The sequence below is a fragment of the Mirounga angustirostris genome, unplaced genomic scaffold (genome assembly GCF_029215605.1).
Source record: "Mirounga angustirostris isolate CCGP_5_RB_7025 unplaced genomic scaffold, mMirAng1.0.hap1 SCAF_13, whole genome shotgun sequence".
Lineage (NCBI taxonomy): Eukaryota > Metazoa > Chordata > Mammalia > Carnivora > Phocidae > Mirounga > Mirounga angustirostris.
Window position 1 is genome coordinate 24185407 of NW_026991721.1, and position 129116 is coordinate 24314522.

General features: G+C 45.5%; 1 protein-coding gene and 1 long non-coding RNA gene across 32 annotated transcripts; one reads left to right on the top strand and one right to left on the bottom strand.

The window, feature by feature from the left end:
* Window positions 1-14754: 14754 nt before the first annotated feature.
* CD44 (CD44 molecule (IN blood group)) lies at window positions 14755-99959 on the bottom strand. Of its 29 annotated transcripts, none has more exons than XM_064576651.1 (14): window positions 99687-99945; window positions 65034-65199; window positions 61311-61444; window positions 56160-56228; window positions 53090-53323; window positions 45219-45344; window positions 42556-42669; window positions 41966-42085; window positions 39124-39252; window positions 37555-37683; window positions 28682-28747; window positions 24457-24528; window positions 22106-22184; window positions 14755-15750 (listed from the first exon to the last, which is right to left on the bottom strand). In XM_064576651.1, the coding sequence occupies exons 1-14, from the start codon at window positions 99751-99753 to the stop codon at window positions 15546-15548; spliced, it is 1710 nt and encodes a 569-aa protein (XP_064432721.1). In that variant the 5' UTR covers window positions 99754-99945; the 3' UTR covers window positions 14755-15545. The 29 variants fall into 29 exon arrangements, with proteins under 29 accessions (XP_064432721.1, XP_064432732.1, XP_045749867.1 ...); XM_064576660.1 differs by lacking the exon at window positions 14755-15750 and adding an exon at window positions 18315-18625 and having other exon boundaries at window positions 99687-99950; XM_064576662.1 differs by lacking the exon at window positions 22106-22184 and having other exon boundaries at window positions 99687-99950.
* LOC129046346 (uncharacterized) lies at window positions 68380-83104 on the top strand. 3 transcript variants are annotated; one of them, XR_008507464.2, is made up of 3 exons: window positions 68380-69381; window positions 75223-77425; window positions 80283-83104. It is a non-coding gene; the product is annotated as an uncharacterized LOC129046346 (long non-coding RNA). The 3 variants fall into 3 exon arrangements; XR_008507465.2 differs by having other exon boundaries at window positions 68380-68608; XR_010406898.1 differs by lacking the exon at window positions 75223-77425 and having other exon boundaries at window positions 68380-68608.
* Window positions 99960-129116: the final 29157 nt, after the last annotated feature.

Here is a 129116-nt window from a genome sequence, read left to right on the forward strand (position 1 = left end):
CGTGATTTTTTTGAGGGAGTACTTTTCACAAAACTTTATAAAGAATTGAGGGAAACAGGAGAGGGAAGAGAAAGAGCTGAACAAGAAAACAGTCTCAGGGAACGTCCTAGTTGTCCTTGAAGAAAGGAGACCTGTCTTTGAGCACCCATATCTGTCAGTCTTTGGCTGTGGGCTGTGGGAGGGGAGAATGGTCTCTAGGATAAGGCAGCTCCCATCTGCTGAGACCCATTCTCTGGGCGGGGGGGTTGGCTGCTGTGAATTGTTAGTTGTCAACACAGCAGTTAGGGGATGGATGCACCAACCTGAGAAGGGGATCTGAGCAGAGAACCAACAGCATCAGCTAAAGCTTTCATTCCACGCATGCCTACCATGTGGCAGGCTCTTGTTTACCTTAGCTCGTATCATTCTCACGACAATTCTGTGAGGTAGGTGTTATCAACACCTCTCCCTCCAATGCAATTGATGTTCAGAAACATACACCCAAAGAAAAAGCTGTCCTGGAGGTCTTTCTAGTTTCAATGCCTTCCATATACTGGCTCTGTTTTCCCAAGTAACCCAACAGAGTCTATTGCTCTGTTACCAATGTTTTATGGTATTTGAACCACTCTGCTTCACATAATACTCCTTGATGTCTAATCTTGAAGCCCAATTATGCATTCAAATGAAATTGGTCATGTTTGTCATCCCATCTGGTCCTACATCACCTAATTAGTTGCCCTCTGGAGTCCTGAAACCCACATTTGGTAAAGAGGAGATCTCCAAGGATGCCCAGAGCCCCAAGATGCACCTATAAGAGCTGGCCCATCTTGTCAGAACAGATTATTCTCTTCCTTAAAGTGTTTGCTAAGCCAGCAAGACAATGAGTGTCATCTTGAGTGTTAAGTCAGATCAACCGAGAGTGAGAGAGACTCTCAGGCACTATCTGTGCTTGCTAGGAAGGAATCACCATTGATTATCAATGACTTCAAAGAAACCGGGAAGAGGGACGGATTCCTGTTTGTCTTCTGTCTGCCATTCTTACCTGTATCAGTCAGGATGAGTTGTAGTGCAGTGGTATCAGCAAGATGAGCTTATTATTGGCTCATAGCATAGTTCTACCATGGGTCTGCAGAGGTCATTCTCCTCCTTGTACTTCCCCAGGAACCCTAGATGATAAGCCAGCTATGACCTTGAACAGGTTTGTTGCCATGCCAGAGGGAAAGAGAGCTCTAGGGAGGTCCTCAGACAAGCAGTTCAGTGCCACCTCAGCTCACAACTCATTGGCCAGAACTAGCCACATGGTTCCATGCAGCTTCCAGGGAGAACGAAATGCAATCCCACCTCCATTCTCAGGATGGAGGAGATCCAGAAATGTGTGCGCCAATAAATTACCATAGTCCACCTCTCTGGTCACCCAATATTTGGTGCACACAGTTTTACAAATGCAAAATGTACTTAGACCTCCTCCCCATGGGGGTCTGCACAAAGTCTCATTCATTCATGGCATCAAGCTCAAAGTCCAGGATCTCAGAGTGCTGCGTGGAAGTTTCTATACATAGTTCAGATGTGGCTCCTGTTGGCCCAGAAATCGGTGAAAACAAAATGCAAGTTCTCTGCAGCGCCCCCCTCTCCCCCCGCCGTCCTCCCATCCCCCTTTCACACATACATGCTCCAATGGCAGAATAGGGACAGTTTAATCACCATACATACTCCCATCTGGAAAGGGGACAAATGGAAGACTTGAGTCACTGAGCCATAGCATTTCAGAAATCCTGGTGGGCAGACATTAGAGGGCCCCCTTGACTTCGAATAAGGGACATTTCTTAATTAGGTCCTAATCTGGCTCCCTGGGAGGGCTTCCCCAGCCCATCTCCCCCCAGTGACCCTTCATTCCACCTCCTCAGAAGCCCCACCTTCTCCATTATACTCTGCTGCTGCGTGTGAAACAAGCATATAGGAATAATCTCTCCTGTAACAACAGCCTCTGCTTTCTGCTCATAGAAAGTTAGGGTTCAGGGCTCCTTTTAATTCTTCATCAGGTACAGAGTTTTCTAGTTGAGGTCCACAGTTTCTTGGGCATCATGACTCTTAAAATCTTCACTGGCTTTTTAAGTTTGACTCACTCAGCCTCGTATGCCAATAGCCACACCCTCAGTCCTTCTAGAAACACATCCCTTTCTCGTAATTGTGGGGACCTTGAGCCAATCAGGCTTGAGGCAGAGAGCCATATCCTCAGATTTCTTTTTTTCTGAGCCATTTTTTAGAATGAAAGAACATGCTGGATGCCACATTAGTTCCTGCAGAGGTTTTAGCAATAGATAGGACGACCATGTACTCAAACTGATTTTCTTCTGAGACTGAGTTAGTGCATAGCACATCTCTATTTTATCTTTTATTGTTTGGGGTTGAGAAGTAGTTGCCTCTTCCAGCTCTACAAATGCTCATATTTCTAGAATCTCAAAGTAATGAAAATATTTGAGATAATGACTGCACCCTGACCACTCAGGGTCTCAGGGTCCATGATGACGGAGCCTATCAGGACCCACGATGGGCATATAGCAGGAGTGGGCAATCAACTTTGTTATTTGGGGCCACAGAGAATTTGCAGTTGTTTGTACTGCAAACAATCACCTGGTACATTAGGGAAATGTATCTCCTACTCCGGGGTTTCGGCTTAAATGTTTTCTCTTTGTGGTAGCCTCATTTGGAAGCAAAATTAAACACTCCTTATGAGCCAGTAGCTATCCGATGATGCCTATGGAAATGATTTATGTTTGCCTGAACTGGGAAAAGGGAACTCAGTCACCGGAGAGGCTTCTGAAGGCAGGCTGGAGGAAAAGACAGCACAGATCAAAGTAGTCTCGGCTGATACAATATAAGAGTATCATTTTTCTAAGATCGAGGCTTGGAGAGTTTAGAAATTATTCTTTTCTGCACCAACTTCAAATTAGAGGTGAGGGTTTTTTTTTTTCTAAACAGCTGTGTTATTGAAAGCTAAATGATGAAAAAAAAATAACCCAAACTGATATATTATCTTTATTTCTGCCCCCACGGAATGGGTCTCTAGCTGTCCTCTGAAGAGATGAGTCAGGAAGATGGACTTCCCTTGGTCCAGCCGCAGTCTTGCTGTGGGGAAATGCTCATGCTGCTTAGTGGGGCACATTGACCCCATTTCACAGATGAAGAAACTGAGGCCCAAATATGTTAAATAAGATGCCCTCAGGCATAATGTTTATTCAGCTATCAGTAATCAGGAAGGGAAGGATACCCTGCCTCTATTTTTCTCTTGGATATTTAGAGGCTGGGAGGCGGATTAATTTTGTAAGGACACTGCCATCAGCGACTTCCACTGACCAGCTCCGCCACCAGACGTTCCCACAGCTGTGAACCTGTCTCCACTTCTCACTTGTCTGTGTGCCATGTGCTCAAGATCCGAAGTCTTGGGGGCCCTTCGGACCAAGCTTGTCTAGCTCAAGCTGAAGTCATGCTTTTGTGCTCCTCAGCACCACTCCGTCCACTTGCTGAGTCAGGACACAGGCGTCTCCTATGGGAGATGGGTTCTGCCGGAGCTCCTCTCAGAGATGCTCGCTCAGCGCACCTGCTGGCTTAGAGCTTTCCACGCCGGCGAGACCAGGAATGCCTTCACCATTTACGTTCTGTCTTCCAAAATCTGTTGAGCTCTCATTTTCTGTTAATGTGCTTTCTTCTTCCACGCTTTTTGTATTTGTAGGCCTACACTCTTTTGATACATTTGCTATCATTTGAGCAAGTCTTAGGAAGGAAAACCCGTAAATGAATATATTCAACCTGTTGACTTAACCCGAAAGTCTGAGATGGAAGGTTCATTCTCGAATGGCGCAATTGTGCATGCTGCACCCCCTTCCAGCAGGCAGTGCCAAGTCTGCACTAAGCTGCCTGGCATACATCCCTTGCTTAGATCGACCATCGTGTAAGAAACTCTAATACGCACCATTGCCCCGCTAGCAGGCCAGCTCCCCTTCGACATCTTGGTGACATTGTGCTAAATCTTTAGCAGCTGGCCTGGGGGATATATTCCCAGCTTAATGCTAGGTTATGACTCGGATTGGAAGTAACCAGACATCATTTCCTCATTCAGATACTCTGGAAAGGCCCAAAATATAACCAGTGAATCAGATTCCTCTTTTTCTGCCATATAAGACGTGCCTCTTTCTATGATTCATGTGGGCCTTTACTCAGCATGTATCACTGTGCACCTACTATGTGCCAGGGCATTCCTCTAGGTGCAGAGGACGCTGCAGGAAACACGATGCTTATTATGAAGGTTGTATATCCAGCTACTGATTATTTGAAAGTCTTACACAACTGTAAGAATGGAGTGGGGAGAGGGAGACGAGATATCGTGGACTTGATCTACCTACCTTCTTTTTTTTTGGTTTGTTTCAAATTTTTATTTAAATTCTAGTTAGTTAACATATAGTGTATAATTGATTTCAGAAGTAGAACTGATCTAGCTTCTTATCCCCATACGATACAAGCTGGTGTGTGTGTGGGTGTGTGTGTGTGAGAGAGAGAGAGAGAGAGAGAGAGAGAGAGAGTTTCCTTCTGGGGTGGGCAATGTGAGAGGCACATTTCTAGGATTTTCCCTATCTTCTTTTCATTCCTGTTACTTATCTCTCCTCCATGAACCCCATCTATTTCTGATATCACCACAATCCTTTCTCCCAGTGTCCGCCAGCCCTACCCACAGAAATAATCAAATCTCTGCCCCTTTCGGCTCTTTCTACTTCCCTCAGCAATCCCAACCTTCCCTGTTGGATGTCGATTGATTTTCTCCTTCTTCAAGTTACAGTTGAGCCACAGAGAATGATGGGCTCTGTCTCCATGTCCTCTGGATTGCCCAGAAGTGAGCCCTTGTCTCTGAGAACTGGAGGGATGGGAGGAAAAACTTGGTGAGAGATTATCACCCTAGGTGGTGGCTGGGTTTCCCCTCAATTATCTAAAATCAAACACACCTCATCATTTCTTTCAGAACCCCCGTCTTGACCTAAATAACAAATACTATTTTCTCCACTCATCTTGACAGTTCTCCTAGCAGAATGAATACCCTGGACTTAATATGCCTGAAGAGCATTTGTACCTGCCTTACGGCTAAGGTAATTTATCAGACACCTTACTCTTACTGGACAACAAAGAACATCTTATTCAAATCATGTTTCTCTAAATTCTGGAAGCAGGAGGAAATGAGTTTATCCAGTCAGACTGATATGATTTGAAATTCAGCTCATTTGTGTAGCTGGTTACCAAACTTAGAGGATATTTTTTGGAAGAGAAAACATCTCCAGCTTAAAACTTTGGGGAATAAAGAATTCTGCAGAAAACAGATGTTTAGTTTTCTATTTACCTTTTTCTAGAAATGGAGTAGATCATTCAATTTGTATTTTTTTTTAAAGATTTATTTATTTATCTTAGAGGAGAGAGGAAGAGAGAGAGTGAGCTCAAACGGGGAGGGGCAGAGGAAGAGGGAGAGAGAGAATCTTCAAGTAGATTCCCAGTCGAGCTTGGAGCCTGACTCAGGGCTTAATCCCAGGACTCTGAGACCGTGACCTGAGCCAAAATCAAGACCTGGCGCTCAACTGACTGAGCCACCCAGGCGCCCCTAATTTTGTATTTTTAATGTTAAATTCTTTTTACAGAACAAAAAAAGACACCAAATAAGTCAATCTCTTCTTTGAGTAGCTGTAGATTCTTTCAACAAATCCATGTAGCCAAAGGAATAACTCCAAATCAAATAGAGCCAAAATTTGGTATAGAATTGAACTTTTCCCCAAACACCGAACAGACCACTTAATATGTGCTGTATTTAGAACCAACTAATGGGCATAAACTGTTTTAAAGTCCCAGATGATTTTGAGACTCATTTAATAGCTCATCAACACTGATGCTAGCCCTCTTCGGAAGCTGTACTGAAAATCATTCCCATTAAAAGGATCGGTATGTTGGAGCAGAAGCAGTACGGTGTAGGGGTTCAGAGAGCAGTCCCCGGCTCTACACTGTTCATGTTGGCATCCTGTCTCTGTCACTTACTGAGGGACTATACTCCCTGTGCCTTAGTTTCCCCATCTGTAAAATAAAGATAATAAAGTACTTTATTCCATGTGGATCTCCTGAGTCTTGTTTTAGTTTTCCTACTGTAGCACATGCTTATGTAGGGCTCTGTGCCAGGCACTGCTCTAAAGCCTTAAGGTATTGATTCGTTTAGTTTTGATAACTCTATGGGCTATGTTCTATGATCTATTTAACCACAGAGGGGTTAAATCACTTAACTGGGTTACTGTGCATAGCAGGTTTTAAACAACATCTAGAAGATAACAAGCACCTAGTCAATGTTAGCCATGCAGGTAGATACCCTTCTCTGCACATCCTGTCATGGAAGGTACTCTACTCACTTGTTTGTGTCTCTCAGACGAGGATGTAGAGCCCAGCACACAGCATGGTGCTCAGCACATAGGAGGTATTTGGTACTATGATTAAATGGCAACTAATTAATATTTCCTTCTCTTTATGATCTTTGAATCCTTTTCAAAACAACATATTGATTAAAAAGAAAATGTGGACCATCAGTTGTACCCTAATCCTTTTCCCACCATGAAGGCGATCCAGTTCCACTCCCACTCTACACTAAGACTTTGGTGCAAGGACATCCACCTTCACCCTCTTTTTGCTGGCTTTACTTTGAGGAGTCAAGGACCAAAGTCAGGTAGTAGGACCCAATTTCTGGAATGTTCTGGAACATCCACTAGGGGGTGCATTATCAACAGGCCAGAGAAGGCCAACAAGTTGGTTAAATAACAGGGAAAGTAACAATATCTCAAAGGATGTGAACCAGATGGGAAGATTCCCATTGATCCCATTTTTGGCTTGCCAGATGAACACGTAGGACTTTTCTTGATTAGGTTTTACACAAAGCTCGAAATTTTGCTGAAGGAGAAAGTGATCCACCACAGAGGGTCAGGGAGTTGAGAGATGTCCTGTTGAGAGATATCCCAGCCTGGTGTTGCCCTTAGACGGAGCCCAGCATTGCCAATGACTCTGCCCCCCAGGCCAGACTCCATGGTGCTGCAGGTGCTGGATACTAGCACCCACGGAGACTGGCTTCAGAGGGCGGAAGAGCAGAGAGGCCGAGTGTGGCCAACCCAACCTGTCCTGGAATCACTGCCAGCCAGCCTCACTGGGAATTAGAGGAGAGACGCTGTCCTTATTGGGACTCTTTGGGGATGACTTCATACCTCTTAGGATTTCTCTCTCTGCCATATACAGAAAGGCCTTATTAAATAAAGTACTAACTTGCTTTCACTACCTTTGTTCAAGTCTTGCTCTTCTTTGCACTCTTCTTAATTCTATTTTTATCCTTCCGACAGCTTTTCCTGACATTTCTTTCTTCATTTCTTAATGAGATTTAAAGAATCCTTGGAGGAGGAGAAAATAAAAGGTACAGTTCTTTTTGAACTCTAGTAACCTTGCCTGAAGTTTGAATTGCCTGTAAGCCTTTACCGCTGAAAACCTGTCTCTCCACTTCTCCACGGAAACCTTCCCAAGGTGTGGGCCAGGCTCTCTGGAGCCAGGCCCCTAGAATTTCAACCCCCTCTCCTCTCTCTCCTCATTTAAAAGCCACCCTGAAGCCCTGCTTTGGCGGGGTCTTCGTGTAGTAAGATGTTGATAGTAATAAGCCTGAATGCTCCACCCTTCCTCAGAAAACAGGAGGGAGAACCTCTTTTCCTTTATAATGGGTGTTTGGGAATCTCAGAGTGGGAGGGTTTTTAGGACCCCAATTCTTGGAAGGGTGGGAAGGGCTCAGAAATTCTTAAAATACCCCTGACTTCCCACACACCATGGTTCATATCCTATCTAGGTCCCTACTATGTGTTCCCATGAGAAAAATGTTGAAGATGGCAGGAAAGAGGGGAAAAAAACTATGTACATCTGCTATATCCCACACGTTTTTACATATATTATCTCATTTAATCGCTCATCTGTCTTTCTGGTAATAATGACAGTTCCCATTTTACAGACGAGGAAACCGAGGTCCAGAGCCATTCAAAAACTTACATAAGGTCATACAGGGAGTAAGGGGTAGGGTTAGATTTGTACTCAGAATTTTCTTTTAAAGATAGCCATTTTCTAACTCAACTTCAGGGGCCTTTCCTGAGGTTCTTGCCATTCTTCTGTAGGGAGTGAGGAAAGAGGAAGTGGTTTGGACTAGACTTCTGGAAAACAGTAGTCATCACATGATGAGGCAAACAGTCTGGAAGCCTGAGGGAGTGGGTTGAGGGGGCGGGTTATGGGGAGCCCTGACGGGCAATCTACCAGTGTTGAAGCCCAGATGTCAACACAGGCAAGGGATGGGGCTGGAGGCTGGGGTGCTGGTTATTGAGGAAGAAGGATGGCTCGGCCAGACTTCCTGCTCCCCTGACCCTTTGCCCAGGCAGCATGGCAAAAATCATATTGACATAGGACCTGCTTCTTCCCCTCCCAATAAACACAGCATCTATGAGGTTGTTTACAGTTTCCTAAATTAATTCTATCACCAATATGGCCTAAATGGTGAGTGTACCTTCACCTACTCATTCCCAAGCCCTTCCTGTGGTTTCTGGAAGCCTCCCTCAGTCCCACTGGGCCCAGAGAATGAGGGCATGCTGACCTGGTTTACAGCATTCGAAGATGACCTCTTAACTTGGACAAGTTCAATTTACCAAACTTCTGACTACAGGCAACAAAGTGTGTGAGGTCAGAGGCTCTGGACAGAGCTGAGCTCCATTCCAGGTTCTACCACTTTCTACTTGTGTATCTTAGGGACAATAATTAACTTCTCTGCATCCCCAGGTGCCTCACCTGTTAAAAACAGGACGCGAATTCTCCTTCATGGGTTATAGGAACAACTCAAAGGTGAAATCCAGGAATCTGCAAGCGCTCTGTAGAGGGTAACTGTTGAGGACATTATTGATCTTGGCTTTCTGCTGTGCATTGGAGATCCAGAGCCGGATCCTGCCCTCAAGCTTGCTGTCTTGTGGAAAAGACAGGCCCATGGGCCAATTAATTACGTGACAGAGTAAGACCTGTGTCGATGACACCTGGACAAGGTAAAGGGGTGGCACTGGGAGGGGAAGGGGCTTGGCCTGGGGAGGGGGGTGGTGAGGCAACTTTCTGGAAATCTTGATCAAAGCTGTTGGTGGAGCCATAACTTTGGTTAATCCACAGCCACAGCTTGAATGGCCAAGATTTCATCAAAGGATGCCAGCTAATAGGCTTCCGGGACTGCTTGCTCTTTAGTCTGGCTTTGGAAGCAAAAAACCTTTCTGTGAAAATCGAAGAGCTTTGGAGTCCAAGATATTCTGGTTCCAGGCATCCTAAGTTAAGAGCTTAAAAGCTGATTAGAGTTCTGGAAACCGGAGGGGATGGTGAAGAGAGAAGTTAAGTGCCTACTGTGTGCATAAGGGAGATGAATTGATATTCACCTAGGAATTAGTATTTTTGAGGACCTGATGTAGGCCAGACCCTGTCAGGTACTATTACCTCATTTAATCCTCAGAGTGGCCCCGTGGAGTTTTCATGGTCCTTCTTTTTACAGATAAGAAAACTAAGACTCCAAGTATTTAAGATGTGTGAACAGGGTTGCACAGTTAGGTGATAGAGTCGGTCTTCAAACCCAGGTTTGTCTGATTCCGAAGCTCATGCTCTTTCTACTGTATCGGGTAATCTCTGGAACATAGATTCACACAGGACCCTGCTCCTTCCTTTTCCAATAAACGTGGCATTTATGAAGTTGTTTACGGTTTTCTAAATTAATGCTCTTGCCAACATGGCCAAGATGGTGTGTGTACTTAAGCGTAAACATGAGAGGTGCCCTCAAGCACAAGCATCTTTCAACCAACAGTCACGGATTGATTACACTAATGACCCCAATCACTGGTCTCCTTGTAACCACACTTTTTGCAATGTGACTTTGCAGCTCCTCCCATTCAGGGGTAAAATCTGTTTCCCACCCTTTAAGTCCAAGCTGCCCTTACGATCTGTCTGGTCAGTAGTATATGGTGGAATGATAGAGAATCAATTCTGGGTCTAGGCCCAAGAAGCCTTGTGGGCAACTACCATCACTTGGATCCCCGCCAAGGCTAGATCAGGCAGCTGGGGGCATGTGACGACACATAGGAGGAGACCACCCCCCATCTTCCCAGCCATGCCTGATGAAGCCATCATAGATTCTAGTTGACCTGTTGTTAACCACAGACACATCTGTGAGTATAATCATGCCCCCCCTGAGCTCTGCCTGGATCATCAGCAGCACCCAGTCAATGGGCAGACTCCCAAGAAATAATAAATGTTTGTGTTTTAAGTTACTGCATTTTTGGAGTGGTTTTTAATGCACAGATAGCTAACTGCTAGAACCAAAAATGTAATTTTCTTCTTAATTAGAGGTCCATTCATTTATTGTCAGTACTTCAGTTTGGATGGATTGATCCCTAGCACTATGCAGCTGCCGTCCCAGGATCTCCCTTTGTCATCATTGCAGGAATTCCCTTTACTTTGCTCTCTGAGTCCCATGCCTTCCTCTTTCTTGGTAACTTCCTTGTTTTGATGGAGTACATCCTGTGGGAGTTGTCTGAAAATGGATGGATAGTTTTGGAGACAATGCATATTTAAACACCTTCATGCTACCGTTTCTCTTAATTTGTGGTTTAGCTAAATTTGAGTTCTAGCTAGGAAATATTTCTCTCAGAATTTTGAGGGTACCATTTCATGGTATTCTATATGGCTGTTGAGAAGTCTGATTCTATTCTGATTCTTAATCCTCTGTATTATCAATCTTCCCTCTCCAGAGGCTTATCGAATAATCTCTTTGCCTCAACTGTGATAAATTTTTAAGATGATGTGCTTTAGTGTGAGTCCGTTTTCACCCATTGTACCAAGCACTCACTTGGTCCTTTTAGCCTAGATATTTGTGTTCTTCAATTCTGGGAGATCTTCTTGATTTATTCTTGAATGAATCCTTCCTTTTCATTTTCTGTTTTCTCTTTCTGCAACTCCTATTATCCGCATGTTAGATTTCCTAGAATGGTTCCCTACTTTTATCTTTTCTCCTCTGTTTCCTTTGCTTTGTCTTTTCTCTCTTTTCTGGGGTATTTCTTCAACATTATTTTCCAAACCTTCTATTGAATTTATTTTTTACTTTGTGCTTTCGAGTTTAAATTTTATTTTATTTTTTATTTATTTATTTTAAAGATTTTATTTATTTGAGAGAGAGAGAGCATGAGCAGGGAGGGAGGGAGAGGGAGAAGCAGACTCCCCGCTGAGCAGGGAGCCTGACTCAGGGCTCGATTCCAGGACCCTGAAGATAGACGTTTAACTGACTGAGCCACTCAGGCACCCCTAGAGTTTGAATTTTAAAGAGCTCCTTTTTTGTAGGCATTCCCTCAATGTTCCTTTTTATGCTAGCATTGTGCTCTTGTTCCACTGATAAATGATCTCCTCTTACCCTAAGGAGGTTATTAATGATGTTTTTAAAAGTTTTTTTCTCTGTGAATCATCTCTACTTCTGATGTGTAAGAGGGAGCTACAGGAAGCTAAGAGCCCTGTGTGCCTGGCAGGGCTTGAGATGTGATCTTCACTGCAGCTTGCTTTGCTGGGCCATTTCCTTGGGGGAATGCTCATGTATCTTCAGAGTTTTCTCTCAGACTTATCAGATTCCCCAGAAAGACTGAACTTCTGCCTGACGGATACATGCTTGGCTGCTGGCATTCTGGAAACCAAGCTAGGGGGAGAAGGCAAGGGAGTCTCAACTTTCCTTATGCATGTTTTCACTTCTCGGTATGATATTTCTAATGTCAACTGGATATGCCTTATTGCCCCTCAGAAACTCTCTGTTTTGCCCTCTTCAGAGAATGGTCATTGGTTGGGATTGGGAAAGAACAGTCACTCAGCTACTTGGAGTGAAGAGGGAGATCTGGGGTTCTAACTGCATCTTAAATAGACTTCAAAGCCATCCTCCTAATTTTATCCCCATCTCCTCCAGCACATCCCAGAGGTAGCTAATGCTACCAATTTCTCAGCCTTTGGTGTGGGTTCTGTTCACAAATGCAACTGACCTGTCTCAACTTCCCTACTGCTGGCTTAAGATTCAGCTTCTCCAGATTTGCTCAGTTACCAATGAACTGTCACTCTCCAGCTTCAAATTTTTGTTCCTATTGTCTCTTCTTCCATTCTCTTTGATCCCCTTGGTTTACACCTTTTTGGAATATCTCTTTATTGTCTTTTCAGAGGCCTGCATGAAAGAATGGAGGTGAGTATGTTCACTCTTCTCTCTTTGCCTGGAAGTCCAGGAGTAGTACTCAGCTTTTAAAGAACTAACACTTCAAGATATCTTACTTAGTTTGAGCTATGTGGACCACTTACTACATAAAATTAAACTTTCTCCCAAAGAAGACCCTCAAGTGGTAGAAGTCCATGTGATTTTTTTTTTTTTTAGAAAAAATGAGTGTAAAGTTTCAGTCACTTCACAAACTTTAACCTTGTGGTTCTAAATTACTCAGCCAGCCAGATCATTGCAGCTCGGCCCCTCCCAGACTTCCATTCCCTTTAAATCAGAGACTCCAGAGTCTGTTTCCTTTAGCTTTTTAATAGTGGCATTTTGGTATTTTCCAATAAGTGCTTTCAACTGGGCAATATACATTTCATACTTTCCTCGTTACTACTGGTCCATCAATAAATATACAAAAATCAGAGGAAGGGTGTGCTGTGACAAATCAAAGTAACAATGGTTACTGTACATGCTGAACAATGAGCTATTCTTTGAAAACTCAACATAAGTGATTCATAGAAAGGCATACCTATGACATAAAGGTAAATGGACCACGTTATTCTTATTCTTAAGTACACTTGACATTTCTAGAGAAGTCAGAGATTCCTTTCTCCCACTCCTCTGCTGTACCAGTATTGAATGAACATTGGCTATGGAATCAGTTCTTGGCATCATGATCTCAATATAAACCTTTGAGAGGTTCTGCTTGAGAATTCCATTCTGCCAGGCTAGAATCTACAAAATATTGATATGAAGGAGTCTCTTGTCCCATTTTATTTTCACCCAGTGCTAATTTAAAGGCAGCCCTCAGGAGACACAAAAGATTTACAATTGTAGGAAAAATTGCATCTTAAGCTCTCTATGCCATTATTTCAAATGGGAGAGAATACATCCTATTCCATGAATTCTGGGCAATATTGGAGGGGTATTACATCCAAGGGCTGGAAGCTCTGGACCTCTCTCATTCCTATCTGAGGACACAGAGGCATATCCAAGTGAGGGACTACAACAGTAATAAAAGTAAAGATCGTATTAAATTCTAAAAATAGAAAACAATCACCTATCTCAGCCTATTTATTGGAAATCTCTAGAAAAGGAAAACCATCCCTAGCTGTGAGACTTGTAAGACTATCCATGACCCTGAAGAAAATCTCGGGATAGAGCCTGGCATAGCCCTCATGAACTGGATCCTGGAGTGGCTAAAGAGCCGGAGTGAGCGTGTCTGCAGCAGACCAGGAAAGCTCTTGGAAAGCAGGGAGCACTTGGACATAGTGGCTATGAAACAGAGTGACTAGATGTCCATTTCTTTTCTTTCCGCTTGAAAATAAAAAGAAAACCAGACAGCTGGGTCTGGAACTGGCCAATGAAGTTCACAGAAGAGAAGGAAGTTTTCAAAGATCATGATTGGGAGGAGGTTATGAGGGTGGATAGGGGAGAACAGAAGTTGGAAATGAGTGCAGAAAGTGGAATAGATCCTTCATAATCGCCCCATGTATAAGCCCAGCCCTGACTAATGTGGGACCTATTTTCTTCTCCTCCTCCTCTTCTTTTTCTTTTCTTCCTCCTCCTCCCCCTTCTCTTCCTCCTCCTTCTTCTTCTTTCTCTCTCTCTCTCTGGTCTTAGCAACATCACCAGTTAAACCTATCAGTTTAGGCAACAGATGACTTTTTATGGGGGCATAAGGAGAGCAGTCTCATTTAATAGGAGTCCTTAGTTTATAGATTCAATTTCTTCTATTACAAATCATCTTTGGAAGTTCCAGGACCAATGGGACTTCTGAACTAATGAATAAAGACCGAGGACTTGCCAAGCAAGGGATAAAGCCATTATTCTCTTATTTGGTCATAAACCTGCCTATCTGGTGCTAAGATTCCAAGGGTGGAAAGCCCTGTAACCTTCTGAGGGACTTCCCAGGCACTTAACATACCCTGAGTAGCAACTATGTCAGGGACATCTGGCTTGCTAAAGTATAAACAAATACAGTCATAAAAATACTCAAATAGGATCTACACAGCTGCCTCCCCCTTCCCCAACCTGTGGCAATCAATTTGCTACTGTCTATGCTTTCTTTCATTTCCCTTGGCTTCTCTTTTCATTACAAGAGGTCAAAAGGTACTTCCATATTGTTTTTGGACATCACTTCGCAGGGTCAGTGTCTATAAATGGAGTGTCACAAATGGTAGGTCATGCAATGTAATGTGACTTTTCACAGCCGTTCAGGGCAGAGAACTGGTGGCCATTCTCACATAAAAGCAGCTGAGGTTCCTTCCCTCACAATTCTGGTGCTAGGACAGGAGAAAGCTCTGAAGCCCCAGAGATAGCACAGCGCTGTCTTCCTTGATTCTCTTTGAGATTTGGTTGAGTGAGCCTGAACAGTGGGGGGCCCTTAGTGGCTCTGAGATGGACTTTCAAGGAGGGCTTTCTCACATCTTCCTGATGAGTTTTTGGGAACCAGACCTTGCTGGTGAAAAAAAAACTGAAGGATCACAGCACAAAGGGTTAAGGTGGAAGAAGTACAGATGTTTATTATGAATCAGCTTAAACCCTTTATGCCTCTGACAAAGTAACCAAAAAAAAAAAAAAATCATACTGATCAAAGGACCTCCAGGGTTTAATATTTCAAAAACACAGATAAATAGCTTCCTACAGATAAATAGCTTCACCTTTTGGGTATTTCCCAGAAGCATGTGAAAAATTTCCAGGGGGTCTGTAGAAGGGGATGTGTAACCAGTACATTCTGATCCCATACCCCACTGGAAAGAAATGCCCAGGGATTGGGCTGCAGGAGGAGGGGAGGGATGTGGACCCATTCAAATATCCTCCCAGGGACCAATCCCTCTTAGCCCTGGGGCATGTCCTTAGCTGGCCGCTGTTGCCTGGGAGGGGGAGTGGAGGGAAGGTCGGAGATCAGGAAGATGTATTTGTGGCTTTTGTTAGAAGCCATCCAGAGCATGCCCTCGGGGGTGGAGGCTTCTAGGTAGGAACTGGAGCAGTCAAATTCTTGCAGGTTATCATTTGGGCCCTCATTTCAGAAAGCAATGCTGTTTTTATAAACTGGACCTGACTTTAAAAAATAAAACGCAAAAAACAAAAAGGAGTAGAAAATTTTATACTAAAAAAAGATCCCCAATGAAACAATCAGTAGCACATTGCATCTGTGAAGTGTCCCAGCTCCTTATCATGGTTATGTCTCCAACTGCCGTTTCTCTCCAAGGTCACCACGGCGTGGGTGTTACACCCCAATCTTCATGTCCACATTCTGCAAGTTCCGCGTCTCGTCGGCTGTCATATACTGATCTGGAGTCTCTGAGGGCTCCTTGTTCACCAAGTGCACCATCTCCTGAGACTTGCTGGCTTCTCCGTTGATTCCGCTTGGCTTCCGGTCCCCCACTGTTCCGTTGCCATTGTTGATCACCAGCTTCTTCTTCTGCCCACACCTAATGATTTTAAAAAAGCACATGAGAAGGTGCTCTGATGACTCAAATCATCCTCATTGTCGTCACCACTGTCAACATCATCACGACAGATTTGGATGGTCTGACTGAGCATGTTTCATCTGACTGATGGTTAACCATCCAAAGTGAGTCCCTGAACCAGCAGCAAAAGCATCACCTATGAACTTGTTAGAAATGCACATTCTCAGCCTGACCCCAGATGTACTGAGTCGGAGAAGGCTAGTAGTGGGTTTAATATCTGTGGTTTAATAAGCCCTCAAGGGGGTTCTGATGCACAGCTGAGTTTGAGCATCTGTGGTCACAACTCTGGGATGCCAGGGCCAGCACTGTCCCCCTATTGCAGGTGAAGAGAGCCTTACGCTCTGAAAATTCAGTAAGTTGCCCCAGTTATTCAGCAAGTAATAAAAGAATTGGGATTCAAGCCCTTTGGTGTCTGACTCCTAAGTTCTAATTCTCCTTCCTCATCCTAAGAGATGGCAATGTTTGCCTTTTTTAGGCACTTTAGCAGTTCCTGTAGACTTAGATAAACCATGAACATGATGACTATAAATCATTCTGATTTGTGTATTCGACCAAGTCCCATTACTTCCTCTCCCAGTGGATACTTTGTTGGCCTTATCAGGGTTCTGACTGCATGGACGGAGAAAAATGAAACATTATTCTAGACGTGTAAGGTCGTATTGATTTTCATCAGTTAACATTGGGTAACTTCCATATAACTCTGGACGTAGGAGGCTTAACTACATAAGGAAAGCTATTCACTGTTACTGCAAGGGTTCTCAGTAACATTGCTCAAGAATCGAACGCAGGAGGTCTTCTATGGAAGAGCATGACCTTGATGGTGTCCCTGCCTCCCCCCACCCAGCCTGATGCAATACTTCCTCTGTCCGGTCACAGGCCTACTGCTGCACATCTAGAAGTCAGATTGCTTAACGGAAGCAAAGCTGCAGAACCTCACGGGGCAACAAGGAGGGGGAGGGTGGGGGAAGAGGTGAAACGGGCTAGCATTTATTGGACACCTCCTGAACGCCAGACACTTTACGTATAATTTCATGAAATCTGCACAAAAACCCTGCGATGCAGCTGCTTTTCTAGTTATACAGCAGTGGAAACTGGGGTCCGGGAACGTTTAATAACTAGCTTGAGGTCACATAGCTAGTAAGACAGACAGAGACAATATTCAAATCTATGCCTTTATGACCAGAAGCCTGGGCTCTGCCCAGCTCTATTCATGCTGCCAACCATCTGGAGATTTGGAAACAGTGTAAAGTCGAAATTGTGCACTTTGCCGCTGGATATTTGGAGTTGTAGAGACAAAGCCTCTATTATTCATGCTTATGGGCCATTCCCTCTAGAATTGCCAAGGCCATAAACTTTAATCTCTTATTTGGGGAAACAGAAATTATACCTCCTCAACAGGAGGTAGATCCTGTCTCCTCTGGCATGATGCTTGAGGAGGGGCGGAGGGAAGTTTGCTTGAACTTTGGAGCAAGTCTGTGGGGCTGGGACAATGGGCGCAGTCCACATAAACAAGGGTAGGGGCTGCGAAGGCTTGGTTTTGAGAACTTATTGTTGTGTGGCATGGGGCAACTCACTTAACCTCTCCGACTCTCAGGTTCCTTATCCATAAAATCAAGCCAGTAAGAGCACCAATCCCACAGGATTGTGGAAAGCCCTGGAAACAGAGCCCAGCACTGACACGAGTCTATTATTGTTATTACTTGTTGCTCTTACTCAATGGGATGGGGCAGCCAAGGCCTTGGAGAAGCACCTAGGACAGAATCCAGAGCACAGTAAATGTTCGGGAAACACTGGCTCTAGTTGTTCATTGAACCAGAGCCATATGAGTTTGGGATTTGCTTGTCTTCTGACTGCCTCCACCTAGTCATTATATTTACCTTGAAGATGGCCCAGAAGGCTGAAGGTGGAAGTCTGCTTGTATTTTTTCAAATTCTCAAATGGATATCTCAGGTGTTCTTTGGAGGGGAGGGGTCTTATTAAAGCAATTCCCATTTGCCGACCTAATGGATGGCTTAGAAGTTGAATGACACATTGTAGGAAAGTGATTAATAATCATAAAAAATGTCGGTGCATGGGTGGGGGCTAGGGACTCATGTTATTTAGTCTAAAAAAAGCTGATTTAAAAAGTGGATAACATTGAACCCGTAGGGCTCAGAAATATGGTGCTTGGGTTTGTCCTGCCCCCATTTCCCTTTGGATTTCTGTGTCTCTGCTATCTAAGTTTCTTCAGGAGGACAGGATGATTCTCATGAACAACTAGTCCAATATTTGTTGCTCCAGGCATTAATAATTACTTTTTTTTTTTTACATACTACATCACCGGTTTATTACAAAAAGACATAACCCAGGAACAGCCTGATGAAAGAGATGCACAGGGCAAGGGCCGAGGAAAGGGTGTGGAGATCCCCTGCCTCTGTGAGAGCACCAATCTCCCCGAACCTCCCCGTAGTCACCAACTCAGAAGCATTAATAACTACTTTTAAAAGACAAGTTCTAATTTTTTTCATTCTTTTTAGTTATAGAACTTTCAGAAAGAACACGAGAGAACACGAGAGCAAGGGGACTTCAGAGGTTGCCCAGCCAACCTCTTCATTATGTAAAACCAGAGCCTGAGTCCAAGAAGACAAGGGTATCATCTGAGGCTACACGACTAGTTACGGCAATAAACAGAGTATCTGCAACTGAGACTTTCTGACTCCAAAGGTCGGGATCTCCAGCGAACTGCATCCCATCTTCACCTCCTTTCTCCTTAAATCTCAGGCATCACTCAGCTGAGCAGTGACCACGTGATACGGGAGGAGCCATAGTGGGGTCTCACCAGGAGAGGGTGGGCAGGCTGGAGGGGGTGAGAAACCAGGTAGCACACATTTAGGGCATGGAGGAATTTATCTTGAAAGACTTGGGGGAGTAACTCAACAACTGGTCTTCTGTCTCTTCCACCTGACACTCCTTAAAGATATTTAGAGATTTATTTTGTGTTGTGTTGGAGCTGTGTCACCCAACAGGGTAGCCACTAGCCGCAGGTGGCTACTTAGATTTAAACCCATTAAAACTGAACAAAGTTAAAAAGTCACCTCCTCAGTCAACCTTGCCACATTTCAAGTGCTTGGGAGCCACAAAGGTTTTGTGTTAGTGCTGACGTAGAACATTTCCATCATTGCTGAAAGTTCTATTGGACAGCTTTGTTCTAGAGGACAGAACAAGGTTGGGTGAAGATAGATCACAGTGAGCTTGACTGTAGCTGAAGAGAAGGAAGGCATTTCTAAATCATAGAGCTTTACAGAGGGGACCTACCAAGCAGAGGGGGGATGACTACCCTAGTGGGGGGGGTGGTGGTGGTGGTGCATCACACGATTATTCCCATGAGACTGACAGCTGGTGAAGGCCTTTTCTGCATGGCCAGTAGGGTGACATCCTTGAATCATTCCAGCTTTGTGAAACCTTCTCTCATAAGGTCCTCACATTTTTTTTTTTCTCCTCTTCATACAAATCAGATCAATTCTTTAGGGGAAGGGCACCTAACCCCTCTTGGGCCTCATCCGATACCTACCAACCCAACTGACTCCTAAGACAATTGTCTGCTCTTAAGGAAATGGAATGAAGTAGGATTTCCACTGGAAAGCTGAAATTCAAGGACTCTGGTTATGAACAGCAAGGTAAGATGACATGGGGCATGACGGGGATGGGAAAAGCTAAAGAAATAATAGGACCGCTCCATTGGCATCTTTATGATGCATGACGCACAGGTCAATTTGTCCTGGAAGCCCGTGGTCAAGCCTTGCACATCAACTTCAGTGACTGCTTTTCTCTTTCATCTTTTAACCAAAGTTCATACACCAGTGCCTGGCACAGAGTATGTTCTCAGTAAAAATCGTCTGACTCAAATCCAACAAGTCAACGTTGCTGCTAAACCTCAAGGTTCTTCTGGGCTGGGATGGCACCCTTTCCATGTTTGATCTTTTCTTCCTTGCCACTCAAAAGATGTTTGCTGGAGAAACGGAAGCCTGCCATGGGTCCTTCTTTTCCACCAAACTTTCTTTGATGCAAATAGGATTCTGGATCTCTCTAAAATGTAATGTTCAGGGGCACCTGGGTGGCTCAGATGGTTAAGCGTCTGCCTTCAGCTCAGGTCATGATCCCAGGGTCCTGGGATCGAGCCCCACGTCGGGCTTCTGGCTCAGCGAGGAGCCTGCTTCTCCCTCTGCCTCTGCCTCTCTCCCTGCTCATGCTTTCTCTCTCTCTCTCTGTATCTCTGTGTCTCAAATGAATAAATAAAATCTTTAAAAATAAATAAATAAATAAATAAATAAAATGTAATGTTCAAAGCAAAAATGCCCAGCCTTTTAAGAGGATTGGAAATGGGCTTGCGGCTTTAGAAACGCAGGGCACATTAAGGGGCCCGTGGAGCCGTTAACCACCCATTAGCTGCCTGGCAAATCTGTTTTAGATGATCAAATCAGGACATAGTAATTTACGGCATCCAAGCAGCTACTTTCCCGGTGAGATACTCGCTGTGCCGGATCCCGTGTGTCCCTGTTTGCCTGTTGCTAGGGTGATGGCTGGTCTTGGGACGAGGGGCCCCTTTCTGCGGCTGACAGGCTGGGGAGCGCCGTGTGAGCTAACCAGCCCCGCGGAGCAGACTCCAGCTGCTCTGGGGGACAGCTGAGAGGCTTCTCGGAGGAATCGGCCCCACTGCCAGCATCCGGGGCCAACGTTTCTATGGCGACGTGTGCAAAGCTTATGGACTGTATATGTGAGCAGAAGGGGTGCAGTCTAGGCCCTGGAACAAAGGGACTCATTTCCAACAATAGCAAATTCATCTCTAATTGAGCAAAAGTAATCTAAGAGAAAACAAGAAGGCTGAGGGAAAGTATAAAGACGCTTTGTAAAGGCTCCCTCAAGTCATGTTATTTAAATTCGGCAAACAAAATCTCTTTCCATTTAGTCATAGGAACCTCCTAGAAGGTCTTTCTGATTTCTTTTCCTAGTTTTTGTTCCTTACACAGTTGGCTATCATGTGTAATTTTTTTTTATTATTCTCTCAAAGGTACAGGTGACAACAGTTATTTGGCTTTGATATAGCACTTTTATTAACTTGTACCAGCGTAAAGTGACATCATCTAGTTTCCTCAGATAACCAGAGATGCTGCATATGCACTGCAAGTGGCCATAGAATTAGCCGTTGCTTTCCAAAAGCCAACAAGAAAGATTCTAGCATGTTCTCCGGGTCTTCCCCCAACCAAGGGGCCTCATCTGGACCGTCAGATGATCTAGTGATACAATAAAGGGAGCCCTCCTTGGAAATACGATTCTTTTATCTTGTTGGAAGCAAGCTCCAGGAACATTTATAAAAGGTGGAACGCTCCTCTGCATGGGCTCAGAAGAAAACAGTGCACCTTTAGAGCATCTTGAACAGGAAATTTAGACTCACACTTTGGAGTGCGCTGTCAAAATTCATGTTGCTAGAATGAGGTTTTTCCTTCCTTCCACTTAGGTTGTATATTATGTCTGGAGCCTGGTCACAGATCAGGCAGGTACGTGTACTATTTAAATAACTTCAACGTGGCAGGCCTTGGTTGAGGTGAGGAGAGAGAGGGACCCCTGAGGATATGAAAACAGCCCATACGCTGTTTGACTGTCTTTATTCAGACTTTTGCAAGGAAAATTCTTCATCATTTCATAGGCCTTACTGTCGGGGAGCTCTTCCTAAGCAATAACCTGAATCCTTTCAACTACAGTTTCCAGAAAATACAAAATAGTATCATTACAAAAAACCCCCACAGAAACCCAAGGCCTACTTTAGGTAAGGGTTCTAGAAGGTTCCATAGGCCACAGACAGGCTAACGGGGATGACCAATTCCTAGATCTTTATACAGTGTTTTTGCGCATTGTGAGTGCACTTACTAAATACTGTTTGATCAATGAATGAGTACATAATTTTATGCCTTCTGGGTGAGATATTTTATAACTTTCATCAGATAGTGTCTCCATGGGTTTAACCCTGAAGAATTTAAGGACTTCGAAAGATTCAACACTACCTAAAAGTGATGGTCCAAATAATCACAGTGTCTCTTTTATCTAAAGAATGTGCCAGAGCAGGGATTCTTAAGCTGTACTACGCACACGAGTCCCCGGGATCTTGTCAAAACACAGACTCTGATATAAGAGATCTGAGTAGGGCCTGAGATTCTGCATTTTTAACAAGTTCCCAGCATGTCGAGGCTGCTGGTTCCAGGGGCTACACTCTGGAAGTTCATGGAGCCCACGTTTAAGTGATGTCCTTTCAAAGCAAAGACCCCGAGGTGCATCCCCTTACCTTCTTCGACTATTGACAGCAATGCAAACAGCAAGAATCAAAGCCAAGGCCAGGAGGGAGGCCAAGATGATGAGCCATTCTGGTGAGAGTGAACCAAAAGACACCCGTGAGCTTGGGAAACACACTTTGTTAAAACAAAAATGACTTTATAAATTGACCTGGTCCAAACAAGAACTATACTCAGCATCCTGGATGAGTCCAGCCAAAGAGCCCTGCCAACTGGCCGATAATACCAGAACAACTCTGCTATAGGCGTCTGCCCAACAGGCCTCTTATTTTAAACTCTTATCACCAGTCAGAATTTTCAAGTTCCTCCAGAAGAAGCATGTCTCCAAAAAAGCGTAGAATGACCTGTAGAAACTTGTAAATGCCTTTGGCGCAGTATTATTAAGGAGACTAAAGGAAATTTATGTTTCCCTTGAAAGGAACATTCCTCTCCTATATAAGAGCATCCACCTTACGTTTTATTAAGAAACACAAATGGGGGCCATGCACTAGTGGGTGGGAAAAAGACACCCCTGTGGAGGGCTGAAATTCTGCACATTCAACCGGGGCCCAGGTGGGGGGGTCATTTGGCAAAACTTATCCTTCAAAATGTGCATGCTTTTGATTCAGCTTTTGATTCCCCCTTCTGAGAATTTATAGGACCTCAGAATTCATTTCGAAGATGTTCATTGCTGTGCTATTTATAATAGTAAAAGTTGGAAACAACCTAATATAAGAGTAAGGGATCAGTTACATAAATTAGGGCATACCCACTGTATTCTGCATGGTGAGAACAGGAGAAGAATATTTACTGACATTGGAAAGCTGTGGGCAGCCAGTTGAGAGTGGTGGTGGTTAACTAAACAGCATGGATGCTGCAATTACATTTTTGTATATAAATTACATTTTAAAATGATGGGAAAGGGGGCGCCTGGGTGGCTCAGTCATTAAGCGTCTGCCTTCGGCTCAGGTCGTGATCCCAGGGTCCTGGAATCGAGCCCTGCATCGGGCTCCCTACTCAGCGGGATGCCTCCTTCTCCCTCTCCCACTCCCGCTGCTTGTGTTCCCTCTCTCGCTGTCAAATAAATAAAATCTTTAAAAAAAATAAAATAAAATAAATAAAATGATGGGAAAGACATCTATGAAAATGGTAACCATGGCATTTCCAGATGGTGGGGTAGCTAATAAATGATTTATATTTTTGTCCTTCGGTTTGTATTTTCTCAAATGTCTCCAATTATCATGTATCACTTATGGATAAGATGTTATATAAAGGTTTTACAATCAAGCTTTAATAGGATAAAAATATGATTTGACAACTTGAATCCCTTCTCTGGCCACGTGGGTTGTATATCTGTGCAATGAGCTAGCTCAAGAACCAAGAAGGATAAGAAGTCATCGATTGGCCATTCCCCCTTGGGAGTCTTGGATTTCCTCCTACTTCCTGCTCAGGATCGCCTCTGCCTGGCCTCCACCTAGTTAGGTGAGTGTGGAGAGGGAGGTGGAATCAGGAGGTGGGGAGGCCAACAGGTGGTCCCATTTCTGTTCTTTTCTCTGGTCTCTCCTGTTCGCTCTCACTAGAGCCAGGAAGAATGTTGCATATTGCATTTCTGTGCCCCCCCCTTCCCTGGCAGCCCACTCCCTCTCTCCACTTTCTCCTATCCCAGCTGTGCTCAGGCAAGCTGAGGCAAGGGGGTGAGGTGCACCCTACATTCTTCCCTTTTCTCGAGGGAGGCTCAGCTCCAAGGCCTCTGAAGAAGGGAAAGTTAAAAAGAGAATTTACAACCCTGGGAAAACCCTTTCTTCTTTGTAAACTCCCCCTTAGAAATGCTCCATTTTGAGCCCAAGTCAAATAAAGAATTTGCCTCAAGTACCTTAAATCTTGATGCTCAGGAGAGCCAGGTGTCCCAGCCCTCCTACTGCACGATGTGACTCATTAGGACACTTTCTTCTGTCTGGATCAGGAAAGACTGTCCCTTGAGAAACAGTTGTTTGGGGACTAGAAGAATGTTTTTACTCCCCACCCCCTCCAAAGGCCCTTATATCTCCTCACTGTCTGCAATGTGAGAAGAAACTTCCATGCCCCAACCCCGATAGAAAGGAGAAACTGGGCAGGGATAGGAAGGACCTGGGTATGGGACAGAGTCCCCTGGGTGATGGATCACTCATCTGGGAAGGAAGCTTTAGAACCTAACATGCCAATTCTTGGGGACAGGCCAGGGACAGACATTCAATGCATGGGACCCAGAAAAAAAAAGTTCCATTCTTTCCTACCAAGTGCTCTCCACCCTTTAGCTTGCAAAGAATGTGCTTTTTTAGTATCCTTTTTTTTTTTTTTTTTTTTTGCCACACAGCTTGAAACTTACCTGGAATTTGAGGTTTCCGCACAGGACCCGAGGTCGTGTTTGCCCCATTTTCTTGACTCCCACTTGAGTGGCCTAAGGGGAAAAAAACAATATCTCTCAATCAAAGTTTGGAATGCATAATGACCAGTGCCTTACAGAGCAGCACGCAGGGCCAACCTCTCTACCCTCTGCATCACTGAGAAGCTATTTATAGATTCAAGCCGCAGACATTTATAAAGTGTTACACGAAAGAGATCTCCCCAGAAAAGTTGGTTTGATTAAGGCCAGTGTCTGGAAATGTCATTGTTCATCAAGAACATGGGAATTCTCACCAGCGGTACTGTGCTGTGTTTAAGACCTTGGGCTCCAGAGCCAGGCAGTCCCCCCTCTCCCTCTTGCTAGTGACGTCTGCTGAGTCAAGCTACCCTCTCCAGGTCTCAGTTTTCTCATTCAGAAAATGGGGACAACAATAAAATCCACTTCACCATAATTTTACAGAAGTTTAAAGAAGTGCACAAGAAATGGGAATTGTGTGTAGTTGCTCTGTACTATTTCTGATTTAAGACCTTGCTACTCAAAGTGTGGTCCCTGGATCAGCAGCATCAGCATCACAGGGGAGCCTGCTAGGAATACAGAATCTCAGGCTTCACCCCAAACCTACTGAGTCAGAATCTTCATTTTAACAAGATCCCTAGAGGATTCAAATGCTCTGGAAAGTCCAAAGCAAATCTAACAATCTCATCCGTGTCTTCACAGACACAAAAATAAACATTAAAAAATAAGGGCTTAGGGGGCAATGGCCTTTCTGTCCAGGGAAAATCATCCTATTGGAGTCCCTGCTAATATGTTATTGAAACATGCCTTGTTTTCAGAAGAATGAATATTTTCTACCACTACAAAACAAAATAAGGAAACAAGCAAAGCATCTCAAACTGGAAGGAGACGTAGCAAGACACAGAATCCACAAATCTGATCGTTTGAACACTGCATCAAAAACTAATGATGTACTATATGTTGGCTAACTGAACATAATAAAATAAAGAATCCATAACTCCGTATGGGAGGCTCATCAAAATGAGGGAGGCATTGTGTTTTAGTTTTTTATTTTATTTTTTATTGTTATGTTAATCACCATACATTACATCATTAGTTTTAGATGTAGTGTTCCATGATTCATTGTTTGTGCATTTAACACCCAGTGCTCCATGCAGAACGTGTCCTCTTTAATACCCATCACCAGGCTAACCCATCCTCCCAGCCCCCTCCCCTCTAGAACCCTCAGTCTGTTTTTCAGAGTCCATCGTCTCTCATGGTTCGTCTCCCCAGGCATCGTGTTTTAAAAGAAACTTCTAAGACATCTCATGAAGAGACTCACCTAAGTTAAAGCTTCATCTTTTGCTTGTGTTTTTTATGCTTCCTCCTCTGTTTCAAAACAAAATTTGAAAATATCCCACAAAAATGAACTTGTTCCCTCCTATCCATGGGGAACCCACTGTAAAATTCTGAAGTCTACCAAGGGAAGAAAAAGCAAATCAGGGCAGTCTGTCTGGCTAAGCAATGGATGAAGATGGCCAGGGTTGAATTAAAGGAAGATGTCTGTGGAGAGTCAAACTTTAGACAGTGGACAGTGCAATTTTGATGATGATGGTTATTTTGGATAGGCTGACTCCTGTTTATGCAATCTGATGTTTTCATTAAATTTGAAATGGAACAAAACAAATTCTTACCAGACCTCGGGCCATTCAACACCTCTTATGCCACTTTGACAGTGGCCTTGTACTTTGCAAATCTTGGGAGTCCAAGGTGCTTTTCCTAGCTGCCCCCTGGGGTCCTTGGTCATTGGCACGTCTTCACCTGCATGGGTCATGAGATGCTGGCCATCTACACTGGAGATCTTCGGGTTTGAAAGCCATCTAAGCAGTAGAGGTACTCTCCCTGGTCTTTCTCTGACTCATAGCAGCCTTTGATATTTGAAAAGGAGGCCACTAATGGATCATAATCTCTTTATTTTGGTTTTCAAAAAAAGCGCTCCCAGCAAGGAAAGATCTGGGTGTGTGTACAACAAGATGAAACCTCCCACTTGAACAATACACACCTGCGCAGGAGTCAAACAAAAGAGACAGCTCCCGCCCACCTGATTCTCACTTCAAGCAAAAGCCAGAGAAGATGGATGAGATACAGCAGGCCTCACCTTGCACTCCAGAGGTCTGCAAATGAAGCCAGGGTAGAGCTGGCTGGGAAAGCAAGCTTTGCAAAGACGGACACTTGACACTGTAATTTGGAGATGAGATCCAACCTGAGACGTGTGCACAGAGATAATTCAACTGGCCTTGACTGTGAGAAAAACAGTCTAGGACAGAGCTTCTCAAACTTCAGTGCACATACAAAACAACCAGTGTGGGGGGAGGTCTAGTTAAAATGCAGACCTTGATTCAGTAGGTCTGGGATGGCTGGGGATTCTGCATTTCCAGCCAGCTCCTAGGAGATGTCCCAGTGGCTGGTCCAAGAACCACACTTGGAGTAGCTAGGGTCTCTTGATTTTAGAGAGCATGGTTGAAATAATAACTCCCTATCATTTCCCAAAGTTCTTCATTTTCCTGAGAGCTCCTGTTCTTCACAAAACTCTGGGAGGTAACAGAGGCAGGTGTCCTGATCACCTTTTTTACTATAAAGGAAACTGAGTTTGGGAAAGGCTAAATGCCCCAACCAAGGAACCTAAAGAGCTTGGGACTTCTGTCTTTACTTTAGAAGCATTTCTAATGAACCCCTCTATCCTGTGCTCTTGCATGAAAGCTTATTACTGAGCCACCATGTAAATATCTGTCTTCATATTTGCTTTAAGTGTGTGAATCTTTAGGCCTGGAGGCAACTGCAGCCCTGACTTGGGCATGGGGGGAAGACCATGGTCCAGATGGATTCCCTGGTTTTCATGGGGTCACCTGGACTGAGGATATCAGGGCCACTGGTATCAGCAGGACTTTCAGTGGTTCCAGTGTTACTGGTCACAAGTAAACCTGCCTCATGTCAGACTTTGGTGCCTGCAGTAATGTTTCCAGGGGTGTGATCTGAGTCACAGCAAACATGTATCCATTTAATAATACGTGCCTGGCAGTAATTATGGTCATTATGGAGTGTTTTCTTCAGAACATACTTATAGGGGCGCCTAGGTGGCTCAGTCGTTAAGCGTCTGCCTTCGGCTCAGGTCATGATCCCAGGGTCCTGGGATCGAGTCCCACATCAGGCTCCCTGCTCTGTGGGAAGCCTGCTTCTCCCTCTCCCATTCCCCCTGCTTGTATTCCCTCTCTCGCTGTGTCTCTCTCTGTCAAATAAATAAATAAAATCTTTAAAAAAAAAAAAAAAAGAACATACTTATAGAGGCAATATGAGACCTCGGGTCTTGAAACCTGGCTCCACCATTCAACTTACAGTCATGTCAACCCAGCCAAGGTACTTGCCCTTTCAGAGTCTTAGTGTCCTTGTCTGGAATACAGGGATGCTAACCATACTTTCATAGGTCACAGGGTTTGTAGGATGATTACATAAAGTAATACTAGATGAACCATATGGAATCGTGGATATTCAACTGTTGACCTACAAAAATAGCAGCTTCATCTGGTCTACCCTACTACATGGAAAGTGTTTAGTACAACACCAGCAGCACACAGTAAATTCTCAGTAAATGCTAGCTACAGTGCCATGTGCTTTACACCTTTACACCTGTTTCATCATTTAGTCTTTAAAACAATGCCCTGCAACAATTATTATTATCCCAATTTTAATCGTTAGGAAACTGAGTCTCAAATCCCTTAAGCAACATCCTCAGTTAGTATATGGAGGAGCTGGGATCAAGCCCAGGCCATTCTTACTCCAAGACCCATGTTCTTAATCAGGCTGGTGTAGTACAATGCTAAATTGAGACCCTGCCTGAATTCTTCCTGATCCTTTCACATGGAAGACTTCTCTCTCCAACACGGTAGTTCTCAAAGTGCGGTCCCCGTCTCTGCAGCATCAGCATCACCAGGGAACTTACTAGAAATAAATATGCTCAAGCTCCACCTCATACCTACCGCATCAGAAACCTTAAGAATGGGGCCCACCAGTGTGATTTAATAAGCACTCTCCAAGATTGTGATGCATGCTAAGAAAGTCTGAGAACCACTCTTCTTGAGACACTGACTCATGCTTTATTAATCATTGGCAGGCTCAGTGATGATAACAGTAAATGACTACAGTAGCTCAAACTCACCAGCTGATTCTGATCCATGAGTGATATGGGATGTTCCACTGGGGTGAACTGATGAGTCTTGGTCTTCTGTAAAGAGTAATCAGAAAGGTTCATTACTGGTGTTCCACTGCAATCTGCATTTCCTCACTTTTGCAATTTCAGACATCCTATCACCAAGTTTAGTGTGTTAAAGGTCATCAAAAAACCAATGGCAAGGAACCTTGAATGGCTCCATGGTACTAATTACTGTTCATTGCTGGATCCACTGATGAGTAGGTTAGGGCTTTAATCACAATAAAGGAAACTGGGACAGCACAGACCATCCAGAATGACCACAGGAAGTGTGGTTTTGGTAGAAATCTAAGAACATAACACTCTCACAAAAATATCATGATGTCTTCGCAGATCTGAGGTTGGAACTTGATACTGCGACTTTGAAATAAAGACTCCATGTTTTGAATTACACAAATGGGATTGCTGGGAGTGTGTGTACTCTCTGACTCAGAGCATGAGCCACTTAAAGAGATTTCTCTGAGGCAGGAAATAGAAAATGGTTTTGGTGTGCAGTAAAGGATCTTGGTGTTGAATTATGTAAAAATTCAAAGGGAAAAGTCAAATGCTTATTTAGAGAAAAAGAGCCTAAAGATAAGTGAAAAAGGAATAAGAAGATGCGTGTTAACATGTAAAAAATGTGGACCTGGTTATTAGAATATATTTTAAAAAATAACGTTTTTCAAAATTCAAATCTGTATTTTCAACACCAAGAGTTAATATAATCCCATCTTCCCAAATACCTATCACCAAAAGGCTTTAGATTGAGACAAGCTCATGAACTGCTCAAATCTGGGTCTGCAGGTCAAATCTCAGATTCAGCCTATGGAAACCCCTGCTCTTCTCCCTCTTCCCCACACACTTTCCAATGTGCTGGAATCTTAAAAAAACAAAACGAAACAAAACAACAAGACAACAACAAGACAAACAACAATAACAACAGAAAGGGATAATGGTTTCATAAAATGGCTACAGTCACCCATTATGAAGACCTGTAAGGAAAATATAGTAATCTGATCATCACCATTTCCTTGATTAGAGAAGGCGGAGGTAGACGTCCTGTCATCTCTCATGTAATTGTACAGGGGAGATAGATTGCTTTGTTCCTTAGTTAGAATACTCGAAAACAGCATTTGCTGAAATGCCAGCACCGGTACCCCCAAGACCACCACCACCACCAGCACTGCAACCACCACCATAATGGTGAATGTTTTAGTTCTTAACATGAAGCATCAAGACAGAGAAAAACGTATGGGAAGAAATCAGCTTTATCTGAGTGGCTTGGAAGAAAACCAAGGATGACAGTTGAATCACTTACTAACCATTTAATCCATGAAGAAGCACAGAAAATCTGTTTGATCATGGAATTATAGAAGGAATCAGCAACTGTGAGTATCATTTTTGTAGAAAGCATTTTATTTACTAACAAATAGGCTATGTAACCCTTCCACGATACTATTACTTTTAAAATTGCCATTTAAAATTTAAATTCATTTGATTGTACCACAGTCCTTATTCTGCCAAGAGAAAAGAGGCAGTGCTCTAAGATTAATTTCTTTGGAAGAAAATGGACAAGGCTACTCGGGATGTTTAATAACAGGGCAGAACCATGATGAATAATGAATCAAAGGGTGTGAGGAGTTTTGTCTTGCCAATATCACCAAAGTTAGTATTTTTAAAAACTGCTTTTCTGGAAGCTCTGGGTGAGCAGCCCAGAGGAAAGAATCCAAGCACTTGGCATTCTGAGTCTTCTGTCCCCATATCAATTAGAGCATCAGAGATGTCATCTGTTTTATATACCGGGTTCTCATAAGACTTATTCTTTTTGCAGGGGAGGAGAGGCAGACCTTGCTACAAATCCATATATATTTAAAATCACAAATCTTTAATGTAATTCAATGGTTGAGTGGCAAGAAACACTTGAATCACTGGCACGGGGAGGAGAGATTCCAATTCTCATTTCTTATCCAGAGTAGGTATTTCCAGTTCATTTTTCTTCAATGTAAGTTTCTTAATGCAAATGAAAGAACAAAGAAAGGGAGAAGTAGGGAAGACTGCTTATTTGAGAAAAGAAGTCTCGCTCTCCTTTTAGGTCCGTGTCCAACTTAATTGAATAAGTCATCTTTAGTCATCTCTTTGCCATTGCAATAGGAAAAGTCATGCCTATTCATTATTAGTAGATTAAATCATAAAGTTTGAGGTGTGAATCATAAGTAGGTTTAGCCACGAGCCCTTCACCGGAAGTAAAATTCATCAATCCATCACCAGTAAAGAAAATAATTTCGGAACAAAGATATCAGCATATGGAAATGAGTCACATGTTGGGTAAAACCTTATGAAACAGGTAGCATATCTGAGTTGAATCAAATGAAATTGCTAATATTTGACTACTTTGACCTACAAAAGCATTGATTTCATATGGCTCAAATTAATATACCACAAGATTAGGAACAAAGAAAGAAATTCTACCCTAACAACAAGGTCACAAAAATAAACGGAGACTAAACTGGCAAATAAAAGCACTATTTATCTAAAATAAATCTAATTTTATTTGCACTAGAATGATGACCTGGGATAAAGGCCATTCCCATATCACAAATCGGTCTAATCACAGCCCACACAGAAAATGTCCCCCTATAGTATGAAATTACGTGTTGTTTCTCTCTGTAGAGAAATCCAAGCAGATAACAAATGGCCAAGTTACCTGAAAAGAAATGAATAACGTTAGAGTTGGAATCTCCAGCAATATTGACTTCAGTAACTCCAGGGGACCCCGTGTTAGCAGGGGTCACCGGGATGAGGGTCCTGTATTCCCCCGTGGCTGGTGAGTGAGAAGTAGAACCTTCCACTGAAGTAGCTGAGTCTTTAGGAAGATGTCCACCTCTTTTTCCGCCTCTGCCATCAGTCCTATCTGTGTGGAGGTGGGATCAGTGGTAAGCCCACAGTTGTGAGGCCACCACCCATCGGGTGCTTGTCTTCAGAACGTGCCAGTGCTGCAAAAGCTTTCCACTTGTTATTCATGAGTTTGGAGCAAAAGACAGTGCAGTTCATTCCTACTATTACTGAACCAAAGTGGTATTTTGCAATCTGCACCACCTGGACATGATTCACTGGAAAAGATTCTGGTGATCCCAATACCCAAGAAAGGGATTTGTTGCAACATCTGCCTGGATTGTTAAAGTTAGATTTATGCCGCTACGACTGTGACCTTGAAGTCAACTCAGGTACTAGATAATCTTGAGTGCTTACTCAACTGGACCCGCCTTTGATGAAGTGGAGAAAACACATCATTGAACTGAAAAGTAAAATTATGTTGCCTGCAAATGGAACCGTAAATGCCAGGTTTCAAAGCCCTCACGGGCTTTCATTACTTTTTCCTTTGCCATAGGGGCACTGCTTCTTAGTCACCAGCACTATGGATATATGTCCAGAGGATGAATGGCAAAATAATATGTTGATGAAAGGAAAACAGAGAGTGATAGAATTCAGACCTTTACACCAATTATAAATCATATGTAAGCGATTTTAAAACCACGCGACTAACTTTAGAGTTTAAGAAAGCTGACCTTTAAGATTAAGAAATACAGCTTGCACTTAATGTACAATAGCTTCTAAGAGGCCTACAAAGCAGAAAAATCCAAGAACCACCACCAGCCGCACCTTCTGATCAGAAATAACAGCATAATAGCCGCCAAGTGATGTACCTCCACCAAAGACACGGTATAAACATCCATGATTTATGGATCTTTATCAAGAGCTGAAGCCAACTGGGCTTTATAATCCTTACTGCTAGATGTTGGAGTAGAAGTCATTGGATGGTCTTTATCTTCTTCCAAGCCTCCATGTGATGTAGAGAAGCTCTGAGTATGACTCTGCTCTGTTTCAATGAGGGAGGAATCCAGCGTTACTTTGGAGCCATGAAACAAATCCTCTGTTACCTGCTGACAGGAAGGATCTAGCTATGGTAGTGTCAGACAGGTAGGTGCCTAGGAAGACCGAAGTTTGGGTATACCATTCTCCTCTGATTGATAGAAATGTACAACAGAATTCTGTTTTGTCCCTAATTGGCCCTAAGAACCTCTTTTTCAGTACAATCAACAAAGGTAAAGTGCCAAGGTGAAGCCTGAACCAAAACTTTTGTCCACCCTGGATCATCCTGGCCCAATTGTAGCACCGCTTCTAGTCACTTAGGAAACCGGGGAACGTAGAGACAGGGAAAAAGGAATGGTTGAATTCTGGTGCTCCTATACACAATCAAGAGCACCCAGCTGTGGGTCGAGAAGTGGGACTGTAGGGAAATGAATACCAGGATAGCAGGTAGCACAATTCTCATGACAAAAGAGGAAGAAGCTCTAGAATCTAGAACAACTTGCTCAAATAACTCAGATCAAACTTGCACAAAGAAATCTTAAGTCCCTTCTAAAGAATATTAAATTAAAGTTACCATTTTACTCTATTATTAGGTTTTTGATCTTGTCTGTGAATGAGGATTCTCATCACTGCACCGAAACGTCAGGAAACGCTTGCCTGGGCAAACACAGGGCCCTCACTGACATATACCAATTTGAGGTTGAACCACTGCCCATATCTGAAATCACTTTGACTGTTTTGGTTTGATTTCTTTTGTGTTCTTCTAAGAAAGGTACTGACCTCTGAGTTACAGGTGCAAGCCTTCCATAAAGCACATCAGTAAGCCATGTCCACCACCAAGTACACATGACAACCAGGAGAAAGACATTCACCAAATCCCAATCCCAGTGTCAGAATAAAAGTCAGCAGGGACATTAAGTGGAAACACAAGACCCTCCCTTGGAGGGGACCATCTTAGGCTTCCCTCCATCTCCTTTGATGTGTAACACTGTACTACATACATTCTTGGTGATCAAAACATGCTTGCTTATTTTTCCTCTGCCTAGAAGGGCTCACATGAAGGACTCTGCCCAGTTTGTGTAGCAAGCAGTGAAATGAAGCCCTCTTAATTCTGGATTTCTTTCATATTCTGTCAAGAAATTGCAGATGACTTCAGTCTGATCTCTAGGATAGCCCTGTCCATACAGTGGCAATTTAGCATTGATTCTTTCAGATGTTTAGTAATAGGAAGAGATATTAGCAAATGTTCCTCTTTTGTTCCCGGGCCTCGGCACCTTTGTTAATGGTCAACAGTATGTCTTGCCCCTCTTTTGTGGGCTGCTGTAATTTCCCCATTCTCTATAATTATCTGGACCCAAAATGTCTTTTCACAACCATGAAAGCAACCCTACTCCTCTCCTGCCTTGATTGGAGGAAAGATGGGAACCAAAAGGAGATGGTTAAAACATAGAGAAACTACTGTCTTAGCCGTGGTCTTGGGTTTCACTCACATAACTATTTTGTGAAGGAAAATCAGGTTGGGCAGAATCCCACAACCCTTTTAGTTTCCTTAACATAAAGTCATTGCATCTGGAAATCACCAAGAATGAAGGCAAAATCAGATTTAAAGAACCCACCAAGAAAATATAGGCAATGAAGACCCTTTCATACTCTGGGCTGAGCTGAGCCACGTAGCCCTAACTGCACCATTCTACCACCAAGCTTTGCATCCGGGCCAGGGTGAGCAAGAGCTAAAGCGGGACTACAGGCCAGCAGAGGGGCTGTTATATCCTTACGAGTTGTCACTGAAAAAGGTCCTGTCCTGTCCAAGTCTTCCACCAAATGTGTGTTTGGATCTGCAGAAGGCTGACGTGTTGTATTATGGCTGGAGTCCATATCTGAAGGAATCAAATTGGTGTTAATGCTTGATTTACTAAGCTACTTCCTGAGGGTGGTTTATGGTCTCTAGACAAACTATTTTCATATGCAAACCTGTACTAGAGGGAAAAAATGTACATACTGATTCATGTCTCCAGAACTGGAACAAATTATGACTTCTTCAAAAAGTATCACAAGGAGTAACTGGCTTTCATTTAAAGGCTAAGTGTATGAAAGGTGCAATTTTTGTTTATTTTTGCTGAGTCTGCAAGGACACTAAATAAGCACATGACATGCCTCTCAAGCCTTGCAAAAAGACAGAAACATAGCCCGCGTGTGACTTGTCCCATGCCATACAGCTTGCTTCCCTTATAGACACGTGTGTTCTGGATCATGGAGAAAAGACAAAATGTACTGGTTTGGACACCATTTTTTCTCATCTCCCTCACCTGGCAAAAGATTTTTTTTTTTTTTACAACCCTCTTCTCTCTTTTGGTCCTTTCTGCTTCCCAAAGTGAATGTGCATATAACACATAAAATTATCATCCAATACTACCTACATGGAAGTCACGGGAAGTATTTGGGGGCAAGAAATAAGCGGTAGAGGTCAGTGAGTCATTCTCCACATAAACATAAGTATGAGGTGTCTCTGGAATTTAACATGTCCAATGCTGAGTGATACAGAAGTGTCACTGAAACATTTAAGCGTGCTGTTTCTAGTAAATATCACGAATCCGTGCTGCTGGAATAACAAGTCCTGAGGGAAACAGTGACCAAACAATCCAAGAGCCCCATTGCTGTTGCTGGCTCTCTAGCTCAAAGTTCACCCACACTGCTGCATCCAGATAGATTTAATCAGGTCCAGATGACTCCAGAAGGAAACACTTGAATATTGGGCACTCGCATCTACACTGAAGCCTTTACATACAAGAAAAGACAATCAAGATCTTTGTAGGACAAAACGTGGCTGACTGTATTACCCCAGGTTTCAAAAAGGAGGAAAGGCCAACCCAAATCAAAACCCCAAATGGATATTCTCCCAGAAACGTCCTGTCTGTTGAAAGTGTCTAGACACTCTTGCTCATCTTCCCTTTTATAAGTAGACTCCTTCAAGACGTTTTGCACTGTTCTATGGTTGAAGCCAATTGTGTTGCCCTTGACGTGTTCAATGTAATGGGCTCTCTTTCTGTTCATTAGTATGGAGGCTTAATATTGATCCAGAAGGGGCGCCTGGGTGGTTCAGTTGGTTAAGCGACTGCCTTCGGCTCAGGTCATGATCCTGGAGTCCCGGGATCGAGTCCCACATGGGGCTCCCTGCTCAGCAGGGAGTCTGCTTCTCCCTCTGACCCTCCCCCTTCTCGTACTCGCTCTCTCTCATTCTCTCTCTCTCTCAAATAAATAAATAAAATCTTAAAAAAAAAATTTGATCCAGAAGGCTTTTTACTGGCTTGGCTTTCTACCATGGATATACCAGAGCCTCCAGCAGTCATGTGCATGAACATGTATGTGTGTTGGGTTTGCATGTGGTACTTCAACCCCACAACCTAATGGCCACAACATAGCCATTCAAACTCATCTTCCTTTATGACACCTGGACCCAGTCGCTCTGAAAAATTGATTCCTTGGTTTCCCTTCCTTTATGCCTCTCCTTACATGAGTCTCCTTCCTAGAAAAACTTTCCCTGACTTCCTTTCTCTGACCATCCATGTTTCTTTTCCATTTTTGAAAAAAAAACAGATCAGATGCATCTTTCTCTGACACTCTCTGGAGGGTCCTCTGAATTTTTGTGTTTATTGTTGGCAACATTCATTTGACATCTATTACCTATCATCTAGTATTGTTAGATACATTTTGATTTATCATTGATGATAAATGTTTTCTTTTCCTAACTAAATTTTAAATCAGCTAAGGTCATGGAACATTGTGTAGCCATAATGCATTGCACATTAGAAGATATTTAATACAATTGTAGCTTAAGGGATATCTAATCATTAACATTGGGGTACAGCATAGGATGTTTTAAAGAAATTAAGCCATAGAAACTGTGGGATTCATTTTGGAGATAATTTTGTTCAATTCAATATTGAGAGACATCATCATTGTGTCTTAGAACACATTTCAATACAGTTTATGTTATGCATATCCTTGGCAGTTTGGATCCAGATAATATATTCAATGCTATGACTGAAAATTCACATCCTTCTATTGACTCTTTTGGTTTATCTCCCTTTTTGGAATGTGACATTTCTGCCATCAAGACATCTTGTCGAATAATTAAAAAAAAAAAAAAAAACTTGAGTAACTCAATTCATGGGTATAGTAAGGAGCATGGATTCTTCAGCTTAGTAAAGACTGAGAAAAGGGATGACACCACCTGCTGCCAACTCCTACAGATTCTCTCTGATAAAGAATTCCTTTTGAATATAAAAATTGGTCAAATAGAATCACAATCTATTCTTGCTCAACTGCAGCTAGTATCTTTTTTACTCTTTCATTTCTGTTTTTAATTGCTAATAGGTAAATAAGAATGGTATTTAAGAAAACAGGGATTCCATCCTGTATAAAAGTTGTCCATTCATTAAATTTGCAACCATTTATTGAGGGCCAAGAGTGGTCTAAATCCTAAGTCACTGGGTACTGTATTTCTCTCTCAATGTGGCAAGAGTGAATAACGTTTTCTGAGCTTTTTAGTTACTTGTTTGAAATGAGTACTTACCAATTTTTTACCTCTAAGTTTTCTCTCCCAAAGACAAGTTACATCTTTGGGTCTACAGTGACAATAGTAACTGAATTCGATCACTTCACTCTTTTTAAAACCCTGTACTTAAAAGTAAGTGGAAAAGAAACCTTGAGACTGCTCCTTCTTCAGAGAAAATAACTTCCACTCCCACCATCTTAGAACTAATTCTTCTTTATCCCTCTGGCTGAATTCTTCAGTCTCAGCCCAGGATTTCATATTCAGATGAATGTCCATATCACCGCTACCTAGAAAACCAATTTCTAAAGAAACTTCAGGTGCCTTAGGAAGCAGTCCAAAATCAAGGGCACATTTCTAAGTAAATAGCCATTGGTGGCTTTCAAAAACAGAATATATAAAAAAGCTCAGAGGCTATTACCCATCCATCTTTCTGTTTGATGATCTCGTCCCATTGGATGTGAGACTGGGTCAAAGAAATAAGTCCAGGAGTTGTCCTCTTGACTCTGAGTTGTCATTCTTTGGTCTGGATGGCTGTCTTGGGCTGGGGCTGTTGTGACAATGTAGTTCAAGCAAATGTCAAAGTGTTAGTTGACATCTGGCCAGGGATACATACACTGATACTTTTAAAAAGACTTTATTCTCTAGACAAGACAATGAAAGCATCTTCCTGGTATAGAGGGCCAAGAAGATGTGTAAACACAGAATGTTTTAGCAGGTATGGGTTTGTTCATGCTCATTTACTTAGCAATCAGCATGGGAAGTAGAGGCCACAAAAGCATTAATGACCCCTGCATGAATAAAGGATGAGTTATAGTCATCATGTGAAGATAAAGAAGTGGTTCTTGAACCACACGCCATGTGGCCACCATCCCCTAAAGGAGGAAGTATCTAAGCACATGATGTCATTCCGAGACAACCACATCCCAGTGAAATGCACATTGGGCTGGCAGTGATTTAGAGAAGGAATCAGCCTTCCCACAAGATAAACCTGAAATAAATGCCATTCACCTCAAAAGCATGAATGGAATCCATTAGAAGCATTACCTTCTAACAATGGGATTCACAGCTCAAGGGACATACAAGAATTCAACACGTGCTTTTGCATCATTCTGAGCCAGTGGAGATATATAGGTAGAGAAGATTCCAGTAGTAGCCCCTTAGCACCAATCACACCACGTAGCCAGTCACTGAATCCACTGCTCTGGCAGGTAGGCATTCAGAAGCTGCCACCACCCGAAGGACATTCTGCATTATCTTCTATGTTGCAAATGGAGACAGGGGACTATTCTGATACCAAGTGAGAATACGGAATTCACATTCTTTTACAAGACAGGATGCATTTCCGTTTTTCTGCCACACAGACAAAAGAATCATGCATAGCAGCTTGCAGAGCCAAAGTTATCTGGCATCACTTAGAGATGATGACAGAACTCGAGTCCAAGTTCCACAATCCCACAACTCAAGAATAGAGAAAGTGTGTTTTTGTAAATGTAAGAAAAGAAGCACCGAGCATTCAAAGAGAAATCTCCAAATAGACATGACCAAAGGGCTAAATGACATCACACAGGTATTTTTTAACTATCTGGTTCCATTTCTTCCAACATTAGGATTCTAACCAAATGCTTTCTAATGTGCCCAGTATTTCATAAAGCCATGTTGTAGATTCCTTTATAAAACAAGAGGGAGTATTTGGTCAGATCAGTCTCTGCTACAGTCTCACTGGGGGATGCCCAAAACTAGATCTGAAAGTGACACACGCAAGAGACATATTCTCTGTGTCTCCTTTGTATGCTATATCATTCCTGTTTTCGTGATTTGTTATGAGCATCTAAGGGTTGGCTCTGTGTTGGCCACATCATAATTTATTAAGGAAACTTAATATCTTGTGACAATTCCTTCAATGTCTTTCTGTTCAGTGTCCTCAATGCTCAACATTTAACCCAAGAGGAAGCTTCCACCCAAGTTTGCTTGTTAAACAATCCATTACCAGCTGTCCCTGCTGTTGAATGAGAGTCTTCTTTTGGTGATTGGGGATATTCCCCAGGCCATCCATTCTCAAACCACTGCTCTTTCTCAGTAGCTGTTTCTTCCATTGTACTACTAGGGATTGCCTGAGCTGTGAGAAGAATGTCAATTGTGAGCCATGATTGTCCAACTTCCTTAACAACACATATCCTAATACTTTAAGGCCATATACACATGGGAGAAAAGGTAGAAAAGGAAAGCAGCAAGGAGAGAGATTATTGGTATTCTGAAAGAGATATTAGAAATCAGTGGCCCAATCCTTCAATTTTTCGGATAGGAAAACTGGGACCTAAAGTAGTTTTGCTCAGATTGGCACAAAGTTAGGACTGGACCACAGTCTATGAATTCCCAGTATGATTCTTAGGTTCTTAGTCTACCATACTCTATGGCCTCATATATCCTTGTCTGAGAGAACAGTGTGTTCAAAGAATTAACCTCTTTGCTGCTGTGATTTGGGGGGAGGACTGTATTATATATACCAAGTGATGACAAAATCAGTGTGGTGGGAGGCCTTCTCAAATGGTGGTCACATAATCCATGATCACATGCACTGGAAATGCACCAGCAGTGGATTTGCCCAGCATGAAAGATGTTGACAATGACTGGCACATTACGAGGTTATGTCTACGTGGCATCCAAAATTGCCAAAATTACTTTTTAACAAAATTAAGTCAATGGAAGAAAACTATTCTAGCCAGTGTTTGGCATTATATAAACAATAGGAACGTGTGGCAAGCTAAAAATACCAACCCCTTGGTGTTGTAATTGTCCAGTTTTGAAAAGAATAAAATGAATGGAATAAAACTGTATCAGGGTACCTTTGGGAAAAATCAGAAAGCCACTGTCATTTTCATTTATAGCAACTAATAGCAAATTTTTAGTTCAACAAGAAAATGAGAGCCTATAAACTTGCCAAGCCAAAGTATATTTTGCAACTGGTAAAACTGGGTTGTATTTCAAAATTTTAGAAAAAGATATGTGTGATTTGATAATAAGAAAAATCTTTAAAAAATAAAACTTGTGTCCTCATTTTACCCTTGCACTGGCCAAAGCATTCCTGGGGTTAACTGGTTATCCAGAAGGAGGAAAAAGAAGTCCGAAATCTTCAGTTTTACCTCCCATTGACTAAATCACTACCTCCTGACAAATAATGAAGTTAGAAAAACTATGAGCCTAATTACAAAAAAGGGGAAATGAACCCAAACATAAACTGCTTCTTCAAAATTTTTTAGAAAAGAAAGAAAAAAAAAAAAGACAGAAATGCACGCATGCGCACACACACATGCACACACTTTTATAAACATAATGATCCTTTAAATACCCAGTAACCCTTGCTGTTTTCAACATATGGATTAGCAGAGTATAGGATTTCCATTGTCAAGTAAGAAAGTTGACTCTCTTCTAGGAGTGGTAATGTTCTTTGATAAAGCCCAGAGGTCACCAACCAGAATCTCTTTATGTTTGCAAGTACTGATAAGAGAATTGTAGTGGTTACTGTTTTCCCTTTTCCTCTGTGAGGTTCTGTCATATCTGGCTTTTCAACTACCCTCCAGGAATGATGCCCCCCCCCCCCACCCACACACCACCTTCTGACAATGGGCTCATTAATTCCAAGCCTCTCATGTAGCTGGCTCCTTTTTATGTACAAACGGTCTTAAATTCTAAGATACACTCTTAGGTTCCAAAGGGGATTGGTATGGAATCCCATTCTGAAGAGACTTCTGCTTCTCATCGCCTTCTTCTATCAGAAGACTCCTGTTAACTACACCCATAGTCTTCACACAAAAATAAAATTTACTGGGATAAGTAATGAGATGCAGGCCTGTTGGGCGTATTCAGTACAATGCCCAGGACTTAAAACCTATGTCCTAATTGATGTCTGAAATGTTCTTTTGTTGTCTGAAGGCATCCCTCAAACTCTGGCGTCTCCCTTTGGTTTCTAAGTGGCTGCTTCTTACATTCTTGCTTTAGGAGTATCCAAGGCTAACAGAATGATAGTTAAACCATAGTTTTAAAGATGCTACAAGGTGTTACCCTAAATTAAAGCTTCTTTTATTCCAAACATGATAGGCATATCGCCAAGAGAGAGGTGAAAGAAGAAGAGTATATACTTCTTACTTTTTTTTTTTTTTTTGTCCTATCCTCACAGACCAGTAGTGAGACTTGAGATTGTTTTGGAAAACCTGAGATGTTGGCACGTAAGTAGAAATAACAGCATCAAAGCCTTCCCCAAGTTACTCTGGGCTTAAAAGCAGAAAAAGAACAGTCACAGAAATTCAGATATAGTCTCTATGAGCTACTGACCTTCCTCCAAAGAATACAAGGGATGCCTTTCTACAGTGCAGTGAGGAACAGAATGTAAAAAAAGAAACTGATTCACCAGAGATCTTCACAGAAAAGAAGGATTCCAAAGATCATCACACTTGTCAAGCTCTCTTTCCAGGCCCCACTGCTCAGCACCAAAAGATACATCTTCCTCACACACTTCCATAAACACACACAAATCACCCAAATGGAACCTTGAGGAATCTCTAACACAAAAAACAAACATATCTCAGATCTTTTAAAAACATTTTAACCTTTCCACCATTTTGACCTTTTGGGCAACCTGACCAGTTAGCATTTTTCTCCCAATTTCTAAAACTGGTATATAGATTTGGCAGCTCTGCATGCTCTGTGGATAAAAGAGATGACTGTATAGAAATAGAAGATGTGGCTAATGTCTTAAACAAAGTCTTCCCTATTCTTCAGAAGGACTTCATTAAATCATGGACACCAGCACAGCTGACCATCAGCCTCCTTACTTGTGCTTGCAGGATGCTGAGCCTCCTCTTCATCATGATGCTCATGGTGAATGAGAGGAGAGTGTGGTTCGCGGGGCCAGGCCTCTCCCTTAGTGCTGGTGCCACTTTGGTCCACATCTGCTGTGATGATGGTTATATACACTGTGACTTTTTATCAACCAACTTTTGGTGTTGTGTTCTTCCATTAAAATGCATGCTATTTAACAGTGCCATGCCTAAATAGGACCTCCGAGCATCTATGCTCAATACTTTTGAGTGACTCCACTCATCTCTCCCAAGAGAAAAATCAATGGGCAGGAAATTTCTTAATGATCACCTGTTGTTCTACTATAATCACTTTGTCAAGGGCAGCACCGTAAACCATGCTAATGTGTTCATTTTTATAATAAAGCAACATAAAGTATCTTGTGCCCAGATGGTATGATTGATAAATGACTCCTAGGTTGAACTGAGTATCCTCATGAAAGTTAAGAATTTGTGATGAGACATGAACTACATTTCCCACCATGTCCTGATGACTGACCTTTGCAGCATCATAGACTTTGAGGGGGGGAAAAAAAATCTTTAATGAAGTATGCATAACCCATTACCAGTCATCCTTGTAGTAGTCTGAAGTAATACTCCTGGATTCGATTCACCGGGGCTCCGCGAGGTCCAATCCTGGTTCTGTTTTGGGTGGTTAAAAAGCCGTGGTGTGGTTGGAACTGTGATAATGATGATTGAAGCAATTAGGAAAATGTTAGCTCTTGAGCCTTCAGCACTTGTTTTGCACATCTCTCCCTTCTTTGGTCTACACAGTGAATCATCTATACCAGCTTGCATAGATGGTTGAGTGGAAATGGAGGGAAAGCAGAGAGGATTTCAGCTTGATTCAGCCATATTGTTAAGCACCTCAGTGTCCTCTGCATTCCGTCACAGAATACACTGGGCTCAGAACATGAGATTTTCCGGAGAAAGCAGCCAAAGGAGCTGCAGTAGAAGGAAGAACAGCTTTGCAAACACCAGCCCTCCACCGAGGACAACCAAGAACATCAGAGTTTTTGCCCATCCATGCAGTCTGTAATGGCCCTGTGCGCTTGAAAGCCCAAGGAATTGGTATCACTGGCAAGTGTGCTAGAGCAAGATCCTTAAGCTGAAGAGGTAGATACCTGAACATTATACCATGATGATATGATCACTTTATTTCATTAGTAGTTTTGGTGGGGAAAGGCATACCCTGAGCAACCATGGATTTCTTACAGATGATTGTAAGAAAGAACATCTACCTATAGTAGCCATATGATCTAGCTGTACATTTCTGAATGTTTAGCAAACACCTATGGTATTCTCATCAAATACAAAGCATTTCATGAGCAAGCCATTCATAGCCAATGAGAGAAAAACAAGATTCATACATTCAGTAGAAAAGCACCATAGGTCACCAACCACCATTACGGCAGCTCCCGGAAAAAAAAAAAAAAAAAGAAGCATACATCCACCAGAGGCCTGATACTGTCACCCAAAATGATAGAGCTGGAATAGGAGACGCACCTGACAGAAGGCTCATGACAAAATTAGGATCAGTTGCTCTTGTGAAAATATTATGTACAAACCCATCCTAATTCTCTCAAATTTAATTTTGATACCCAACTAATACAAAATTCTTTTCGGAACTGTAATACTATCAGCTTGACTTCACAAGTGAAACAAGTTGGGTTTAGAATCATCATCCACATTCTTAATAAGCATGAAAAAGTGGCAGTTGTCTTTACCCCTACAGAAGAAAGAAGGCATTCTGCTGAATTACGTGCACAGGTGCCAAGCAGAAAAGTGAACTGAAATTGGAAAATATGCCACAGAGATGAAAAACACCAAGGGACGTTTTCCTCCGGGAACTTGATCACACAATTTATTTTCAGGTTGATCTGTTTGGGTTGCCACCCAAGAAAACTGAGTTTCTCAAGTATCAAGACCATATCTTTACTCATGGCCCCACCTGGAAGATGGGACCACATCCGGAACCCAGAAGACAGTGTGACAGTAAAGCTCCAGTGTTTTTGGTTATTTGGTTTTCTTTCTGAAATTATTAAAAAGAGTTTCCTTGTTTTATAGACCAAGCTCTGCAGTGGTGTCTGGGCTAAAGAATACACCATTTAAAAGCTTAGATATAAAGCATCTAGTTCATCTTGAGTATTGTGGAATTGATGCCATATAGTCAGATGCCTCAAAGCCCAAGCTATATTTTTGGACTCCTCCCTTCCTGGGTGCTGTCCATTTGGGGACAGTCCTCTCAGGTTTCAGGAGGACAGTCAGAACTTCAGTGACCTGAGAGAATACAGTCACACTGCAAAGGTCAACCTTCTCTAAGGACAGGAGTGACGGAGTGATATGGTGGAGTCAGTTCGGAATTCTCGTCTCTGTTCAGCAACATCTCAGATCATTACAGATATGTCTAGGAAACCCAGTCATCTAGCTAAATATTAGACTGACCTTTGCATGTTTTTTAAGGGATGTTTTTCAGCTCGCTTGCCATCTCAAAGTTTTATAACTGTCACAAATTCGTATACTATTATGCAGTATTTTCGCTATTTGTTTTTAATAACTGGCACTGTTTTAATTAAAGCTCAGCTGATGTTTGTCCTTCCCTTCAATGTCTTTCTGTTATATTGGTGCCCTACTCATTTTTTAAAACTAGATTTGTTTCCTTGATTTCAACCAAGTTTTGATGATGATTATTCTTGAATTCTGGTTCCCAACTTTAATCTGTTCTAGGGCCATCTAAATCTTCAATGTAGAATCATCTACAACTTTTAATTAATATCCTCCCACTCACATTTTATTGCTTCAATAAACCAGTCTGAAGGCAAGAGCTCTGGCTTTTTTCATCTTTGTGTTCCCAGCACTAAGCACAGTAGGTACACAATAAATACTTGTTGTAATGTTTTACTGTGCTATTGTCCGACAAAGCTCAATAATTCAAGGAGAATCTGGAGTAGCAGACCACATAAGTACATGAAACAGAAAGAACCTAAGGCATTAGGAGTTTTATAAATATTTTCCCCATTTCTCCTCCAAAAACATTTTGACTTCCATTTTTTTTAAAGTCATTTTTCTTCCTTCATAATCTTACCAAGATATAACTAAAGTGTGATCAGTCATAGGTATATGCTCATTTTCCACATTAACTATTTCCCAAGGTAGACACTGTTGGGCATCACTCAGATTAATCAGTAAGCCTTGCATAAATGGTTCTACTGTAATTGATTATTCTTACTGGTGCTGGAGATAAAATCTTCATCATCATCAATGCCTGATCCAGAATAACTGGGGTGTTTGTCTCTTTCATCTTCATTTTCTTCAGTTGGTTCCCAGCCTGCTGAGATGATATTTGAATCCGTACCTGTTGTGGTGACTTATGTTAGTGGCTGAACTGGATGCCAAGCAACCCATTTGATAAAGGAAGAAAATCAGGCACAGAATGTATAATGGAATTCCCAACATTTCAAGAAGAAAATGAGACATCTGACTTGTATACTCCCAGATTCTTATATCCTGGTCTCTGAAAACTAATGCATAGATCTAAAGACAATTGGCTGTGACCTTCACAACTGAACAATCTCTTTAAGAAGTAAAAAGAATAAATATGGACAAAACCCAACCAGAGAAACAAAAGAAAAACAGGCCAGTAAACATTCCCCCCTCCCATGCTTTCGTATTATTAACTTATTAATAAGCACGTGCCCTTAAAGCAAGGGTGTCAAGAATAGAATGGAAAGGTTTCACACGTGCCTATTTGTTTTGTCAGCCACCTGCAGAAAACTTTCACAATCTAAACACATGTCCGTCATTTTTAAAATCCCATGGGTGTATTCACGATGTGTTAATTCATTTGTTGACTTCTCCAGCATCACACCACCAGAGCTCTGAGCACAAGCTGAGCTACCACCCCAACAACAGTGCAGCACCCAGCCATAATGACGTTAGGCACTTCACAGAGAAACCATGCCTGGCATTTCTTAGTCAACCAAAAGGGTCAGCTAAAGTGGACTGGAGCCAAGATTCTGAGAAATTCTCACATTTTCCCTTCTGGACACATCACAAAAAAGAAGATGGAGACCCTCTGCCTCTTCTCAGTGGTTGCTGTAGAAGGAGTCTCTTTCCTGAAAAGGGGTTTCCTATACTTTGAATGAGAGTTTTGGAGCGACCATTTGTCTTTTCTTACTATCAGTGGCTGCCCCAAGAATAGTTCCACTGATGGAAAGTTTCTGTATTTTTCTAGCTCTAGCTATGCTATTTTACTTTCTCTTGGAAAGTCAAGAATTTTTTTTTTTTTAAAGATTTTATTCACTCATTTGACAGAGAGAGACACAGCGAGAGAGGGAACAAAAGCAGGAAGAGTGGGAGAGGGAGAAGCAGGCTTCTGGCAGAGCCAGATGCGGGGCTTGATCCCAGGATTCTGGGATCATGACCTGAGCCGAAGGCAGACGCTTAATGACTGAGCCACCCAGGCGCCCCAGAAAGTCAAGAATTTTTAATGACTTTTGTCACTTTGGAATATCTTTCAGAGCCAAAATTTTGTTCTGTCATCAAGAAAGATTGGTTTCCTTTCACAGTGCTCTTTTAATAGCCTCCTCCAGGCCTGTATTAATTCTATAGAATAGAAAGAAGAAATCTGCTTATTAATGCTGTCAAATCAAACATATGGGTCTCCAAGCTCATGATCCTTTGCAAGTCATCAAAAACATTTGTGAAACTAGAATGGACTTCAGGCTTAGTATCCCTGAGGTCAATGAACTATTGAAACTGTCAAGAGATCTTATGAAATAAGATAGTAATAACTCATTACCAGCCATTATCGTTGTTGCGTGAAGATGATTCTTGGACTCTGATGGTTGAAACCACCATGAAAGCCAATCCTGGGCTTCTCGCCTCTTGGTTGCTGTTTCAGGAGTTGTACCACTAGAGCTCATCGAAGCTGTTGTAACCATAATTGAATCGATGGTTGAAAGGTTAATTATCAATCCCTAAGAAACAGCACTGTATATGCTTCTACTCTTTTACCACTCAAGAGAGTCATCTATACTTCATATAGATGGTGGGAAGAAACAGAAAAAGCACACAAGTCCCACTTTATTTTCAAGGCCCATACTGCAGGTCATAGAATGTCAGAAATGGAAAGTCCTTAAATACCATCTGGTTCATGATTCTTATCTTAAAGAGGAAAAAACTGTGTTGGATGGAATTTGCCTTGTCTGGAGTCAGAAAGGCCGAATGACAGAGAGCATGACAGCAGTCTTTGAATTTTGAAAAACTATAATGTAGAAGAGGGATTAAATTTTTGTCTGTGCTCCCAAAAGGCCAAACTAAGGGCCGGTGGTGATCATTGTAAGGGGAACAAATATTCTCCCAAATGTTGGATTTAAAAGGTTATAATCTGGACTATGCAACGATGAACTTCTTCATAAAGTATTGTGTTCCCCACCATCAGAAAGATCACTTAGCAGGAAAATTTTGTAGATCAAATGACTAGAAGTGTTGACTGAGCTAGGCTATTGAAGATCCTCTCCAAATCTGAGAGTCTATGCTTCTGAAACCAAGCTCTCCAGAGTCCTAGCCATTCATGTTCTACACACTCTATCTTGGCCAACCAATATCATTCTCTAAGAATTTAGGGTATGATATTTCTGCCAGCAATCCCAGACACATAATCCCAGCAATCCCCAACACACAGAGGAATGCCACATGAAGGGGAAGATAGAAAAAGATGCCTTTCCACCTTTTTCCATTTAGTGTCCAGATCCTCCAGCAATTTTGCCCATGGTCACTTTTTTATACCAAAACTATATTTTGCAAAGCAGAACAGGACATTTTGAGTCCATTTTGAAAAGGTGGTAATCAATCAGGAAAGATGCACAGAAATGAAGTGACCCAAGGATCTCACAAATAAGATCAGAAAATAAGAGCCCTGGTTTGAAAACTTCCCAAGACCGCCATTTCTGCCACCATGATGTGCACCAGAAGAATATTAAATAGTGGATAAAAAACTGAAAAAAAAGTTGAAGCAGAGAAGCTGAAGCCATCATTAAATCCCCAAATACAAAAGTATTTGTGATTAGATTTCTTTTTTTTCAGCTTTCAAGAAAGCCCAGAAATGGCCCAGGATGAAGCACTGACAAGAAGACTTTTTCTTCACAATATTTGTTCTACGAAGATAAGCATTGTAATTTAACATTTAAAAATAGCATATTCTTTATTCTGCGTCCCCCCCTCCAGCATGACCTTTAGCACCATGATATGAAATCACAACATAACATCAGCACTATTTTCCTTACATGAATATTTGTTAAAATATACTTTATTCGACTAAACAAGTGTTAAGGACCATTTTTATTACTCTCCTGCAGAAAGAATGCCCAATTATTTTGAAATATGGCCATATCCTCCATCAACAAAAGTTAATAAATGAAGATATGCCTGTAACCTCCCACTGTTATAGGCCTGGAAACTCTTCCCACATAAGCTCACAGTCCAGAATACTTTGCAGGGATTTAGAATTAATCATCAAACATCCAGGCATCCTAGATTCTGATGGAAAATAACAGGTCACTCCTCCACTTTACAGCTGAGGTTTGAGAAGTCCAAACAAGTACACAGGGCCTACACTTTCCACCCATAAGTCAGTATTTCCCTCTACTGTTATTGACTGTGATAATTAGATCAGCAGAAAGTAGGAGTATCTATTTTCTAATAGACTTCTTTCAAGAGGATTTGTTCTAAAGGAATCTCCTAATTAAAGCTCCTGAAGGAAAACTAATTCTGATTCTATGTGCATACCGCCAAAAGGAAAACAAGTAGAACACGGAGGAGTATCCAGTTGTATCCCCAGATCCATAGGCCTCTCTGATAAACCAAATGGTACCAGATCCCAATTCCCTAAGGATCAAGACAGGACATCAGTGCGAAACTTCGATGTGATCATGGAAGTCCTTCTCCTTATACTGAAAAACTTGGCATTCAGGACAATGGATAAGCAGAAGACATAGCAGTTTACCTGTTGTTGCTGTTGCTGTGTGATCCTGAGTCTTAGGCTGTGAGTTACCAAACCAGGACCACATCCAATGATTTTGCTCCTGAACTGCTGTGTGGCTGTCTGAGTGCACAGTTGAAGTAACTGGATCAATTATGAAAATACCATTTAGTGAGATCTTTCTACAAAACCCTTACTCTCAGCTCTATATATATATAACGTCTGTCTCTATTATAGAGCAAAGATTAGAAAAGAAAGATTGAGGCCTGGTTTTATCTTTCCAGTCTCCTAAAGTCTCACATGAGAAATGCAAATTCTGTATGGGTATCAATTCAGAGCTACTCATTCTTCAAACAGAACCCTCTGGACACAGGCTCAGAGCAAAATCAAGTAGCTACTTAACAACCTGTAAAGGAAAAGAGATTTTATATTTACTTGATGAGGTGACCCAGCCATGGACTGAAGGTCTTTGATGCAACGTTTCATGAAGTTGCTTTTATTCATTTGTTTTTGGAGTGTCTTTAGAGGTTCTTACTTGTATCTTTTGGGCCTATCACTTCATGCCGGTAGCCTATGATGACAACTGGCGTTTCAAAGCTCCACCCACACTCACGAACTTCAACTCAAGCTCTATGCTTGAGCAGGAACCTTGCAAAGGGTTGTGTTCAAAATATTGAAATCAGATAAAGCTTTGTCAAGTTTCCATCTATCACCTTCTGTCACTTGTAATTCTAATTCAGAATGTGTTTCCAGAAAAGAAACAAAACTGCCCAAGTTAGAGAAATTCTGGATGTTATTCAAATTAGAGAAAGGATAATCAGTGATATTTTGCAATTTGAAATTTCCCATTTGACTCTCAAGTAGGACTTGAGGCCAGAATGTTTCCCCGTGGAAGAAGAATAGCAAAATCGTCAGGATAAACATCTAAACCAGTTGAGATTTTTAAAAGCCATTTTGAGTTATAGGCCCCTTTGAAAATCTGATATAAGTTATGACTTCTGTCCTCAAAAAAGTGATCTGACACATACACATTCTCAAAATTTTGTATATTATTTCAAGCTCTTGAATGCCTTATGGCCCATCATTGAACCTATTGGAGGTCCATGAACACCAGGTTAAAAACTTTGACTCTAGATATACCAAATGTCAACAACCTGTGCACTATGCTCCGTGTTACAAAGGGCACATTGGCAAAGAATAGAAAATAGAGACATGGGAGCCAATTTCACCAATGATGCCCCCAGATAAACCCAAGCATCCCCCCGAAAAATTCTCAGGCACCCCCTCCTGCCCTCAGAAACTTTATTAAAGACACAGAGCTCCTGCCACCTTCACCCTATAGAAGACCAAGAAGAGACCAACAGGAAGTAAACATACCAGAGCAAGATAGAAATAGGAATTATTTCTATTTTCCTGAAAGGAGTCATATGAGATTTGGGGAAAATGGAAGGAGCTACTGTCTAGCCAGCAGAGTTTCCAATTGTCCCCACCCAAGTAGGCAATGCCAGACCAAAAATATATATGTATATATTTCTTTGACACCCAGAAGACAAGGAAATAGAGCGTTCCAAGGTAGGAGTCTCTGCTTCCTGAATTAGTTTAGGTTTCTGGATTCCAGAGAATACCAGATCACCAATAGAAAAGAGGCTGACGACATGCCTCCAGGAAGCCTCTTCCAAAAATAACATTAATAATAAAAAGCCTGCTGGAAGTCAAAACCTACCAGATGGTTGTTCTTACTGGCTTTCCCTATTGACATCCACTAAGGACCCTTAAGGAAGGAATGAGCCAGCCAACCTAAGATGCACTTCTCTGTCCTCAGCCAGACCTCTTCTTGACATCTGTTCTTCTGCAGGCATTATGGAGGATTTGCAATCACTCATCCCCACCAAGACCCACCTTTCAGTCTGATAGTCATGAAGCTTTGGGAATCTCCTCACTGGGCTCAGAAACTGGGGTCTATTCAGGAACTTACCAGTAGTCATTTTTTCTAACATGCCAGGGGCTGCTTTCAAGTTTCCACCCGATTTTTTTTCTCCAACACTCTTCTTTGCATGAATGGATTTATCTGGAGTTACCATTGGCCATTTTGGATGCTATGGCACTTCAATGACTCTCAGGTTAGCCCTGGACTCACCCTGTTGGACCACTGAGTCTCTTCCCAAACTACTAAGAGAAACTTAGCTAAGTGCTTTGGAAAGAGAAAAGCACAATTCTTTCCTTAACCCAAATCCTGAACTATGTTTTAGTGAAATCTCAAAGCATTCCTTCTCCTTGGTTTCTGAACAGCAGGTGGGCTCCATGAAGGTCAGTCCAACTCTGAGTGCCCAGTAACTAGAGCACCAGCATAGAGAAGACCTCAAATATTGGTTACTAGCTTACAAATCCTTATTTCCTTTCAGTACTACTGGTACTTACCACTGGATCCCCAGCATTAGAATAGGCTTGGTACATACTAGGTCCTCAAAATCTGTATGCTGACTAACTTGGGCAGGAAATGTACAATCCTAAAAGATGTGCTGACTGTTCATTAACTGTCCTTGTTGCCTTTCTAAAGTACATGTGTAATACTCACTATTTGATATAGGCTAATAATGGCTTCAATGTGAATTTCACCCATTCCTAAAAGATATATTTTGCCACGATTTTCTTCTTTGGTAGGAAATAGTACTTTGGAGTAGACTCGATCTGCCTCTCGCTGAGACCACTAATTGCTACGTTTGCCGACATCTGACAAAATTGCATGCCCTGATGATAGGCGCCTTCCACATGGTTACTTTAGCAAGGCAGGGGACTCAGGAGCAGCCAGCAGCTTACAGGACCGCCTGCTGGGTTTGCAGAAGCTCCTCTCCAGAAGGGTCGTCCGTGGGATGATAGACAACGAGGTGACACACCCTCCAGAGAGCCAGTAATCTGGGAAAGCCTGAGCAGTTTGAAAACATCTGCTTCCTGAAAATGCTTCAAAGGATCTGCAGAGAACGACCAGTCTTCGGGCCCCTTTGTACCGCGCCCCCCTCCCCCACTTAGCAAGCTGCTCATAGAAATTTAAAACACTGTTGAGCAAGTAACCTTAGGTTAAATCATAGTGCTCTGAAGGCTGCCCTGGCTTCTGGGTGACAAGGCACAGAAAAGAGCCCTATGCTGAGCATTCACAAACCAGTGAATGTCTGCCACACTCTTTGGAGACTAGAGTCCCACCCTCTAAAGAGCCAGAGCCAGGACAAAAGAAAATCCACACCATACTAGGAAAGCTGCTCAAGAGGCAGATGCCCTACTTCGGTTTGAATAATCCTCCACAGAAGGAATGCAGCCAATCTGGAAACCTGTTTTAAAACAAACCATAGGGAAAAAGCAAAGCGGGAAGTGAAGAAGGAGGCCAGAGGGAGAGGCAAACACTTTCCAGTGAAAAGTGGAGCACAAAGGGCAAAACCCCAAAGAAATCGAAAGCAATGTTGACATATTTCTGCTCTCGGAGTCCTCAAGTCATGAATTATCCACGTTACCAAGCAAGTATTAACAGCCTTCCCCTCCAGGCTGGGACAGACAACTTTTAAGCAGATTGGATATGATCAGATAACTCCTTCAGATATGCTTCCTTAGACCAAAAACAAAGGAATTGTTTAGTAAACCAGGGGTGATGAGTAGGGCTGAATATTGCACCATCAATAATATCGCCTAAATCAAGTTAAAACATAAAAACATGAAGTTGAAAAAAGCAGATGTGATGGTATGCATCCATTAGGATCCCAACTTTATGAAGACAATCTTATCCAAAGGTGGAAAAGAACAAGAAGGAAACATGTAAAAGTAAAAATCCCTTCTGTAACGTGCTTGAATTGTCATCACATCCCTGCGACAAGACTTCCAGTATGGCAACTTCTCATCCCCAGGGAAGCAAAACAGAGGCACAGGTGGAAAAAAAAAATTGTAGGCAGTAGCAGGCTATGCATACAGGGCATGGGCTACCATAATAGCCTCCCTCCCCAAACGACGGTCGTCCCCAACTTCTCGAGACAGGAGACAATCAACACACAAGGGAGTGCAGATCACCCAGGAAGATCAGAGACGGTTTTGTAAACAAATTGCCACCGGAAAGCACAGTGATTCATTCTCCTTACTGGTAATGGGGGTATGCTCTGTGTTGTCAGACACCCCGGTACTGTCTTGGTCCTGGGTCGGGTATACAGTTGGAAGGTGGGTGTGGAAGATGTTGTAGCCTCCTGAAGTGCTCCTCTCGCTGGAGGATCCGCTGCTCACATCATCGTCAGTGGGGCTGCTGGGGTTGATGTCTTCAGGGTTCGTTCTGTATTCACCCATCTGGCTATAGCGGGTGCCATCGCGGTTGACGATGGCTGGGGAGAAAGGGAAGGCACTTTCAGAACTTGACAGCTGACATTTTCTTTTTCCTTTCTTTTTTTTAAAAAGATATTTTATTTATTTATTTGACACAGAGAGAAAGCATAAGCAGGGGGAGTGGGAGAGGGAGAAGCAGGCTCCAGGCTGAGCAAGGAGCCCAATGCGGAACTCGATTCCAGGACCCTGGGATCGTGACCCGAGCCAAAGGCAGACGCTTAATCGACTGAGCCACCCAGGCACCCTAACATTTTCTGAGTATAGGAAAGACTATGGATTATCATATAAGACAGTGACTTCAAAGCTATTTTTCTTTGTTATTAAGCAAAACAACACCTAACTATCTGTCTAGTGGAGAGGGGCGGGGAGTAGGTGATGCACTAAGAAAGTCTACCCTCCCCAGCCCACCCACACACCCTGGAAATGGGGAGGAGGGACGAGGGTGTGTTTGGAAGTCCCCATGTTTGAATCCCAGCTTCATGTGCCCCTAGACAGAGCTGGTACCGAGCTTCAGTTTTGTCGTTGGTGAAAAGGGGATGCTACTACCTTTTGCTATGAGCACTATATGATACATGGTTTGTAAAGTGCTTAGCATAGGATTTCAAAGTGAGTTGGTCTCAATAAATGATAATTCTCCCATTGGTTCCTATTCTCCCTTCTCAAGTACATGTAAAATCTGTTGCTATTAATTCCATCTACTTCTAGAAAGGATTTGAAGTAGGAAACGAAGAGGTTAGCTGACTCAATAGGGAATATATATTTGCACATTGTGAAGAATGAGGCTTTTTTTCTAAGGGGCAAATTTTGTCAGTCTAAGATAACCCCTACTCTGGCTAAGAAATCAGCATGCCTAAATGCTGACAGAGACTCTGCCCATCCTCCGTGAGATTCGACCTTGAAATTAAGAGGCCCAGAGGTATGTAAAGATCAAAATCTTTGATTTAAACAAGCAAATATCTAGAATGGACAGGAGACGGAAAAGCAAGACCGAATTCATTCATTGTTCCTCCCTGAAAGGATGTGCTGCCTTCAAGCCTGGGCCACTCACTGCATAAGTGTGCATTTGGCTAAAACTATTTTCTGCTATATTGCACTGGACTAAATGTTCTTTTTGTCCACCTCTCTGGCTTGCCCAAGTAGAACGATTAGTAATACATAAATTAAAAAATATTGCAGGGGCGCCTGGGTGGCTCCGTTGGTTACGCGTCCAACTCTTGATTTCAGCTCAGGTCATGATCTCAGGGTCATGAGATCGAGCCTAGCACGGGCTCCGCACTCAACAGGGGGGTCTGCTTGAGATTCTTTTCCTCTGCCCCTCCCTTCGCTTGCTCTCTTTCTCTCAAAAAATAAAAAAAAATAAAAAAAAATAAATCTTTAAAAAAATATTGCGAAGTCTCAAACACCCTGATAATCTCTGCAGATGAAGATCTGATAAAAAAAAATATGACCAACTTGTACAGGTCTGGACTTTGAAAGGCATTGGTGGGGACCAAGGAAATGGGACATTTACTGAACATGACTATGGTCCTGGCATGCATTAGACATATTATCTTTCTTCATTTTCATTTCAAATCTCACATGTTGTTCCATTATCCAGATGAGAAAACTGAGGTTCAGAGTAAGTCATTCCTTTGAGATCACCCAGGTGGTAAGGAACTAAGATTTCCAACCAAGCCTGACTGAGACAGCACATCTCACCTTGTGGTCCTCCCTTTCCATGTGGCACGGGTCAGGGACAATTTTTGGCCAAACAGTGGGGGGCTGGATTTATGTGGCCAGGATGATTCTCATCTCTCTGCCACCCAAAACCACTGTTCCCTTGCACACTGAGGGGTCTGGCTCTTAGGAGGCAGAAGTCAGGCCTCTTCAACACTATGACACTTCTCAAAAAAAGCGAGGTTCAGAGGCCAGAAGATCAGGGTTAATAAGTTGACCTCTCTGAAAATTTGGTTGAGCTTTTTTGTTTCATACAGTGCCAGATGCCTACGTCTTGGGATCATCAAGATGATTTTAGGTGGATGTGGTATAAATAATGTTGAAATCCCTACCACGAAGCTTATGCCCTTTGGAATTATCTTCCAATACACAAATAATCAAACAGAAAATTTAGGGGGCCCGAATGCATCTCCCCCTAACACTAATTAATCTCCCCCATGAGAGAGAACATGCCTCAGACTCAGAACCTTCAGCAGCTAGAATTTAAGAAGACTATTTGATTTGTCCTACATTTAAGTGTATTTTTAAGGATACCCTCTGCTTATGACCAGGGATTCCATTCACAGGGGTTTGTTTGTTTATTTATTTAAAATTTATTTATTTGAGAGAGAGTGTGCATGAGTGGTAGGGGCAGAGAAGGAGAGAGAATCTCAAGCAGCCTCCCCGCTGAGCGCGGAGCCTGACGCGGGGCTGCATCTCACAACACTGAGATCAAGACCTGAGCCGAAATCAAGAGTCGGACACTTAACCGACTGCCCCACCCAGGCACCCTTAAAGTTTTTTTTTTTTTTTTTAAATAAACATATTTTAAGTAGAAAAGAACAGGCCAGTTAAGTGAAAAATAGCAAGTAAATGATTGTGCTATGTACACAGAGGTGCCCAAAAAAGTGCAAGTGGTTTTCAAAAAACTGCAGTTTGAGGAACAATGTATTGGGGTCGACTGAATCGTAGCTTCAAGCCACTGCAGGAAAAGGGGAAGGGACAGTGAATCACAGCCAATGTCCCCAGCCTTGGGCAAATGACTGCTCTCCTGCTCAAATATGAAGCACAGACAGAAAGTTCACCTAATCTCTTTCCCAAGAATGGGGACACTCCATCAAAGTCAGAAGAGATACGTACTTATGGTAATTGGTCCTTCAAAGGCACTGGGCAGGTGTGTGACCGATGTGCAATCTTCTTTGGGTGGAGCTGTGGAGTAGCAAAGAGAAAAAGCATGAGAACTTTAAAAAAAATGGGAGCAAAACTGATGCCCATTTCCATTGGTCAGGATGGGGCTTTATTAAAGCTCTATTTGGTAACTAGACCTTAAAAACTCAGAGAGCTTTAAACTGGCTTTGCTGTTGCAGGAAGAATGGATCCATTTGTGTATGATAGTTTTTATACTGTGTGTACGTGTGCATATGTGTGCATGTGCCTACTGTCTGTGCACAAAATGGCAACTTATTTGTTAGGTTGGTTTCTCTCAGTGTTGCTTCTTGATAAAAAGGAAGGAAGAAAGGGTTGGATGGATGGAGGGATGGATGGATGGAGGGATGGGTGGATGGATGGATGGAGGGATGGATGGATGGATGGAGGGATGGATGGATGGAGGGATGGATGGATGGAGGGATGGATGGATGGATGGATGGAGGGATGGATGGAGGGATGGGGATGGATGGAGGCCGGTAGGCAGACTGCTATCACAGGGAAGGCTGTTACCACAAGTATTTTAAGTGTTCTGCCATAAATCACTAGGTACTCATAACATTGGACAGAAACACAAGTTCAACAAAACAGGGCTTAGCTGCTTCCCAGGTCCCAGAAGCATCTTTCCTACAGGTAAAAGGCATGTCCCTTTACCTGCCTATTTCTTTGGCCTCATTGTGAAACTGACAGCTTTATATTCACCTGGAGAAAAGTAGGTTTTAGGAAAAGTCAGTCTTGCAAAGGCTAAGTAAAAGACATCCCAGAAGAGAATCTCAGAGAAAGTCACCTCCTCAGTAAGGCCATTCCTCACCATCCAATCTCAACCAGCCCCTTACCAATCCCCCCCATGTATCACCATCACATCTTTGCTTGCAGTTCTCCTTCTGGCTTACTGTTGTCTCAAATCATCTTGTTCATTTTACCTGTTGGCTGTTCATGGCACATCTCCCAACCCCTAACCCCTGCTACCCACCCACCTCTGAAGAACTATATAAGTTGAGTAGTGATGAGTAGTGACCTCATCTATCTTGGCCAAAACATTTATGTGTGATGGGCTCAGAGAGGCACTCGATAAATACTTGTTGAATGAATGAAAGAGGAAGTACCAGTATAATTCCCACAGGCCCATGCTTCCAGGAAACATACCTAAGATGTTAACCCCCCTGCCAAATGGTCTGCAGTGATAAACAGGTCAAGAAATGTTTAGATAAACCATGAATGTCAATGCCATAAGAAATTCTTTTTAAAAAGTTTAAGATATATCAGTTTATTTATGCATTTTAAGCATTACTCATGTGACAGATTAAAAAAAAGGAGCAAAAAGATGAACATGTTCCGGTCCCTGCTTTTAAGGAATTCACAAGGTCGTGGGCGACAATAACAATTAATATTTCTTTAGATTTTTACAGTTTTCAAAAAAATGTTCCCAATGATTTCCTCATTTGAAAAGCAGGGCAAATGGCCACCCTGGGAGATCTTAAAGAGTATCTACCCTGTCTGTTCTGGTAACACCACCAGCAACCGGCCTGACCCATGAGAAGCTTCTGATACTTTATGTTGCACAGACCCAGAAACAGGTCTTGGATTATGACTTCTTCGTGGCAGGGATGGAACAACTTTCCCCAAATTCAGGCAATAGTAGTGCCCTGGGAAGGAATTTCTAAGGGTTAGGTTGTAATAGAATGGGGCATCATGTAAAAAACACTAAGACAGTTTTGGAAATCATTAGAGCATTTGTTCAAATGGAGCCTCTTCATGCTCCAGTTCCCCTTAACTTTTATAAAGAACACCAAATGTGGCAAACACACTATGATGAATGGTGACCCAAATGTGCAATTAATACATTCACAGTCCCATGTCAGATAGCAGGGCCTCACTGACAGTCTTTTATTCTGTTTAATGAGCACTGCACTACTAGGAGCATCGGGCCTGGTGAGCTTTTCCTAAACCTAAGGATTTGTTAGAAAGACTCTGGGGTGGGCTTCCTGGTGGGCTGCATCTCTAAACTGTGTCTCCACTGCCCCAAAATAGCCAAGAGCAATGTTAATTATTCAGTCTAGCCAATTACTCAGTGCCAGATATATTCTAGGTGTCCAATAAATATTTGTTGAATAAATGAGCAAATGGATAGACAAATGAATGTAACATCTCCTAAATTCCTCCTTCAACAGAGAATGAAGCATTTTACTGGAGGCAAACTCAAGAAATGAACACATTCAACCCAGTTCTCTGGGCTCTTAACACAGAAGTCACCAGGCTCGTGCTGGGCCTTAATGAGACATGAGGCAATCAAAATCAGAATCACAGGGCCTTTCCAGGATCTGCCATATTTTCATCTGTAGACCACAGGCCATGTTTTACAAAAATACTGCTGAAACTGTAAGCATATGGAAGCTATCTGCTAAGATTGAGCTGGCTTTGGTCCTTGTAGACCAAAAGGTTTGTAGGAGGTCACATCACTGGGTCTTGACCACCTGTCTGCAACTCTCAAGCTAAGTTGAACTCAAGGACCTTTCCAATGAGATTCTCTGCCTAGAACAGAAGGTTATCAAGATCCATAGTTCACTTAGCACCTCTATCATCTGACTCTAAACCAATACATTTGGAATTTATTTATCCTCAGATAAACATTCTTCTCGAGCTTCTTTATTTTTTTGTTTCATCATTTCAACGAGATTACCTCCCAAGACAAGAAATATGGCCACTGGTTCTTTCTCGTCCTACTTGCCCAGAGGAGTCCTGACTGCATATAGTTGATCCATAAATACTCTTTTTAAAACTTAAAGAAAAAATTACAAAAGCAGTCTATTCCTATTAAGTAAATTTGGATAAAAGAAAAGGAAAAATCTTCTCCTTAAAATTTACTACTTTAAGACAGCCATTTGGGTAGGAATACACCCCCAGAACTTCTCCAGCTTTTCAGCTGGATTAACACCTCCCCTGAAAAGAAGAGGAAAGTTAATCAGGAGGGTTCACTTCCTCTCTGAGGCTAGACCCAACCTTACAGGCATACCTAAGGGGCAGGGACACAAGATTCAGTAGTAACTTGTCCGGATGGCTACCATTCCCGGCTATAAAACAAGTGAGCTTCTACCTTTTTGAGTTAAAGTTCTTTCCAGGAAGTGATACTAACTTGTAAAACAGGTGAGACAATGTGGATTCGCAACAACATAATTTATTGCATCCATGCGCTCGGCAAGGTTCAGTGGGGGAAGAAAGGGGTAGTACCCAGATACTCTCGAGTATGAGGCCCCACGCTAGCTCAGTCCCACATCAGCCCCTTCATCTAAAACACGAAGTCTTCCCAGAGTCCCCCTCTGACCTTCCGCACTAAGATAAGCTATTGTGACCACATGTTGCTCTGTGTCTACTTCTCTTTTATTTGCATGTGGTTTTTCTCATTATCATGTCATTAGAACGGACATTCTGGGTATGGGTATGGAACTGGGTAGGGACCATGTACCGTTTAGCCTCATGGGGACCCTCCTCTTTTTGGTTAAACTCCATCTGCATTCCTCACTCATATACCAGGGAAGAAGAAATACTCTATAGTTTTCTTCTCCTTGTTGTGAGTGTCCCCCCAGAGATTTAGCGACTTGCCTATATTTGACATAATGTATTGGCTTCACACACACCATTTCAACTAATCAACCCTGAAACTTTCTCTTTCTCCTAATCTCTAGATTCCTCTTCTGAATTCCCACTCCCATCCCTACTGCTCACGCCACAGAGGGTGGCCAGCATAGCCTAAAGGTACTGACGTAATCTCGCAATTACTTTGATGCTTCTACTTGCATTGAAAACCCCGTGCAGATTTTATATTCTACCACCATCTGTGATATCTGTGTTTGTCTCATGCAAACAATGCCTTACGTCATTATTGAATAACATCTGTGTTTGTCTCATACAATGCCTTTAACCACTTTCCAGCTAATTTAACACCCTCCTTCCCATCTCTAAGGAAAAGGGATGTGCCAGGAAGACATGTCGAGTTTACCTCGTGGTTCCAACTTCCCTCCACACAATCTCAGACCTTCCTAAGGAACAGAAGGCCCAGTTTGAGAAGAAGCAAGTAGTCAAACAACATCTGACTGTTGGCATTCAAAAGCTTGACGTTTGTGTGTTTGACCCTTCTCAAAAGACCCTGAAGATACACAATACATAGAATTCTTGAATTCTGCTGGAGCCTGAGTTAGAATAATAAGCATGAGTGTCTAGGGCAGTGGTTGTGAAGCAAGTCCCTTTGACAGGCAGAGGGGCCTGGCCTTCAGCCCAGCACACACATCTGAACTTGGCTTTCTTGTTCTCTAGTTGTCAAGGCTCTCAGTTGTTGGGAAAGGAAACTCAAGAAGGTCAAAGGCCTATCGTATATCCTTCCAGCTTTGTCTCCAGGCCCAACATAGAATAAATAACCTCTAAGCCAAGCCATTTGGCTTGTACCGCAATACCATCATTGGGTTCATGTCACTTCCCTATTCAAAGCCTGCAGTGACTTCCCAATCACACTGAGAATAAAATCCACACTCTCTACCATGGCCTACAAGGCCCTATGGGACCTGGCCCCTGCTTACCTCTCTGACTTCATTCCTTGGCATTCCCCCCTTCTGATCGCCAGACGTTATCCACCCTGGCCTCCTCGGTGTCCTCAGAATAAGCCACAATGCTCCCCCATGCCTGGCTTGGCACTGCTCTCCTCTCTGCCCGTAGTTTTCCTCCCTGACACCAGTTGGGGCTCCCTCTCAAACGCCCCTCCCTCCCCGGCCACCTTCCCAGACGAAAGCTTCCCCAAGCACTAGGAAGAGGTTTGCTCTTTGCTTTGTTTTTATAGCACTCATCACTCTCTGACTTCATATGAGGATTTGACTATTTCTCTGTTTCCTACCAGCCTCCCTGCCTAGCAAGTAAGCGCCCTGGAGATAGGAAGCTTGTCTCTGCTGTGGAGATGTTCAGTGAGCATCTGTTACATGAATGGAAGCTCTATGACTCCGCACTGAAGCCAAGACTGAAAGTGCCGTCAGCCACGCTGACAGAGGCTCACGAGCCAAAAGCCACCCCGAATGCAAAAACCATCTACTTGGAACCAACCTGAGGCATTGAAGCAGTACGTGTCATACTGAGAGGTGTTGGATGTGAGGATGTACACCCCTGTGTTGTTTGCAGCACAGATGGAGTTGGGGTGGATACGGGGGATCACCACATGCCCTTCTATGAACCCGTACCTGCAGAAGAAAAGCGAGAGGTTATCCACCTGCAGGGCTGTGATGGGGATTTTGTAACATGCCATCAAATGACATCTCGCAGTGCATCATTCACTTCATTCACTTCACCTTTGAGGATCTTAGAGGTTTCAACAAGTGGGTTATGTGACATCCAGAAACAACAACCGAGAGAGAAGGAAGGGGACCAATAAGGCTGAGGGAGACAAGGTGCTTTTATTTAGAGCTCTGATAAAGAGCTTTAGAAGAAAAAAAAGATTCGTGAAAGAAAAAACTGGCTTTTTTTTTTTTTTAAGTTTTATTTACTTAAGTAATCTCTACACCCAACGTGGGGCTCGAACTCACAACCCTGAGATCAGGAGTCGCACGCCCTACTGACTGAGCCAGCCAGGCGCTCCAAAAAGAAAAAAAACCGGCTTCCCAAATAAAATATGTGGGCAGCAGTATCAAGTCAGTTTGAACACATGGAGGGAAGTCTGAATCACTTAAGAGGGAAGAACAACCACTCTATGAGGTGAGATCCACTCTGGCTCTCCATCACCTTCATATTTTCCAGAAAATACATGAGATGACCAGCTCCCAGAAGACAGGGCTAGGTGGCTCTTCGTTTCAGTCCACCCAGGTCAGACCCGCCCATTTCCCATCCCCTACTCTTCCTTCTTTGCCTCACGTTTCCCTGTGATTCCCTCGCTCCAGGCTCCATTACTGTAAACACAAAGCCTTGTTTGTTTATATGCTAGAAACACAGTACATTTTCTTCATGAACATCCCAGGCATAATTTCCACTGCCAGTGGAAGTAAACTGACTGTCATTAAAATGGGAGTAATAGCGATTAAGTAAGTAGATAGTGGTGCCTCATTTAGCTCAGGAATTTTCCAGAGGCAGTTCAGTCAGAGAAGTGCGTAAGCCCCCTCTGTCCCTCACCAAGATGTTTCTGGGAGCATGATGGAGCCGGAGGCCCCTTCAGATACAACAGACAGCACCCAGCCTCTTCAGTCCGCATCACGGACACTAAGTGCTCACTCACTGCACAATCTTTCCCGAATGTAAAATGCCTCCAAAAATTAGAAGTGGGCGGAGAAAGGGTTGGTGGCAGGGGTAGGGCAGAGAGGACGAAGCTAAATCCAGCAAGTTTCTGAAAATGCAATGCTGGCTAAAATGCACAGCGGAGAACCTTTTCAATCTTTGCTGCCAGAGTCAACAGTACATAGTGTATCAACCTACAAGACCCACGGAAATGGCTGTAAGTTTGAAATTTCTAAGCACACAGAACTCGTTAGGTCTATGCTGCAACCATAGCTCGCAGGACTAATTCCTCATCTGAAAGGACAGACTGGTTTCTCCAAAGACTCCATAGCTTGGTGGGGAGAAAGAGGGCAATTAAATGTTAATAAGTTTCCATCTATCTGGGAAATGCTACTAATCAGGGTGGGGCAGACAGAAGAGAGTGGCTGCCAAGGTTTTATCCGCGCCTATGAGCCTCTGCCACCTGTCCCATGGCGGAGATCTGATTCACAGCCGCCTGAGCGAAATTATGGAAATGTGTTTTGCAACACTTAATACCCGCTATGGGTGGAAGGATAGGTTTCTTTCGCACCGTTTTTCTTTCTTTCTTTCTTTCTTTTTTTTAAATGACAACACTCCTTGGTGAGCCTACTCCCCACCCCGCCTCCATCACATTCGGGAGATCTGTGTCACACTGACATTCTAGAATCTGCATTCCCTGTGTAAGTTATGCCTGAGCTGTTGCTACAACAAGCCGACTGCCCTTTGTATGTGTCCCACCATACATGAGTTGGGATATTAAAATTTATGTGTGTATATACTGCCCCAGCAGGTTGCTGTTCACAGGATGGAAAGAAATGCTCAGCAAATCTATGAGCCATGCTTCTGTCTCCCCCTCGCTCTCAGTCCTTCTGGACAGCCATGAAATTCTTGCCCTGGGCTCAGACAGAGCAGGAATGGCATCTAGACTCTTCCCCATGCAAGCGATGTGGCCCTGGGCGAGTGTGGCACTTCTGCAAGCCTCAGTTGCTTCATCCATAAAGTGGAGGAATATGATCAACCCCGGGTGCAGTCTGAGGATCAAGGGGATGTGGGCGAGTGGGCAGCAGGGTGCGCCCCACCTCTAAGTGTGCGAAGGTTAGCCAGTAGGAGTTGAAAGAACTCCCCTGGCTTTCAGCAGATGGGAACATTTCTGTGTTTCCTAAGTCGGTCTCGTCTGTATTTCACAATCCAAATTCAGTCTAGTAAGTCTACTTTCTTAGGCTACTGGCCGAGTCAGGGCCGTATTTAAACAATTAGCCTTGGGAACGGGATACATGGATCTGCTCATCAGCCTGCCTTCGGCGCAGCCTTCTTCCTCTGCTCCTCTTGGGTTCTCCCAGACCTAGCTCTGAACACACACAGACGTCCGTGCACATCTGCCCTTTCTTTCAGAGCAGTACTGCTGAGTAGAACGTTCTGCAATAATGAAAATGTTCTATCTAGAATCTACATCCTCCAGTCTGGCAGCCGCTCGCCATCTGGAGCTCGCCGAGCACGGGAATGTCAACAGTGCCACGAAGAACCAAAGTGGAATTTTTCTTTCATTGTAATTCAGTGTAAACTGCCACATGGGGCTAGTGGCTACCTTCTCAGTGCAGTGTCGGAGTAAAGATTCTTCTTTTCCTTTTCAGCCGAAGAGCCTCCGCTGCCATTCCTAATGTAGGGTGCATGCCTCTGCAACCAAGGGCCGGGATGGGTGTGTTGAACTTACGTTTCATGGTTTGGATAAAGGCTCCTGCAGCTTGACTTTTAAAAATGCAGCCTTGTTTGCACGTGTGCGTGTATGTTTAAGAGGGAGGGGAACCACGTTATCTCACGTTGCAAAAACAGGGGGGAAGCTGCTGGCCGGCTGGAAACTTCAGAGCAGTTGCTCAGATTACCCGGAGCTCTTCTAGTGAAAACAAACCAAACCAAACCACCCCACCGTGGCTGTCACCACTGTTAGCTCTTCATGAGCACCACTCACCACAGGCTCATCAGAGATTCAAACACACGGGGCCGCTGCCTGCTGTGAGCGCCCTGAGCAGAATGGCGTGAGCAGGGGTCCAGGGAGCACCGTGATGTCCTGCACAAAGTCTCTCAGGAGGTCTCCTGGGTCCCTTGGACCACTTCCCCTCATTGTAATAATACATCTTAATAATTTTCACGTCCTTTTATTTCTAGGCTCAAACCAGAGGAACACAGAAGAGAAACCAACACATGAGAGACAGACAGAGAGAGGGAGTTGTTTGAAAACGTTGCTTTGAGCCAAGTCTGCAGAGCCAAGACTCCACCAGGCACATATTTATTTTAAACACTGTTATTTGGTTTACGTTTTCTTGTGGTTCCGACAATGACCTTGCAGCTGCTTCAAAGCCGGGAGAGCGCCCACAAAGGTGTCTTTAGCCGCCTTTAAATCCCACTTGTCATACAGGTTCCAGGTTGACTTGGCCAATTAATAGGTGGGGCCGGCCCTTCAGGCAACCATCCATCAGCTGTCAGGGCGGAGCCTACGAGCTCTAAGCCCCGCCCCCTAGGCCCCGCCCCCGACTTTCCTCCTCTTACCTGCAGGTCTCAAACCCGATACTCAGGGCTTTCTCCATCTGGGCCATGGTGGGCAAGGTGCTGTTGAAAGCCTTGCAGAGGTCAGCGGCCTCTGTCCTGGAGATGCTGTAGCGACCATTTTTCTCCACGTGGAACACACCTCCGTATCGGCAGGTTATATTCAAATCTGTGGGATGAAACAGAAATGGTAGATGCTTTTGCATAACTTATTGGGAAGGGTAAGAAGTCTGTTTGAGGGTAGATTCATTAAAAACAAAACAAAACAAAACTTCTCCACTGGCCAGAGGCTTCAACATTCAGTCCAGCATTCCAAAGCACCACACATTAAGCTCAGCTCAGAGCTAAGACACAGTAAAGGAGCATAACTCTAGTATTGTCTCCATCGATCGCTCTACAAACAAGCTTTTTTTTTTTTAAGATTTTATTTATTTATTTGACAGAGAGAGTGAGAGAGAGAGCACAAGCAGGGGGAGCTGCAGCCAGAGGGAGAGGGAGAAGCAGGCTTCCCGCTGAGCAGGGAGCCTGATATGGGACTCGATCCCAGGACCCCAGGATCATGACCTGAGCCAAAGGCAGACGCTTAACCGACTGAGCCGCCCAGGCACCCTTACAAATGAGTTTTTAAAAAGCATATGACCTATTTCTGGCTATTAAAGTAATACAACTTGTAGAAAACCGACAAAATTCAGGGAAATAACGAAGGAAAAGCTAGGTCACCACTACTGCCAACGCTTTAAACATTTTGTATCTTCTTCCAATTTTCTGAATCTGTGTGTGTGTGTGTGTGTGTGTATACTTATGTACTTACATAGTTAAAGCAGGACTAAATATACAGTTTTAGATTTGGGCGTCCTTTTTTCCCACTTAATCTTATACCATGAGCATTTTCCCACAATCAAGTGGTGTTACTTGTAACCTCTAATGGCTTCTGGCTGCACCCGGAATAAACATCCTCTTCATGGCTGACAAGACCTACAGGAGGAGCTGGCTTCTATCTCCCTCTTGAAACTTTAGCAGCTCCCTCTGCTCCAGGCATAAAACTTGCCTTCAGTTCCTTTGGCTATTCTGAGTTCTTGGCCACCTTAGAACACATATCTGCCGTGCCCTCTGTCTGGAATGTTCTGTCTTCAGATCATTGCATTTTGTGTTTTGGCTGCACATCACCCCCTCTTAGAGGCCTTTCCTGAGCACTGTTTTCCAACCCACATGTCTCCCTCGCTCACCCTGCTTTGGTGTCTCCACAGCAACCTGTTTATTTATTTGTGTATTTAATTATTATCCATCCGCCCTTCCTGTGATAGAAGCTCCAAGAAAAGCAAGGACGTTTTACCTGTGTATTGTGTTTCTCTAATTCTCACAAGAGTGTGACAGAGAGTAGATGCTCAACCAGTATTTACTGAATGAATAAATAGCTCCTTAAAATTTCTTACAAAGCACACCTTCAACATATTGACAGATAGAGCCAAGACCAGTTGTTGGCTCCCAAGAGTTAATGGCATTCAAAATGAAGCCTAATGGCTATCAACCGGTTAAAGGATGATTTAATCCAAGGGCTCCTGTGAATTTTGCAGACATTAATCTAAAATCTCAATAAGGAGCTGAAGAATTATCCACCCGATCCTGTGAAACCATTTCACAAGGCTTCTAAACCCTTAACAGAAAACTCCTTATTTTTCGGGACTGTATTATCATCCCCAGTTCGCACTCAGCGAACGCCAACATGGAAAGGTGTGACATCATTGAACCATCCCGGTTGAGTGTGATTCCTCCTGAGCATGTCCTAGAGCCTCAAGCACAGTCCTTGGCCAAGGAAAAGGCTCACTGACATTTCCTCTGGGCCTACCACAGGGTGGCCTGCGTGCCAGGCCAGGCGCCATGTTGTTAGTTAGAAGCCAGCTCTGGATTCAGACAGAACTGGCTTGAACTCAGACTCCATCCCTCCCTTGGGCAGGTCCAGGGGGAGTCAGAAGATCCTGCTTATGTATCAGTGAGAAAACTGAGGCTCAGAGAAATGAGTTGCCCCAGGAAGTCAGCACTTCTATGTAGAGCCTGTAGTTGACTTCCTGACTCTCAGTTGCTTTGTTCTTCAGCTCTGAGCTGAGAGCCGGAGGAGGGGAGGCCTGTTACTGCAGTTTCCCTGGGTCCCCAGCACCTCTGGCGTTCTGTGTTACATCATCTTCCACGAACGCTGACAGGTGAGTTGTATGCAAGTGTGTATGTATTATTTATAGGTAAAGAAACTGAAGCTCAGAAAAATTAAGCAACTTCCCCAAGTCAGCCAGTGGCAGAGCTGGAACCCCCATCTCGGGTCCGGGTAGCACCAAAACCCACCCTCCAAACCGCTTTGCTGTGTACCTAGGATCCTTCCATGTCATTAGTGTGAGCGTCACCTCTAAAGGGGAGAGGTGCTCCTAGACAACGGCCACATAAGGACGAAGGCAGGGTCGGTATTGCTGAGCTCGATGGACAACAACTGCTTTCTCCCTTCGGAGCAGGAAGCAGGTTCTAACCACCAGGAAACGGTGTCTGATGATTTGCAAAATAAGATGATGAGAGAACGGTGAAACTTCTGTATGATCTTCCTTGACTCTGAAAACACTAAAGCAGCAGCAAGAAATGGAGCTTCGAGAAGACAGAAGCCCACATCGGTTGCTTCTCTCTTTTTGTATCATTAGCACGTAGGTGCTTTTTGAACGCATCCGAACTGCGTGGCCTGGAGAGCACATGCGATTCATTCCTTTGGGGGCCTTCGGGTGTCCTTCTTCAGCCGCTCACACAAGTCTTGGCTGATGAGGCAGGAGGACAGCGAGGAGGGAAATGCACAAGGCCCTTTGGAAATATTGTTCGTTGTCACTGACATTTTCAGCTTTGGCCTCTGTCAGCCGGTCTTCACGCGGGGAAAGCTGTCAGGCGGCGGGGACAGCCCTTCCGGCGGCTTTCCTCCCCAGGCCTACAAAAGGAAAACACAGCCTCGCAATCAGCTTCTCGGAGGGGAGGCTGCTCGGGGGAGGCGGCAGCAGACGCCGGGAGAGGGGCCAACGGCCTGCCGCTGCGCGGCCGGAGGGCCGCTGTCCCTCCCGGGTTTAAAAATAAAGCCTGAGGCCTAGACGGTGGTTTGGAGCTGAACAGCAGTTTCTGTCGTATGAAAATTCATTCTCCTTTACCACCTGGCCCCCAGCACATGCAAATGCAAAAGGAACCGAGGCTTTTGAACAAAATGCCCTGAGTTGCACAGCTGCAGGCCGCGGGACTTCGGAGAGCAAAGGCGCACGCGCAGTGTGAGGGGCCCCGCCCGCGTGCGCGGTGCGCGCCCGCGTGCGCGCCCGCAGCGAGCGCGGCCGGCCGTGTGCGCGCCTGCCGGCAGTCCCGAGGGCCAGGGCCCGGCGAGCTCGCCCTTCGGCCTCCCGGCACCGGGACGCTGGCCCGGGGGCTGCCGAGCGGGTGGGCGGCTCTACGCAGAGGCGAAGCTCCACGGCTTGCGTCTGTCTTCATCCAGCGAACAAGGTCCAGCTCCTAACCCGGATGGGACTTGGCCCCCGGGCATTGCAAAGATGGTGCCCGGAACTTCGTTTCAGGTCAGCTCTCCGCACGAGCCTTCTTAGTTCCTCCTCTCTGGCTCCCTCTTGCCTTCCCAGGGACCAAGCCTTCAGGGCTGTGTAGCCTTTAATACTTTATGAAGACTTTCCAACAGGCTTCCTTCACCCTGATGCAAACCCCAATTATGACTCCAAAGGATACTAATAATACCAGCAGCAATAATAGTAGCAAATACAGACTGTGCATACATATATATATATATATGCCAGACACCCCTCTAAACACTTCACAAGTACTCATTTTATCCTTAAAACAACCCTCTGAGGTAGGTGATATTATTATTCCCACTTTCCAGATACAGAAACCGAGGTACAGAGAAGGGAAGAAACATGCCCAGGTTCACAGAGCTGGTAATGATGAAGCCAGGATTCAAATCCAGCCAGTCTGACGCCATGCGTCCGTCAGACTTACCCACTGGGCTACTACGGCCAACCCTGATTGAAGTAACTTTTTATGACCTCCCAACCTCCCCAGTGCATAGCTTCTCGAGAATATTCCCAAGGTTCAGGGAAAGTGAGAGCAAGGTCGAGGCGTGAGTAGCCAAGGACCACAGATGACTGGACAGGGCACCAGCTTCACTGGCCGTGGCATTTGCCACACCATGAACTCCTTCCAGAGAAGCAGGACTTCCCACATGTGTGTGCCTCTCTCCTGAGAAAGAGAGGCTTCTGTGATTCGGGATCTGTGGTGACTCAAGAGGCTAATACTGAATGGCCAGTTGCATCTCTCAAACAAGCGTTTCCAACTGAAAGTAAGTCAAGAATGTTTTCCGTTGAGCCCTCTGGTCTCCAATAAATCTCCTGCGTCATGTAACAAGGAAACTGTCCCAAGTCCCTCCCTCTGAGAGACCCAACAGGCAACATTAACTGTTCAAGGCCACTTTCACACTCAGGGAGTAGTCTCTCTGGGGGGAGAAATGCCACCCGAGCCTTTGGAGTACTCGTGACTATAGGAGGGACAGTGGGATCATGGGGTTCAGCGCCCAGGGGTCTCGTCACCCGCAGGGGAAGAGGTCTGCCAGTGAACCTGTCAGGAAGTCTAGAAAAAGGTGCTCTCCGAGAGTGCCCTTCCTGTCTAACCATACTCCCTGGCACCAGACTCACATGCAGGTTGATAGCTCAGCGTATTGAGAACCCTCCCACAGCTGGGTTCGAATCCTGACACGGCCACTCACTTGCCCACTCGTTCCAGTTTACACAGCTAGTTAGTTCCTTGCCCTCTCTGACACTCAGTCTTCTCCATGGGATGACGATACCAACCGGTCAGAGTTTGATAGGTGTTTGGCACTTAATTAGAGTCCATGGTGTTGCATACCTATTAGGTGGCTTATATACGTCAGTTAATTTAATTCCTACAAAAAATGTTACGAAGGAGGCACTATTGCCAAACCCATTTTAGAGACAAGGGAACAGAGGCACATATAGGTTCAGTAACTTGCCCCCAGTCATCCAGGTGGGAGAGGCGGGGACCTAACCTCTGTGCTGGGCTGCCAATTAACTATGCAGGGTTCTGGGGTAAATTCATTCTTACTTGGATAAATCCTAGCTGACCCATATAACACCGTTAATCTTACCTATATTTTCCACTAAGCCACAGATCAAGGAAAGTAGGTCTCTCTAGTAAGATCCGCCCAGCACATTTCAGAACCTTGCCAAGCGAGATTGCAAGGCCGGAGAGGAATGGTTTGCCCCAGTCACTCCCCCCAAGGGGAAGAAAATCACACCATCTGCTGAGAATAGAGCACTGTGTAATTTTTCCCTAACTTGCCATTATCCACGTGTCTGCAAACTTTCCCGAGAGGTGAGTGGGGGCGGGGTGGTCACACAGCTGACTAGCGATGGAGCTGAGTGACAAGAGGTTTTTCACCCCGAATCCACCAGTTGGTCTTCAGGGAGGGTCCATAAGCCTGTGACGTTGTGTGTAAGCCTATGTGTGTATGTGTATGTGTGTGGAGGGGTTTGGTTGGGACAGCCTCCCGGGTTTCAGTGGTTTCTCAAAGAAGTCTGTGACATGAACAGGTAAAGACTTACAAGGAATTATTATCACCAGGGTCTCTTCAGTAATGAGAGATTCCAGGATTCTGGAATTTCAGAACTTCCTTGTGGCCTTCTGACAACAGGGGCTGTATGTCTCCCTCCCCGCTGTGTCCCCAGTACTCAGCACAGTACTGTCCAGAGTAGGCACAGGTTGAACAAATGAATGACTAAATGAATGAATGAATGAGTGGCTACTCTAGCCCACCCCCCAAAACTCAGGACAAGCAGACCTGTGAGGTGCAAAGAGAACACCTCTCAGGTCCGTTCCCCACATGACAGATAAAGAATCACCAGCTGGGCCTTGTTGAGAATTCCCTGTCGGACGCTTAAAATGTCTTTCACCGGAAGCATCTGCTTCTGAGAACCTTTGCTGTTTTCCCTGGAAGCGAATGTCTCAGAGAGCCACTTTCAGTGTTGGAAGTGGCTTTGTTGGTCTGAATTCTGGCTGTCATCTCTGCAATGGGCATCCTGTCATAGGACCATTTCTCAGCTCAGGTCTCCTGAGAGAGGATGATAGCCATGCTGCGTACCAGGTGGAGGCCAGCAGATGACGTATAGTCATCCTGTGCCCAGAGCCTCTTGGTTTTCCAAACCAGACTTCTCCAGATGGTCCCAAATGAATTCATTGCTTCTCCATCACGAGTCACCCAGATGTGCCTGGTTCATATTTGTCATCTCCCCAAGAGGGATCAGGCAGAATAGGATTTTTTTTTTCCCCCTACTGATTTGGTCCCAGAGTCGGCTATGTGTCTGGGGGAAGTTGCTTTTTTTTGAAGTTGGGAATAGGGCCAGCTCCTGGGACCCAGGGTCTGGTACAGTTCCCACGGCCATGAAGACAACTGCCGGGACTCACCCAGTGATGACACGGGGCCATGCGAGCTTTTCAGTATCTGTACCTCAGAATTCATTTCATTCTTGCCACCATGTGGCCGGCACCTTCATTATTCCCCTTTTAGGCAGGAGGTAAGTGATTCATGGAGAAGACAGGAGAGACTGGAACTCATAAGCAGGGGCTAGGTTTCAGACTGGGCGGTCTAGCTGATCACACTGTGTGTGGGGAAGATGCTAGGACTATAGGAGGTCACTTATCCTCCATGGGGTTTCTTAAGTGCAGAGCAGTGAGCTCTACAAGAGAGCTCTGGAAAGAGGAATTTGAGCTTCCTGAATATTATTTTAAGATCAGAGGTCCCTTGTTCTGGGCCATAAAACTCAAGAGGGCAGGGCCTTTGCTCCCCACCCCAGCCCCCGCATGGAACGTCCACCCTCTCCCTGGGGAGAAGATTTGGAGGTCCCCGTGTTCACTGGCTTGCCCCAACAGTGGGCTGCCTACCTCTTTCTGATTCTACCTGTGCTGGTCTCATGATCCCCTTGGGACCTGAGAATCCAACCCGAGCTACAGCCTCAGGCTTCCCTTGCCCTTTATAGCCTCTGGCCCATCAAGAAGGGCAAATGAAGAGAGGATCTTGGGACTCAGCGTTGGCCCAGGGCTGGGACACCAGACCGCAGGCTGTCCTTGTGACATTTTGAGATGTTTTCTGCCCAGCCCGGAAATCTCAACAGACCAAGCTAAAATGCCAAGCCAATCAAGCTGGAGTATGGCCCTCCAGGCTAACTTCATCCAACCCCATTGGAGGTGGCAGGCAAGCTTCTCAGGCAGTGGCAGCTGGAAGCACTAGTGGGTTCCCCACATTTTTCATTTTCATAGTGTTTATCTTGAAGTAGCCAGGATTCTGTTTCTGTCTTCTGATTTGCTGAGCTCATGTCTAAAAAAAGATTACATAACTCACAAACCTAACTGAACTGATTCTGATTAGAAGCAGGGAAAGAAAAGGCGTTTTTTTTTTTTTTTTTTTTCCCCAAGCATGATGGCTAATTGGATCATCTATGTTTAAAGCCAGGTGGGGCAACGGACAGTTTCTAACCAAATTCTCTTGAGACAAAGAGAAAACAAAATCCAGAATGACTGAGCATGGTCCCCCAGCCTGTTGTGAGAAAAGCAGGGCCTCAGGGGTCCATAACTGCTAGATTCCTGACTCCTCGTCCAGTGCTCTTACTCCTGAACTGCTTTTATAAGAGGCCCAAGCAAGCTGTTCCCAATAAAACCACAATCCACTGTCTTAACGGGCCCCGAAGAAACAATTCTATTCTTCATTTCTTTGATTGATGTTTTCAAAGCCCCCAAGTTCCCATCCGGGAGTCTTCCTTGCTCTTAGAGCCCCTGCTGCCACCCAGGCCTGCTAGGCCAGAAGGCTGGCAGCCTTCCTGCTGCCCCCACGTCACTCGCCCCCATCCCCTGACATCCATGTGATGGGCGCCTGGTGAAAGGATCTATTGTTCAGCATCCACTTCTGAATGAGGCCAAAATCACACTCAGTGGCCGAATCGCCTTTGGCTGCCCAGTGCAGACCATGAGTCTTGGGTGACTCAGTCTCTCCCAGAATTGCCCCCGGAGGTGGGTCAGGGTTTAATGAGCAGAGAAAATAGTCATACACTATCATACCCAGAGAATTTCCTCCAGACTCTGTCCTGGGTTGCTTTCAACTAAGCTATTCATCTCTTGGCACTTAGAAAGGAAATGCATCCCAACTTCTTAGTGCCTGGCTGTACCCCCTTACCTTTCAGCCTCTTGTCCATGACCATAGAGCCTGTCATGGCCGCCAACACCAAACCAACAAGGGCCCATTCCATCTGCTCTCTCAGAGGAGAGTCCAAAGGGATTTCTCAGTCACTATCCTGGCCCTTCCATCGAGGCCTCCACAGGACTGACCCAGTGGAGCTCTTGGGTTGTTTTCACGGTCTGAAGAAGACCCCACCCCTGCCTCCTCGTAAGATGATGGGAACAAGGGGAGGGGACATTGTGGAGAAAGCCTGTCTACATTCCCACCCCAATGCTGGATCCAACAGAATCTTTCCAGCAAAGGAGAGTGTGTCCCAGCACTGTCATCTCAGTACACAACTCTGTAAGGTCAAGTGGTTTTTGGTGAGCGAGTCTCCAGGAAGAGAGAGGGAGAGAAACCACAGTGTGTATACCTGTGTGTTGCCATGACGATCAGGAAACACTCAGGTCTGGCCTTGAAACCTTTGTTTTCTTCTTTTTCTGATCATTATCAGTTTTAGCACTAACTAAACACTAACAAAACACTAACTTTGTGTTTTGACTAACACAAAGCCAGGATGTGGTAAAATGAAATGAGAAAGCATCACCGGGGCCCACATGGGGTTTTTCCTGTTGCAAGGAGGGGAAAAAAGGGGTCCCGCTCTGGTAACTAGATTTGCTCTTCCTGGTGTAGTTAACAATTCCGGCTACATCACCTCATTTCTTGTTCAGCTTTTGCTCGGGTCTGCTGCCTGTACTTTGAGGAACTGGCTTTATTGAGTCTGAGGGAAGCACTTCATGAACTCCAAGGTGGACTGAGGTTGTCACACACAGCTGGGAGCTGCATTTCAGGGGGTTAGTGGGCCACTGACACACTGCTGAGCCCGGGGCCCCCACCTGGGAGGAGGAATGGGTTCTAGCCTAAATCCTGTTAATTATAAGCTGCATGACTTTGAGTAACTCATGCTAGCTCCCAGGTTCACACCTCGCCTTCCTACCTCCCAGGACGAAATAAGGACTTAGGGAACACTTGGTGCTTGTGGGATAAAAGGGGGAGGAGTGATATGCACACCAGGGATGTTATTAAAATCTCAGACAGCTTCTCAAAAATCCAGTATCAGTTTAAGACACATTTGGGGTCCAAGCCCTGGGAAAGAGGCAGATGGAAGTGTAAGCCAGCCTCAGTGATCTTGCCACGTGGGTGACTTCCTTCTCCAATTCCACATCCCAAAGCAGCTCTGTGAGGGCCAGCAGGTAGATACCACGGATCCATTTTACAGATGAAGAAACTAAGGAACAAGAGATCGAGAGACTCAAAGTTCTACAGAATTTGAATAACACCCAGACCTCAACTCAGATTGTCAAGCTCTTCTGGTTTCCCCCCATTCTCTGCAGTACTGACTTCCATCTTGTATTGTCAACAAGCAAAGGAGAAAGGTGCATGCTCAGAGAAGAGCGATCGTTTTCAGATGGCCCCCTCCCCCACCACGATGTCTTAGGCAGAGCCATAGTATTTAAGATGGGTAAAAGCAGAGCTGTTCCGGGGGTGGGAGGAGGGGAGCGGGAGTGAAGGCGGAGGGTCAGACCCCAGACCCTGGATCCACCAGCTGCTCATTCTTGCCCAGCCCCCACGCCATCCCATCAATGGCCCTGACGCCCTCCACAACGCTCTGGGAGACTCACTCTGGAATGCTCTGGAAACTACGGCAGTACAGGCCAGTCGTAGCAACGATAACCACTCAGCAAGGCCTGCAATGTGCCAGGGGTTCCAGAGCATTGGGAGCCCTAAGAGGGTTAGTCACTCCTCGTGATAGCTATGGAAACAGAGAGTTGGAGCATTAAGTAATTGGCCCAGGCTCACAGCTCAAAGGCTGCAGTCCAAGTGAAACACAATTGTGTAAAACTGCTTTATAAGTGATACGGGCTTAGTATGACTATTTTTGTTTTCTTCCCCTCTCAGTCTCAAGAATAAATTCACCTCGCAATGTGAAGTTCCATGAAGGCTGTCCCAAGCCCCCTGTAGAGAGGAGACAGCACAGTATGAATTTCCAGTCCTATTCTCCAGGGATGGAATCGGTCAACAGTGTGCTCGGCAAGATTTATAGAGTCAGACACGAAGGTGAAGCTATTGTGCTTCAACATAGAGCCATCCAGATGGGGGGGAACAAGACTGCCAACAAGGATGGGCTTTAACCCAGCCTTACCACGCAGCCCAGTGCCTCTCCAACTTTGATTTTATTTCCTCTGGCCTACCTCTCTGAGCATCTTCGCAAGTGATAAAGGAAAGGTTCTGGAGTTTAGAGAGCTGCAAGTCTGAGTCAGACCTTAGTCCAGGAGCCGTAAGAGATTTTACACATGTGATCCCCAGAGCACCTTCGAGAGGTCAAGTTATCACCCCCATTTTGCTGACGAAATAAGTGAGATCCGGAGCACAACTGACCCAACATCCCACCGTGGAAGTGGCAGGGGCAGGAGTCAAGCCCGGGGATGACACCTGGTCTCTGACATGAGTCACTCTTCTTGGGACACAAAGACGGTCACACTGGGGGGAGCCTGAAATGCAAGCGTGCTGTAGGGTGTGGTTGGGACACAAGTCCCTACAAATCCTCCTGCTGAGCCTCTGGCTGGCCTCCCCAGTAACATTAACGCTAAGTTAGCACCTACTGCGGGCTGGGATCTGTGCAGGGGCTTCACACTGATTGTCTCATTGAATCCCCACAATAAAGGTATGGGATGCATGCTATTATTAGCATCGAACCATCCTGCAGATAAGAAAACTGAGTTTTAGAGGGGTTAAGAGACCCATCCCACGTTTGTACGGGGGGTGGATCCGGCAGCCTGGCCCCTTGTCTCTTAGCCGCCACACTGATTAACTTGAGGAAGTTCCAGGCCAATTTCCGGATAACACCTCTTGCCAGAGAGTTTGCATGCCACTGGGCTAATATTTGCTAGTGTCATGCAGATAGACCTGGTGGACGGGGGCTCTTACTACTGTCTCCTCCAAAGGGGGTAACTCATGGACCCAATGAGCTGGGAAAAATTTCACAGAAAAATCGATCCTGCCCTGGCACTTAGGAAGCCTGTGCGCCAGACAGAGCTGACCACGCCAGGACCACAGGCAGAGGACAGGCTTGATGAACGGACTCGATTTCCGCCTGGCTGCAATAGTAGGTGACTAGCTCTGCTCTTCCCATGACAGTTCACATACCCCTTAGTTTGATGGGCTTTAACCTAACCATTTTAACAACTCTGTCTCCCTCTTCTCTATCGCTGGCTCTGTCTCCGTCTCAAGATGCTAAAACGAGAAGGTGTGTGCATGTTTGTGTGCATGCGCGTGCACACACAGGAGGCAGGCTCTCCTTCCCAGTCCAAGAACCCTACTCCTGTTTATTCTTCACATGCTTTTAAGAGTAACACAAATGTTTCAAAGCAGAAGCCTTATGGGGGGAGAGGCTGGATTGTGGGGATATTTTTTAAAAATCTGGGCCAAACAGATTTCCAGGATCGGTACAATTGCAATTGCTCCATGAGCTAATAGCTTGTAATTCACACCTCTTCCTAGGCTTTCAATCTGTGAAATCTCATCTGTAACAACAGATGCCAGTCTTGAACGCCAGGCTCCAGAGAACTTATTTCTGACAAGCTTTTATTTTATTTATTTATTTTTTAAAGATTTTATTTATGTATTTGAGACAGAGAGAATGAGAGAGAGAGAGAGAGCACATGAGAGGGGGGAGGGTCAGAGGGAGAAGCAGGCTCCCTGCCGAGCAGAGAGCCCGATGCGGGACTCGATCCAGGGACTCCAGGATCATGACCTGAGCTGAAGGCAGTCGCTTAACCAACTGAGCCACCCAGGCGCCCTCTGACAAGCTTTTAAATCTGACTCAAGCCACGGGGTTTGGACCAAAATCTTCACCATTTCATGTTCAGCTGTGGTGGGCCAAAGACAACTTCCTGCTTTTAAGGAACAGGGCCCATACACAGATCCAGGAGCCTTGAAAGTGGAAGAAGTAACAAATGACCCTTCTGTGAAGTTACCAAAGGAAATAAGACTTGATTTTCTTTAAAATAAATGGCCATCAGACATGGCAAGAGACCATACCCAATGAAGGCCGAAGCTCCTTTCACGACGGGTGTTTAAGAAGTGCTCTAGAAACATCAGGGTAAGGACAACTGAGCCTCTTCCTATGAGATGGCGGCCTCCCAAATCACCATTAGTATCCCCAGGGCATGGTGCAAGGTGTGAATTCAAAACACCTTCTAGAAAGTACAAGTGTTATGTACCAGATATGATCCCTGGGAGCTAGGGAGACATACAAGGTCCATGCCATCCAAAGAGCTTACCTTCTAGTGTGGGGAGACAGACAGTATATAGGTAAATGATTAATATATAGATAAGGCAATTTTGGGTACTAATAGTGCCTCATAAAAAATAAAAGGGGGTTCTTAAATAGAGCGTGACGGGGGCTGCTTTGTCAGGCAGTGTGGTCTGGCATTTCTATAAACTTAGGATGCATTTTACTCATTTTTTATGGGGCTTTGGGTGTGATCAGATACCCAGCCAAAGGAAATACTACTTCCCCCTCCCCCCACCAACACACACACAGATAAAATCGGATTTGGAATTCATCTTTGCCTTCTAGGGTCCATAAGAGATGTCCCTAGGATTTGGACTTAGTAAGGTGGACAAGAGAAGCTTGGAAGGCACAGTCTGTGTCAACTGAATGATCTGGTTTCTGAGATGAGAGTTCCATTGGGGTCCTAAGCTGGGGACAGAGCTGGTGGAAGTGGGATGCACCTGTCTCTTCCAGCACTTGGCCTCAACTTCAAGGAGGCAAAGCAAACACAGTGACGGAACAGCCTTCAGAGTGCAACAGTGATGGGTCTGCTCGCAAGCCCTCTGAAGCTTACGAGGACCTCCCAGCCACCCGGCTTCTCCGGCGTCCCTTATTTTATAGTTACTGGTACCTAGCACTGGTGCGACTTACCCTGTGGTACTGGAGGATGGCATAGTGGGTGTGCTCGCAGTCTTTCATCTTAGAAAGACTTGGCTCCAAGTCCCAGCGTGGGCTCTCGTGGGATGTTAGGCTCGCCACGTTTTCTTAACCTTTATTATTTTTATTTTTTTAAAGATTTTATTTATTTATTTGAGAGAGACAGAGACAGAGACAGAGCCAAGCGAGAGCACGAGCGGGGTGGGGGGGAAGGGCAGAGGGAGAGGGAAAGCAGGCTTCCCGCTGAGCAGGGAGCCCGATGCCAATGCCGGTCTTGATCCCAGAACCCCGGATCATGATCTGAGCCAAAGGCAGACGCTCAACCGACTGAGCCACCCAGGTTCCCCACGTTTTCTTAATCTTTAAACCTCAGTTTCTTTGCTGCTAAAGTGAAGGTAATGCCTCCCTCATGAGGTGCTTTTAAGGATTAAATGAGGAAATCACCAAACACTTAGCAACGGAACTGACACCTAGCCGAGTGCCTGGTACTTGGTCAATATTATCCAATCATCATTAAAGTGTATTTAGCGTAACTCAAATATAAAGTGCCTCTTACTCTGACTTCATTCTTGATTAACTAACTGGTCAGCCGCCCACTGTATCCTTGGTGACAACTGCTCGGGACTTCCAGCTAACCAGGAGCCAGGAGCCTAATTATCCAGAGACATGGCTCTTCCTCTACATAATTGTGTGCTGTCCGACAGTCTGTTTGTAAAGCATCATCCTCGGAAGGAGACTGCTCAAGTGAGGCTAAGCCATAATATCAAAGTGGGGTCCATTGGGATGACACCCAATTCATCTTTATATCCCCACTGTCTGATATATAGTGCGGTGTCCCATAAATGTCCCTTTGGTTTTAGTGGGAGAAGCATTAGGCCAAGAGTCCAGTGACCTGGGGTCTAGAACTAGGCTTCTTCCTGATATGCTGTCAGTCCTGGGAGAAGTCACTTTATCTGCCTGGGCCTCAGTTTCTTTATCAGACAAGGAAGAGTTTGGATCTGGTGACCTCTAAGTCCCCAGCCGACCCAGTCCCATCTCTAGAAGAAATCTACACTTCTTTCTAACTTGCTCCCCTGAATTCCCCCAGGAACCTGAGTGGCTCCCTCTTGCCTGTGGGACAGTAGCACTGCATTCTGGAATCCAGGCAGTGGCGGTGTGACCGTGATGCGTCAGGCAGGGTGCATGGCCCGCAGAGACAATAGACAACACAAGAGAGTGTCACCAGCATCCTGCTCTCAGATTACACCAAATAAACGCTTCCAGCGCACAGAGATTAGACCCTACCCTATCAAAGCTGGAGGGAAAGAATGGTTTCAATTAAGAGAAACACAGCAGAATTACTGATTTCCTTAGAGACCCTCCTCCCAAATTACTACAAACAGCCCAAGTGCTCCCTACAGTGAATTTCAGTGTCACGGGCCAATTCAAACCATTCTTCAGTTGTGAGACAATCCTCAAGCAAGGCACTCTCAGCAGCCCCCACCTGCACAAGTGGGAGGCGAGGCGCTCCCCGATCTTTGGTGGTCTTGGAGGTCCCACTGCCCCGGCCAAAAAGGAAGAGAACGAAGTCCCCACCACCTCCTAGAGCTCCCGGTAGTTCTAAATTGTTTCAAGGCCCTTCATTTTCAAGGAGCCAGAAAAATCCAGACTCTTGGGAAAAGGAGATGCTTTGAGTTTTCAAGACCCTGGGGATGGCAGAACAGGATTAACTCCCCATAAAGCTGAGTGGAAGCTCGTGGTATAATGTTGAAAGGGAGAGGGAGCTCTGGATTGAATTCCAGCCCCACCACGTAAGAGCTGAGCCATCTTAGGCAAGTTCCTTCGCTTTTATGAGCCTCAGTTTCTCAGCCTGTAAAATGGCTCTGATGAAAATTCACTCAATCATTTACTTAGTGGATATTTGCTATGTGTATACCTCAAGGAGGAGTCTGTGGGAGTTACATAGTAAATATACATGAAGCAGCAGCATTGGGTTTGGTTCCTAACAGGTGCTTAGTACATGTCAGTCTTTTTCCTTCTCCCACAGGGACATAAATCTTGGACGACTGGCCCCAGCTCTCCCTGACATCGTGGACATCCTTAGGTTCTAACTTATGATGTCCTTACACCATGAAAAACCATTTGTGCTTTGATAATCTTCTGTTTCAGCCCGAACAACAGTCCACAGTCACACTCTCATGAAATTAAAAGCAAACCGAGAATCCAACAAAAATGCAAATGCTCCCATTAAAGGGTGCAAGAGCCTTAGTCACTTCTCAGGTGTGGCTGGGAGTGGCCAGATCTCCTTTCTTTAGAGGATGGCAGAATTAAGCAGTTAAAGGCAATTAAAGGTCTTTTTGGAGATGAGAGAAGCAACCCCTCCCCCAAGTAATTGATGGCCAGACACTCTATGCACTCAGAATTTTCTCTCCATGCATTTGAATTTTCCCCTCATCCACAATGAGGAAATTCCAAGCTTGGGTTTCTGCGGAGGAAGTGGGCTCTGGGAAACTCCCAAATTTCCAGAACGAGAAGGAAGCTACTGCATTAAACTGCCCCTAAGAGCCCTTCCATACTGTGAGGCTGGAGAACAGCACTGCAAGACGCTTCAACCTGAGAGGGAGGAAAATACCACCTCCTCCAACAGCCCCACCACCAGCTCCCTGGACCGAAGGCAGGAAGAGGCTGATCCTGCCGAGACAAGCAGCCTGGGAGGCTGACTGTCATTTTGCGAGGCAAGACCAGACCTGCGGTACATTTCCCCATTCGCTTTCACCAGCTACCGCATTAGCCAAGGTTCCCGGAACATCCCATCCTGCTGGATTGGCTCAGCCACGGCCCGTTCCAGTCAGCACACGAGGGGGTCAGCTCTCTGGTGTGCCCTCCTCAAAGTAAATGTGAGTCCCCTGGCTGATGTTTTGCCCAGAAATGGAATGAAAACCTTCCAAAGGCAGCAGGAAGCATTTCTCAAGCAGGGCAGCAGGAATGAAGTGAGGGCTGTGTGGTGGAGAGGTCCCAGGTCTAATCATAACAATGATCACAAGGATTACTGATGAGCGCTCTCTTCATGCCAGTGCTTCTGTCAAGGGCTTCGCGCAAATGATTGCATTCATCCACACACCACCCGACAAGTAGGTATTGTTACTCCATCGTAAAGATGAGAAGACTGAGGCTTAGAGATGGTATGTAAATTGCTTAAGGCCACATAACTGGTAAGCAGCAGGGCTCCAACCGAGGCCAACCTCTAGCACCCACACTGCTTTCTGAGTGGCAGGACACCAGACTCAACTTCCCCCGGTCATCCCTGACAGCCTGTGCTTGCCTCGGGCCCTGAACCCTGGGAACTGGAGTGGACATCCTCAAAGCCAGCCTTTAGAAGCAGGTCAGAAACCTGGCTTTAAGGGACACTGTTTCCTGTCGGCCTGTTGGAAGTGAAGTCTGTTTCTGAATGTCTTCCAGAAGGAATGGGAAGCTCATTTGGAGAAGAAACCAAATTAGTTTTCCAGTTTTTAACAATGCAAACAATGCAGAATATAAACATGGTTGTTGACTTTTGCTTCCCAAACAATATAAAGGACAGGAAGCTCAAACAGATAATAGGGTACATTTCCTGATGACTGAGAAACAATCCTTTAGGAAGGCTGGGGCTCATCTGGTGACACTTGTTTGAAAGGAGAGAGAGCCTCTCCAGATATGTCCCAGAGGGAGCCACAGGGAGAAGAGCTGAGAGGACCCAAGCCTTGCTTCCCCGGAGCCCTGCCTTATTTTTCCTATGCTTAAACGGAAAGTGTTTCCCCCTCATCTTTCACATCCACCTTGAGGGGCCAGACATCCCACATATTCAGCTTCCCTTTGGTGCCCTTGCAGGAAATCATGGATGAGACTGGATGATGCCAGCCAAGGAGGGGAGGTGGGAATTGGGGGTGTGTGCACCATGAATGAAGATGAAGGAGAGAATGAGAAATGTGGCATGCTTGCTGACCCTCCTTTGCTTTTAAGCGCTTGTCTCCTATTCCAATAGAAAGATTTTTCAATAGATGATAGAGACACAAATAGATAAGTGATAGATATATAAATGGATAGATAGATACACAGGCAGGTAAGTAGACAGATACACAGATAGGTAGGTATAAAGATGATAGATACAGACAGACAGACAGACAGTGTTGTTGTTTTTTAAGTCAAATTTAGAGATTACAGCCTGAATCCATGATGGTAAACCACAATCCCACAAAACCAACCCAACATTGAAGTGGATACAGGCCTTCAGAAAAGAGAATTCCAGCCAACTTCATTCAACAAGGTTTCATTCAGCCCCCATGTGCTGGGCATGCGGACCAGGGCACTGAGCAACGTAGGCAAGGTCACTGTCCCAGTGGAGGTTATGGCCCAGAGGAGAAGACAGACATTAAACAAGTTAACAACATGACACAATAAATGTTGTAACATAAGTACAGGGTGCTGAGTGATTAGTCCAAAGGGAAGCCTTTCTTCTCCAAGACCTTTGCTATCCCCAAGGGATATCTCTCCAAGGAAATGACATTTCAGCTGAGAACTGAAGGTGGATTGGGAACCAGCCAGTGAGTCTCATGCTCAGCAAGCCTCATGGTCAGGAAATTCACCCTCAGAATAAACCATAAATCATTTGGTTTAATAGAATCCATTTGCTCTAGCTCTTTCATCATTAGATACCAAAAACAAGCAGTCCCCTTCCCATGTAAGAAAGGACCATATGCTTGAGGTCCACATTAAACATCCCTTGGGCTTCTCTTCCCTGGATGCAGTCATCATAAATCCTTTAATGATATTGGGTGAAAAAAAAAAAAAAGAATGGAAAACAAACAAACAAACAAAATTCCAAAGTTTCCCTCCCATACCACTAGATTCATGAGCTAGCGGCATGGAGGCAGAGTACTGTCCCAGAAAACCCTCCTGTTCATCTTTGGGCTTATTAAAATGTTAAGATATTAGACCCTTGAACTTCAGACTCAAAGAAACTATTAGGAAGGCATTTTCCTGCTTATGAAAGAGCAATTATTAATATAAAATTCAAGAGTCAATTTCAGACTCCTTGAAAGGAAGTCAGGTCCATTGGAAGCCAACACCATGTGGTGACATGGACATCAGCTCCGGGAGTAGAAAACTAGGGTTCAAATCCCAAATCTGCATTAATTAGCTATCTGACCTTAAGAGAGTCATTAAACTTGTCTCCTATACAGGAGGATAATAATGCTAACCATGAAGTTAATGTGAGGGCTGGGTTATATAATGGAGCTGAAAACACTTCACACACATTAAAACACTCTAGGAGTGTAGTTATAGAAAAGGGAAGCTAGCAGTCTCCCTTGAGGGTGATCATCTCATAATTTACAGGAAGAGATACTCATTCAAGGTCATAGTCATTCTTTTAAAATGGATCACTACAGATTAGTGGTCCTCATGCATGGTGTAGCTCCAGAGGTGCCGAGATGGGTTGCAGTAATGAGTTTCTAATAATAAAGTGCTCAAGTATGCAAACAATTGATTCTTTTTTTTTTTAAGATTTTTTATTTATTTATTTGAGAGAGAGAGAATGAGAGACAGCACAAGAGGGAAGAGGGCAGAGGGAGAAGCAGACCCCCTGCTGAGCAGGGAGCCCGATGTGGGACTCGATCCCGGGACTCCAGGATCATGACCCGAGCCGAAGGCAGTCGCTTAACCAACTGAGCCACCCAGGCACCCGCAACAATTGATTATTTCTTATAAATTATAACAGTTTTAAGGTTATTCCCCCATATGCTTTTTGGGGGAGAGAGAAAAGGATGAAGTTACAGCTATTATGATTGAGTATAAGTCACAGTCATCTAAGTCTCAAAATGCAGTGTGTCCCCCATGTGAACTCCATCCATTAAGTGTGTCTTCTCACGAAAAGGCTGAGGGTGTGGCTTAGGAACACAAGAACTTAGTTTTGCTTTTTTTCTTTACATAGAGTCTCAAACCACAACTGTACCAGGTGGGTGGACACCCTCCGGGGCCTTACTCACTGTAACAGACATTGTTATTAATGCAACAAACTTCTCCTAACTGAATCTTGATTTTGTTCAAAATCCTGAACTTGTGCTTTGGGGGGTGTGAGGCCCCAACTCCCAGCTCCAGTGGGTGAATCATGACTGGTCTAAATCAAGCACTGTGGTCAGAGTTCTCCTAGAATGATTGGCTCTGCATGAGCATTTCATGGAATGTGACCCCATTCTTCCAATGAAAAGTAAAGGGAAGTCAATTAAGGACTTCTGGAAAAGCCATTCCTCCAATTTTCTAGAAGAAAATTGTAAATAAGCATTCCTCCTTCTGCTGCTGGATACTGTTGTTTTTTTCATAGGATGCCTGGAACTCTGGGAGTCAATGTCAGACTACAGAGCAGGCTAACCTGTAGGAAGATGATGAGCATGGCAGAGTGGAAAGTTAGAAGAAAACTGGGTCTTTGATAACATCATTGAGCTCCTAAAATTGTCCTACCTCTAGACTTTTTGTTATGGGATATGGCATTTTATGAGGGTTTCTCTTTCATTGTTCTGTTACTTCCAGAGATATACAGGTGGCATGTGCTGATATGGGTATACCAAGAAACATGTGACAGATAGCTATTACATGGGGGACACATCATCAGGTCATCTCCAAGAAGTTACCGGCAACAAAGCAGATAAATGAGTGAGGTCCTTGTAGCCAGACGTTTGGACATCTGTACCCCAGGGTTCTTGCCTGTTCCTGCTGCCCAGACCCAACAGACACACCTGCATGACTGCTGGAAGTCATCCTGCAAATCGCTCCCTACACACTACACTGATCAAAACTGGAGCCCAAGCTCCAATCAACAAAGTGCTCCCCAAAAAAGACCAAGAAACTTCTAATAAAATCAGTGAGATCTGACCCTAAACCCAGGCTTAACATCCAAGATTCCTAAGTAAATTATGAATTTTTTCCCATGGCTTAAAATAACTCTGACATCAAATGACACTTTTTGTTTCCCAGAATTTGGGTTCCTTTGCTCCCCCAACACATACTTCTAAGAGTCTCGTTCAGTAAAATAAATAAATAAATAAAAGTCTCAGCCAGCTTGGAGGGTCTCATGGCTTCCTTTTCACCACTATTTCAGGGCAGACATGATAAGCCAGCGCTTTCAGAATTTTGAGGAGTAGAACTTTCTTTTCTTGCTGTCTTACTCAGTGAGCCAAGTGTGAGGCAGCCCGAAGAGGGGCAGCCTTGGCTGGAGTTGCTGGTGGGCTTTGAGCCCACCCACCAGACTGCTTCTTGGTCCCGAGCACTGGTGGGGTAGAGAAGTTCAACAACAAGGGCCCCCAAGGAGGTGGGGACATCCTGTAAACACAGTTGCTGCTCTTCATCCCACCGGGCTCCCTTGATGCTCCCGATCAGATGAGGTCTCCCTGTGACAGGCTCTCAAAGACCCTCTGCTTCCTCTCGCAACATACACCCCTGGCATTCCCTAAGGGCATAACCACTTGTTTACTCTCCATCTTCCCAGCTAGATTAGAAGTTCCATGAGAGTAGAAACTGTGTCCCCAGTTCCTGGCAGAACATGAGGCACATGTTACAGTTCAATAAACACGTGTGGTGTGAACGAATGAATCATTTGAAAACCACTGATTATTGACTCAGCTCACAGAACTGCTCAGAGAGGCTGGGCAAAAGCCAGACCGGGTTGCACTGGGCTTTCTGGTTTCCAAACGCTCATTAAGTCAAAAAGGATCGAGATGAACACCAAATATGGATATACAAGGTATGGCACAGGAAACCAGGTCCAAGTACAATAAAGGTGCCAACAGCGTGTAAACACCTACACCATTTCCCATTGTGCCACAAAACGCGGTACCCTTTTAGCTTCCTCTCTTTGTCCGCCCGTTTTCTTGCCAGCCTTGTCTCCTTTAGTGCCTTCCCTCTCTCATCTCAAAGCATGAAATGGAAAGGGTACGGGACCAAGAATCAGAAGACCAGGGTTTTGATTCTAGCTAGTTACGTGACCTGGGGCAAGTCACTTACAGTCTTTGAGACGCCCTTCCTTCATCTGTCCAATAAACAAGTGCTCTACAGAATTTCTAGCATCCTTTTCCATTCTGACATGCCATCGTCTTTGGCTTCAAGTCACCAGCCCATGATAAGTTCTCATTTAGGCTCCTCCCTCCCTTTCTCCTTTCCTCCCTCCTTGGATCCACACTTTGGTGCTACTGTAGGGGCCCAGGCCAGCCGGCACTTTCTAAGCCCTAGCAAAGCCTCTAAAACCCCTCCCACCCCTGCCTCCAGTGCTTTTACTGAGTTACCCTAGCAAGGGCACTGTGATTCAACTTGACAGGGCACCGCAGGCCCCTGCCAGCTCGACTGCATCTGCACACCTCGGGACATGGCAAAACCAGGAAGCCTGAGCACATAGCAGGTCTTCCTAGATAAGCACTGCCCAGCAGGGGATGGGAGCTCAGAAGAGATTGGTGAACATTCCGAAGAATACAATTTCAGTGATTGGGGTCAACCAGCAATGGGAGACAGAGATAAAGGTGAAAGTTACCTCCGGTAATAATAGGACCTTGTGGTTCCACATCACGTGCTTTTGCCTCACAGCACAAAACACTTTCACACCAGCAGGCAAAGGTGGAGAGGTCCAGGGGAGGCAGAGGGATTATTATCCCCAGGTGGCTCACACAGTGTATTGAAGCATTAGACAGATAAAGCCAGTAGCCCAAGGTCACACAATTAGGCTTTGACAGGGTGGGAATTAGAGCACAGTATCCTAATCTCACCTGGGGGCTATTTCTAGTAGACTCCTGGTGGAGCCTTTTGTTTACACCTTGGTTCTATCTTATCTTACCTGCCCAGGTAGTGAGCTGCTTTTTCTCTTGGGCATGAGTAGTGGGAAACTTGAGTGTCCCAGGATGGGCTTACCAGCCTGAGCTCAGAATCCAGCCTACTTGACTTGGATGCTGCAAGCTGGACCCAGAAGGGCCAGTCTGTGGAATGCTGGTGCTCTTTGCACTTGGGAGGCCCTGAAGAGCCCCCAGTGGCAGCTGAGAATGCAGAGGCTCCAGGGCTGATAAAAGTTGTAATTAACGTGCACATACAACCCTTTCATCTTCAAAGGCTTTACTCACATCAGCTAGTTATTCTTCCTATCACCCCCATGGGTGAGGCATCATTTTTGTCTTCTCAGTTTGCAGACGGAGAAGCTGATGTGGAGAAGGGGCCTTCTTCCAAGGAGCCTGGCTCTGGTTCAAACAGAGGAGATTCTGGCTCCCAGCATCTAACTTCACTTGGGGTGAACGGGAAAACAGTGCAAATGAATGCTAGGAGAAGGCTCAAGCCACCGAACTCCTCTGGGTAAGAGACTGAATTTATACGCTTCTGGAAGGAGGTGGAGTCTACAGAATGACTTGCTCACTAGATTTGAGTGGCTAACGTCCCAGTTACAGGCAGCGACCAGAAAGGAAAACCAGAACTGTACTGTACTGTATGGCTGTGCTGCAGTGCTGACTCCTCCAGCCCGTGCCCGTGGCAGACATCACTAATGGATCACGGCACCCTCTGCGGCTGAGCCAAGGCTTGGCTTCTTAGCACAGCCCTCCAGGCAGCCTCTAGCAATCGATGGGAGATGTGTGTAAGCTGAGATCTATTTGCTGGATTTGGGGCTGCAGGGCTTGTTTGGGAGTCTCTTCAATTGCCACTCCCCAACCCAGCCAGAGCTGCCCGAGTTTTATCCCAAGCAGGGCGGGAGCAGGTGCCTGCAGGTGCCCCACTTCTGAACTCTGTCTAGCAGCTCCGAAGAGGGTGTCGTGGGAACTTCTCAGGGGCAGAAGAATCGGATCTTGCCGATGGTGCCACTGACACTTGATCACCTGGAATCTGCCCGACGTCATCCCTCACTGTTCCTCAGCTGGGCCTCCTAGTCCCTTGAAACTTTCAGCTCAAGCTCCGCGCTTCCGTGGGTTGCCCTCTCCTCTCCCCCTCTCCATCCGTCTTCTCTCCCACCCTCATCCACCTCATCCTCAAGTCCCACTCCTTGCACAAAGCCCCCACAGTTGCCGCTCACAGAGCTGTCCGCCTTTCCTCACCTTCCGGCACTTGATGATACGTCATCTTGTAGGGTTCCTTCCCTGTTGGACTTTTCTCCCACCAAACCATAAGCTCTCTGAGGACAGAAACTAGATCTTCCACCTCCCTTGCTTCTTTTCACCGTGCCAGGCACACTACACTTTTCAGTGAGCCGAATTAGTGAGTTCATCACCATGTTACAACTGGAGAAACAGGCAAACCGTGAGGGACGAATCTTGCCCACAGTCCTTCTGTGACTAAGGGGGAGAAATGGCAAACCCCCGCCGGGCTGTACGCGATTGTCACTTCTCCTAGAAGCGGTGTCTACGGGATGGGCTGGAGGCGCGATGACCAAGCGATAATTGAGGGCATTGCGTACAAGAGAACAGAGCCCTTCTGGTATTTTATTTCAGTTTCTGGTTGGCGGATCCCAAACGGATATGAAATGGGCACACCCAGGATGGATGTGATCTCAGTAAGGACTTTAAGGGACTGACAGAAGGTCAGAACCCTGACAGGGCATTTAGTCCCTGACCCACTTTGGCAAACTCCTAAGTAGTGCCATCTTTAGGACTTCCTTTTTTCCTTGTCTCTCGATCTCTCTCTCTCCCTCCCATCCTTCCTTCTTTCCTTTTCCTGAGCAAAAAGAGCTTCTCTGGGTTTATGAAAAAGAAATAAATATTTTATCAGGAATCTGGAATGTTCTCAGTAGAACCAGCAACTTGCCATCTCAAAGGTCTGCCATGCCCAATGCCTTGGTATATATATAATATATTTGTTTGTTTTGTTTGCCTTTTTTTTTTTTTTTTTTTTAGCTTCTCATGGCCACCCTAGTTATTTTCCATAAGATACTACAGCTCACCCTCTACACACTGCTTTGGTTGAATAGTGTGGTTCATTTTGCACCAACATGCTACAGCATTCCCTTAAGGGAAGCTGAGAAATCCACATTACTCATGGAGCTTTGAGAGTAAAGGACATAATCTTTTCTCCTCTTCACAGGTTGGCTTTTCTGATCACTTGAAGGAATGTTTTTTTAAAGTACAGTTTATGGAAAAGGTATTGCATTCAGATCCTGCAGGTAATCCCAGGACTGGCTTCCTGCAGTTTTAGCTGTGTGACTGAGACGTGTTTCTAACTTCTCTGGCCCAAGCTTCTTCATCTGCCCATTCCCAAGTGGTTGAGAGGATTCAATTGAATCCTCTGAATAAAGCACCTTGTTCCTAAGAATCATGCTTCCCCACTGGGGTTTAGAGTATAACTGGGTCAATAGATTTGTTTCTGGCATGGATTAATAATTCACTTCTGACATTTAATACAAACCAGGCATCACTTTTTTTTTTTTTTTTTTTTTTTTGGGCACTGCATTATGGTCATGTTATTCTTTCCATTAAGTTTTATGAGGCTTAGGTGTTCGTGGCCCACAGAGTGGTGGATTTATAGAACATGAGGCCTGGAAAGGATTTTACAGATCAACTAGAATCCAACCCTCTCATTTTATACATGGAAAATTGGAGGTAAATAAGGGTGAAATGTTTGTTCAGCAAAGTAAAATAGAATAATATAATAGTCATTTCTATTCTCGAGGCACCTCTAAGTGCTAGACACTTAGCACGAGACACCACATGCTAAACATTGTTCTAGACATTTAACGTGTGCACACTGTCTGAGCTTTCACCACTCCGAAGCAGCAGATAGGGGAATCAACCTCAGGTCTGGTTCTTTCCACAGCCATTACTCCTTCTACACAGCCCTCCTCCAAAGCCAAACCTCCTCATTACCAGTGCACCACGCGAAATCTCTGATTCCACACAAGTGATCTTTGGAATGGAAGGTTTTTAAACCATTGAAAGAAACAACTTCCTCTTTTTTTAACAGAGTGACCCAAAGCCAATGTCTTTTCTCTAAGTGTCATTGAGAATATGATTTTGAGGCTTGGGTTTTTTTATATAGGAGACCAGATTTGGAAGGAAGTGCTGGGGCATAGAAGCAGACTGACTTAGAGGAAATCAAGATCCCTGTTCTACTGGACAAAACCTAATGAGCTCTGAACCTCGCCCGCCTTGCCTGACATGTCAAACTTCAAGAAAGATATACTCACATTAGGGAGAATGCAGAGAAAAGCAGTTTCAAGGAGGTTTGAGGGTCACTAAAAGAGACACTAGAAAAAAATAAAATTAAAAGGTTTCTATAGATCAAAAAGAAAAAAAAGGGTGAAAAAGAATTAGCCAGAATCTATAAAAATCACAAAAGGCAAATGATAAAGATTGCTTTGCCAAATCTAGAAATTTCATCCATTCAGTCAGTCATCCAGTATTTATTGAGCATCTACTATAATTGGGGAACTGACAATTGGTGGCTGCCGCAATACAAAAATATATGATGTACATAAAGCGTGAGCTTTTCCCTAAGGAGCTCCGCTGCTCACCAGCGAAAGAGAACAGATGGCCATACACAGCCCAGAGGCAACCCTTAAACTTCATTCTTCTAGCTAGAGATATGCTCGTGGGGGTTTTATGAATTATCAGAGAGAAACAAGACAACAGAGGCGAGTAAAAGTCACTCTGGCGAGCCCGGAGGGACGTACCTGCCCACTAAGGCTGACATTGGGAAGACAACTTGTCCGGCCACAGAAGATCCACAGCCAAGATGAACTTCAGGGCAAGAGATTTCTATGGCAGCATCACTTCCCTCTCCAATGTTTGGTCTACCTCTGTGTCGGTACCTGAACTCTTGTCGGTACCTGAACCTTTGTCTTCCCTTTGCAGGAAAATGTGACCGTGCAACCAACTGGTGGCTCTGGGGCTGGCTCAGTGACATCACCTGGTCACCTGCAGGCTGTAAGACAGTGTGCAGCTAGTTCTGCTAGACTCTGCTTCCTGAGCCGGATACGCTCAGCCATGCCAACATTTGTGACAGGCAGATAGGAGATCCTCATTTAGTACTTCTGGGGTGTGTGAAGACTGGGGCCAGGGGCCTGTGCAGAAACCACCTTCTAGACCCGAGGCAGGAGACCAGGTGTTGGTTGCGTGGCATTGTTAATTTCTCCTTGGCATCTCAATTTGCATAATGACGAACACCTGCAAGGCTTTACTGTCATCACTCTAATACCTCGGCAGGTTCTCTTTGAGAAAGGAAGTGGTAAAAGATGCTGCCTAGATCCGTGACTGGTGTGTGGGTCCTAGAAGGCCCTGCAGACCTGCTCAAGTGAAATTCAAATGGGTAAGGAATCTGTGATGAATCTCTGAGCCCAGGCCCACAGATGAGGCAGACGTCCCCAGGGGGCTCTGCCTCCACCCTTCCCAGGTGGCTTGTTTCTCAGGCAAAGCACCCAGAGGAAACCCTGCCCATCTCCCCCACCTCCCCATGTACAAGTAAGTCATCTGCTGGGCCACACAGAAGCCAGGCCACCTTTAGGTTTAAGCAAGGGCTGGGAAGAAGGGCCCACTTCTAGTATTTGCTCAGTTCCTTATGCCAGGGTGAGTGTAGCCTGATTCCTGACGGCCTCCTCTTTCAGTTCCCTCCCTCCCTCATCATTCTAACTGGTAGAGAGAAGGCCCTGGGGCCAAGGACCCTTGCACTGAGGGCAAACACGTTCCTGCTATTTGACTGACCCCTTTTCCAGCTTTGCCCATTCACGAGCTAAAGTCCTAGATGGTGGAGAAACCCCCCATCAGCAATTTCCACCTCTTGTACCAAGTTATGAAGTGATAATGAACAAACAACTCGATCCACCATCCTTTTCAATCCTACCCCCTTCCCCAACTTCCCATCACATAGAAGAGAGCAAAACTTCTATCCAGGAATCGGAATGAATGAGCTGCTCAGAGTATGAATGGGGAGAATTTTCCATGACAACTTCTTTCTCCTTCATATCTGCAATTCCATCCCCTTCCTCTGGCATCATCTGGAGAAAGGGAGGGCAAGACTAGCTCTGTGGACCTTATGACCCAACCCACACCTGATTTCCAAATGGAGTTTATGAAAACAACCAGAGGACTACCAGGCATCACCACTCGGGTTTCAGGGGGGGCGGGGGGGGCTCTGACATCTTCACATACTGAGAGAAACACAGTAATGCAGTGACTAAGAGCTTGGACCCAGTAGCTAAACCACCTCCGTTGGAATCTCAGCTCCATCACTTACCAGCTCTGTGGCCTTGGACAAGTTACTCAAATTCTCTATGGCTCAGTGTTCTCATATGTAAAACAGGGATAATAATCGCACTACTTCAGAAGGTTGGTGTATGGATTAGACAAGTTAGTATCTAGGAAACAGAGGGGTTAGCGCCCTCTAAGTATTCACTGTCGTTACTAATTGTGCCGATCGTAATCTCAAAAATATACAACTAACTGCAAAGAAACAAGCGCAAAGGGTACAAGAGCTCTCTCTAACTGTCAAGAAAGGTTGTGGGGAAGGAAGATGAACTGACAGATTCCTCCAGAGGAGACTCGCCGTGACACCAGAGCAAATGTGAATAATCTCTCCCCGCCGGAGTTTTGCAATTAACCTTGACTCTCAAAAGCTGAAGACTCGAAGATTTCTGGGGCCTGAGTTTTGCAAATCGCCTCCTCAGTGACTCAGGACCTGTCTGCCCACACTTGCACTCAGGGGGGCCACCTGCCTCGGGTGGACACACCCAGGCAGCCGGAGCATACCATGCTCAGGAAGATCTGGCTTCGGGATGGTCTTTTCCCCCACAAAACCCATCCCTTCATTCCCCGTTTGACTCCCTGTGTCCGAGTGTCCCTGGACAGACGATCCCTGGGGCAGGGGGGCAGGACCTGCCCCAGCTGTGGGCAACTCCAGACTTGGCAAGCTTCTACAGAGAGGAGACACGGTTTGCTGTTGCCGGTGTGGCTCCCCAGGAGACAGCAGACTTCGCTGCAGCCTTGCCCCTTCCTGAGCTGCAGGAGACCCACAGAGAAGGTGAGAATCTTCTGTGAAGCTCTTCGGCTTCTCTCCCAGCTGCCACCACCTTCCAAAAGCAGGCATGGTGGGGGAGGGGGGTGATCAGAGGGGTGTTCAAGGAGTCCAACCTCAGGTCAGCATCTCCAAAATAACCAGACCTCCAAGTGGGCCGCTGCTGGGGAGGGTTTTATTTTGAGGCTTAAATTTGGGGGTTGGTGTCATCCTGCCTGGCTCCCACTCCCTTCTTGGCCCCAGAAGCTAGTAACCCTGTCCTGAGACAGACGTCCCCAGCCACAGCAAGCAGCCACCAAAACCACAAATAGATGGGTGACCTCCCTGTTTGGGCAGACCGAACATGAGCCCTGTGGTGGGCAGCTGACCAGCCCAGCACCGTTCTCACCCCTGGCCTGAGCAAAACAGCCGTCACCACTGTTACCATAGATACACACAGACCTATTTGCTGTCTTACGTATGCGGTCCAGCATGCCTCCATATATAGGATCAGGTTATTTCTGTATTCTGGATATTCACTTGAGTTCAACAGTTACTGGGAACTAGGGCCAACCCTTGGATCTGGGACCACGCACACACGAAACGAATGTGACACAATCCCTGATGTCAGGGGGCTCCCACAGTGCTAGAAGACAGATAAGAGAGAGCATGTCGGGTTTTGGGGTTTCCCCCTTTGAGAAGCGAGAAAGTCATTAGCGCCCCTTGGCCCCCAAAGTGAAAAAGGCTTCCCTGCATGATTTTACTGCACAGCTTCAAGGCTAATTAATTTTAGCCCTGCGAGGCTAGGGGGCCCCTACTAGCCCGATGGGGCCCTATGAGAAGCAGATACCACATTGTCAGAGGTGAGCTTACTAGAGTGGCTGCCATCCTACGACCCCAGATTCTCAACGTGAGGTGACTTTACCCACCACCACCACCAATTTGGCAATGTCTGGAGGCATTTGGGGTTGTCCCAACTTGAGTGGGGCAGTGCACGACCCGAATCTAGTATGTGGAAGCCAGAGATACATGGCCAGCCGGTACCCAGGAAACCACATAGCACATCGCGCGCTAGCTACTCAGGGGCGAGGGCCGTGGCCTTCTGACAGGGAGCCCCCCAGTGCCTAGCTAGCTGGCGCGGTGAGTGGGCACTGCGAAAATGTTTGTTGACTCTCTGGGCTGGTTAACTAACGTATTCGAGAGTGGGTAGATAAATAGCAGGGTAAAGAAAGAGTCACACCCTGTTTCCATTCCCGCTTCTTCATGGATTCAAATCCTATCTTGTTCTTACTGCCACCTCTTCTCCCTTGATTCCTCCAGCCTTCCTTGCGGGTTGTCAGCTCAACAATGCCATTAGCCTGTCAGTCAGGTGCACTGTGTTCTACACATAAAACCACAAGGTTTTTGGCCAGAGGTGCCAGTCTCATCCATGCAATTCCCCTGTAGTACCCAGCACAGTGTGGGACCCACAGAAGACACCTGATACATGCTTAAGGATTGACCAGCAATTAGGGGTAGATGCATGGGCTCAGACACATAAAGACTTACAAACACACCCACAATGTGTGTATGCCTACGTCCCGCCAGCAAGAATCAAATAGGTAGCTTGTCTTGGTACTTCACATAGTGGGGTGATCAGGAAGTGGAGAGCAGAGGAATATGAAATATTGCTCCCCAATATTTCTGCACGTTTTCTGAACCAAATGTCAATTTAATCGGACCCTAGACTGATGAAGGCGTTGTAAAGCTGTGAATGCATTTATGTGAAACGTCTTGCAAAGTTTTTGACTCCTAATCACACGAAGCCATACACTCATTGGTAGAAAAATATAGAGACCCTTAGTCAAAATATATACTATGCGTCAATTGGTAGAGTGTTTGCACATTGGAAATCCTGACTTTCCTGGGAAATTTGGCATGCACAATCACTTTATCCATGCCAAGCCAGATTCCACAACCACAAACTAGAAAACACCCCTTCCTAACACTGTCAGGTTGGTCTGGCTTCCCAAACCCTTGATGGCCAGCTTTGGGGGGAGGATGCAATTTAAGAAAAACTTCAACTTACCAAGGGAGTGAAAAGTGGGGTTCGAATTTAAGGTAGGAGGCAGTAGCCTACCCTGATGATTCTAAAGAACACTGGTGTGCTTCCTATTAAATGGCAGAGACACAAAGGAAATTGAGTCATCAGCTTCTTGCTGTGCAATCCCCCAGAATTTCTTTCTGAAGCAGAAAAGATCCCCTTTGAGAACCATGCTTTGTCTGACAGCATCTGCCATGCTTCTGCTCACTCTGCACAAGAGTCACTTCCTTTTCAGGCTCTGGGTGGAGCTGGCTGAACTGAGGGGCTGGGGAGACTGCAGCCTCTGTCTCAGCCCTAGCTGAGCCCCGGCCCCAGCCCAGAGTGGTCCCAGCCCCAGCCCAACACAGCCCAGCCACAGCCTTGGCAGAGCCCAGCCCTAGCCACAGCCAGGACCCACTGCTGGGGAAGCCCAGCTTACCTCCCACCACCTCAACTGTGTCAGGGAACCCCAGCTTAGAACCATCAGCCTGGACACCATAGACTGATTTGAAATCTCACTTGGGTGGTCACCTATCACCTCGAGCTCCATACTGGCTTTCTGTTCAAGATCCTTGACTTTTGTAGAAAACCACGCCAGCCCACCACCTGGGTCCTCAAGGCTTTCCCTCGCTGGGCCACGTACAACCTGCCAAACACCGGGGGCCTCCACGGAGCGTGTGATGAGGGTCCTGCTGGGTTAATGCATCTAAATTGCTTGCAGGTTAGGGTGAGGAACTCTGCAGGGGTTCTTCCTTAATTTTCAGGCAGAGGGCATTGCCCTAACTTGTCTCTTAGATGAGGAGCAGCCTCTCCCTTTTTTCCCAAGCCTGCAAATGAGAGCATGTCTAGAAGGGCAGCTGAACTCTGATAAGGCAATTGACTTATTTTAGTAACAAATAACTAGGTTGGGCATCTCTTGACAGCTGTGGCCAAGCCTGGGGAGACACAGTCCAGGGTAGGGCAGGGTAGGGCAGCCAAGAGTCCACAGCCTGCCAGGTGGGGGAGTGAGAAGCCATTCACACCAGGCTTCACGTTAGCTGGTCACATGGGACAGGGAGGGAATCACATACACACACAACTCCCCAAGTAATGAATCAAAGGAGCATAAGCATTGGAGTCTAACACTCCAACGTTAGACAACGGGAAACCCCAACTCCACCATTTACTAGCTGTGTGTCCTTGTCATGCCGCCTCCCTGAGCCTCCATTTCTTCATCTAGAAAATGGGGTTAAGAAAGTGCTAACCATATACAGGACTGTCATGAGGCTTATATAGAAGAACATATTCAACCCCCCTGGCTGAATACCTGGCACAGAGCTGATGCTCCCTAAATGGCATTTCCTGGGACTTACCACTCTTCCTTGCCGTAGCAGTGCGAGGCTTCGAGAAGCAACTTTGCTTTGTGGTAAGAAGTATATATCATTATTCTTTTATTAAACTCAAACTGGATATATTGTAGGGTAAAATAAAAAATGTAGTGAATGTTTAATGTAGCATTTAAGGTGTGAAACTAGTGTTTTGTCCACTGCAGGGGCGGGGCGGGGAGGGGGAGCTCATTACCGTCCTGGATGATAGGGGTGTTTCAGAGACCCGTGGCTGGAAAAGGTCTGGCCCTCAGTCTGTCTGCAAGAGGGAAAGTCACCCCTCCCTCTTTTTCAGGATCTGTTTCCTCCATGGGAAAAAGGAGGGTTTCTCTAAATGGTCCTTGGAGTCCCCATTGCTGAGTCTACGGCAATGAGTCAAGAAATATTTCTTGAATGAATAGAAGGGGATCTGTCATAAGTTAAGAATTTCATGCTGCCTATGCTGCTCCTGCGTGGGGCAATTTGGAAGAAAATGGAACCCTTTCCTACTGGTTGCCAGCCTCAGGCACACCTACTTGGCCCTGAGCCTTGGCAGGAAATAAGATGCCCAATGTCTATCTGGGGAACAACTGAATTAATTGATGTTAACCCCAGCAGTGATGGATTTCTTGCTTCTCCACCTGGGAAGACAAAGCCCAAGCCCTGACTCCCAGGAAGAGGGATCTCTCATGCTCGCAGGGAGCAGAAGGGCCCCCAGCTACCCCCAAGCTCCGGAGCTCTCAGATGCACCCCTCTTTCTCAACACCAGGGGCACAATTCCCAAGCAGTGAGGAGAGGAGGAGGGGAAATGTGGGAGGGCTCATCCCCTTGCCCTCCACCCCCGGTACCCAGGGCCACTTTCTTCCCCCTGCATATGACACCGAATTCAAAGTGTCTATTCTCCAACTTAGTTTCTGGGTCCAATGTTGGCCATTTCTTTATTTTTTGCTTTCCGGATGGAGGATGGAGCCCTTCTCCCTCCCCAAATTTTGCTCCTTTCCAAAGTTTCCTTGTCTTTTGGGGGCCTCCATCCTTACTAACCCCCCACACTGGGGGACTAGGGCAAAGGTACTGCCCACACCCCCGCCCCAGCTCCTCTTCCTCCTTCCCCTCTCTCCCTGCCCAGCGGAGCTGCTAAGTCACGTCTCCCTTCCAAGTCTCAGTTCTCTCCAAACAACGTTAGAAGCACATGAAAGCCAAGCCCCTGGCACTTTTTCATGCTTCCTCCAAATGATGCTGCCCCAAAGGACCATGAAAACGCGGGGCAGGAGTGAGCCTTCTGGTCTCCGGGAGAACCTCAAGGGTCAGGACAGCATCAAATATTTGGGGATGGGGCCCTTCAGAAGAATCAGGGAGACTGGTTGGAAGGAGTCAGAAATCAGGATCCTCAGAAACAAAGCAGAAGACATCACTGGAAGGTAATACACAAAGAAACTTCCCTGGAGCTCCCAGGGAAGGGCGGACCCAGGGCTCTCCCTGCACCCCAGATTTTCTCTTCTCTGGCATCCCGAGCATTTTTGCCTTTCAAGGGCTTGTTGGGAGCTCAGTTCGCCTTGGAAGCCTCCTCGAAGGCCTCTGGTCCACCTCAACCCTCTGTCCCCAAACTCTTTCCAAGTATGTCTGGGCCATACATACAGTCTAACATATTCCCACTAAGCATAGGCTCATGGACCTAAGTTCACATGCGCACCAATCCTTCTGGCTGTGTGAAAACTGACAAGTTACTTAATTTCTCTGAGCCTCGGTTTGTTTCCCTCCTGTAAAACAGGGCTAGTAATAGGACACTGCTCACTGCTTTACCGTGAGCATAAAATAAGGTTAATGCTTGTAAAGATTCAGCACAGCGCCCAGCACCGTGAAAGTGTACAGCAAACGGGGGCTGGTGTTGGCATTTCTTCTATTAGTATGATTATTATCATCATTTTTATTTCTGTTTCACGAATCTAAATCTTCGATCCTCACTTAGCCCCAGCCTAAAGTACCCAGGTAAGACTGTGTCTTTACTTTCTTGGTACCCCAGAGTGGGGTTTAATAAATACTTGCTGAGTAGAATTAACCATAGGCTGAGCTGTCTTAATGACCCAGCTGGCACTTCTTAAAAGAAAAACCAATTTTGCTAGCAATAAGCAAATCAGCCATGTAATTATCTGTACGCATATAGACAAAGGGAAGGAACGCTTGGAGTTCAATCTCACCAGAATACCTAACATGCCACCACCCACTCCAAAGCCACTGAAGATACAGACCCTGTTTGGTTGAGGTACTGTTAGCCCCAGCTCCAGGGTCCCTAACACCACCCCGATGCCCAGGCTCCCCTCCCTGCTCTGAGGCTGCCAGGCAGGGAATGTGAGCCACATTACTGTCTGGATTTCCCCTAACTGATTGGCAGAAGCAGGAGGTTTGCAAGGACTGAGTAGCTGGCTCAGTCACTGCCTTTCCTCCTCACAGTCCCTGCCCGAGGCTGGCACCTCGTGGAAACCCAGAACCTCACAGAGCTGGTTCAAGTTCCCACAAGTGCTGGATAGGCAGTGACTGGAGCCAACTGTAAGAGCTTTGGAACCCAGGCGCAGTGGGGAGCTGCAGGGCGCCCGCACCCCTTTCTGGAAAGCTCATTGCCACCAGCCGTCCCACCACCATCTCTCCGGCCACCTGGCCAACGGCCCCTGCCCCGCCTAGCTCGGCCCTGCCCGGCCACAGCCCAGCCAGGCTCCCAGCGCCCTTGGGCGCACGAGCCTGTTCGTCCAGACACCGGTTGCGCGCACCCAGGAGTACAGTTACTTTCTGCCTTGTGCTCCGGCCCCAGCGACCTCACCCAAAACCGCGCGCCGGCAGCCTGCGCAGCCAACTTTTCCTCGCTCTTTTTCTTTTCCTTTCAGCAAAACGGTGCTTCCCACCAGCACACTCTCCAAGGGCTTAGCGCAAATCCTAGCCCCGCTCTCCTGAACCAAATCCACGCGGCTCGCCGCCCACTCGCCTCCGGCCCCCGGTCCCCGGGGCCAATTCAGCCAGGTGGCTGTTGGGTCCCTCCGGGCTGCCCCGGCCACTCCCTCCTGCTGCCCCCCGCGGCACTCACCGATCTGCGCCAGGCTCAGCTGCAGGAGGCACAGTCCCCAAGCTAAGCGCCCCCAAAACTTGTCCATGGTGCGAGCGAACCGAGAGAGCGAGCGCGGGGCTGCCGGAGGGTCCAGTGCGCTGGGCGGGGGCCGGCGGAACACGGGGCGAGCGGGCCGGACCGAACCTATCAGGGGCTGGGGGTCCGGCTGGGCAATGAGGGCGCCTGGGAAGTTGGGTGCAGTTTTTATTCAAGGGCTGAAAGAGTGACCTAAGAGGGAGGAGGGAGCGAGCGCAGGACACACCCAAGCGAGGGGGCTGTGACTAAGCAGCCGGCAGAGGTTTAAAGACGCAGCAGCCCTCCCCTGCGCTGGCCCTTCCGCCCCCGCCCCGAGCTCGCCCGAGACCGTAAATGGGGGCGGCCTGGGCGGGCGCCCGGAGGGCCGGGGTGCCCCTGCGCGCCGGGACGCCCCGGTGTCTGCTCCCCGCCCGCTGGGAGGGCGGCCTCAGGACCCTCAAGGGGGATGACTGGGTCCGGAAACGTAGCCGCCTCAGGTTCAGCCTCCGACCCCTCCTCTCTGCTGAGTTTCTCTGTGAATCGGGCTGGGGAGTGATGTCTCTGGGTTTCAGAGGCAGTTGGATATTCTGGGAGAAGAGATGGCCTCCTGGCGAGGAGGTCCTGCATGGGTAGGGGTGCTCCCGTGCTCACGGGGGGCAGGAGGGGTCAGGAGTTTGTGGTTCTTCCCAGGGGGAGAGGACGAGCTCCTTCTTCCCCTGAAAGAGAAGTGAAGTTCTCCTGGCTCTGGTGGAGTTTTGCTTTTTATCAGGGCTGCTCAGAGAAAGCTAAGGATGACCAGTCTTGGGGCTGCTAGTTCCTTCCTCCAACCCATGTGTCAGCTTCCAGTCCCAGGCTGGCACGTGGGTCCATCCACCCATTCATCCATCCAGTCACCCATACTCATTCATTTCCCCAAACATCCTTCCACCTGCCTATTCACCTGTCTACCCATCTTTCCTCACACCCCTCCAGGGCTCACACATCTACCCATCCTCCCTTCCATCCACTTATCCAACCACACATCCTTTCTTCCTCCCTTCCATCCATCCAATCATCCACCCATCCATCCAACCACTTATTCTTCTGATCACCCTCCCATACAACTGCTCCTCCACCTTCCCATACATCCTTTTCCACGTGTCTTCATAAACCTACATCCATCCATGTACTGTCCTCTTCTCCAGCCAGCCAGCCACATTGGTTCATCAGTGGATCGATCTATCCATCGGCCGTCCACCCATCATCCACATATCCATTCACCATTTTCTCCAACCTCACATCCACCATACATCCACCCATCCTCTCTTGCTCCTGTTTAGACTCCTATCTATGCAAACATTAATCCATTTTCCCTCCTCCGTCCTAACCAATACATCTCAGAAAGGGAAGGAAGATTGTCCTATTCTTCAGGAGAGGCATTTTGAGTTAGAAAAATCATTCTTTGCATTATAATTTCATATCTACCTATAACATATGGTGATTTCATATTTGAAAATCAAAAGCAGTATTTATTGTTGATGTGGACCACCAAAAGTGTAGCTGAATGGCCTTCTTGCCCGGTGGGGTACACAGAAAAAGGTAATGTTGTCAGTGACCATGGCAAGATCCTGAAGGAGCCATTATAGAATTTCTGAGCCAGAGCAATTCCCTTTTAATTTTGTTATTTATGGAAAGAAATTGAAAAATTGAGAGAAAGTGCATGCAGCCATCCTTTATTCATCAAACATGTAGTGAGTGCTCAGGGGTATCAAGATAAGTAAGATCTGCCCTATCTTCAGGGGCCCCACAGTTTGGTAGAGAATCAGACTCACAAGCCGGCTGTTAGCACATAATAGGAAATGCGCTGCAAAATACCCATGAGCAGAGTGCTAGCCATCCTAGAGAAGAGAGTCCCACCCTTTCCTGGGGGAACACCAGGGGGGCTTCACAGTGGAGGTGATATTTGAGCCAGGTCTTAAAGGAGGAGGAGGAATTCTTCAGAAAAACTGCAAGGACAAGGCATCCACCATCCATGGGCAGTACTCTGCAGTGACTAATAGCAAGGATTCAGGAGCCAGAGTGCCTGGCTTCATACCTTGCCTTGGTGACCTTAAACAAGTAAATTAGCCTCTCTGTGCCTCAGTTGTCTCATGTCTAACATGGGGTTAAATAACAGTATCTACTTCATAGACTTGGGGAAGATTAAATGACTCAAACGTCCTGCACTTATTAAGCCCTAGATATATGTATGTATATGCATATAGTAAGCACCATAGATGTGTTTGTTATTATGACTAAAAGCAAATTTGTGAGTGAGTGCAGAAAAGTGAAAGCACATGACTTGTTCAGGCAATGGAGAGCAGTTTACAGTGGCTTGAATATTCGAATAGATGAAGATGTTGAGAGGAGGACAGCAAACAGGTGGCCCCGGCTCAGGTCATTGACTGTGCCCGGGAGTTTGAACTTGACCCTTAGGAAATAGGGAGCCAATATAAGTTTAATTATTGTTGTTGTTGTTGTTGTTGTTGCTGCTGCTGTTATTATTGTTCCTACTATTATTATTGTGCTAAGATACACCTAAAGTAAGAGTTCCCTTTCAACCAGCCGGTAGCCCTCAGGACATTTACAGAATTGCTCTTGGCCAGGCTTGGCCCACTCTGGCTGCCATAGCTGAATACCACAGATGGGGGGCTTAAACAACACATAGTTATTTCTCACTGTTCGGGAGGCTGGGAAGTCCCAGATCAGGGGGCCAGCAGGGCTGGATTCTGCTGACAACACTCTTCCTGGTTTGCAGATGGTTGTCTTCTATCCTCACGTGGTGGGGAGGGACAGAGACCGAGAGGGAGGGAGACAGAGAGGGGGGTGGAGACAATGAGAGAGGAAGGGAGAGGGAGAGAGGGAGGGAGAGACGGAGACTGAGACTGAGCCCGGGCAGAGGAGGGGGCAAGCTTGCTCCCGTGTCCTTCTCATAAAGGCACTAATCCCATTCATAAGGGCTCCACCCCCCGGACCTAATTAGCTCTCAAAGTCCCTACCCCCAAGTACCATCTCACTGGGGGTTAAGAATCCAAAATGTATGGGGCGCCTGGGTGGCTCAGTCGTTAAGCGTCTGCCTTCGGCTCAGGTCATGATCCCAGGGTCCTGGGGTCGAGCCCTACATCGGGCTCCCTGCTCCGCGGGAAGCCTGCTTCTCCCTCTCCCACTCCCCCTGCTTGTGTTCCCTCTCTCGCTGTGTCTCTCTCTGTCAAGTAAATAAAAATCTTTAAAAAAAAAAAAAAAGAATCCAAAATGTAAATTTGGGGGAAACAAACGTTCAGCCAATAATGACCACTCTCCAGTTCCCCGAAAGGTTTTGAATTGGGGAGAGCCTGCCTGACTACAGGCTGCTCTGCTTGCATTCCCAGGGAGAGTGTTTGGGGCTGACAGATTACTGGCCCTACTCCACAACCACTCTGCCACTGGCTCCACGATTCCCAGGGTGACCCCGAGCCCCACCTGGAAAGCGGGCAAGTAGTGGCTGAGATGTCTGTCACCAAGAGGACTCCTTCCTGAGACACCGGGGTGCACACTGGCCCCCAGGAAGATCTTCAGACTCTACCCACCTGAGAAAGCAGCCCTGGTGAGTTGCAAGGAGAGGGCACTGGCTCAGGATTGACCTTGGACTTCTCTGGTTAGCTCCCGGGCCTTCAGCTCTCTTTTTTCAGAGGAGGCGAGTGAAATGGGATGGGTGTTCACTGCAACACTGTTTCTCTTTGGGTTTCATGGAAGTTGCAGGTTCCTGGGAGACCCCTCAGGAACAGACGCAGGGGTCCAAGGAAAGGCTTCAGCGTGGGCTGTGCCTCCCCCCACCCCGTCCCCATCCCAATGATGACTTCCAATCTCATCAATTTTATACACTAGACTACTGTGTGAGATTTCATTCTGACAAAGGAGGTGACTTTGGAAAAAATACATAAAGACCACTTGACTCGGTCTTCTCGAACCTTGGTCCCTTTGGCCTCTGTGCAGTTAATAATCAGCAGATGAGGTAACAGGTGTGAACATGTTCTGCAAACTCTAGAGGGCCATGCAAATTCTAGGGGTTGTAATTAGGATTATTCTCCCAGGAGGAAATACTTTGTGGGCCTGCTTCCCGATAGTTTAGTGAGGGACTGAGGTTGTTTGCCCCCATGCCACAAGTGACTCATTTCAAACTGACCTAGCAATTGACTGAGTCAAGGCCAACCTTTGGGAATTCCTGGACCACCTCTCTGAAGGAAACATGTCATCCTCTTCCTACCCAGACACCACCGCCACCCCCCCACCAAGACCCCCAGTCTCACAAAGACATTCCCTGCTCCACTTAGAGCCTCTATAAAGTTTAAATCCTTAAAGTTACTAAGTTGAGAGGCTCAGTATCTGTTGTGTGTTGCACCAGTTACCTTTCTAAGCCCAACCCAGGGATGTGGGAAACTGGAAAAGAGACCTTAAATTGATCCAAGTTGACATGAGGTCACACTATTGGATAAGAATTCAGGACACAATTGGCAGCCCGTGGATTGAGGAAGCCCAGATCTGAGCTATGGCTCAGTCCCTGATCAGCCGGATGACCTTAGTTAGGTCACTTGACCTCTGGGAGTTTTGGTTATCTCATCTACAAAATGAGGTTAATAAGACCTCTCTCACAGTCTGCTGTGGGTAGTAAGTGAAAGAAGGCCTCATCATGGGAGGGCTCAATGACCCCTCAATCTCTAAGCTACCTGAGGACAGGGACTTGTTTGTCTTAGACACTGTGAATACCAGCTCTCAGTTCCTGACAATCCCCTGTCTCTGGCAGATACACCTTTCTCAATAAAAAAGCATTAAATAATGCATGAATGACCTGTTCCTTTTCCTCCCAAAACACTTCAGAGGGTGACTTCAGGAATCACATGAGCTAAAGGATAGAAGCATTTGGACAAGCTGACACTTTCTAGATACATGCAAGCAGCAGGATCTAATTTGTGTAACCGTTTTCAGAAGACCCAGTGGAACCTGAGCATGGTTCACTCTGGCAGACTAGGATTCATTTATTTATTTTTCCTAAATGTGGGTGCCTGCTGGCTTCTGACTAGTAATAAATCTTGTTCTTCTTAAGCAAAGAAAAGTCAAATCTAAACCAAATGTGAGCAGGAGTGTGTGGAGCAAGGCTGGGAGGTGGGACTGAATCATGGGACTTGAGGATTATAAACACAGCAGGCCACCAGACGCTTTTAAAGGGACAACATTCAGTTCTTGCATGGGGTTGCTTACCGTAGAAGGAGCGATCTGACAAGGTACAATAAAGTGCCATTCCTGTTTAACTTTAACTCCAAAAAAAAAAAAAATCCATTCTTAGTTCACTCTCAACATGTGAGTTCTACACATGCAAATGAACAGTGGTTAAAAAAACTCCTGTGAAATAATTATTAGTGAAGTCTAAATAAACTGGCAATTTGGGAAGCAATCTTCATGACACATAAATGACATTGAATGACTAATTAGTCTCGAGCTAACCAAGTGTAATTACAGAGCTGAGGCTTTTTCATTACTAAGGCTTTCAAATTATAGCAAATAAGGGGATCTGTGTGGCTGATGCACCCTAGAAATGCCAAGGGGGCCAAGGTGCCTCTGGATTCTAGATGTGTCCATGTCAGGCGCAAAATGGTCTTCTACAGAGCTTTGGAAGTTAAGATAGTATGCCAATAGGTCAAGTCCCACAATTTGGTGGTAGCTAATTTAAAAATGTGAATTTCTGAAGATGAAATTTGAATCAGTGGTGTGTGACTTTATGTAGAAACCTCGTCCATTCTTGACACTTGACTGCATTCTTGCCTGTGACTTCTGTGACCTACCCTGACGTCCTCATAACATACCCTTTTTATTTCCTTGTGTTAGCTTAAGCTGGTTTCTGTTGCAACCAAAGAGCCTTGATGAATGTAGGAGGGCATCACTCAGTTTTACAAGAGAGTAAGGAGAGGCTCAGATGGCTGGGGGTTGTGCCTACGATTGGGTCTTGAACTCAGGACTTCTGACTCTAAATCTCAGATCTTCTGATTCTAAGTTCCATGCTCTTTTTACTACCTGACCTCATCTACAAACCCTCCCCCTTATCATCCAATTATACCCAAAGAATGCAACTATTTCTTCTTCACTGTTACAGAAACTAGGCATCCCTCATGATTTGCCCACAGTTGCATGGCAATTCAAATGAGCAGTGGGTCTTCCCAGGCCTTCTCCAGAAAGCCCTTCTGCCTGAACATGCCTCATAGACTATTTCAAAAGCAAAACCTTCCAGCCAGCAAATGGTAACAGCTGCTTCTCTTCAAAACACCCAAAGGGTAAAACTTCTGGGCTCCGATGTATGGGCATAACGCTTTAGCCAAGTCTGGATGGTGCTCAGTGTTAACTCCTGCAGAAAAGGTTATAGGTACTGAACTTGGATGTGAGGCCAGGCCAAAACCCGTTTTATTGCCGGATTCTGTTGCTCAGCCACAGTAGACTGCGGCTTTAGAAGGCATGGCGTGGGTGAGAAAGAAACTTGAACTTAATTGGGAGAGGATGTGGTGAGGGAAGGGAAAGGAAAAAGAAGAGACATCTTGAGTGTGTGAGTGGTGGAGGAAGGACAAAAGACATAGACATGAACCTACCATGATATGAAGGGAAATAAAAGTCTTCTAACCATCCACCAGGAATTTAATGGACCTCTACTGTATACATTACATGGACTAAGCACCAAGGAAAAACCAAAGAGGAACGGGACCCACCCTCTCTCCTCAAAATGATTAAGGTCTAGATTGGGGCTGGCCAGTTACTTTGCCCCACGTACTACTCTAAGTGGTGGGAATCCAACAGCAAAACGAAACAAAACAAAAATAAAAACAAACAAACAAAAACAAACCAAAAAAATCCCACAGTGTTTTATTGTCACTGAAGTTGGGGGAGGGTGCAAGGTGCATTTAATAAGGTGGATAAGAAAGTCTGAGGAGGTAACATTTGAGCCATATAAAAACATTAGAGAAACACTTTCAAAAAAGAGGACATAGCAAATGTAAAGTTTTGAGATGAGAATATTCTTGGAGTGTTTGAAGAAGAGAAAAGACCAGTGGGGCTGGAGCTAAGTGAGCGAGTGAGCGAGCAAGTTAAGTGGTTGGAAAGGAGATTGTAAAGGAGGGTAAGCTTTCGCTCTTGTGTGGCCTTGCAGTACACAGTAAGAATTTGGATTCTGTGCTGATTTCAGTGGTAGGATTCTGGTGGGTTTTCCTTCACGTTCCAGCGCTGATTAACCAGTAGTGACTGCTTAGGTCATTCTGATGAGGAAGATTCCGAAGTTTTACAGTTCACTGGAGATATGAGTTCAGTGATGCGTTAAGAATATATGTCACATCTGCAAGATGAGGCAATGGTAAGGCTCATGATCAATATCTGCCATCTTTGATCGGGATGGAATATTAAGTTGTATTAGTCAGGTTAGTCCCAGGTTATGCTGCAGTAACAACATCACTAAAATCTCAGTGACTCAAAGCAATCCTCCAAGTGACTTCTTGTCATGCTAAGTCTCCTGTGGGTCCAGGCAGTTCTTCAAGGCAGCTGTCTTCCAAGCAGTAACTCAGTGATTCTGAGGGGTTTGATTTCACGGCATCTCCATGTTAACAGAATTGCTGCATCAGGGAAAGAGAACAGTAGAAGATCTTATGCCAGCAATTAAATGCTCTGGCACAGAAACAGTACATGCCATTTCTGCTAACATGCCATTGGCTAAAACCAGTGACATGACCCCATCTAATTGCAAGGGAGCTGAGGGAGGGTAATTCTCCCATGAGTCTAAATGTGCAGAAGCACCGAGCAGTAAAAATCCAGCACGTAAGTCAACTTTAAAGAAAGTCCAGTAACCCTCCCATGCAGTTTGTAATGAACTGGCTGGGGAGCAGTCAGTAAAAAAAGAGCTCAAAAAGTAGTGAGATTGACCAGGTGTGGCTCAGAAAGGTTCTATAGAGAAGGGGTACCTGAGTGCGATCTTGATAGATAGTCTTATTAGAAGGTCACCTTCCAGCTCCATCTTCCCCACTCCAAACCTGCTGTTAAATCCTTCCCTTTTCTTAGTCCAACCCCACCTAGTAGTCTACAATAGGGTCTTTGCACTTATCTGGCTCTTTAAACTTATTACTTTGGATGCTAAAGAGTGTTATTCATTTGCTATGTAACCTTGGACAATTCACTCAACCTCCTAGAGCTTAAGTTACTCATTTAATGTTTTATATAATTATTGTGAAATTATTGTGACAATTAAAGTATACAATGTAATGATATATCTTTTTATCTTAACATAGGGTTTGGAATAGAGTAGGTCCAAAAAATTGTAGTTACTATTATTTTTTAAAAAGAAAGTCTTTATTTTTTTTATTAACAAAAAGTACAGAAATAAAGTAGTTCCAGGGTTGGTTCAGTAGCTCAATGATAGTATTATAGACACAAAATCTGTTCATTTTTCTTTACTACTCTTAACATGCCAGCTCCCTTTCTCAATGATTTTTCCTCATGTCGCAAAATAGTTGCTGCAGATCCAGGCATTAAATCCTCACTTGACAATGTCCAAAGCAGAAGAAAGGAGGTAGTCAAGAAGAAAAGGATCTTTCATCATAAGTTCTCTCTTTTAATCAAAGAGAAAAATTATCCTCAAAAGCTCACCGTCTCCGAGCCAACTTCTTCATGTCTCAAGTTCTAGGTATTCAAACCCAGATGTAGTTACTATTATTTTTACTCCCCCTTCCTTTAAATTCTATCCTTTCTTGGTCTTATAGATACTGCCCTAGCCCATTTTTCATTCTACCTTTCAGATAGATTTCTCTTTCTGTATCTTGTGGTCTAATTTCAGCTACTGACAAATTAACTCAGAAATATATAATGGCTCGGGCGCCTGGGTGGCTCAGTCATTAAGAGTCTGCCTTCGGCTCAGGTCATGATCCCAGGGTTCTGGGATTGAGTCCCGCATCGGGTTCCCTGCTCAGCGGGGAGCCTGCTTCTCCCTCTCCCTCTGCTCCTGCTTCTTTCCCCTCTCTCGCTGTGTCTCTCTCTGTCAAATAAATAAAATCTTAAAAAAAAAAAAGAAATATATAATGGCTCAAATACATAGAAGCTTATTTTTGAATCATCGAATACTCATAAGATAAGGGTTTCTGGATATATAGGATGGTGGGGTGATTCAGGCTGATGGAGGCTCTGTAATTCTCAACACATGACTTCCAAAGCTGCTGGGGTCTTTCCTCATTCAGTCAGTGGAAGGAAAAAGAGAATGGAGGAGCACTGTTTGTGGGGGTTTTATGAGCCAGGCCCGGTATGTGACCATCACTTTCATTCAGGACTCATTGAACTGGGTTCTAGCCACTCCTAATCGCAAGGGAAGCTGGGAAATGGAGTCCCGCTGTAGATCCAGGGGAAGGGGGAGAAAGTGGAGTTGAATTCCTCCCTGGCTCTTCCTCTGAGTTCTTTCCTGCATTTCTTCTCCTGATGTACACTTCCTCAAGTAGACACCCAGGTTTGTATCTGCTTCTTCACTTTTTCCCGAGGCTTACTTCACCTACGATGCCACAGCCATGAGAAAGGAGACACCAAGCTGACCTCATTCACTGAACATGCCACCACCTTCCAAGAGCCCTGCTCACTTTTCTTCTTGTCTTCCACTTGAATATTGGGTAAGGTCAATTGCAGACATTAGGAGAAGGTTTGGGGCAAAAAGAAAAAGAATGGGCTGCCAACATGGGCTATCTTGATTCCAAACCCAGCCATCTGGGTGGGACCTTGAGCACAGTTTATAGGCAGGAAATGGTCCATGTAGTCCTAGACTATAAACACTGTGGCTTTCTCTGCCAACTCGCTGGGACCTTGTGAGACTGGTTTTAATACTATTTGTAAACTGCTCTGAGACCATTTCCCAAAATACTAATTTCAAGAGATTTTAATATAGGGATGCCTGGGTGGCTCAGTCGGTTAGGCGTCTGCCTTCAGCTCAGGTCATGATCTCAGGGTCTTGGGATCGAGTCCCGCATTGGGCTCCCTGCTCACCAGGGAGTCTGTTTCTCCCTCTCCCTCTGTCTCTTACCCCTGCTCGTGCTCTCTCTCTCAAATAAATAAATAAAATCTTAAAAAAAAAAGAGAGATTTTAATATAAAGGTACTCCTCAATAAAAGGCTTTTCATAAGCAAATATGTTTGGGAAACAGTAGGTTAAAACAGGTGAATAGGTTTCCTTACTGTAAGTGCTTTTCCTTGTTTATTCACACATCACCCATTTCTTGAGGGTTTGCTAGCATCGGGCACCATGCTAGGCACTGTGGATCTGTGGTCAACACACCCTTGTAGTCCCTATTCTCTAGCAACATAAATTCTAGCACTAATACACACTGTAAGAGGGGACCACGGTATGCAGTTTTTCCCAAAATTATTTGACCACAGACAACTCTTTTTTTTTTTTTAGAAAAGTAGTATAATAAATTTCCACACACCCATCACCCAGTTTCAACAATTACCAACTCATGGCCCATTTTATCTATCCACACCTCCCACTTCCTTCCTCACCACCTGATTATTTTGAAACAAATCCCAGACGTCGTATCTTATTTATAAGTAAATATTTTAATATGTATCTCTAAAAGATAAGGGCTCCTTTGAAATAACATGACTACAATACTGTTACTACGTTATTGGTGATTTCAGATTTTCTCCACTAGAGGTTTGTATATGTAATATTTGAAAAATAAATTAAGATGCAATCCACATAACCGGCGTATTGAGGTGCTTGGGCGCGTGGGCGCGTGTGCACACGGGCGTGCGCAGTCACACACACGCACACCCTGAGTAGCTGTGACATCATCTCTGGGGAAACACCCTAGTCCTGAGGGCAGTCTCCACCACACACTGGGTGGACCCATTCTGCCTGCAGTAGAACTAGGAAGGAAGTGCCGCCCATCCTCACGGACCCCAGTCCTATGGGAAATGGGGGCTGAAGGGGATGTGGTCCCTTCTTACAAGTGCTGTAAAATGGCCTGTCAGGTGGCCTCTGAAAAGTGACACGGGGGAGGCTGACAAAATCTGGGCAGCAGGAGGCAGGGCCACCATAGGACATTGTTCAGAGAAGTTTCTATCAGCCCCTCTTCTGCCAGCCAACTGATGCTCCAATGTCTACCATCTGAACTTCTACAGCCCTCTCGATCACGTTAGCCTCTGGGTCAATACATTTTGAAGACCATTCCTCGCCAGCGAGTTTGGCCCAGTGATGGTCAGTGGGGCAAAGGCACGGGAACTCTGAGCACTCAGGAAAAGCCAGAGGGAAACCCCAGAAAGAGAGGATGGACCGAAGACATATTTGGCTTTGGTCCTCATCGTACCTAATCTGGACTTCTCAGAAGCAACTACTGTCCCCTTTCCCCGTCCAGATGGGGTGACACCAAGGATGGTTGGCACTGTTCAAGCCGTGGCTTGCCCTTGTTCAAGGATGGAAACATTTATTCTGGCCCAGGCTAGTGGGGGGGGGCAGGGGGACCCCAGGACAAGGGGTATGTATCTCCACAGATAAATCCACCAGCAATGGTACTTCGCTGCCTCATTTCATGGGGAAACAGGTCCACGTCCAGCGGCCGGTGCGTGCCCCGCTTAAAGCTGCATTCGTAATCACCAGCGCAGGGCACAGGGGGATGGTGTGGGCAGGATGTCTTTCTCAGCCCCCATTCACTCTACCTCCTTTTAACTTCCCTTTCCTCCTGCCTGACCTCTCCCCCGCCCCCCTTCATTCCTGTGTCTTGACCGGCTTCCCCTACATTTTCTTCCTTAAAACTTCACTCTCTCTCCCCTCACCTTGATCAGCCCACCTTCAGCCGGGGTTTGTCCCTTTCTCTTCCCCACCCACGGAGTGTCAGTCCCTGGTGGCCCAACTTAGACTTCTCATGTGTTTCCATTCTCATCGCACGTAATCTGGAAACTCACCCTCAGAGCAGAAGGATGGCTCTGGGGTGCAGTCACCTCCCAGCTCTGCTTCACTCTTCTCTCTTCCTCTAAGAAGCAGTGATGGGCTTCTCTGGTCCCTTGTTAGAGAGAAAGGCAGAATGACAAGAAGTTATTGCATAGGATGGGCATGGAGGGCACATGGAATGCTTTGCTGTCTCAATGGTTACAGAGCCCCCTTTCCACGGGAGAGACTTAGAGAACAAGGGAAGTCCCAGTTCTCAGGAGAAGGGCTTCTTCAGGACATCTCACTGAACTTTGTGTTGTAGGAATGACGGTTGTCATGGAAAGTTAGAAAATCTGAGAATCAGAGAGGTTAAGTGACTTGCCCGTGGTCACACTGGAACCTGGCCTCATGTCAAAGCCCTTGTTCATTCTACTGCACAGAGGGCCACCGTAGACTGTAGAACCCTGCTGATGGACTGCTTTTTCCTCTCCGAACCATCTGAGAAAGTCTCTTACCATCATCCAGCACCTCAGGATTTGTTTTTCTCTTTCCTGCCCTTTACTAATTTGTATCTCATTTCCTCTAGAAAAGTTTACGGTGTCTATGTCTCCGCCTCCTCCCCTGTCCTGCCCTGCCCGCTTCTCTGCCCACGTCTCGGTGACATCACCAGAGAAACTCTCCACGGTGTGGAGCCTTAGGATTCAAGCTGTCTGGAGTCGGGGCCAAAGTTTCCTGTCCTTGTGGGACGCTTATAGCAACCTGCACATGTGACTTCAGTGTCTGCTTCAAGGTAAAGGAGACCTGGGGGCAGGAGAGGAGAATCCAGTGCAACTGACCTTCTCAAGGGCAGGCTAATAACTGCAGGTCGGATGGAGGCTGAGCCACATTAAGTTCCCCCAAATATGCCGAGTGACCCCTCTCCCCACCAGTGTGATTCTACTGCAGTGCCCCATGCAGATCTGTTCTGCTTTTATTGACAAGGTAGTGCCTGTGCAATGTTGAAAATACTTTTGGGAGGAAGAAAAAAATCACCTATATTTCACTTGTTATTAAAAGTTATTTTGCTCTTGCATATTTTCCTTTCAGTTTTGGATCACATATGGGCAGGTTGAGGTTTTTTCTAACTATTGCCATCGTGGTATACACACCATTCTCCCTCCTGCTTTTTTCCCCCTGGCATTTATTCTGTAGTGCTCATTTTTCAGCATACATTCCAGAATTACTATTTTATTATTTTGTTTAAGATTTATTTATTTGGTTGGTGGTAGAGGGAGAGGGAGAGAGAGAGTCTCAAGCAGACTCCACACCGAGCATGGAGCCAGATGTGGGGCTGGATCTCACAACCCTGAGATCACGACCTAAGCCCAAACAAAGAGTTGGACACTTAGCCAACTGTGCCACCCAGGCACCTCCAGAATTACTATTTTAAAATTATGTCCAGCATTTCATTGTTTGGATACAGTTTAATGTATATTTGATATTTCCTTGCTGATGTACATTTAAGTTGCTTCCTCTGGTCACAATTATATAGAACATTCTAATGGAAATTTTTATGCATGTAACTTTTTGCTTCCATTGAATTCTTTCTTTAAAAAGTTATCAGGAATGAAAATAGTTGGAACAGTTTGATTGCAATACGGAGTTAGGATTAAGAGTGGAGTCCCCATAGGGTTAAAAACCTAGGTTTGGCCCTTGCTAGCTGAGTAACGTTGGACAAACTATCTTTCTAAGTCTCAGTTTTCTCAGATGTAAAACAAGGCAAACATAATCCTTAATCTAGATGGTTGTAGTGAGGACAGAATTAAATAAAATACCGTATATTCCATATATTTTAGCTATTACAAGGGTGCACCCACGGCTGCTATGACTCTTCCTGCACCCTCACTATTTTTCTGTTCCTTTAGACTAAGCTGACTCAACACCATGTGGCTCTCCTTCTCCCTCTGCCCCTCCCCCAAATAAATAAATAAAATCTTCTAAAAAAATTAACTACTTACTAATTCTGTGGTTTGGGTCAAAGTATAGGAGTCTAATGAAGTGTGCCTTTTGCCTTCCTTCCTGAGTTCAGAACCAACCCGAAAGTATACTCAGGAGTCAGGTAGACCGAAGTGAAGATACTGGCTTTATTCACAGGAGTAGCAGAAGAAAAGAATATGGCTTCAATATGCAGCCACAGGGGACTTTCGAACACTGCCCCTGGGATGAACTTGCAGCACCCCCCGAAACACCCTCAGACTTCCCCCACTTGCTGGGGAGTCTTTGGGAGCCTGGAGGGGACCCTGCTGCAGGCGGGCACATCGGGAAGGGAGGGAGAGGGAGGAGATGCTGGAGGAGCTGCGTGGAGAACGTTCAGTCTTTCTCCAAACTCGCTGTCAGAAAGGAGGACACAAAGGGTGGTCAGAGAGGCCAGGAGTGTTTTTAGCTGCAGTTCCTCGGCATGGGAATATCAGGCAAGGGGACAATAGGTTTCTTTTTGGACCTGATATTTGATCCCATACTGACCTGCTGGGCGTGATGACAACAGGTTTAGTCTCACCATTTGGACCTGCACTGCTGTTCACAGCTATGGTTGGACCCACTCTCTCCCTCCTGCTCTCCTGGCCTTCCCCAGGACTCCCCGGAACAGTCTCCGTCCCCGGCACAGTGTTGGCCCACAGCTGGCACCCCCAAGATAGGGATGCAGCTCGGACATTGGTGGCCCCTACATCATGTTTTCACACTGCTTTTCTGTCAATTTATAATTCCATCTATCATGCAATAGGATTATGTCAGTAATCACAACAACAACAAAAATCCCCAAACAAAACCCAAAAATCCCTGTTCAAATTGGCTCAAGCAATGGAGATTTATTATTTCACATGACAAGAGGGTGGTATTATCGCTATTACTCAGTGATATTGAACTCAGGGTCTTTCTCTTTTTCTGCTCTGTCAAGTGCCCGTTGACTTCACCCTAACACTGGTCCTGCTTGTGTTGGCCATTACTAAACCACTCTCTAAGCAAGAGGATGGAGCCCCCATTATTGTCTCTGACCTGTTCGTAGCTAAGTGGGGTGAACACACTAAGAAAACCGGGGCTCTGACCCAAGGGAGAGGGGAGAACGGATGTTGGGTGGGCAGCCAGCCATGTCTCTTGCGCATCACTAGGTATTTGTTTCAGTGGTTGTGATTTTAAAGACACAGTCTCCTTCTATTTCTGTGTTCTCAGCTCTGAACCTCCATCTCCTCTGCCTTCTGCACTGTGCAAGGCTGCTATGTTGGTTGAGATAGCGTGTATGACTACAGAGTACTGTGTAAACCTGGTATCCCATGAGCGTGACCATCAGAACGTGAGCCTTTCCTCCCATCCCTGAAGTATAACTCCTTCCAGACTTGAACAGTTGTTCGCAAAGCTGGGGGAGTCCTTGTAAGACTGGAGAGTAGAAACATCTCACCACTGCTTTAAAAGTTCCTCTTTGACCTCTAAATATAATGAAACAATGTGAATATAAACCTAAAGATATTAAACCAACAAACGGGAGAAGATGCTCAGTGCCACTCACTCATCCTTAGGGAAATGCAAATTAAAGCTACAGGGAAATGTCACCTCACACCCGTTAGGATGGCTACCATCACAAATGTTGGCAAGGCTGTGAAGACACCACAACCCTTGTGACACCATCGGTGAGAAGGTAAAATGGTGCAGCCATTATGTAAAACAGTATGGTGGTTCCTAAAATATTCAAAATAGAATTACCATCTGTTCTAGCCATTCCACCTGTAGGTATAAAGGCAATGAATTGAAAGCAGAATCTTGAAGAGATATTTGCACACCCATGTTCATAGCAGCATGGTAAAAATCACTAAAAGGTGGAAGCAACACAAATGTTCAATGACAAATAAATGAATACGGACCAAATGTGATATATATATATATCATATATATATATATCACAGCCTTAGAAGAAAGGAGCCGACACAGGCTACAACATGAATGAACCTGGAGGACATCATGCTAAGTGAAATAAGCCAGTCACAGGAAGACAAATACTGTATGGTCCCACTTATGTGAGGTCTCTAGAGTAGTCAAATTCATAGAAACAGAAAGTAAAGTAGTGGTTTCCAGGGAGGGGAAAACGAGGAGTTGTTCAGTGGGTGAAGAGTTTAAGCTCTGCAAGATGGAAAATTCTAGAGATTGGTTGCACCACAATGTGTATGTGCTTAATGCCACTGGCCCAAACACATAGAAATGGTTGAGATGGTGATATTTATGTTACACGTTTTTTACCACAATAAAAATTTTTTTACATTACAGTTTGATAATACGCAGTGCTGAATAGTACATAGAGAAATAGGCACTTGCTCCCACCCTATAAACAGTCGATGGGACTTTCAACAAGTTGACTTTTTGTGGATGGTGGTTTGGCATTATCCACCACAATGAAAGGCAGAGGAGGGGGCGGGGATTGTTAGGGAGGAGGTCCATGAGGCCTGAATGAAGGATCAGAATATAATAGGACCCTAAGTTGGGAATGCAAGCTGGTGCAACCACTCTGGAAAACAGTATGGAGGTTTCTCAAAAAGTTGAAAATAGAGCTACCATACGATCCAGCACTTGCACTACTGGGTATTTACCCCAAAGATACAAATGTAGGGATCCGAAGAGGTACATGCACCCCGATGTTTATAGCAGCAATGTCCACAATAGCCAAACTGTGGAAAGAGCCAAGATGTCCATCGACAGATGAATGGATAAAGAAGAGATGGTATATATGTACAATGGAATATTATGCAGCCATCAAAAGGAATGAGATCTTGCCATTTGCAACAACGTGGATGGAACTGGAAGGTGTTATGCTGAGTGAAATAAGTCAACCAGAGAAAGACATGTATCATATGACCTCACTGATATGAGGAATTCCTAATCTCAGGAAACAAACTGAGGGTTGCTGGAGTGGAGGGGAGTGGGAGGGATGGGGTGGTTGGGTGATAGACATCGGGGAGGGTATGTGCTACGGTGAGCGTTGTGAATTGTGCAAGGTTGTTGAATCACAGATCTGTACCTTTGAAACAAATAATACATTATATGTTAAAAAAAAAAAGAATAATAAGAAGAAGATAGCAGGAGGGGAAGAATGAAGGGGGTAAATCGGAGGGGGAGATGAACCATGCGAGACGATGGACTCTGAAAAACAAACTGAGGGTTCCAGAGGGGAGGGGGGTGGGAGGATGGGTTAGCCTGGTGATGGGTATTAAAGAGGGCATGCTCTGCATGGAGCACTGGGTGTTATGCACAAACAATGAATCATGGAACACTACATCAAAAAACTAATGATGTAATGTATAGGGATTAACATAACAATAAAAAATTAAAAAAAAAAAAAGACCCTAAGAGTAGGAGCAGAGTCAGCTTCCAGAGACTGCCCAGGCTCTGCCCAGCGAGGACCATCTGCAGCCAACATTAGGAAATTGGGCGAAACCGCCCCTTGCCAGTCGAAGGCACACTGAACCTTGCCAGTGGTGAGGGCCTCTATTCACTGTCTTTCTCCTGGCCATCAGGTAGAGGTCTCTTTCCTGTCACTTACTGGTCATCTGGGGGGTAGGACTGCCATCTACCTAGGCCCAGAGATTTTGCTGAGCCCTCTCTTTACCACCCATATTAGGCAGGGTTGGCTAACTAGAGAAAAAACCCTCAACATTTTAGTGGCTTAACACAGTCGAGCTTTATTTCTTTTTTATACAAAGTTCAATGCAGATTTTTTTGGTCGAGCCGATCTCCTCCAAGCTAGGGATGCAGGTTTCTTCCACCCGGTGGCTTTGCCATGCCCTAAACCCTCCTCAGAGTCTTCTCCTGCAGCAGAGCTCTGCATTCAGCCAGACAGCAAGCCGAGAGAGGGCAGGGAGAATTGCACGGACTGTTTTAGGAGCCAGGCTTGGCAGTGGCATCCATCACCACCACCTGCATCTTACTGGCAAGACGTGGTCACGTGGCAGCACTTGGATGCAAGTCGTCCAAGAAAGGTAGTTTTCTTGTGCGGCCATAAAGAAAACGAGATCGTTGGTGAATATATCCCAGTGTGTCTGTCACAGTACCTTATGAGGAAAAACTCCTTTATAACAACCTAGAACACTTAAGCCCACTGAATCAGAGGTGGTGCCTGGGATACCTAAAGGGAGAGTGGTGATAAGTTAGACATCCCTTCGCTGCCCCCAGCAACCCCCATACTGGGTTGGGCTTATAGAGAACCATCTCAAGAAACTTCCACACCGTCCCCAACTGCCACTTTTAATCACACACAAAAAAGCAAAGATGTCATTTCTACTCGGACAAAACCTATTTTGCTCCTCTTCCACCTACAGGAATTTAATTACTGAGACCACATTTCCCATCAGGTGCAGAGAACCCGTCAAACAACACTGCAGTGGCCAGAGGAACTGAAAAACAGGTCCCTTGCATCTGCTTGGCCCTTTCCATGGAGGAATTCGCACCAGCCCCACCTGTCTAAATTCTACCCATCCACTGGGGGCACACACATCTCAAGACCTAAGGATCCTTCCCTTACTATTCAGCACATAAAGATCTTATCCCTTTCTGCCTTACAAAACAATGATTATTTTTGTTGTCATCATTGGAGAATGGGTTATCATTTGTACTGAATTCCACATCATCATGCAACAAGTATCTACTAAGCATACCAGGTTCCAGACTAAGGGATTCAAAGATAATAAAAGGGAAACAGCCTCCATGGAATATATGCCATCCAGTGAAGGAGGCAAATGAGCAGACTGTAAGGTGGAATGTTCTAGTACTCGCAGGCAGACACAGTAGATGGCTGCAAGACGGCTTCCAACTATATCCACGGTTAGGTGGTTCATGTTCAAAGGGAGAAAGAAAAGAATAGTTTTTCTTTTCAAGAAGACCTGAACAAACCTCTCCTCAGATCCCACTGATGCAAAATGGCTTAGGACTTCCTGTTCCTGAACCAGTCAATGACAGGGGAGCTACCATGAATGGGATAAAATAACTGCTTAGGCAAAATGCAAGGTAGAACGTCAGTCCCAATGACTCCTCCCTCTATAGTAGGCTCGGGCCAGACTGTGAAAGTCTTGAATCTCAGCCTCAAAAATCTGTGTGTAAAATAACAGGCCTGGGAGCTATTGATTGTTTTTCAGTAAGGGAGGAGATAGAACCAAGTTCAAGGTGAAATTTTGGATGTTTCTACCTGAAATAACAAAGCAGAGGAGGGCCAATGTGGAAGAGTATGTGTCCACTGCCATCTTGTCTTTTCTTTCTCTCCACATCAACAACAGCTCCCAGGAAAGAAGCTGCTGCACTCATTCACATCAGGTATAAATGACTGAGAAGGTACAATATCAGTTGGAATGGAAAAGAGAATTTTAACGGAAGAAACATTCCAGACAGGACGGGATGACTGTGGATAGGGCAAGAAAAATTAAAAATGATTCTGAGGTTGTGAATTGATGACTTAAACATGTAGTTCCATGAACAGAAATATGATCATCTAGGAGAGGCAGTGAGGTGATTTTGAGTCCACAAATCAGATGCAGGACTAATAGCAATGTTAATGGTAATAAAATGATGCTGATCATGAAAAAATGATGCTAATTAATAATAAAATTAGTATTCTCGAGCAATTAATATATGTCAGGCACCTAGTAGATATTTAGTGAATATTTGTTCCTCTGATATATGTGTGTATTCATTTATTCCTCACAACAATCCCATAGTTATCCCTACTTTGCAGAGGACGAAACAGGCTTGGAGTGGTAAAGTAAACAATCCAAGGTCATGTAACTGGTAAGTAGATAAGGTGGAATCAAACCCAGGCCATCTGACTTGGGACCCTATTCTTTCAGTCGTGATAACAATAGCTAACATTTCTTTATTTTTTTAAAGATTTTATTTATTTATTTGAGAGAGAGAGAGAACAAGCAGAGGGAGAGGGAGAAGCAGACTCCCCACTGAGCAGGGAGCCCGACACAGGGCTCGATCCCGGGACTCGATCCCGGGACTCAGTCCCAGGACCCTGGGATCATGACCTGAGGCGAAGGCAGACACTTAACCAATTGAGCCACCCAGGCGCCCCAATAGCTAACATTTATTAAGCATCTACTTTGCCGCAGTACTTTATATACATTCTCTTTAGTCCTTAAGAGTCAACAATTAAAAAGGATAGTATTATCCCTGTTGTACCAGATGTGCAACTTGAAACACAGAAAGGGTGAGAGACTAGCCCTGAGTCACACAGCTAGTAAATGGCAAAGGTGGCATTCAAACTGCAGTAGGCAGAGCTCAAAAACATGCACCCTTTCTACGATACCACGAGAAAGAGAAATGCATCCTAGGACCACAGGATCTACGTCCCTGGTCTCATCGATGAAATTTTATACTTCCAGCTGGGGGACCAAGCCTTACACATTTGGGGCACATATCTGGTGGGGACCTGGCACATGGCTGCCTGAAACCAATAGAATTGTGAGGTCTCTGGGAATGTCTGCACTCAGGAAAAAGCTGCCACTGCAGCGGGAGAATCCCAACCAACTGAGCACGGAGTTCGAGGAGCTGGAAGAGTGGAGTGCTAAGAGCGCAAGCTCAGGTGCAGACGGTCGTGAGCCTAATTGCAGTCCTGTAACTCAGTGGGCGGGGGAGGCTTGGGCAAAGTGCTCCACTTCTGAGCTCCAATGTCCTCATCTGTAAAATGGGGCTAATAAGAGCTGGACCTCACCCCGGGGAGCTGTCTAACGGGGACTGCAGATGAAACGAGGGAAACATGGGGCTTGAGCGCAGAGCAAATGCAGATTACGAGGCAGCGATGTTGCTGTGATTGTTGCTGTGATGGTGATTTCTGCAAACGAAGGTGGAAGGCCAACGGTCGGAGCCTCTGGGGGAGGGATTCTGTTGCTTCTACTTCACGGTGTTCCTGCCCCTTTGAAGCCTGCACATGGCAGCTGCCTTGCCTTCCAAGTTTCACGGCAGGATCTCTCCAAACCAGACCACATTTCCCATCAGGTGCAAAGGAGGACAAGGAGCAGGCGGGCGGGCGGCGGCGGGGTGCTGGGATGAGGGGGTGGAGAAGGCCTGTCCACCCAAGGAGGCTTCTCCTAGGCCCTTCCCAGATCCCACCAGCTCCCAAGTGTGGCCCCAGGCCTGGCCCAGGCTGTGCTTTCTGCCCAGACACTTCGTTTGTGTTTCAAAATGTGGCTGACAGCCGGTGGCCACTGGTTCCGGCTGTACTGCCCTGGCCAAGGGCCCTGCAGCAGGTGCTTCCCTCTCGGCGCCGATGGGGAGCAGGAGGGTGGAGAGAACCCAGCGGCCCCTGGAGGCCTGGGACCCATGGCACAGGGCACTGGGTACCCCAGAGGGGTTTTCAGATCTTCTGGACCATGACCCTCAGCCTAGCGAGCCTAGAGCTAGGGGAGAAGCAACTTCCTCTCAGCAGCTAACATTTTCCAGAGGCTTCTAGAATCCTGTGAGTTCTCAAGTGCTTAGTCATGGAGCATTAGGGCTGGCAAAGCCCTTAATCCGACCATCCCGTTTTATAGGTAAAGAAACTGAGGCCCAGAGGGGTGAAGTGACTAGTCTAAGATGGCTCCATGAGGTAGGGTGTGGCTGGGGCAGGAGCTCTTGCTGCAAACGGCTGCGAGCCTGGGGCATTTCCATTACTCCAAACCACAGAGCCCGCCCCAGCATTCTTACCTAAAAAGGGCTGGATCCTGAGATCCGGTTGGGACCTGAGACCCCAATCTACGGGCTACACACCTTTGAAAGAGGACTTGCCAAAAACGGATGTTGGGCAAAAGTGATAGCAAAGAAAAATGTATTTTGACAAGAAAACAGGCTCACCCTAGAGTGTGAAATGAAGAAGAAAGAGAGCTCCCCAAGCAGAATTGATCCTCAGTCCCCTTTGGGTAAGAAGCTCGCACACACAGAAAAAAGACTGGAAGGACGAGTAAAACAAACTTACTTCTGGGAGGCAGGCTTACGGGTGGTTTTTCACGTGTCCCTTCTTTTGTCTTACCCATAGTTCCTAAGTTTTCTACTTTGAGAGTGTTTATTTCTGTAACAACCGTTTTAAAAAGACCCAAACTAAACAGACAAACACCCGGGTCCCCAGTCACCCTCCCCCGGGCAGGCTCGCAGAAGCTACCAGAACAGACTGCACTCATTGCACAAGGCGTGGTGCTTTCCTTTCTGGTGAATTCTGAACAAGCTCAGACCTGAGGACAGGCAGCCCCAGCCGCGGTTCTGTGGCAGTGTGGGAACCGCAGCTCAGGGTTAGGGCACCCCTGGGTCTCCGGGGTGCCCTGGCGAGGAAAGGCCAGCTGGCGGGCTGAGGCAGAGGCCAGCCTGCGGTCTGACGTGTGGAGAACGGGGAAGGGCATGATGAAGGCCAGAGGGCCCTCTGAGGAACTCTCCCAGTCCCGGGCCACACCCTCCAGGAAACCTCGTGGTCCAGTTTCACCTTGCAGGCATGCACCTCTCACTCTCGGTTTCTGCCACTTGCCCGCTATGATGTCCTCAAGACCAAACCCCTTTTCTGGATCATTCCGTGATGCCGTGTGAATCTCCCAAGCTTCTTGCAGAGTACAGCCCTGGGAATGGGGAGCCTCGTCACCAGTGCCACGTTGCTCAGTGAGGGTTTGTTTAGATAGAAGCGTGGCCCCATGCCACATACCAAGTCAGGACTATGGCGCCTGCCTGTTGTCCTGGCTGGAACTTGTCTGAATATTGGCTGGTAGACGCTGCTTCCCCAGAGGGCCATCACATGTTGAAGGGGCACCTCTATTAGGACAGTGTCTCCTGTCCCATAAGGGTGGGTCTTACACTGTCTTCGTGTGGTGGTGACAAATGCAGAGAGAACCCAAGCCACCAGCTCTGAGGGCATCATGGAGCAGATGGGCAGAGCAGAGGACCTGAATCCCAGCTCTGCTCTCCCATCTGCTGTCACCTGGGCCGGTTACGGACCACCCCCCACCCCCACCGCCCTGCACCCCCATTCCCCGCCAAGCCTCAGTTTCCTCATGTGTAAAATGCGTCTCAGAGGTGCAGGCAGGATGAATTGACTCTAACCTCTGCATCCTGGGTCAGCACGTTACTGGCCTCAGGTACCTGGCCTGCCGCTTGTTTTTATATGGTGAGAAAGGATTTTTTACATTTCTAAATGGCTGCAAAAGATTAAAAGGAGAGTAATATTTCACAATACAGGGAAATTATATGAAACGCAAATTTCAGAGTCCAGAAATAAAGTTTATTGGAACACAGCCATGCCTTTTTATTTACGTATTCCTGTGGCTGCCCTATGCTGTAAGCCTTGGAGGTGAGTAGTCAAAACAGAGACCAGACGGCCCCCAAAGCCTCAAACAGTTACTAGCTGGCCCTTTATAGAAACAAGTTTGCTGAGCCCCGACCTGATGGTCTGGTGCATGGCAGAATGCTAGCAAGTGGGACCCTCTTTCTCATCATCTTCTCACTTCTCTTGGCCAGGTACCTGTTTGTCCTGTCCAAAGGATAAGGAGTATCAGTGTTTGGGGAAGAGGGGAAAGGAGGGGGGATCCCTCCTCACCGGGGATCATCAGGCTCCCTGAAGCTGGAGGACCATGTCACAGAGATTGGATCTTCATTCTGCCACCAACTGGCTGTGGGACCTGGGGAAGATCACTTCCTCTCTCCCAGCCTCAGTTTCCCTCACCTGTAAAATGGGATCCTGGTAACAATGTTTACATAGCACTTGCCGCAGGCCAGACATTGTTCTGGGGAAATTCCACTGAGATAAGGAACCTGATGCTTTTAGCATTTTATGGCTATGTAAACTCTTTTCATCTTGAAGAGGAAGGGATAACATTTCCAAATCTCTCCCTGATGGTGGCAGAGAGCGTGGCAGCACCAGAATGGGGGGGAGACATTTGTGGGTGACAGCGAGCCCTTCCCAGATGGTTCGTGTTTCCTAGCTTTCTCGGAATAGGGCAGAAAGGACCACCTTGCTCCAAAGGCCAAAGCGATGTCTTATTCAGATCTGACCTCAGTGGACAGGTGATTGATAAACAGGAGTCGCCTTGCTCCTTCGGGGGTTGGAAGCTGGTGGCGAGTCTCCCACCTTGGGCAGGTCGCTGAGGGACAGCCGATCCGTCAGCCGGGAGTGCTGGGCCTGGCCCTCTGCCCTTCCAGGCTGGATGAGGACACACCTTTTCTGTGGAAGGCTTTCCAGACCCGCCCTCCTCTCCTGTCCTCAGCGCTCCTTCCCGCCTCTCACTCCCACATTTGATTTGGACACGGATTGAGCGTTAAGGGTTGAGGCAGGCTGTGTCTTGCCTTTTTGTGATCCACATGAGGATATCTCGCCCGTGTTACATACAGGCTCTCGAGCGGCAGGGAGGGTGGGGAGCCGGGACCTAAAGATGCGGTCTGCGTGGTAAAGGGGCAATGGCTGGAGCTCCATGGTCAAAATCCTCCACCACTTCATGGCTGTGGGGCCTTGAGCAAGTCACTCAGCTTTTCTGTGCCTCTCTTACCTCGAGCGCAAACTGGGGAGAGCACATGGGTCATAGGGTTATTGGGAGCATTCAGTGGGATGTTATATGCAAAAAGCCTGCAGTAGGGCCTGGCATCTATTAAGTGCTCAGCATGTATTATCAATGCGTCATTATTATTTCTCTCCCACCTGGCAGTTACTTTAGCTTAAGGTACCTCAAGAGCATGGCAAAGGCCTTTGCCCCATGGTTCTATAACATCTGCACCATAATGTGTCCTTGATTTAACCTATGGGGTAACCCTGAGGGCCTACGAAGTGCCCGGCACTGGTTTAGCCCTGGAGAATGCAAGGATCTCATAGTCAGGGGGAGTCTGACCAGTAGACAGACATATAAACAGATCCATGCGTTGTACCAGGCCGGCGCCTGAGTGCTTTGAGACCTATGGGCCATTAGAGGGATCCTCCCACTCTATGATGCGTAATGGAGGAGGGGGCAAGCAAGGGGCAGGGAGGACCCACCAAAGGAGATAAACTTGAACTGGGTCCTGAGTCTTACATAGGCCTGAGGAGGAGCAGGAAGACCACGGCAGGCAGCAGAAACTCTGGTGGAAAGACACAGCCCAGAAGCCACCTTCATAAGCCTCCTTAAAGACCCACCATGGTGCCAAGCAGTACCTAGGCATTGGTCCATGGGGGAAGCATGAAAGTTCCTTTTAGCATCTAATATCGAAGCCATGGCTGCTAGGACTCGGCAGGAAGAGGGAAACCCTGCAAATGCCCCAGGTGGAAGGGAAGAAGGGAAAGCGAAAGTGGGGGTGGGGGTGGGGGTGGGGCGAGGCCAGGCCTCACTTCCCCAAGGGGTGCTTCAGGGCGACTCCACCCCGAACCCAGCAGACAGGCTACTGACGGCCAAGGAGGCCCCGGGAGAGCTAAAAGGCCAACCTTGTAGTGATAAAGCCAATCTTCCCAAACTCCTCACAGAGGGAAAGGAACCAGCTGGCTTGATGGAGGAGAAAGGAGAACTAGTCCAGGGAGATGTCATCCCTGCAGGTTTTGGCCTGGGAATTCCTTCCTGAAGCCTCTGATCATGGGGGAAAACACCACTATTTGCTCTTGTAAGAGCTGGAGAGAACAAGTGGTGGGCCTCATGTAACATGTATGGTTGCCCTGATGCCTGCCATCCAGCACGTCCTCCTCACCTCTCCTCCCTTCTGCCTGGGTGAGGCTTCAGCTCAGTGCTGCTTACCCCTGGCAACCTGCAGGTCTCCACACCCAGGGCAGGACAAGGCTCTGGAGAGGAGACAGCTCTCTCCTGGGAAGCAGAAGCCCTGGCCCCTCGTCCAGTCTTCGCCCTTAACCAGCAGTCTGGCCCTGGGCAAATGTCTACCCTCCTGGCCTTCTGTTTCTGTATCCAAATGATGAAACCACACACTTGCTTTCCCTTAGAGTTTGCTGGAAAGAATGATGTGAAAACACATTGAAGTGCTTTAACTGTGAATGATTGTGTTTCCTGACCCCTTCCCTGAGTGTGAAGCCCCTGGGGGTGAGGAATTTTTCTGGTTCACTGTTGCATCCCAACACTGAGTGCACTTAACATGTTTGGGGGTGGTTCAGCCTGAAATGATAGGACTGAGGGGGAAGTGATTTCAGGCCTCCCCCCAACCTGCTCCAGCCTTGTGGTCACCCGTAAGTGCAAAAACTATCAGAGGAATCCCCGGGGGCAGTGACAAGGAACATGTGCCCTCTTCCTCCGTGTACTCTGCCCCCCTGGACCAATTGATGTAATTGACTCCCCATAGTCACTTCTGGATTGACAGAAGTCCAGTTTAGTCTGAGTTGGTGAAACCAAAACTACAGTTCTTACCACCGCTGTATCTAGAATAGCCATGGGACACAGTCGTGGCCAAAAAGATAAGAATGTGTTGGATTGAGATTCTGGAAAACATCCAACAGGTTCATCTGGTGTTTTGCCATGTGCCCTTCATCTTCTTACTGCCTGGAATGTAGAATTGATGTTGGAACTTTAAGAACCATTTTGGAACCATGAGGACATGATCCATATGCTAAGAACGACTGAGTAAGGCCCTGGTGGCATCTTAGAGCTGCCATATAACCCCGGACCACCTACTTCTGGAAATACAACCTTCCCAGTTATTAAACCTGCTGTTTTCTTCCCCCTGAAAAGAGGTTAGGGTGGGGGAGTGGAGTCTCCTATTTGTAGACAAGCACAATTATAACCAATACACCCTTCCTTCCAAAGACTAGGTCAGTGCCACCTTGGGCATCCTCTAAGACTCCACAAAGAACTTAACACGCTACACTGTGAGACCCAGTTACTCATATACAATCCCCACCAGACTGCAAGCTCAGGGAAGGCAGGGTCTCCCACCATTCTGTGTTGATCACGAGTTCATCCCCAGAGCATGACAATTCCTGGCAAATGTTAGCTCCTTTATATGGTTTTCTTGAATCAGTGAATGCAAGAACACTGTAATTCTGATTCCAGGAGATGTAGCTAACTTGCCTTAGACCTAGGAACCATTATGTCTGGCCAATTTTGAAACCTCTGTTGACACATCTTTGAAAAAGTCAGCTCTTAAAACGGTTTGCCTAAAATACCAAAAGATTCATAAAAAACTCCCAGCTTCCCACAGAACCATTGCTTTTCCTAACCACCCACAGCCCCTCATGGCTGCCCCCAGCTTGCCATTATATGACCCAGAAGGCAACTCACACAAATGCTCTGGCAGATTCCGAGGCCAAGCAATTATCACAGTTGAGAGACAGCACATCCCGCCACAAACAGAGAGCTTGCCTGAATGTACATAAATGTGTATATGGAAACCTTCACAGACATATTTGTCAGGTTGCTTTCCTATCTTAAACATCTCAGTTATTTCTAGACTTGTACAGTTACTTTCTCCATGACTTCTGGAAGGTTCTGACAGTCTCCTCCTCCTGTTTCCTTTATTCTGACTCTCTCTTCAAAACCTGCTATTTTTACTATGTCTCCAAAACACTCACACTTTTTCTGTATCCAAGTTATCCAACTTAAATATCCAACTGTATAACTTCTGCATCTTCCTTCTTTTTGAAAAGCATGGGAAGTCCATATATTAATAATGAGAATGCATAGTCCATCTATTTCCAAACTGGAGTTCATCTGTTCAAGATGTTTGCTGATGGTCACTTGAAGAAAATCACAGATGATGCAACAGGGCTGCCTGCCAGTGACCTCTTGGTTTCTTCTTTCTGGGTTCACACCCTCCCAGGAAGTCCAGGGGGCCACATAACCTGAGATCCTCACTCTTCTTCATCAGTCAGCTGAATGGGAAGAGCTCCAAAGACTTGGAGGAGGATGGAGCCACAGACGGAAGAAGCTTGGGCATCTTGAGTGGCTACATGAAGCAGAGAGCTGTAGATCTGCACTAGGCTGTCACAGACACGAAATAAATTTAATGGTACCAAACCAGTACTTTGGAAATGTATCTCTGATAACAGCCAGCACTATTTATATATTACTCTTTACTTATCGGTAACCCTTTTTTTTTGTGTCTGTGTGCTAAAATGCTGTCACAGTTTACTTTGTACTAGAGCTACTTACAATCCATGACTCTACTGAATGTAAGTGTTTAGATCAATGGTTCTCAATAGAAGTAACTGGGGAGGCTTTTGAAATCTCCCAGCACCTGGGCCTCCCCCCAAGAGGTTGTGATTCAAATTGTTGGTGGAAGGACTCAACCTCTGTTATTTTGAAAGAGCATCCCAGCTGATTCTAAAGGACAGCCAGAGTTAAGACCCACAGTTCTAGGGTAGGGGTTCTCAAACTTGAGTGTGCATCAGAACGTATGAGAGACTTGTGCAAACATGGCTTTCTGGGCTTGCTCTCCCCATCCCCCAACCCGCCCTGGGTTTCTGATCCAGCAGGCCTGGGGTACAGCCTGGGAATTTTCATTTCTAATGTGTTCCCCCATGAGGTGGATGCTGCTGGTTCAGGGACCCCACTCTGAGAACTACTGGGGTAGATTTGTAAATCCGCATCAATAACAACAACCATCACGGGTATCATACTTAGCAAACGCTAGCCGCTAGTAGTTGAGTGCATGATTCAGTTGAAGATGAAGACACACAGGCCTTTAAACTTGATAAAGTGACCCTTCTTACTTTGGGTTTCAATAGACTGAGTTTGCTTAATCGTGCAATCCAACCAGAGCACTGTATACGGACAAGAAGAAGAAAGAATGTTTGGGCAAGAGAGAATGTAATGCTCGGTTTTGAGCTGGTATGTGGAAGCGAATGTGTAAGTACCTTGTATAGACATGGCACCATGTTGATCTCTCCCTATTTTTATTCTTTAGTTAATAGGAGTTTTCCAGAAGAGGGAGGACTTCTAGTCATCTGTGACTGTGAGCAGTAGAAGGAGATGGAGGAAGGAGTGTATGCAGGAGGAATGACCTAAAATATCAACACACACACACACACACACACACACACACACACATTGAATTTATAGAGGAAGTGGGAGAATCCGACTTGGTATCTCAAGGAAGCACAGAATAAATGGTAGTTGAAGTAAGGAGCCTGATGACCTTTTGTAACTCCTCAATCATCTGGAGCTCCTCCTTTTCCCCAAAAAGGAAAACAGAACCCCTAGCAGTGGTCTACGTAGAACACATGCCATAGCCTACAGTCTTCCACACAGACAGACCTCATTAACCAATAATTCCCTGGTTGCGATATATACACATACACATATACATACATATACACACAGGCACATATATGATATAAACGATCCTCATGGTAATAAAGCTTTTTAAATTGAGTGGAACGGACAACTTTGCACTTAGCATGGCTACCACTATTTGTTTTACCCTTATTAGCTCCACTACTCAATCTAATAATTACTTTTATAAGACATTATATACTTGCAAAGAGCTGTCAGTGAAAACATCCTTCTTACTTGACGGTACTTATTTGCAAAATACAGACATTGATTCTGG

Bases quoted from the DNA above. Each gene is read 5' to 3' on its own strand.
- CD44 (XM_064576649.1), bottom strand. From the start codon at position 99,753: ATGGACAAGTTTTGGGGGCGCTTAGCTTGGGGACTGTGCCTCCTGCAG. The intron at 65,200-99,686 runs GTGAGTGCCGCG...TTCATCCCACAG, and splicing joins GCTGAGCCTGGCGCAGATCG to ATTTGAATATAACCTGCCGA. The intron at 56,229-61,310 runs GTTGGTTCCAAG...GCTACTCCACAG, and splicing joins GTACTGCTTCAATGCCTCAG to CTCCACCCAAAGAAGATTGC.